Source organism: Microcaecilia unicolor, chromosome 11 (genome assembly GCF_901765095.1).
Source record: "Microcaecilia unicolor chromosome 11, aMicUni1.1, whole genome shotgun sequence".
In the NCBI taxonomy this organism is placed as follows: Eukaryota; Metazoa; Chordata; class Amphibia; order Gymnophiona; family Siphonopidae; genus Microcaecilia; species Microcaecilia unicolor.
In genome coordinates, this window is record NC_044041.1 from 194,923,522 (window position 1) to 195,058,228 (window position 134,707).

General features: G+C 45.7%; 2 protein-coding genes and 1 long non-coding RNA gene across 3 annotated transcripts; 2 read left to right on the plus strand and 1 right to left on the minus strand.

Annotated features, from left to right (window-relative positions):
- Positions 1 to 11,102: 11,102 nt before the first annotated feature.
- LOC115481181 lies at positions 11,103 to 68,773 on the plus strand. Its single transcript, XM_030220248.1, has 4 exons — positions 11,103 to 11,636; positions 30,851 to 30,947; positions 44,620 to 45,799; positions 68,632 to 68,773. The coding sequence occupies exons 1-4, from the start codon at positions 11,437 to 11,439 to the stop codon at positions 68,670 to 68,672; spliced, it is 1,518 nt and encodes a 505-aa protein (XP_030076108.1). The 5' UTR covers positions 11,103 to 11,436; the 3' UTR covers positions 68,673 to 68,773.
- A 66-nt stretch (positions 68,774 to 68,839) lies between these two features.
- CRYBG2 (crystallin beta-gamma domain containing 2) lies at positions 68,840 to 120,868 on the plus strand. The gene is made up of 19 exons (XM_030220247.1): positions 68,840 to 73,972; positions 74,456 to 74,503; positions 77,500 to 77,618; positions 79,464 to 79,647; positions 83,000 to 83,139; positions 85,977 to 86,103; positions 89,465 to 89,500; positions 90,601 to 90,737; positions 91,597 to 91,723; positions 91,943 to 92,085; positions 94,322 to 94,448; positions 95,474 to 95,506; positions 97,776 to 97,888; positions 99,030 to 99,159; positions 104,977 to 105,116; positions 106,601 to 106,724; positions 108,456 to 108,614; positions 112,537 to 112,696; positions 119,616 to 120,868. The coding sequence occupies exons 1-19, from the start codon at positions 68,894 to 68,896 to the stop codon at positions 119,702 to 119,704; spliced, it is 7,215 nt and encodes a 2,404-aa protein (XP_030076107.1). The 5' UTR covers positions 68,840 to 68,893; the 3' UTR covers positions 119,705 to 120,868.
- Positions 120,869 to 123,725: 2,857 nt separating this feature from the next.
- Positions 123,726 to 130,596, minus strand: LOC115480708. The gene is made up of 2 exons (XR_003943858.1): positions 130,429 to 130,596; positions 123,726 to 124,330 (listed from the first exon to the last, which is right to left on the minus strand). It is a non-coding gene; the product is annotated as an uncharacterized LOC115480708 (long non-coding RNA).
- Between the last annotated feature and the right edge of the window lie 4,111 nt (positions 130,597 to 134,707).

Sequence of the window (134,707 nt, forward strand, 5' to 3'; positions counted from 1 at the left end):
TCGATGTGAACAGCATAGTGTGATATTTCTAATCCCTGATTCTACCCATTAAAATGAATGCTGCAGGTCCCATAATGCAGTGCTTCTCAACCAGTCCTCGGGGCACACCCAGCCAGTCTGGTTTTCAGTATATCCTCACTGAATATGCATAAGATAGATTGGATATCCTGAAAACCTGAGGTGCAACATTCAGCTGGTGGCGATCGACATTTTGCCGACTGCCATTGGTATTAAATCTGGAAATTCAATGCTGGGCCACGTCTGGGCTCTGGCATTGAATGTCCCAGTATTGGGATCTGGCTAAAATCTAGCTGGTTAAAGGACCCTTTTACAAAGCATCCGTAAGCCCAACACAGGCTTACCGCATGCTAACTTGGAACCACTGCTGCCCGATGTGGATGCCGGCAGCAGTTCCACCTTGAGTGTGCGCCATTTTTATTACTTTATAGCGCAGTGCTAACCCGGTGGTAATCAGGCATTGCCGTTCGCTTTACCGCCGGGTTACCCTGGGAGCCCTTACCGCCACCTCAATAGGTGGCAGTAAGTGCTCCCCCCCCCCCCCCCCCCCGCACAGCCATGTGGTAAGAATAATCTTACGGCATGGCCATTTTTTAGGGGCTTTTTACCCACTGCAGGAAAAATCCCCCCCCACCACCACCGCAGTGCCCTTTTCCCCACAGTTTAGTAAAAGGACCCCTAAGTGCAATATTTGGCACTTAATCGGCTATGAAGAACGCGTAAAGCGTTTTGTGCAGTTATTGGAAGTGGGTAGTGCCAACTCACCCCCGGAATGCCCCCAAATAGCCGGTTTCAGCTTGAGAACTAACAGGGCATATTCAGTAGCAGTATCCAGTTCAGTGCCGCTGAAATTTTCCAGTTAGCCCTGGACAGACGATTTAAATGGCCAGCGGCCTGATTTCTAGGTTACTGGGGCCACACTCCCAGTGGTCTCACAGTTCCCAGAAAGAACTCATAGACTCAACACACAAACCACCAGGATTCTTTATCAGTCCAGACAAGCAGCGTCAACAAACTAAACAGGTTTACTGTCACACCTGAACAATGAACAAAAAAATGTGCAAACAATAACAGGTAACTGAAATATGGATCAATTATAACACTAACCAAACATATGGTTACTTCCTAAAAGGTACGTGGGGAGAGCAGGACACATAACTGTTCACCAAGCCTCAGCAAAGAGATCTGTCTCTCTCTTTTCCCGGGCTGAAACTGAAGCAACACCCAGTAACTACTGGGTAATTTCAAGCTCCAGGCCAATCAGAGCCCAGTCAACAAGTTTTAAAAGTATACTGCTCACAGTCCTGTAGATTCACTTCTGCACTGAGTGAAAAGAGAGCGTTCATTTTTTTTATAACAGCTTTAACATAAAACATGCACCACCTGCTGGCCAAACTAGAGAAATGCACTTCAAGGTTTAATAAAGGCTTTAACAGGTTTAAAACACACTGTTCTGTCACAAGAGGAATGAAGCGTGTTGGTAACCACTGGGTCATTTACTGAGCAGAAATGAGAGGGGAACTAGCTTCAGTGGCGTTCCTAGGGCGGCTGACACCCAGGGCGGATCGCCGATGCGCCCCCCCCCGGGTGCAGTGCCCCCCCCCCCGTCGAAACGACACCCCCGGGTGCATTTTTACCTGCTGGGGGGGGGGGGGGTGCCGCGCACCTGTCGGCTTTGCTCGTTCCATGCTCCCTCTGCCCCGGAACAGGGAGCACGGAACAAGCGGAGCCGACAGGCACGTGGCACCCCCTCAGCGGCATGCACCCACCGCTCCCCCCTAGGAACGCCACTGACTAGCTGTAAGCAACATTTGAGTGGGGTTACAGTGAGCGCATGCTTTGGAGAGGGGAGGAAGGAGAAACAGCTGATGGGAAATTATCGAATAAAGCTCCTGCAGATGTAGATATGAGTGATCTCTCTTGCACCACAATGACAAACTGGCCAAGCCGCAAGGGGGGGGGGGGGGGAGGATGCGATGTGCTTCTCCTTTGCCTCTTGAACAATGATCTAAGTCAGTGAGTCATAAACTTGTCCTGGGGGATCCTCCAGCTTCACAATATCCACAAAGAATATGCAAGGTAGGTGGAACAGCTGAGAGAATTTTAAAGCAAATGTCAAATTTGTAATGTATTGTTCCCCAGCTTTCTCCTGGAGGTATACCTAGCCAGTTGGATTTATATGCATGAGATAAACTTGTATGCTAATCTACCACATGCATATTCATTATGGATATCCTGAAAGCAGACTGATTAGACGCCTCCAGGATATGGCTGGAAAATACTGGTTAACTGCATAGGAGGAATTACAGCTTGTTCTCAGCGCTGTTGAAGCATTACAGACAGTGGCGTAGCCACGGGTGGGCTTGGGTGGGCCAGGGCCCATCCATTTAGGGCTCAGGCCCACCCAACAGTAGCACACGTTTAGTGGTATCTGGTGGGGATCCCAAGCTCTACCAGCTGAAGACTTCCCCCTGATGGTAACGAAAACGCTACTCTCCATGATACCGGCACCTGTGCATTCTCAGTTTTCAGGGCATGCCTGCTGCAGACTGCCAAGGTGGAAAGAAGCGTTTTCCCGCCAGCTGAGATATTTTTTTGGTGGTTGGGGGGGAAGGGGAACACTTGGTGCCCACCCACTTCTTGCCTAGGCCCACCCAAAATCTGTTGTCTGGCTACGCCCCTGATTACAGAACACACCCTGTAGGTACAGTTTTTTCTCAAATACTGTTGGCATGGTTCTCGTTTTGGTTAAAAGAAAAGACAGCCCTTTCACTCTGTACTCTCACACAGTTCAATGCATTTCACCAGCAGGTCCCTCTAGCAGCATTTGACCATCCATCGCCTCTTCTGCCTCTGCCTGGTATTTGGATCCCTTGTAAATTCTCTCAGAGGTACCCCTTAGAGACAGTGCTGTCCTCCTGCCAGCTTGGAATTATTTGTCACCAACCCTGAACCTTCTTGAAACCTGGTTGCTTTTTCCCATTGCAGCTAGATTGAAAGGTGGAGGCTGCCCCTGGCCCCATTCCCGATCCCTTTGTTTAAAGAAAGTTATAATTGCTCCTCACTCTTTTAAGTTGCTGATGTGTGAAAGTAGTGGCTGTATGATTTTTTTTTTCTTAGTAATTCCAGTTGATCTTGCAAGGAGGAGAATAGGTGTGACTATTTATTTTATTTATTTAGATTTTGCTCATACCTTTTCAGTAGTTTCTCAAGGTGAGTTACATTCAGGTACTCTGGATATTTCTCTGTCCCAGGAGGGCTCACAATCTAAGTTTGTACCTGAGGCAATGGAGGGTTAAGTGACTTGGCCAAGATCACAAGGAGCAGCAGTGGGATTTGAACCGGCCACCTCTGGATTGTAAGACCACTGCTCTAACCACTAGGCTACTCCTCCACTAGTAACATTCCATGTAGAAGCCTGCCCTTGCAGATCAGCAATGTGGCCGTGCAGGCTTCTGTTTCTGTGAGTCTGACGTCCTGCACGTACAGTGGGGGAAATAAGTATTTGATCCCTTGCTGATTTTGTAAGTTTGCCCACTGACAAAGACATGAGCAGCCCATAATTGAAGGGTAGGTTATTGGTAACAGTGAGAGATAGCACATCACAAATTAAATCCGGAAAATCACATTGTGGAAAGTATATGAATTTATTTGCATTCTGCAGAGGGAAATAAGTATTTAATCCCTCTGGCAAACAAGACCTAATACTTGGTGGCAAAACCCTTGTTGGCAAGCACAGCGGTCAGACGTCTTCTGTAGTTGATGATGAGGTTTGCACACATGTCAGGAGGAATTTTGGTCCACTCCTCTTTGCAGATCATCTCTAAATCATTAAGAGTTCTGGGCTGTCGCTTGGCAACTCGCAGCTTCAGCTCCCTCCATAAGTTTTCAATGGGATTAAGGTCTGGTGACTGGCTAGGCCACTCCATGACCCTAATGTGCTTCTTCCTGAGCCACTCCTTTGTTGCCTTGGCTGTATGTTTTGGGTCATTGTCGTGCTGGAAGACCCAGCCACGACCCATTTTTAAGGCCCTGGCGGAGGGAAGGAGGTTGTCACTCAGAATTGTACGGTACATGGCCCCATCCATTCTCCCATTGATGCGGTGAAGTAGTCCTGTGCCCTTAGCAGAGAAACACCCCCAAAACATAACATTTCCACCTCCATGCTTGACAGTGGGGACGGTGTTCTTTGGGTCATAGGCAGCATTTCTCTTCCTCCAAACACGGCGAGTTGAGTTCATGCCAAAGAGCTCAATTTTTGTCTCATCTGACCACAGCACCTTCTCCCAATCACTCTCGGCATCATCCAGGTGTTCACTGGCAAACTTCAGACGGGCCGTCACATGTGCCTTCCGGAGCAGGGGGACCTTGCGGGCACTGCAGGATTGCAATCCGTTATGTCGTAATGTGTTACCAATGGTTTTCGTGGTGACAGTGGTCCCAGCTGCCTTGAGATCATTGACAAGTTCCCCCCTTGTAGTTGTAGGCTGATTTCTAACCTTCCTCATGATCAAGGATACCCCACGAGGTGAGATTTTGCGTGGAGCCCCAGATCTTTGTCGATTGACAGTCATTTTGTACTTCTTCCATTTTCTTACTATGGCACCAACAGTTGTCTCCTTCTCGCCCAGCGTCTTACTGATGGTTTTGTAGCCCATTCCAGCCTTGTGCAGGTGTATGATCTTGTCCCTGACATCCTTAGACAGCTCCTTGCTCTTGGCCATTTTGTAGAGGTTAGAGTCTGACTGATTCACTGAGTCTGTGGACAGGTGTCTTTCATACAGGTGACCATTGCCGACAGCTGTCTGTCATGCAGGTAACGAGTTGATTTGGAGCATCTACCTGGTCTGTAGGGGCCAGATCTCTTACTGGTTGGTGGGGGATCAAATACTTATTTCCCTCTGCAGAATGCAAATAAATTCATATACTTTCCACAATGTGATTTTCCGGATTTAATTTGTGATGTGCTATCTCTCACTGTTACCAATAACCTACCCTTCAATTATGGGCTGCTCATGTCTTTGTCAGTGGGCAAACTTACAAAATCAGCAAGGGATCAAATACTTATTTCCCCCACTGTATGTGCAGGACATCAGACTCACAGAAACAGAAGCCTGCGCAGCCACGTTGCTGATCTGCAAGGGCAGGCTTCTACATGGAATGTTGCTAGTGGAATAGCAACATTAACATTCCATGTAGGATCTCCTATAGTAGCAACATTCCATGTAGAATCTCAAGGTGAGTTACATTCAGGTACTCTGGATATTTCTCTGTCCCAGGAGGGCTCACAATCTAACTTTGTACCTGAGGCAATGGAGGATTAAGTGACTTGCCCAAGATCACAAGGAGCAGCAGTGGGGTTTGAACCAGCCACCTCTGGATTGCAAGACCGGTGCTCTAACCACTAGGCCACTCCTATGCAATGTGAAATAAGTAATCCCATCTGTGTCTGATGCCAATTCCTCATTTGACAGGAAGGGCCCTGGCACTTGCAGTATAGGGATGATTTATCCTACCCCCCCCCCCCTCTCCCCCGCTGGTTACCAGCAATGAGAAAGTTACTACTTTAGGGGATTGTTATTTGGAGAGAGCCACTGAGCAAATCAGAGGGTTAGGCTGAAGGTAACCCAGGCTTTCCTTTGGTGAGCGAGGTTCATCCCACAGTTCAAGCTTATTTAATATACCGCAAATAAACAAAGTTATCTAAGCGGTTCACAATAAAACAAATTCTAAAATGAGAACATAAGGTAGTGGGATTACAATGGGGTGTAATAAGTAAAATTAAGAGATAGACAGCAACCTAACCTTAATTTGGAAGGGGAAAGATACAATAGGTGTGTGTGGGGGGGGGGGGTGGGGTACTGTAGAAGAATAGACCAGACAGTGATAAACTGGAATTCGTTGCCAGAGAATGTGGTAAAGGCAGTTAACTTAGCGGGGTTTAAAAAAGGTCTGGACGGCTTCCTAAAGGAAAAGTCCATAGACCATTATTAAATTGACTTGGGGAAAATCCACTGCTTATTTCTGGGATAAGCAGCACAAAATGTATTGAACTTTTTGGTGATCTTGCCAGGTCAGTGGCGTACCAAGGGGGGGGGGGCGGTGGGGGCGGTCCGCCCCGGGTGCACGCCGCTGGGGGGGTGCCGCGCGCCTGTCGGCTCTTCGTTTTCATGCTCCCTCTGCCCCGGAACAGGTTACTTCCTGTTCCGGGGCAGAGGGAGCATGAAAACGAAGAGCCGGCAGGCGCGCGGCACCCCCCCCCCCAGCGGCGTGCACCCGTGGGGGGGTTTCTTTCGTCGGGGGATCGGGGGTTCTTTCACCGGGGGGGGGGGGCGTCGCGCTGCATCCGGGGGGGCAGGGCGCATCGGCGATCCGCCCCGTGTGTCAGCCCCCGTAGGAACGCCACTGTGCCAGGTATCTGTGACCTGGATTGGCCACTGTTGGAAACAGGATGCTGGGCTTGATGGACCTTTGGTCTGTCCCAGTATGGCAATACTTATGTACTTACGTTTATGCTCAAGTGGAAAAGCTTGAGAAAAGAAATGGGTCTTAAGGGACCTTAAAAGGAAAAGTTCGGACCGAAGATAAAAAGATATGTTGTTCCAGAGGGGAAGGGAAACTATTGAAAAAGCAGATGTTCTAGCTGAACGTGAACAAATCTGGAGAAAGGTAGGTACCATAAGGAGGGACTGCTGAGATGAGCATAATGAACTGATTGGAGAGTAGAGGGTAAGATGTTTGAATAGAAAGCGTGGAATATCAGAGTGGAGAACTTGAAAAGTTACGATGAGAATCTTAAAGAAAATACGGTATCGTATTGGGAGCTTGTGTTCATGATAAAGTAAAGGAAAGACACTATAGTACTTTCTAGCGTCATATATCAGTTTAACAGAAATATTTTGAACCAGTTGTAAGCGACGCTGTTGATATTTCAGTAGGCCATGAAGAATAGAATTACAGTAGTCAAGGCACAAAATAACAAGGGAATGAATGAGCAAACAGAGGGAAGATTTGGAGTGGCCTAGTGGTTAGGGTGGTGGCCTTTGGTCCTGAGGAACTGAGTTCAATTCCCACTTCAGGCACAGGCAGCTCCTTGTGACTCTGGGCAAGTCACTTAACCCTCCATTGCCCCATGTAAGCCGCATTGAGCCTGCCATGAGTGGGAAAGTGCAGGGTACAAATGTAACAAAAATAAAATAGATACTATATACACATATATTCTCCTGGTCAAACACCACAGACCCTGAAGCAGAGTTTGAAAGTTGGGCCATGGGAGGTGTTTAAGCGACTACGGGATTGAGAGATAAGTGTTATCTGGTAGAACCACTAAGAATTAGCTCTCTATTAGGAGGTTTTTGCCCATGATGATTAAAGAGACCTCTTGTATGTTGAGAGATCAACGATAGAGTGTTCTCTTTTGGTTTGAGGCGTTTCCTCCATAACACTAAAAATATTCACATCTGATCTAATCTGGACTAACTGTTTAGATAGAAATCAAGGTCAGGTATACACAAAAAGTAGCACATATGACTTTATCTTGTTGGGCAGACTGGATGGACCGTGCAGGTCTTTCTCTGCCGTCATCTACTATGTTACCATGTAAATAGGGAAAGGGAAATGGGACTTGATATACCACCTTTCTGTGTTTTTTTGCAACTCCATTCAAAGCGGTTTACAGAGTATATACAGGTACTTATTTGTACCTGGGGCAATGGAGGGTTAAGTGACTTGCCCAGAGTCACAAGAAGCTGCAGTGGGCATCCAACCCAGTTCCCCAGGATTAGAGTCTGCTGCACTCATGCTTCAAATGACAGCTTTAAGTGTGAAGGTGGGGGGGACAGGGCAGGAAAAATGCTGAACAATGAATGTGGGAATGCTGACCTTGCTTTCATATGCTGAAAGTGCTAAAACTATTAGGGTAAGTTGACCTTCCACCAGTATCCCTCTAGTCCACTTATACTATAACCTAGTGCCCTCTTATGGTCGTACTGAGCATTACTGAGCAGAGCAAAGCTAGAAGAGGGGATCTGAGGTAGGACCCACCAGGACTTTGGACAGGAGCCAACACACATATCTTTGGGACTTTGGAGACAAATAAAATACAAAATAAGTGAGACTGATAACTGGGAAGTAACTTTATATCCAAGTCAGAGGCTGAAAAGATTTTGTACAATATAGAAGTAGGAACCAGATGTAGGTGTACCCGACGATGGTTAGAGCAGGATTCAGACACAGCTGTGGCGTATGTGACGAGGGATAGGAAAGAGGTTAGATACAGTGGTAGGGAATGTGACAGGGGTTAGAGAGGGTGGTCAGATATTGTCTCATTGTATGCTGCAAGGGGTAGAGCAGGGGTCACACACAGCTGTGTGTGGGACATGTGTCTTAAGTACTGCCACACTGGGACAGACCAAAGGTCCATCAAGCTCAGCATCCTGTTTCCAACAGTGGCCATTCCAGGTCACAAATACCTGGCAAGATCCCCAAAAAGCTCAGTACATTTTATGCTGCTTATCCCAGAAATAAGCAGTGGATTTCCCCCATTTTAACAATGCTCTATGGACTTTTCCTTTAGGAAGCCATCCAAATCTTTTTTAAACCCTGCTAAGCTAACTGCCTTTACCTCATTCTCTGGCACTGAATTCCAGAGTTTAATTACACATTGACTGAAGAAAAATTGTCTCCGATTTGTTTCAAATTTACTACTTTGTAGCTTCATCGCATGCCCCCTAGTCCTAGTATTTTTGGAAAGAATAACCAAACGATTCACATCTACCCGTTCCAATCCACTCATTATTTTATAGACCTCTATCATATCTCCCCTCAGCTGTCTCTTCTCCAAGCTGAAGAGCCCTAGACGCTTCAGCCTTTCCTCATAGGGAAGCCGTACCATCCCCTTTATCATTTTCGTCGCCCTTCTCTGTACCTTTTCTAATTCCACTATATCTTTTTTCATAGTTTAAGGAAGATCTTGAGAGACAGTAGAAACAATGGAACAGGTTGTGTAATTTCTCACTCCTCAAAAATAATAAGAATGTTTTACATTAGTGCTAAATGGCAAAGTGGAGAGACCAGTTTTAGGTGTGGGAGGTGTGTGACTTTAGGGTTATTACAGGGCTGTGTATTGCTCTCTGTGTGAGTATTGAAAAACAGCATATGTATTGTACTATATGAGACAGGGTTGTGTGCATTCATGTGGGTAGGTATGTGTAACAGTATTAGTAGTACGGGACGCTCCATGAAGCTTGCATAAATTCTAGAAAACACAATTAATCACTGGAAAATGCAGCATGAAAACATCAAGGCTAATAATTTAGCTGAGTTTAAAACAGGTTTTGATATGTTTCTAGAGGGCATTTAACTGTTACTTAGCTGGAAAGCTTTAGACATTGCCATGTTCCACTTTTAATATGGAAAGGACATTCCTATCTGGGACCTGATGGGCACTGAAGTCAGAATATGGTAACATGCAGCAGATAAAGACCTGGACAGTCCATGCAGTTTGCCCAACAAGGGGACTAAGTGATGCATGTGGGTAAGAGGAACCCGAATTACAGCTATGTCATGCAAGGTTCCGCGTTAGGAGTCACAGACCTAGAAAGGGATCTGGGAGTCATCATGGATAAGACATTTAAAACTTCTGCTCAGTGTGCTGCGGTGGCTAAGAAAGCGCACAGAATGTTGGGTATTATTAGGAAAGGGATGGAAAACAAACACCAGGATGTTATAATGCCGTTGTATCGCTCCATGGTGCGACCGCACCTCGAATATTGTGTCCAATTCTGGTTGCCGCATCTCAAAAAAGATATAAAGGAATTGGAGAAGGTGCAGAGAAGGGCGACGAAAATGATAAAAGGGATGGAACGACTTCCCTATGAGGAAAGGCTGAGAAGGTTAGGGCTCTTCAGCTTGGAGAAAAGGCGGCTGAGGGGTGATATGATAGAAGTTTACAAAATAATGAGCGGAGTAGAGCGGACAGATGTGAAGCGTTTGTTTACACTTTCAAACAACAACAGAACCAAGGGACACAAGATGAAGCTAGAATATGGTAGATTTAAAACAAATAGGAGAAAGTTTTTCTTTACTCAGCGTGTAGTTAGACTCTGGAACTCGTTGCCAGAGAATGTAGTGACAGCAGCTGGCCTTGCGGAGTTTAAAGGGGGTTTGGACAGATTCCTGAGGGAAAAGTCCATTGAACATTATTAAAAGAAAACTTTTTAATGGGTTTTGCCGGGTTCTTGAACCCTGGATTAGCTGCTGTCGGAGACAGGATGCTGGGCTTGATGGACCCTTGGTCTTTTCCTAGTATGGCGGTGCTTATGTGCTTATGATTAGAGTTGTACCTGCCCCTGCCCCTCTGTTCCCAGCTGGATGGTCCATTGGATTGGTGTTTGTTTCTGGGTGTAAATAAGGAAACAAGTGTATGTAGTATGAACGATTGAAGCCCCCTTCTTACTAGGTCCTGGATGTGGATCTGAGGGCTGTGGTTACACTGCAGCAGCCTGAGACCTCCCCCCCCCCCCCCCCCCCCTCCGCCAATGTTCTCACATGCCCTTGGATTCTCTGCAAAACTCTAAAGAGAGGGACAGGGAAATGATCCTTTAAATCTTTTTTTTTTTTTAATTACATATTCTTTTCTCTAGCCATTAGCTGTGGGTCCCAAGGCAAAGGTACATTTCCAATCCGTTTTCACCCACCCAGGCCAGTCCCCAAAAGACCTGTTACCAGTAGTGAGATACTCGCTCCAGCAGTGAGAGACTTACACCAGCAGTGAGATGCTCTGCTCACAGCAGCATTTGCTAAATACTCTTATCTCATCATATTATTTACATTTTCATATTCCCGCAGCTTCTCGGCTTTCAGTTCCAGCTGGTGTCATCAGCCACACACACAAACTGGTCGGCCAAAACAATGAAACAGGTGAGATTCACACTGTTTGCACTAGGAGGGTTGAGCTCAGTTTTAATCCTCACCCCCCCCCCCCCCCCACTCCACCTCCTGCTTCGAAGCACACCTGTCTGTTTGCTGTTGGGTTTACATGTGACTGCCCAGAGTTCCTGCTCCCTGGCTGGATAGAGCCTCAGGTGACAAGTCAGGTATGGAAAAAGAGCAGCAAGAAAAACCCACCTCTGCTCCTGCCTCAGTCAGTCATCAGCTGGAGCTTCTCCAGAAAGGGCTAGCTATCTGGGATCCTACTTGCCACCTTTGCGGCAGAACCCCTGCCCCCTCTGTGCTGGTTGGATGTCAGTCTGGAAGACCAATTTGTAAAGGCAAAAATTAAAACCCACATGCAGACGCAGAGAACAATTAGCTTGTGGCTAAAGAAAGCCAGTTTCTGGAGCGACCGGCCGGAGTCCCTGTTGCCCCCTCTAGGCTGCCACTTTCCCAGGTTTCTGATCCAAACCTGTCTCTCTTCTCATGGCATCGGGGGCACCGGCACCCAAGAAAGGGGGCATAAGGCGGAATCTCCTGAAACTCTTCTCTAGGAGGGAAGCCAACCTCAAAGATGTGGAGAAGGGGGAGGCCAGGATGGCAATTGACCCCCTAACAGAACTGGACGGAAAGGCCAAAGATAGGTGGAAAGAGAAGAAACGCAAGGACCGAGGAACCCAAGTCAGGTACTGCTACTTATTATTATTACATTTGTACCCTGCGCTGTCCCACTCAAAGCGTGTTCAATGCGGCTTACATAGTAATAGGGATTACAGGATTTTGATTAGAAAATAAAAGTTAAATATAACAGAATAACAAAAGTGACAGGTAGGTAGAGAAGGACAGGGGTGAAGGAGTAGGAGAGGTGCAAACAAGGGTAGAAGAGGCGGGAGGGGGATGGGTACAGGATAAGCAAATGGAATTTTGGTTGGAAAGATAGTCAAGGTCATTGTCGTTGTCTCCTGGATATGTGATGGGTAGTAGGATTCATCAGTGGCATAGGAAGGGGGGGCGGTGGGGCAGTCCGCCCCTGGTGCACGCCGCTGGGGGGGGGGGGGGTCGGCTCCGCTGGTTCCCTGCTCTCTCTGCCCCGGAACAGGTTACTTCCTGTTCCGGGGCAGAGAGAGCAGGGAACCAGCGGAGCTGACGCAGCTCCCAGCGACGTGCACTCGGTGCGGACCGGCGCTCCCGCCCGCCCCCTTTCCTATTCTAGTGGTAAGAATGCGTCCGGGGGGGAGGGGTGCCGTGCTGCACCCGGGGGGGGGGGGGGTGCACAGCGGCAAACCGCCCCGGGTGTCAGCTGCCCTCGCTACGGCACTGGGATTCATAGGATTAGTTTGGGCCATTAGGATAGGCTTGCTTGAACAGATGGGTTTTTAGTGATTTCCGGAAGGGTAATAGCCACTGATTGATCTGATAGGTCTTGGGAGGGCATTCCACAGTTGGCTACCTAAGGAGGAGAAATTGGATCCAAAATAGGTTTTATATCTGAGTCCTTTGCAATTGGGGTAATGTAGATTGAGGTAAGTGCGTGAAGTTTCAGACATATTTCTGGTGGGAAGGTCAATCAGATTAAACATATAGCTCGGAGATATCACTTCTATAGCGCTATTAGACAGACATAATGCTGCAGAGATACATATAAGAGGAGCTTACGATCTCATCCAAGAGAGAGACCGAGAGGCCAATGCTCAAATGTCGCCGTTAACGTGTGTAGCCACCGCCGAATTTACCAAACGTGGAACAGCGATCGATGCTCAAAGGAAATTGCATGCAAATGTGATACGCGGAAAGTCTACACGCATCTTGGTAGAGAAAGTGCCTAGCGCGTGCGCGGAACGGTCTCGCGGTAAGCATCAATGTTCTGCGCATGCCCAAGAAAAAAAAAAAAGCAGAATGTTTATTGTTCCAAAATACCTTTTTACAGTACTGTTACGTGCGGAAAACACACATATAACAGACGTGCAGGGCACATTTCCAACACAGGTGTAGATAGTATTAAAAGCAACACTGGGCCTTCAAGGCTGGGACAACAGGAGTATTTGATTAAAAAGCTAGTAAAAGAGGCCCGTTTCTGGAGCAAATGAAACGGGCGCTAGCAAGGTTTTCCTCCCCAACACCCCCCCTTCTCCCTACCTACCTGCCGACCCCTTCGTCGTTCTAACACCATTGCTCCGCACCTCCTGAACACACCGTACGCCATTGCTCCGCCCTCGTTGTGTGACGCCATTGCTCCGCCTTCGACGTCATCACGTTTGACGCCAGGGCGGGGCCCCCGAGACTTGGCGATTTCGGTGGCTTCACCACCACGAACCCTTCGAACCCGTCTTGAAGGAAGTGACGTCAGTGGCTTGGCTTCACTGACGTCAGTGTCTTCAGAACGTTGAGGGTGAGTTTTATTATATAGGATGACCCGACACGGGCCGTGTTTCGGCGTTAAGTAACGCCTGCCTCAGGGGTCAGAGTTTAGTTGTAAATTATACAAGATGTATAAATGCCCAATGCCTCTGAGAATAAAACAAAAAAACCTTCTGAGCCAAGCTGTCCTGTCCAGAAGGACCGCCACGGTCAACTCCTGTGTTAGCCGTTCCTTTGATGTTTGCAGGCGTTACTTAACTTACTTAAGTTAACACTAACCACTAGGCTACTCCTCCACTAGCAACCTTCCATGTAGAATCTCAGATAGGGAAATGGGACTTGATATCCTGCCTTTCTGTGGTTTTTGTGTATTCAAAACAGTTTACATAGTATGTACAGGTTAATTATTTATACCTGAGGCAATGGAGGGTTAAGTGACTCACCCTACTACTACTATTTAGCATTTCTATAGCCCTACAAGGCTTATGCAGCGCTGCACAAACATAGAAGAAAGACAGTCCCTGCTCAAAGAGCTATGTAATAAAAGTGAGCCAAGTATAGGACAATCTAGCCATTGTGACATCACTGATGAGGTTGGCTCTTATTGGTGGACTGAGGCATTATGACATCACAATATTAGCTCTGGTTACAAGAGACTACTACTACTACTATTTAGCATTTCTATAGCCCTACAAGGCGTATGCAGCGCTGCACAAACATAGAAGAAAGACAGTCCCCGCTCACCCAGAGCTACAGCAGGAATCAAACCCCCATTCCCCAGGCTGAAAGTCTGCTGCACTAACCAGTAAGCTACTGCTCATGCTACTTCTGAGTCTGTCCCCTTTCATCTTCAGCCTATGCTCTCTCAGGATAAAGGACACCATTTTTAAAGAGACAGCCTTTAGAACAGCAGGATGTGTGAACTGCTTCTATTCCTATAAACCCCAAGACCCCTTGGGCATCCAGATGGGGTGAGCATGGGGAGGAAGGCCAACCCTCAGAGTATTTTAAGTAAGGGCTGAGGCTTCAGGGAAGGATGGACCTTGGGCACACTTGGCCACTAGGGTTCAGAGGCTGCACAGGGAGGAATCCAAAAGGCCTCCAAATTTATATAATTTAACCCATTGTAATAAAGCATTATTAAAATATATTCTTCACATACTGCCTTTCTGTGGTACAATCAAAGCACATATTATATACAGGTACTTTATCTGTTCCCAGTGGGTTATTATTTATTGCATTTGTATCCCACATTTTCCCACCTATTTGCAGGCTCAATGTGGCTTACATAGTTTAGTTATGATATTGTCGTTCCAGGAAATCAAATACAATCAGTGGCATACCAAGGGGGGGGGGGAGCGGTGGGGGCAGTCTGCCCCGGGTGCATGCCGCTGGGGGGTGCCACGGCACGCGCCTGTCGGCTCCGAGTTCACTAACTTCGCTCGTTTGCTGCAGCTCCCTCTGCCCCGGAACAGGTTACTTCCTCATGGCAGGCTCAGTGCGGCTTACATGGGGCAATGGAGGGTTAAGTGACTTGCCCAGAGTCACAAGGAGCTGCCTGTGCCTGAAGTGGGAATCGAACTCAGTTCCTCAGTTCCCCAGGACCAAAGTCCACCACCCTAACCACTAGGCCACTCCTCCACTGTTGCTACTATTTGAGATTCTACATGGAATGTTGCTATTCCAACATTCCATGTAGAAGTCAGCCCTTGCGGATCACCAATGTGGCCACGCAGCCTGCTTCTGTGAGTCTGACGTCCTGCACGTATGTGCAGGACGTCAGACTCACAGAAACAGAAGCCTGCGCAGCCTTCTACATGGAATGTTGCTAGTGGAATAGCAACATTCCATGTAGAATCTCCAATAGTATCTATTTTATTTTTGTTACATTTGTACCCCACGCTTTCCCACTCATGGCAGGCTCAATGTGGCTTACATGGGGCAATGGAGGGTTAAGTGACTTGCCCAGAGTCACAAGGAGCTGCCTGTGCCTGAAGTGGGAATCGAACTCAGTTCCTCAGGACCAAAGTCCACCACCCTAACCACTAGGCCACTCCTCCATGTCGCATAAGTATTTAAATGTCTCTATCCTATCTCCCCTCTCTTGCCTTTCTTCCAAAGTACACAAATTCAGATCTTTACTTCTGTCCTCATATGTTTTATGATGAAGACCACTGACCATTTTAGTAGCCTCCCTCAGGACCAACTCCATCCTGTTTATAACTTTCTGAAGGTGACGTCTCCAGAATTGTACACAATATTCTAAACGAGGTCTCATCAGAGTCTTATGCAGGGGCATCATCACCTCCTTTTTCCTACTGGTCATTCCTCTCCCTATGCACCCAAACATCCCCTTCTAGCTTTCGCCTTTGCCTTTTCTACCTTTTTGGCCACCTTAAGATCATCACATACAATCACACCCAAGTCCCGCTCCTCTTTCATGCACAAAGGTTCTTTGCCCCTTAAACTGTACCATTCCCTCAGCTGTTGCTGCCAAATTCTGGACAGCTCTTCAAGCTTCGCTAGGTCCTTCCTCTTGATATCCACACCATCAAGGCTGTCTACCCTAGTGCAGATTTTGGTATCCTCTGCAAAAAAGGCAAACCTTACCAGACAGCCCTTCGACAATATCGCTTTCAAAAATGTTAAAAAGAACCGGCCCCAAAAAACGAACCTTGCGTCACACCACTGCTAACGCGTCCACTTCCTCAGAGTGAGCTCCGTTTACCACTGCCCTCTGTCGCCTTCCACTCAACTAGCAGCAAGGAAGAACACTCATATTAGAGAATGACATGGGGACACAGTTTGCTCCCCATTTCCATCCCCACCTCGTCCCTGCAAACTCAAACTCCACTACACTAGTTCCATCATTTTTGATGGAACTGCAAAAAAATTAATTGGTTAACGCCGAATCGCGGCATAGCTGGCTAACGTTTTAGTGGCCAAAATAAACCCGGATATTCAATTCTGGTTACCGGATATGGCCTGGCATTGAATATCCAGCTTTCACACCAGCGGCGGACAGTAAACGAACTGCCCTCCACCGGGCTGAATATTGGGTCCATTGGGTCCATTGTGTCCCGGTAGCCTGTGTACTGCACATGCAGTGGTGTACCAAGGGGGGGGGGGGGGGGCGGTGGGTGCGGTCTGCCCCGGTGCACGCCGCTGGGGGCGTGCCGCGCGCCTGTCGGCTCCGCTCGTTCCGTGCTTCCTCTGCCCCGGAACAGGTTACTTCCTGTTCCGGGGCAGAGGGAGCATGGAACGAGCAAAGCCGACAAGCTTGCGGCACCCTCCCCAGCAGGTAAAAATGCACCCGGGGGTGTCCTTTCACCGGGGGTGGGGGGTTGCGCTGCACCCGGGGGGGGGGAGCGCATTGGCGATTTGCCCCGGGTGTCAGCCACCCTAGGAACTCCACTGTGCACATGTTCATTTTATGCTGCTTATCCCAGAAATAAGCAGTGGATTTTCCCTAAGTCAATTTAATAATGGTCTATGGCCTTTTCCTTTAGGAAGCCGTCCAGACCTTTTTTAAACCTCGCTAAGTTAACTGCCTTTACCACATTCTCTGGCAACGAATTCCAGTTTATCACTGTCTGGTCTATTCTTCTACAGTACCCCCCCCCCCCCCACACCTATTGTATCTTTCCCCTTCCAAATTAAGGTTAGGTTGCTGTCTATCTCTTAATTTTACTTATTACACCCCATTGTAATCCCACTACAATGTTCTAAATTGGGTGGCGGAGCAGGTGGGGGGAAGAGGGGTTGGTGGTTGGGAGGCAAGGATAGTGGAGGGCAGACTTATACGGTCTGTGCCAGAGCCGGTGGTGGGAGGCGGGAAATACTGCTGGGCAGACTTATACGGTCTGTGCCCTGAAAAAGACAGGTACAAATCAAGGTAAGGTATACACATATGTCTTGTTGGGCAGACTGGATGGACCGTGCAGGTCTTTTTCTGCCGTCATCTACTATGTTACTATGTTCATGAACTGTGTATATATCACGGGTGTTTAATGTGTTGTTATCTATATCCATCTTCTCACAGATACACAAATTATACACCTTGTTCATGCATGGTGTCTTCCCTTCCCCTCCCATCCTTGGTGTCTGAATATACAAGAAAGCAAATTCAGGAAATAAACCAGGTGAAGCAGTAGGCTCTATGGCTACAAATTACAAATAGATTCTTTGGAAAAGGTTTCATGTGTGTTCTGTTTATTTTCACTGCCTGAAGAACATTTTGTGGTTGGAACGCACTGGTAACTTGCAGCTGCAGAGGCCTTTTATAAATAATCTTGGGCGTTCCCTCCCGTCCCCCAGTCAGTCCCTTGGATTGCTGTGTGCAGGGACCTTGGCAGGGAGGGCTGAAACATTTTGCCCTTCTGCACTGCAACAAGAGATCACCAGAGTCTGCTGGGAACAGAGCAAGGGTAGCAAGTCCTGCCTTTTCCTCTTTTTCTGGGGTGTGTGCAGGTTTGTACTGTTTTTTTGTGTATGTAAATTTGGCCATAGGCAGGGGTTTGGGGGAAGGTTGTCCACCCCATTGCACCCTTCTAATGTTCCCCCCTAAATTTTAAGGAAGAGGGGACTCATACTTCTGTCTCACACATGAATTTCCTTTCATTTTCTTTGCCTCTCATCCCTTCCACCTTCCTTGCCTCTTCTCCCATCTTACATCTTTCTTCATCCTACATAGGAGCCAGCTCTGTGGGTGTTTGAGCACCTCCAATATAGAACAATCGATTGGACCGCTAGATGACCAAGGGATAAAAGGGACACTCAGGGAAGATAAAGCCTTAGCGGAGAGATTAAATTAATTCTTTGTTTTTGGTCTTCACCGAGGAAGATGTGGGAGCGATATCAGTGCCAGAAATGGTATTCAATGCTGATGAGTCAAAGAAACCGAAACAAATTACTACTGTAAACCTGGAAGATGTTATGGGACAATTTAATAAACTGAAGAGTAGCAAATCACCTGGACTGGATGGTATACATCCCAGTGTACTGATAGAAGTGGCCTAGTGGTTAGGGTGGTGGACTCTGGTCCTGGGGAACTGAGGAACTGAGTTTGATTCCCACTTCAGGCACAGGCAGCTCCTTGTGACTCTGGGCAAGTCACTTAACCCTCCATTGCCCCATGTAAGCCGCATTGAGCCTGCCGTAAGTGGGAAAGCGCGGGGTACAAATGTAACAAAAATAAATAAAACAATAAACTGAAAAATGAACTTGCAGAGTAAAATCAAGCATGGTACCAGAAGATTGGAGGGTGGCTAATGTAATGCCTGCTTTTTTAAGGGTTCCAGAGGTGACCCAGGAAATTATAGACTGGTGAGCCTAACATTGGTGCCAGGCAAAATGGTAGAGATTATTATAAAGAACAAAATTACAAAGCATATGCAAAGGCATGGATCAATGACACAATGCCAATATGGCTTTAGTCAAGGGAAATCTTGCCTCACCAATCTACTACATTTCTTTTGAAGGGGTGAATAAACATGTGGATAAAGGTGAGCCGAACGATATTGTGTATCTGAATTTCCAAAAGGCATTTGATAAAGTACCTCATGAAAGACTCCCGAGGTAATTAGAAAGTCATGGGATAGGACTGGAGGTAATGTCCTATTGTGGATTAAGAACTAGTTAAATGGTCAGTATTCTCAATGGAGAAAAGTAGAATAGTGGGGTTCTTCAGGGGTCCGTGCTGGTACTGCTGCTTTCAAACATATTTATAAATGACCTAGAGATGGGAGTAACTAGTGAGGTAATTAAATTTGTTGATGACACAAAGTCATTCAAAGTTGTTAAATCGCAAGAGGATTGTGAAAAAATTGCAAGAGGACCTTACGAGACTGGGAGACTGGGCATTCAAATGGCAGATGACATAGTAACATAGTAGATGACAGCAGAAAAAGACCTGCACGGTCCATCCAGTCTGCCCAAGAAGATAAATTCATATGTGCTACTTTTTTTATTTGTACTGTCCTCTTCAGTGCACAGACCGTATAAGTCTGGCCAGCCCTATCCCCGCCTCCCAACCACCAACCCCGCCTCCCAACCACCAGCTCTGGCACAGATCGTATAAGTCTGCCTAGCACTCTCCCTGCCACCCACCACCGGCTCTGGCACAGACCGTATAAGTCTGCCCAGCACTATCCCCACCTCCCAACCAACAACCCCGCCTCCCAACCACCAGCTCTGGCACAGACCGTATAAGTCTGCCCAGCACTATCCCTGCCACCCACCACCGGCTCTGGCACAGACCGTATAAGTCTGCCCAGCACTATCCCTGCCACCCACCACCGGCTCTGGCACAGACCGTATAAGTCTGCCCAGCACTATCCTCGCTGCCCAACCACCAGCCCCGGCACAGACCGTATATGTCTGCCCAGCACTAGCCCCGCCTCCCAACCACCAGCTCTGCCACCCATTCTAGGCTAAGCTCCTGAGGATCGTCTAATGTGAGCAAGTGCAAAGTAAGGCATATGGGAAAGAGGAAAACGAACTATAATTACGTGATGCAGGGTTCCACATTAGGAGTCACCGACCAGGAAAGGGATCAAGGTGTCATCATTGATGATATGTTGAAACCCTCTGCTCAGTGTGCAGCAGCAGCAGCTAAGAAAGCAAATAGAATGTTAGGAATTATTAGGAAAGGAATGGAAAACAAAAAGGAGAATGTTATAATGCCTTTGTATCGCTCCATGGTACGACTGCACCTCGAATACTGTGTGCAGTTCTGGTCACTGCGTCTCAAAAAAGATATAGCAGAATTAGAAAAGGCACAGAGAAGGGTGATGAAAATTGGCAAAGGGGATGGGACAACTTCCCTGTGAGGAAAGGCTAAAGCGGCTAGGGCTCTTCAGCTTGGAGAAGAGAGGGCTGAGGGGAGATAGGATAGAGGGCTATAAAATACTGAGTGGAGTGGAACAGGTAGATGTGTATCACTTGTTTACCCTTTCCAAAAATACTAGGAGGCATGCAATGAAGTTACAAAGTAGCAAATTTAAAACAAACCAGAGAAAATATTTCTTCACTCAAAGTGTAATTAAACACTGGAATGAGGGGGTGTTTGAGCATGGGAAGGGTCTCTGTTTATAAGCGATAGCTAGAGGCAGGTCCTTTTTGTGAAAGTTTACGGAAGCGATGAGAAGAGGTGCTTGCGTTCGATGAGACCTCTCAGACGTCCTGTTCATGTCACCCATGCCCGTGGACGCTCTCTTTACCACGGTTCCCGAGAATGGTATTACCGCACATAATGCGAAGCAAGGAATGACAGCTCTAATTTATCCACAGTTCTAATTACTACCCAATGCATTATGTAGACAGTCTGCTTCATTTGCACGGCTGCATTATTCATAAAGTGCAGTTTGGTGTCATTACTGTTACAGTCTGTATAGCAGAGTTAATTACTGCTCTTAAAACTGGTCATTAATGCAGGGCCACTCTATAAGGAGCACCCCCTTGTCATCTGCCTCATTTAACATTCAGAGACACGACTTTAATCATCCAACCTCTCTGGATGGTACTGGATCTCCTTACTGACTTTAGCCTAATATCTGCTGGAAAAGGCCACCTCTGCAGGCAGAGTCGAGAGCTGGCAGAGTTGCAGAATCCTCTGAGGCTCATCTAAGATCCCTAATTGGACAAATCAAAGGAGAGGAGTAGGTAAGCGAGAATTGAGGGATGATGCAAAAAGAGGAAGACGAGATCTGGAAACGAGCATCACAAGAAAGATGCTGAAATAGCAATGGGAAGAGGGGTGACTGGTCAGTGGCAATTGGGTACCAGAGAGGGTGAAATATGATGTAAAAGAGACCAAGCTAAAGAGGTGAGAAGGTGGGAGAACTCAAAACGGAGCTTCTGGATTCCTTGGAGATGGATGTGTCCGTTACACGTGATCTTTATTCTACCACAACATCACTTTGTATTTGTTCATACCGGAATTGGCGATCGCCATTACGGTACTATGTAAGCCACATTGAGCCTGCAAATAGATGGGAAAATGTGGGATACAAATGTAACAAATAAATAAAATAAATAAATCCCCAGCTGTATCAGCCAAGACACTGGCAGAGAGCAGAAATCTCCTCCTCCTTCAGGCCGGGTTCAGGGGTCGTTCACTTTTATATCTCTGCTTAATGTTTCAACTAGCTAAAAAGGCCCGTTTCTGACACATATGAAACGGGCGCTAGCAAGGTTTTCGTTGGAGTGTTCTCCGCGCGATGCACCCGCTGCCGCCGCTGCGCAATGCCGCCCCCGCCGCCATCCCACCCTACCGTCTCATAGTTTTTCTGGCTGGGGACCTGAAATCCCGCCAGCAGAAGTCCTCTGTTGTGTGCTGTGCTGACTCCGACGTGATCTTCAGCACTGCTAGCCTGTGCAGGGCGGGGTTCTGTGCTTCTGACGTCCTGCGCGTCCTGCACGTGCAGGAGGTCAGATGCAGAGAAGCCCTGCCTGCAGAGGCTAGTAATGCTGAAGATCACGCCGGAGTCAGAAGACAGGACCTGTTCTTGCGGGGTTCCGGGTTCCCCGGCGGCAAAGCTACGCGTCGGTGGGTAGGGGTGGGGGTGGGTGTTGCTTCATCTGCATGTTGTTGCGTTGCTTATTTTGTTGCCTGGTTTTTCGTGGGTGGGTTGGTGGAGGGGCGGCGCGGGGGTGGGTGTTGCACCTTGACCATGTTGGAGCGGGGCATCTTTTTTTTTGTGGTCTTTCGTGGTTGGCTTTGGGGGGGGGCGGCGCGGGGGTTGGTTGTTGGACATCCAGGGGGAGGAGTAGCTTGTTTGCGATTCTTTCGTTGTCACCCTTAACGTTCTGTTGGCAAAGGTTCTGAAGTCACAGCACAACGTTAAAGGGTTCGTTCGACGTCATGACGTTTGACGCAAGGGCGGGGCACAGAGTCATAGTGGGATGGCTTCACCACCATGAAGTTACGAACCCTTTATCGTTGTGCTCTGAGTTCAGAACCTTTGTCCTCAGAACGTTGAGGGTGCGTTTTATTATAGTAGATGACTTTTATTGGAGAAATCACAAAAGAACATTGCCATACAATACTTATCTGCCTAGTTGTCTAACACTTAACCCTCCATTGCCCCATATAAAACGCATTGAGCCTGCCATGAGTGGGAAAGCGCAGGGTACAAATGTAACAAAAATAAAATAGATACTATTGGAGATTCTACATGGAATGTTGCTACTATTGGAGATTCTACATGGAATGTTGCCACTATTGGAGATTCTACATGGAATGTTGCTATTCCACCAGCAACATTCCATGTAGAAGGCTGCGCGGCCACATTAGTGATCTGCAAGGGCCGACTTCTACATGGAATGTTGCTAGTGGAATAGCAACATTCCATGTAGAATCTCAAATAGTAGCAACAGTGGAGGAGTGGCCTAGTGGTTAGGGTGGTGGACTTTGGTCCTGGGAAACTGGGTTTGATTCCCACTGCAGGCACAGGCCGCTCCTTGTGACTCTGGGCAAGTCACTTAACCCTCCATTGCCCCATGTAAGCCGCATTGAGCCTGCCATGAGTGGGAAAGCGCGGGGTACAAATGTAACTAAAAAACAAAACAAAACAAAACATTGTTGGTGCTAGACTTTAAGTTTTGTCTCTCCAGTAACTTTTTACATTTTCATCTCCCCCCTCCCCTCCTTTACCCTACCCCCTCCCATTTTCTGTCACAGTCTCTTTTCGCAATCCTCATACTCTTATTGCTTTAGAGCAGCGTCTGTGTCACATATTCGTTATCTGTCCCCCCCCCCCCCCGGCATGGGGTGATAGTGTTAGCCAAAACGGGGTCCAGCAGTTCCAGAATGTCCTGGTGTGTAGTGGTCGTCGAGCTCTCAAGCTCGTTCTCTCAGTTCGTAACAAATGGGTCATCTGCCCTCTCCCCTGAGGCACCGTGGGGCCCTCCGCTGATAGCCATGCCGACAAGATGGTTCTCTTCGCCACCGTTACTGTGCGCATGACAAATGCTCGGCATCCCCTAGGCAGGGGCCTGGTCAACCGCAGGTAGCCAAAGAGGAGTCTAGCATCCGCTTACCACTTTGTAGACCAGATGGCGGCTATCTGCGTGGTCGGGTCTTTCCAAAACTTCCCAACGTGTGGGCCGGTGGCGTAGCCAAGGGTGGGCCTGGGTGGGCCCAGGCCCACCCACTTTGGGCTCAGGCCCACCCAGTAGCAGCACACCTATGATGTGGCTGGCAGGGATCCCCACCAGCCGAAAACTCCCAAACAACTGTCCCTCCTCCTACAAACCTTGTAAAAAGCAGATCTTCGCCTGCAGTGATAAGCGACTGATACATACTGCTCGCACCAGTCCCACAGCCTTCCCTCTCATGTAGTCCCACAGGATGAGCAGAGTGTATTAGTTGCTGCTCGCTGCCGGTAAAAATCTGCTATTTAAAAGGTATGCGGGGGAGGGGAGATGTATGAGGGACCATGTGGCATGCGGGCGAGAGGGAGAGACCAAATCACTTGTGGGACAGGGCGGAGTTCTTCTGCCCACCCATTCTTGGGCCAAGGCCCACCCAAAATTGGGTGTCTGGCTACGCCCCTGGCGTGGGCAGCCCCAAGACATGTGGCCCAGCGTTGCTCCTTCCGCTGCGCATTTGGGGCATTCTCCATCCGGCGATAAGCCCTATATCTCTGCTTTAAAGGCTGACGTCACACAACTAATCAGAAGCTCTCTCCGCCAGGCTCGGGATCTCGGGGGGATCTGACATTTTGTCATCAGCTGAAAGGGAGGGACATTTTAAATAAAATAAATGTGCAGGGGCCATGTACCTTGTGCTTTTACAGCATCCCCCCTCCCCCCCCCACTCTTATAATAAAGCATGGTCATAAACAGCTCCAAATGTTTATTCATTTGTTACATTTGTATCCCACATTTCCCTACCTATTTGCAGGCTCAATGTGGCTTACATAATACCGTAAAGGCATTCGCCAAGTCCGGTAGGGAACAGATACAATTAGATGTTAGGTGGAATAGGGAAGATAAGAGTCAGGCATGTAGGGTTAAAGAAAGGGAAGGTTTGATAATGTCCAATACGATCTTTGGTAATGATGTGTTGCGGAGTTGAGGCATTTATGTTGGGTCAGTCGGGTATGCCTTTCCGAACAGATGAGTCTTTGGTGATTTTCTGAATTTTAGATGGTCGTAGGTTGTTTTCACAGCTTGTGGCAGTGCGTTCCATAGTCATGTACTTATGTAGGAGAAGTTGGACGCATGGGTTGTCTTGTATTTAAGTCCTTTGCAATTTGGGTAGTGGAGATTCAGGTAAGTCTGTGATGAACTGGTTCTATTTCCGGTTGGGAGATCAATCAGGTCAATCATGTAACCTGGGACTTCACCGTAGATAATCTTGTGGACCAGGGTGCAGATTTTGAAGGTGATGCATTCTCTGATCAGAAGCCAGTGCAGTTTTTCACGGAGTGGTGTGGCACTTTGGAATCGTGTTTTACCCAATATCAACCTGGCTGCTGTGTTTTGGGCTGTCTGGAGTTTCTTTGGGGGTTGTTCTTTACATCCCGCGTAGATTCCATTGCAGTAGTCAACGTGGCTTAGTACCATTGATTGAATTAGTTTACGGAATATTTCCCTCGGGAAGAAAGGTTTTATACGTTTGAGTTTCCACATTGAGTGAAACATTTTCTTTACAGTGGAGTTTACTTGGGTCTCAAGTGTAAAATTGCGATCAATTGTAACACCTAGTATACAGTGGTGGAAATAAGTATTTGATCCCTTGCTGATTTTGTAAGTTTGCCCACTGACAAAGACATGAGCAGCCCATAATTGAAGGGTAGGTTATTGGTAACAGTGAGAGATAGCACATCACAAATTAAATCCGGAAAATCACATTGTGGAAAGTATATGAATTTATTTGCATTCTGCAGAGGGAAATAAGTATTTGATCCCTCTGGCAAACAAGACCTAATACTTGGTGGCAAAACCCTTGTTGGCAAGCACAGCGGTCAGACGTCTTCTGTAGTTGATGATGAGGTTTGCACACATGTCAGGAGGAATTTTGGTCCACTCCTCTTTGCAGATCATCTCTAAATCATTAAGAGTTCTGGGCTGTCGCTTGGCAACTCGCAGCTTCAGCTCCCTCCATAAGTTTTCAATGGGATTAAGGTCTGGTGACTGGCTAGGCCACTCCATGACCCTAATGTGCTTCTTCCTGAGCCACTCCTTTGTTGCCTTGGCTGTATGTTTTGGGTCATTGTCGTGCTGGAAGACCCAGCCACGACCCATTTTTAAGGCCCTGGCGGAGGGAAGGAGGTTGTCACTCAGAATTGTACGGTACATGGCCCCATCCATTCTCCCATTGATGCGGTGAAGTAGTCCTGTGCCCTTAGCAGAGAAACACCCCCAAAACATAACATTTCCACCTCCATGCTTGACAGTGGGGACGGTGTTCTTTGGGTCATAGGCAGCATTTCTCTTCCTCCAAACACGGCGAGTTGAGTTCATGCCAAAGAGCTCAATTTTTGTCTCATCTGACCACAGCACCTTCTCCCAATCACTCTCGGCATCATCCAGGTGTTCACTGGCAAACTTCAGACGGGCCGTCACATGTGCCTTCCGGAGCAGGGGGACCTTGCGGGCACTGCAGGATTGCAATCCGTTATGTCGTAATGTGTTACCAATGGTTTTCGTGGTGACAGTGGTCCCAGCTGCCTTGAGATCATTGACAAGTTCCCCCCTTGTAGTTGTAGGCTGATTTCTAACCTTCCTCATGATCAAGGATACCCCACGAGGTGAGATTTTGCGTGGAGCCCCAGATCTTTGTCGATTGACAGTCATTTTGTACTTCTTCCATTTTCTTACTATGGCACCAACAGTTGTCTCCTTCTCGCCCAGCGTCTTACTGATGGTTTTGTAGCCCATTCCAGCCTTGTGCAGGTGTATGATCTTGTCCCTGACATCCTTAGACAGCTCCTTGCTCTTGGCCATTTTGTAGAGGTTAGAGTCTGACTGATTCACTGAGTCTGTGGACAGGTGTCTTTCATACAGGTGACCATTGCCGACAGCTGTCTGTCATGCAGGTAACGAGTTGATTTGGAGCATCTACCTGGTCTGTAGGGGCCAGATCTCTTACTGGTTGGTGGGGGATCAAATACTTATTTCCCTCTGCAGAATGCAAATAAATTCATATACTTTCCACAATGTGATTTTCCGGATTTAATTTGTGATGTGCTATCTCTCACTGTTACCAATAACCTACCCTTCAATTATGGGCTGCTCATGTCTTTGTCAGTGGGCAAACTTACAAAATCAGCAAGGGATCAAATACTTATTTCCACCACTGTATGTTAGATGATGTGAGTTGGAAATCCTTTTAAATAATTAAGTATTTACATAGTAACATAGTAGATGACTGCAGAAAAAGACCTGCACGGTCCATCCAGTCTGCCCAACAAGATAAACTCACATGTGCTACTTTTTGTGTATACCTTACCTTGATTTGTACCTGTCCTTTTCCGGGCACAGACCGTATAAGTCTGCCCAGCACTATCCCCGCCTCCCACCATCGGCTCTGGCACAGACCGTATAAGTCTGCCCAGCACTATCCCCGCCTCCCAACCACCAGCCCCGCCTCCCACTACCGGTTCTGGCACAGACCGTATAAGTCTGCCCAGCACTATCCCCGCCTCCCAACCACCAGCCCCGCCTCCCACCACCGGTTCTGGCACAGACCGTATAAGTCTGCCCAGCACTATCCCCGCCTCCAAACCACCAGTCCCGCCTCCCACCATCGGCTCTGGCACAGACCGTATAATTCTGCCCAGCACCATCTCCGTCTCCCACCACCGGCTCTGCCACCCAATCTCGTCTAAGCTCCTTAGGATCCATTCCTTCTGAACAGCATTCCTTTATGTTTATCCCACGCATGTTTGAATTCCGTTACCGTTTTCGTTTCCACCACCTCCCACACACTTTGGGAGAGGGATTGAATGCTCTAAGGTGATGGATGCTCTGGATTAAGATTACAGGTGCCCTGGGAGCTCTGGAGTAGAACAGAACGTCATTTGTACTATGAATTAAATCCCCATCTTCCTCTCTGGATCTGACTGAAATTTGAAAGAAGGATGTCTTACTGAAGTGCCAACCTTCCTGCAAAAGTTCAGCCAAATCTTTCAGAGAGAGCAGGATCTTCTGTGATTTGGCTGGAGCAGGGAAACAGGATTACAAACAGAAACCTGGGAAGCATGTCTTTCTTGTGTTAGCCTAGAAGTACTAGCCTTCAACTCTCTTGGAATTCACAAAGGCACATGAGCCTTACATGGTGTGGTGGGGAAGTAGGGAACAATGTAAGGCAGGGGCGTAGCCAGACAACAGATTTTTGGTGGGCCTAGGCAAGAAGTGGGTGGGCACCAAGTGTTCTCCACCTACCACCAAAAAACAAAATCTCAGCTGGTGGGAAAACGCTTCTTTGCACCTTAGCAGTCTGCGACAGGCACGCACTGAAAACTGAACAGGCGCAGGTGCTGGTATCCTGGAGAATAGCGTTTCCATTAACATCAGGGGGAAGTCTTCTGCTGGCGGAGCTTGGGATCCCCACCTGCTACCGCTAATACGTGTGCTGCTGTTGGGTGGGCCTGAGCCCTAATTGGGTGGGCCCTGGCCCACCCAGGCCCACCTGTGGCTACGCCACTGATTTAAGGTCTGCAGTCTAGTGGGACAGTGAATGATGTGATGCTGACCCTTGCACTCTACCTGCTGTCACAGTCTTGTTTCTCAGGGACCATGTCTCCAAATGGGTTAATTTTGTACATACTGTTACAGTAATACTAGGTGATAGGATTTGATAAACCATCTTTCTATGGTTACAATCAAAATGGCTTACATATTATATACAGGCACTTTATTTTCTAGCTGGGGAAATGGGGGGGGGGGGGGGTTAGGGGAGTTACCCAGAGTCATAAGGAGCTGCAATGGGAATTGAACCCAGTTACATGGGTTCAGAGGCCACTGCACTAACCATTAGGCTACAGTGGAGGTCTGTAGGGGTATTTACCTGAGATCTCACCTTTGCTGGTTTGGGCCTATACAAGCCTGAACCATTCTTCTAACAAAATGGATTCTGAAGCCTTATTTGGGTTTATCTAAGCTATCACATGGAGCCGGTGGTTGGGAGGCGGGGATAGTGCTGGGCAGACTTATACGGTCTGTGCCAGAGCCGGTGGTGGGAGGCGGGGCTGGTGGTTGGGAGGCGGGGATAGTGCTGGGCAGACTTATACGGTCTGTGCCAGAGCCGGTGGTGGGAGGAGGGGCTGGTGGTTGGGAGGCGGGGATAGTGCTGGGCAGACTTATACGGTCTGTGCCAGAGCCGGTGGTGGGAGGAGGGGCTGGTGGTTGGGAGGCGGGGATAGTGCTGGGCAGACTTACATGGTCTGTGCCCTGAAAAATACAGGTACAAATCAAAGTAAGGTATACACAAAAAGTGGCACATATGAGTTTATCTTGTTGGGCAGACTGGATGGACCGTGCAGGTCCTTTTCTGCCGTCATCTACTATGTTACTATGTTGTGACCTGAATTCATCTGTAACCATTAGAATCCACCTTGCTTGCAATGGAAAAGTACTGCTGAGCATTGCAAAGTTTTCTGCAAGGGCATATTATTTGTTGCAAGCTGGCACCCATTATCTCCCTGGGAAGAAGCTTGTAGGAGAAAAACACCCATAGCAAAAAGAATGGAACCATACAGAGAGTTTGCCTGCCCTTGATAACCGCTTCGTGTCTAGAACAAAGGGTTCTTCATGACTATATTGGACATAGGTCATGGTGTGTGATTGGTCCGCAGGTATCAGCTGACCATGTTGGATACCTAAGTTTTGGACTGAAGAAAGTTGGTTTTTGGGGGGGGAGGTCAGTCGGAGACCGGAGAATGAGGAGAGACCAGAAGGAAGGATGTGCCAGTGAACAGGAAGCTCTGAAGAGAGCAAGAGACTGTTTTCCTAACCAGCGAACTGCATGCCGTGTAACAAACTCAAGGTGAGCTCAGCTTTCACATCAGACCTCATCAAAGACTATACCCTTTTGCGTTCAGAGATACAATTCTTGGACCTATTCCTGGGAGGCTCGCTGACGTTTCAGCTGGAGTGAGGAAAACTCCACTTCTCTACCATTTGGAGACTGCCAGACGGCATGGTGAGATTCAGGATTTATTACCTATAGATGGGGATAGTGAGGCCTTAGTTTATTCTGAGACAGATAGGTTAGGTCAGGATTTTTTTTTGGTCAGTGGAGTATTCAGCTAATCTGTATTTTGCATATGACATGTGCTAAGTTCTCATAAGGATTATTAGGATATCAGTTGTACTGTTCTAATCACTTCTGTAGTTAGTCTCAGGATAATCAGATTGTGTGTTATCTATTTTGATGATAATCTGTTCTATGGCAAGTGTTTTTGTAATTTTGCTTGGCACTTTTTTTTTTTTTTTTTTACATTTGTACCCCGCACTTTCCCACGCATGGCAGGCTCAATGCGGCTTACATGGGGCAATGGAGGGTTAAGTGACTTCCCCAGAGTCACAAGGAGCTGCCTGTGCCTGAAGTGGGAATCGAACTCAGTTCCTCAGGACCAAAGTCCACCACCCTAACCACTAGGCCACTCATCCACTGTTGCTACTATTTGAGATTCCACTAGCAACATTCCATGTAGAAGTTGGCCCTTGCAGATCACCAATGTGGCCGCGCAGGCTTCTGCTTCTGTGAGTCTGACGTCGTCAGACTCACAGAAACAGAAGCCTGCACAGCCTTCTACATGGAATGTTGCTAGTGGAATAGCAACATTCCATGTAGGATCTCCAATAGTAGCAACATTCCATGTAGAATCTCCCATAGTATCTATTTTATTTTTGTTACATTTGTACCCTGCACTTTCCCACTCATGGCAGGCTCAATGCGGCTTACATGGGGCAATGGAGGGTTAAGTGACTTGCCCAGAGTCACAAGGAGCTGCCTGTGCCTGAAGTGGGAATTGAACTCATTTCCCCAGGACCAAAGTCCACCACCCTAACCACTCCTCCACGTTGCTTCAGAATACTTATTATATATTTTCTTTTCTTAATAAATTAATATATATTTAATCTGTGCCTATGGTTTCCTTTTTCCAGCTTGGCTAGCTAGTTTTAGTAGGGCATTAGAGGTCAAATCTCCCTAGACAGGAGCACAGGATAATTGTTAGCGGTATAACTGTTTAACTGTGTTCTGAGCCATATAAGTACCTGTACCAATTAATTAACCTCCAGGTCCTGGAGATGAGGACTGTATCAGAGTTTAAGAAAGCATGGGACAAGCACCTGGGATCCCTTAGGAAAAGGAAGAGTTAGTGGTTACAGAGGATGGGCAGACTGGATGGGCCATTTGGCCTTTATCTGCCCTCATGTTTCTCTGTTTCTATAATTCAGAGCAGCTGCACTGCTTGTTGTCTCGTGTTGACTACTGTCTGTTTTCAGAGAAATTCTGGGCAGATGCATTGCCGGCTTCCCTGCGACCCCACTCTAACAGATTCTATTAATCATATTTTTCTTTCAGACCAAACACAGAGGGGAAGTACAATATCCTGCAGTGGGATGGACCAACTGACATGGACCCCATGGAGAATGGGCAACCCACCAAGCCTTCACATAAGGTAGGGCACTGGGCCTCACTTTGGGATTGTCAACACTATCTAGATAGACCAGACAGGGCTGGTGTTACAGGGGTGCAACCAGGGCAATTGCCCTTGTCCCCCTTGCTACAGGGGACTCCTTATTAAGTGTGTCTGAAGTTGAAGAACCTACAGCTTGTTTCCAGGCTTTGGGGCCCCCTCCTAAATTTCTTCCCTGGGCCCCAGCGTGTCTAATGCCAGGTCCCCTTCTTAACTCCAATACAATGTTTTGGGGTTTGCTTGACAGTAACGCAGGGCCTAGCCTGCAGCCCAGGGGCGTAGCCAGACACCCAATTTTGGATGGGCCTGGGCCCAAGATGGGTGGGCAGAAGAACCCCACCCCATCCCACAGGTGATTTGGTCTCTCCTTCTCTCGCCTGCATGCCATGTGGTCTCTCAAATATCCCCCCTCTCCTGCACTCCTTTTAAATAGCAGATTTTCACCAGCAGTGAGCAGCAACTAATACTCAGTACTCATGTTGGCCCCACATCCTTCCCACTGATGAAGCTTCCTGTTTCTGCATAGGCGGGAATAAGTCAGAGGGGAGGGCTTTGGGGCCGGTGTGAGCAGTATGTATCAGTCGCTGCTTCCTGCAGGTGAAGATCTGCTATTTATAAGGTATGCAGGAGGGACAGTCGTTGGGAGTTTTCAGCTTGGGAATCTCTGCCAGCCACATCACAGGTGTGCTGCAGGGTTGCCAGGTAGAAATTTTTTTTCCAGCCCAATCCGGGCCAGAAACCAGCCCAAAACCCGCCCAAACACAAACCCCGCCCCTGACACCCCCACCCCCGCGTCACCGGCCCCGCCCCCGCCGTCACCGGCCCCGCCTCCCACGTCATCGGGCCCGCCTCCCCGTCATCGGCCCCGCCTCCCACGTCATCGGCCCCGCCTCCCACGTCATCGGCCCCGCCCAAAACGTCACTAACCCCGCCCAAAAACGTCACTAACCCCGCCCCCCGCGGCTGAAAAAAATCAAAAAGCCGCCCAAAAAGCCGCCCGGAAGCCTAAAAAACCGCCCAAAAAACCGCAACCCGCCGCGGGCAAAAATTTCCTGCGGCGGGTCGCGGAAAACCGCCCAATTGGGCGGTAAAACCGCCCACCTGGCAACACTGGTGTGTTGCTACTGGTGGGCCTGAGCTCAAAGTGCCACCCAAGAGGTTGGGAGGCGGGGATAGTGCGGGGCAGACTTATACGGTCTGTGCCAGAGCCGGTGGTGGGAGGCGGGGATAGTGCTGGGCAGACTTATACGGTCTGTGTCAGAGCCGGTGGTTGGGAGGTGGGGCTGGTGGTTGGGAGGTGGGGATAGTGCTGGGCAGACTTGTACGGTCTGTTCCCTGAAGAGCATAGGTACAAATCAAAGTAGGGTATACACAAAAAGTAGCACACATGAGTTGTCTTGTTGGGCAGACTGGATGGACCGCGCAGGTCTTTTTCTGCCGTCATCTACTATGTTACTATGTAAGCCCAACCTTGGCTATGCCACTGGTCCAATCCAGGTCATATGTACCTGGCAGAAACTGCTATGGGTTACCATATGGCTCCAGAAAAAGGAGGACACATTGATCCAGTCCAGGTTTTGCTTCCATTGAAAGCAAGGGAAGTAAAACCCAGACTGGCTCAATCCCTAGCTATGGGTTGCTTAGTCCACTCCACTGATCCTCACACAGCTCTGAAGCAGCTCAGGTCTCAGACTAGAAGGGAAGCTTGTGCCTATGGTATTTCTGTGTTTAATTAGACTCCAAAAATTGCAATACCTGTGATTGGTTAGAGTTGGGAAGGACAGGAAGGAGGCTAAGATAGAAAAGCAATGGGGGAAGGGGGTGCTGTGATTTCTAACAAAGGGAGATGTTGGGAACCCAGGGGAGATAAAGGGTGAGAGTGAAAAGAGGAGAGTGGATTGTTTTTATGGGTCAAGGGTGCCATCTAGAGGACTAACAGAGAATTACAGGCCATATTTTCAGCTGCTCAAGCTGTAAATTTGTTTTAATTTGTCTGTTTCTGTCTCTTTCCCTTTCAGCCTCCCATCATTCTCTTTTGCTTTCTAAAGAACATAAAGGCTGAAGAGCCATGCCACCCTGTTTCTTACAGAAAGATTCCCTCCCCCCCTTGTATAAAAATGAAGGAAGATTACTCATAAAAATGTATTTGTTTCACATTTTTATAATTCCATTAACACCTCAGAAACCAGTTGGGTCACCCCTCCTTCTGCCTCCTACATCACAGCAGGGGAGGATCAGAAATGCTCCTCCCAGAAACTTGAGGATCTCTTGAAGTGTGACTGATTCTGGTAAAAGGTATGAGACCTTTCACTTAGCAGGGAAAGTACAGAATCTCTGGAACAGTATCTATTAAAACACAGCCTTTCCCCTTCCCCAGACCACACACTGCATTCCAGTGCTGACCTAGCATTTAAATCAAAAAAGGAGTGGAGGATGGGGTAAAGGACACTCCAACACAGGGACCTGGTGCTTAACAAACTCTTTAGTCAGTATTTATACAGTAGGACTTGACACGGTCTGTGTTTCGGCTGCGTTCGGCTTTCTGGCTGCGTTTTTTTTTGTCCATACATTTTGTGTGAACGGAGGTCTTTCGATTATTCTACGTGTTGACATCTGTTCGAAAACCATTGTGACCCCTGAGGTAGGCGTTTCATCACGCCGAAACACGGACCGTGTCGGGTCCTACTGTATAAATACTGAATAAAGAATTTCTTAAGCACCAGACCCTGTGTTGGAGTGTCCATTACCCATCCTCTGCTCCTTTTTTGATTGGATTTTCTACCTGGAGGCCTTTTCCTGTTCTGCTCACAGCTCTATGACCTAGCATTTTATCCATGAATTTAGCAGCAACCTTATAGTTCCCAAGAATATGTGGTTCTCCCAACTCCCATAGATCTAGAGAGCCCACCAAATATTCCAGAGACTCCTTCCATCCCAACCCAGTGCGCCAATTGCAAAATTTGAGGAAGCAGCCTGGTTGCCCTGAAATAAGGCTGCACTGTAATGAGACAGAGACACCCAGAGCTGTCTCCATCCCCACTGGGCTGAAGTGGAGGATCAGCCTAATGGCTGAGACCAGGGAAGCCAGGTTCAAATCTCATCCTCACTCCCTGTGACCTTGGGGAAGTCCCTTCATTCTCTGCTGCCTCAGGTACAAATACAAAGGGCAATTTTGTAACTGTATGTATATAGTTACATGTGCCAAGATAATTGCACATATGTGCATTATTATATAAAATAGCATATTAAACCCTGGGCTCTATATAGTGCGACGTGCGAATCTAGTCATATTCTGGATTTGTGTGTTCAATTTAATTACTTAATAAGCCAATCAGCCACTTAACAAGCAATTATTGACACTAATTGGCATTAATTAGAATTTCCATGCAGAACTGTCTAAGCGTATTCTATAGCATGATGCACGTAAATTCTAAGTTGCAAGTTTTACTTGGCGCAACTGCCCGTGACAACATTTAGTTGCATGGATGGGCACTCAGCATATTCTATAAACCGTATTTTGACACCCAGCAGACAGGACTTAACAAAGATCTGGGTTTTCTAGCACATTATAAACCATAAAATTGTACTGCTTTGTCACCCTCCATGCATATCTCCCTGTCCCTCATGCACCGGACTCTTCCTGTCTCTCACCTATCCACCCCCATCCTGTTAGACTGTCACTGAAATGCTTTGATGTTTCACTTATATATACTGTCATCTACCAACATTTGCTTATTTCCGATCTGACGAAGAAGGGCAACCTTTGAAAGCTAATCAAGAAATGTATTAAGTTATGTCCAATAAAAAAAGGTACCATCTTATTTTCTTTTCCATGTTTTATTTTGTTTTATTTCTATTTATAAACCGTAGGGAAATGTAGGCTTATTCTATAAAGTACTCCTAAATTTAGTCGTACTTTATAGAATACGCCTAGGTGTATTTTATTTCGGCACTGATTTTTTTAGGCAAGATATTTAGAATCTAATCCTAAATGCATAACTAGAAATGGACGTACACATGGGAGGGACGGGGGCATATGTACACCTTGCATGTGGAATTTATAGAACATACAATACGTATTTAGCGTATAGGACTCTATAAGCTATGTGCATATCATGGAACACTTAGGAGAGAACATTGATGCCCTGCCTTTGACCTGACATAACTACCCCTAACTTTAGGTGCATCGATGCTGACTTACATTAATATTCTATAGTAATATTTTAGCGCACAGAATTGGCACTCAATGCTTGGCATTGGTGCACCTGCCTTGAGAAGCCCGATTACAGAATTGCCCCCTTTAGATTGAAAGTCTTCCAGGAGCAGGAAAATACTTACAGTACCTGAATGTAAGTCACCTTGAGCCAGTACTGAGAAAGTCATGAGTTAAAGTCAAATCCCTCCTCCTGCCCTGGCTCCTACACAACACAGGCTGCCTTTCATAAGGCAACTCTGATTAAGGACATAGTAATTCCTGGGGAAGGAGACGCCTCCCAGTTTGTCTGACCTGGAAGTGGGGCAGTTTTCCTGCTCCCCAAATCCATAGATCCAAATCCAAAATAAATAACAGTGGAGCACTGGGATGTGTTGTCTATTTATTTATACACTTTGATATTCCACCCGACCCAGCTAAAAGCTGATCTAAGTGCATCCCAAGAAAAACATCCTTAATATTAAAACAAATATTTATTAAGATTTATTCACCGCCTTTTTGAAGGAATTCACTCAAGGCAGTGCACAATAAGAATAAATCAAACATGAGCAATAGACAATTACAGAAGTAAAAATATTCAAATAACAAAGCGCATTTCCTCAACCCAGAACATCCCAGTGTATGCCGTGGGAGGCATTTGGATAATAGCAAACAGGTCAGCGCACTGCTGTCTGTCTGAGGTGATTGTGAGTGTATTTGGGATTCTGTTTGGGTGAAAGCGATCTAACCAGGCAGAAACAGCTCCTTGCCAGTTAAATCGCCAGCTCCTGGCTAACCGGTCATTTTCAGCGGTCCTTAACCAGTTAATTCCGCTTAATGCTGGGTGGATTCTGTGGCAGGAGTCAGGAGGATGTTAGAGGGGAATATGTGGGTTTGAATTTTATGTATGGATTATGTTCATTTGCTCTATATGTAACTTTTTACCTTGTGTGATTGAATCTTGTTGAATGGCAAAGAGGGGCATAATCGAACGGCGCCGGCAAAATAGATCGCCGGCGATCTATTTTGGCGGCGACACAACAGCTGGCCGGATCCGTATTATCGAAAAAGAGGGCCGGCCATCTTTTCTTTCGATAATACGGTTTGGCCCGGCCAAATGCCAGAGTTCGCCGGGTTTGAGATCGCCGGTTTTGTTTTTCAGCGATAATGGAAAAAAATGCCGGCCATCTCAAACCCGGCGAAATCTAAGGCGTTTGGTCATGGGAGGAGCCAGCATTTGTAGTGCACTGGTCCCCCTCACATGCCAGGACACCAATCGGGCAGCCTAGGGGGCACTTCTAAAAAATTTTTTAAAATACACAAATAGCTCCCAGGTGCATAGCTCCCTTACCTTGGGTACTGAGCCCCCCAAATCCCCTCCAAACCCACTCCCCACAACTCTACACCATTACCATAGCCCTTATGGGTGAATGGGGGCACCTACATATAGGTACAGTGGGTTTTGGGGGAGTTTGGAGGGCTCAACACTTAGCACCACAAGTGTAACAGGTAGGGGGTGGGAATGGACCTGGGTCTGCCTGCCTGAAGTGCACTGCACCCATTAAAAACTGTTCCAGGGACTTGCATACTGCTGTCAGGGAGCTGGGTATGACATTTGAGGCTGGCAAAAAAAGATTTTTATTTTTTTAGTGTGGGAGGGGGTTTGTGACCACTGGGGGAGTATGGGGAGGTCATCCCCCATTCCCTCCGGTGGTCATCTGGTGAATTGGGGCACCTTTTTGAGGCTTGGTCGTGAAAATAAAAGGACCAAGTAAACCCGGTGAAATACTTATTAACGCCGCTTTTTTTTTCCATTATCCGCGAAAGCCGGCTGTCTGGTAGCCCCGCCCATGTCCCGCCTTTGCTACGCTACCGACACGCCCCCTTGAACTTTCGCCGGCTCGGCGATGGGAAAGCGTCAATGGTGTCAAAAAAGCAGCTTTCGATTATACCGATTTCGCCGCTTTTGCGAGATCGCCGGCGATTACTTTCAAAAATAAGCCTGAAAGGCAACTAGGTCTTTCCTATCTTACATTGGCGTTCTTTTCCGATTTCTTGTTTTTCTTGTTATTTTATCTGTAAACCGCTTTAATTTGCTTGCAACGAAAGCGGTACAGCAAAAATTTTAATAAACGATAAAACAAAAATGATCGGTTAGCGTCTACCACAAAACTCGGTATTTTGGGAGTGTTCTGGGAGTGGAGTCAGCGCTTGGCTGGTTAAATGCCAATACTCGGCACTTGATCGGTCAAGGTCACCGCAGAAACAGGACCACATAAAAGTCAGTCTTATCTGTATGCAGTGCCCCATAGCTAGATACGTGTCAAATATCGCACTTAACCAGGTCCGTAAACCCAAAAAGTCAATGCTGGAGGCTGGACGTGGCCCGGCATTGAATTTTTGGGCATGATGCTAACAGCTGCCAGCTGAATATCGATCTTCCGAATTCCTGTTTTTATTACTCGGGCGGATCTCAGTCCTGGTCAGGTTTGAAGAAATCAGACAGAAATCTTCTCTTTTTCAAATAATCCAGCTTTTTTCCCCCCCTTACATAAGAACTGCCAAAGTGGGTGAAACCAAAAGTCCAGCAGTGGCAACCAATGGATGAAGTATCTAAAGTGTGTGGGAGAGGGGGGTGGGGGGAGGAAGGGATTTTTGGCTTTAGCTCTCACCTTTTTCAGTAGTATCACAACATAGTAACATAGAAAGTGATGGCAGATAAAGACCTGAATGGTCCATCCAGTCTACCGAACAGTCATATTCATTCTCAATTTTAGATTAAATCAATAATGAACGTGATATTATTTTCTTGAACATGGTCTCCAAAACTGAACACAATACTCCAGGTGGGGCCTCACCAACGACTTGTACAGGGGCATCAACACCTTCTTTCTTCTACTGGTCACACCTCTTTCTATACAGCCTAGCATCCATCTGGCTAAGGCCACCACCTTGTCACACTGTTTTGTCACCTTCAGATACTACTACTACTTGACATTTCTATAGCGCTACTAGGGTTACGCAGCGCTGTACAGTTTAACAAAAAAGGACAGTCCCTGCTCAAAGGAGCTTACAATCTAAAGGACGAAATGACAAGTTGGGCAGTCTAGATTTCTTGAATAGTGGTTAGGTGCCAAAGGCGACATTGAAGAGATGGGCTTTGAGCAAGGGCTTTGAGCAAGATCCTCAGATACTATCACCCCAAGATCCCTCTTCCTGTCTGTGCATATCAGCCTCTCACCACCTAACACATCCGTCTCCCTTGGATTTCTACTTCCTAAGTACATCACTTTGCATTGAATTTTAATTGCCAAACATTAGACCATTCTTCTAACTTTTGCAGATCCCTTTTCATGTTTTCCACTCCCTCCGGGGTGTCCACTCTGTTACAAATCTTGGTATCATCCGCAAAAAGGCAAACTTTCCCTTCTAACCCTTCGGCAATGTCACTCACAAATATATTGAACGGAATCGGCACCAACACCAATCCTTGAGGCACTCCACTACTCAACCTTTCCCTCCTCCGAGTGAATTCCATTAACCACCACCCTCTAGCGTCGGTCTGTCAACCAGTTCCTAATCGAGTTCACCACTTCAGGTCCTAACTTCAGCCTGTCAAGTTTATTCAAGAGCCTCCTATGAGGAACTGTGTCAAAGGCTTTGCTGAATCTAAGTAGATTACATCTAGCACACGTCCTTGATCCAATTCTCTGGTCACTCAGTAAAACAATTCTATCAGATTTGTTTGGCACGATTTACTTTTGGTAAAACCATGCTATCTTGGATCTTGTAACCTATTGGATTCCAGGAAATTCACTGTCCTTTCCTTCAGCATCGCTTCCATTACTTTGACAATAACCGAATGAGGCTTACCGGCCTGTAGTTTCCAGCTTCTTCTCTGTCACTACTTTTGTGAAGAGGGACCACATCCTCTCTTCTCCAATCCCACGGAACCTTCCCCATCTCCAAGGATTTATTAAACAAATCTTTTAGAGGACCCGCCAGAACCTCTCTGAGCTCCCTCAATATCCTGGGATGGATCCCGTCCGGTCCCATGGCTTTGTCCATCTTTAAATTTTCAAGTTGTTCATAAACACTTTCTTCCGTGAACGGTGCTATATCCGCTCCATTCTCATATATACCTTTGCCGGTAAATCGTGGTCCTTCTCCAGGATTCTCTTCCGTGAACAGAGAAGTATTTGTTTAGCGCGTTTGATTTTTCCTCATCATTATCCACAAAGCGGTCCACAGCATTTGTCAGTCTCACAATTCCATTTTAGTCTTTCTCGTTTCACTAATATACCTGAAAAAATTCTTGTCGCCCCCTCCTTACATTTCTAGCCATTTGTTCTTCCACTTGCAGTTTCGCCAGACGTATATCTCTTTTGGCTTCTCTCGACTTCATCCGGTATTCTTCTCTGGGTTCCTCTTCTTGAGTTTTCCTGTATTTCATGAACGCCAACTCTTTAGCCTTTATTTTCTCAGCCACTTGCTTGGAGAACCATGTTGGTTTCCTTTTTCTCTTGTTTTTTATTTATTCTCTTTACATAAAGGTTCGTAGACGTATTTATAGCTCCTTTCAGCCTGGACCACTGCCTTTCCGCTTATCATATGTCCTCCCAGCCCATCAGCTCTTTCTTCCAGAATTCCCCCATTTTACTAAAGTCAGCATGTTTGAAATCCAGGGCTTTGATTTTGAGTGGCTGCCCTCCACTTTAACTGCTATATCAAACTGTTTGATGATCACTGCTGCCCAGGAGGGCACCCACTCGGACATTAGACACACTTTACCCATTTGTGAGCACCAAATCTAGCATCGCTCCCTCCCTCGTGGGTTCTGTCACCGTTTATCTGAGCAGAGCAGCACTTTGAAAGGCATCCATATCTCTCTACTTCTTTCCGATTCTGCAGATGGAACTTTCCAATCCACATCCGGCAGGTTGAAATCTCCCAGCAACAGCACCTCTCTTTTCTTTCCCAACTTATGGATATCTGTAAGCAGATCTTTATTAGTGCCTCCGATTGTGTTGGCGGTCTGTAGACAACACCCATGTGGACAGGGGTTCCATCATCTCTTTTCAAGGTGATCCATATCGCTTCTTCCTTTCTCCAGGCCCCTGGCATTTCAGTCGCTGCACTATCCTTTCTCACATACAGAGCTACTCCTCCACCTTTACGACCATCTCTATTCTTCCTAAATAGATTGTAGCCTGGTATGTTTGCATCCCATTCATGGGAATCATTGAACCATGTCTCTGTGATACCAACAATGTCTAGGTCTGCCTCTAACATCATTTACATTCAGGCACCCTAGATATTTCTTGGTCCCTGGAGGGCTTACAATCTAATTTTGCACCTGAGGCAATGGAGGGTTTAGTGACCTGTCCAAGGTCACACAGAGCAGCACTGGGATTTGAACTGGGCTTCCCTGTTTCTTGGTCTGTGCTTTCACCATGTATAACATGCAGGATGTGCAGTGGGATCTCTGTTGCATGCATGCAGTGTATGCAGTAAGATGTGTGTGGCATGCAGACCATGCAGTGGGATCTCTGCCTCATACAGTGTATCCAGTGGATTATGTACAGTATTTAGTATATGCAGTGAGACATGGTAGTAGGTAGTGAGTGATCTGTGCTGCATGCAGTGTATACGGTAAGATTTGTATAGCATGCAGGATGTGCAGTTGGATATCTGTTGCATGCAGTGTACACAGTAAGATTTGTGCAGCATGCAAGATGTGCAGTGGAATCTCTGTGGCATGCAGCATACGCAGTAAGATTTGTGAAGCCTGTTGCATGCAGTGTACACAGTAAGATTTGTGCAGTGTGCAGGATGTGCAGTGAGATCTCTGCCTCATGCAGCATGTCCAGTAGGTTATGTGCAATATTTAGAATACGCAGTGAGAGATGATAGTAGGTAGTGTTTACAGTGGGATCTCTGCTACATACAGTGTATACAGTAAGATTTGTGTAGTATGCAGGATGTGCAGTGGGATCTCTGCTGCATGCAGTGTATGCAGTAAGATTTGTGCAGCATGCAGGATGTGCAGTAGGATCTCTGTAGTATGCAGTGTATGCAGTAAGATTTGTGCAGCATGCAGGATGTGCAATGGGATCTATGTTGCATGCAGTGTACACAGTAAGATTTGTTTAGCATGCAGGATGTGCAATGGGATCTATGTTGCATGCAGTGTACACAGTAAGATTTGTGTAGCATGCAGGATGTGCAGTGGGATCTCTGTAGTATGCAGTGTATGCAGTAAGATTTGTGCAACATGCAGGATGTGCAGTAGGATCTCTGTAGTATGCAGTGTATGCAGTAAGATTTGTGCAGCTGCAGGATGTGCAATGGGATCTATGTTGCATGCAACGTACATAGTAAGATTTGTGCAGCATGCAGAATGTGCAGTGGAATCTCTGTAGTATGCAGTGTATGTAGTAAGATTTGTGCAACATGCAGGATGTGCAATGGGATCTCTGGATCTCTGTTGCATGCAGCATATGCAGTAAGATTTGTGCAGCATGCAGGATGTGCAATGGGATCTATGTTGCATGCAGTGTACATAGTAAGATTTGTGCAGCATGCAGAATGTGCAGTGGAATCTCTGTAGTGTGCAGTGTATGCAGTAAGATTTGTGCAACATGCAGGATGTGCAGTAAGATCTCTGCAGTATGCAGTGTATGCAGTAAGATTTGTGCAGTATGCAGGATGTGCAGTGGGATTTCAGCCTCATTCAGCGTGTCCAGTGGGTTAGGTGCTGAATTTAGAATATGCAGTGAGAGATGGTAGTAGGTAGTGCTTAACAGCGGGATCTGTGCTGCATGCAGTGTACACAGTAAGATTTTTATAGTATGCAGGGTGCACCGTGGGATCTCTGTTGCATGCAGTGTATACTGTAAGAAGTGTGTGGCATGCAAGCTGTGCAGTGCGATCTCTGCCTCGTGCAGTGTGTGTGGTGGGTTTTGTGCAATATTTAGTGTATGGGGTGAGATATGGTAGTAGGTAATGATCTGTGCTGCAAGCAGTACAGACAGATAAGTATTTTTCCTGCGTGTAATGTGTTGTGTGCAGCAAGCAGAGTTCAAGTGGGTTTTGTACTGTGTGTGCTTTGCGCAGAGGGAGGGAGTCTGCATGCCGTGGGTCATGTGTAGCTGTATGTGCTGTGTCATTTGTACAGCATGCACTGGAAGCAGGAGACTTTTTTATTCAGTACTTCTCAGTTGAGTCTGTGCCCTGTGCAGATGTAGAGTTTGTGCAGAGCAGACCACATGATTTATCCTTGCAATTCTGGCAGAGCATTTCAGGTTGTAGAAGCTTGGCTGGGTGGAGACTGTTTACAATGAAGATTTACCTCAGGGAAATGCTGGCAGGGAAGGAGAGAGAAGGATTGGGGTCTTGTTGAATTAGATAACACAAATACTCCCAAATGCACCCATCAAAATAAAACAAATCCCTTATAAGAAGATAATTGCTAGATATTAGCGTGAGACGCACCTCCAAATACTGCGGTTTTATTCCTCTTCAAGTCACAGCCCCAGTACCTGCCCTCCCTTTCCCCATCTATCTGCTTGTTTGGCCTTCAGAAGTGAGTACAAATGGAGTGAGGTGAGGAGAAAGATCAATCTCTCCCAACTCTCTTGGCTTCTGTCCAGCTTTTGGATTTGGTGCTGCAGGTGGAGGTGGTGGTGGGACTCGGGCGTGTATGACATTTTTACTTTCAATGAGTGCAATATGTATCCCTGCCATGATACACACCCTACAGACAGCATTTCTTTAATTGCAACATTTTCCATGTGAACAGGGTGTGTATCACTGCTGTAGGACTCACTGGGGGGAGGGGATTGAGAGGGTTCACTCTATACAATGAGAGAGACCTGTGCTCCACACTGCAGGATTGAAGAGAGGGACCATGGATAGTGGGGTCTGGATTGGGGGGGGGAGGGGAGGAACTGAGATGCTTGGGTTGACTCGGTTGAGGGTTCATACTACAGCGGATGGGAATAAGGCAGTGGGCTTCACAGTGCAGGATAGAAATAAGGGAGTGAGCTGCTGGGGCTGGGACTGGGGAGTTGGTTAGGGATATAGGAGGCAGAGGGATAGGCACAGTGATACCCCTGATGGAAATGCTATTAGCATTGATTACTTGTTAATGGCTCTTGGATATAAACATAGAAGAATCAATTAAAAGGAGTTTCTAACAGAGCCGGTGAAGGATATTATGTGCCCTAGATCAGGGGTGTCCAACCTCAGTCCTCGAGGGCCCCAGCTCAGTCAGGTTTTTCAGGATTTTGGATTTCCCCAATGAATATGCATGAGATCTCTTTGCATGCACTGCCTTGACTGTACGCAAATAGATCTCATGAATATTCATTGTGGAAATTCTGAAAACCCAACCTGGTGAGGGCTGAGGTTGGACACCCCAGTCCTAGATGAATCTTCAGCTGTTCCCCCCATCCAAAATTAATTTACAAGCCCCTAGTCCTCCTCCTGACATCCTGATAATTAACCTCAATAACCATGATAATCTCAACATCATCCCTTCCAGTACAAATCTGTAAAAACACATAATTGGCCATATCTATCTATCTATGCAATAGAGGTCATTTAACGACTGCAACTACTCTTCGTTGCTCCCAGATACTGCCATCCAAGGCAACCCCCTGGTATGCCTAATGGTTCAGCTGACTCTGGATCCCAACCACTGGTATTTCGTAATAACCTCAGAAAAAAATCCTACTCTGGAAATAGCGACTGTTGACTGTAGCTTTACTCCTCTCGCCCTTTAGCCTTCTTTGGGTGGATTGGACAGTTTGGACGGCTTCCTAACGGAAAAGTCCATAGACCATTATTAAATTGGACTTGGGGAAAATCCACTATTTCTGGGATAAGAGGTATAAAATATTTTGTACATTTTAGGGATCTTGCCGGGGGGGGGGGGGATTTGTGACCTGGATTGGCCACTGTTGGAAACAGGATGCTGGGCTCGATGGACCTTTGGTCTTTCCCAGCATGGCAATACTTATGTACTTATGTAGCTTTAGTCCTCTCGCCCTTTAGCCTTCTTTGGGTGGATTGGACAGTTTGGACGGCTTCCTAACGGAAAAGTCCATAGACCATTATTAAATTGGACTTGGAGAAAATCCACTATTTCTGGGATAAGCAGCATAAAATGTTTTGTACCCTTTTGGGGATCTTGCCAGGCATTTGTGACCTGGATTGGCCGCCTACTTTACATTCTGCAAGACAGAGGCAGCAGAACATCTTTTTGATTGGAGGGGCCAAACAAAGCAATTTCCAGCCCTGCCCCCTGATCTCTCTAGTTACTGATGCGGTGCTAGGCAAAATATTGGTGGGGCCACAGCCCTGTGGCCTACCTCATTCCGTTACCTATGCTGAAGGGTTTTGAGGTCATGTTCCTCTGTTCTCCTTTGATCACTTTTTTCTCTATTTTTCTCATTTCAGGATCGCGCTCTTAGCTACTCTGAGTCTGATCTGCAGAAAAACACCTTCCTGAGGCGCTTTGGGAGCCTGACCTGGCGCCGAAGGAAGAACAGTGACACGGATCTCTCTGCCTCCAGACTACTCCTCAAAGGTGCTGCTAGCTCAACAGATGGCTCATGGCCTGTCGGACGGCTGCAAAGACCAGCACTCAGCAGCGGCTTTGACCTGGAGAACCATTCTGGTTTCAGCCTTGATCAACATGACGGCGGAAGGCAGGAGACCCCAGAAGAATCTCCCATGCCCCCAAAAATGTCAGACTTCAGATTGGTGAGCCCCAATCACCTGGAGATATCTACCTCCTTTGATTCTCTAGTGTCCGGGCAAGGCAGCATGCAGAAGGTAGACTTTGACTCTCATAGCAACTCCTCACTTGACTTTGTTACCCTTGTTGAGACCACTGTGAAAGAAGACCAACAAGATCTATCCAATCAATCCCTTCCCCGGCCTAACGGGGACTCTGAAGCTCTTCCACAGTGGGCAGAGAATATTTTCACATCTTGCCTTCCTTCAGAAGTTGGACCTACCAGTTCAACAAGACAATTTAATTCATCAAGTGTTTGTGGATTTGGGGAGAAGGCTTGGACAGGACCTGCACATGAGCTCTCGCTGCAGGATTCAGAGACAAATCCCTATTCCAGCCTGGTTTATAACAGGATTCCCAGAGCAGAAGAGCCAGGGATTGACAGCAGGGATCTAAGCCATGAATCCCATTCCAAAACAGGGGTTTCACCTCCTGTTAGCAAGCCACCAGCTTCTGCCTCCAGAAAACCATCCAAGGTCCGATACAAGATCATGATTACCCTTACTAAGGAGGAGCGGGAGGGTGGAGACAAACAGGCAGAAGATCCAACCTCTGGGGAGGGCCCAGGATCCCAGATAAGTGCTGAGTCAAACCAGCAGCTGACTGAGGGATTAGGAATTCTGGTGAGGGGTGACTGGAAAGATAATGCAGAAGAAGAGCAGTGGCAGGTGAAACCAGTCCAGCCTCCACCCCATCTGTCAGTCAGAAAGGAATCCCAACTATGCACTGAATGGGCGGAGCAATCCAAGGTGACAGCTGAGACGCACCCAGCCACAGGGCTCCTTGTGACACTGAATGAGTCCTGGGTGCTGAGACCCTGGATGAGAGAGGAGTGCAGAGGTGAGATCCCACAGTACAGCACACTCTTCTCAGGGGCCCTCAGAGCAGAATCCTGGAATCCCAGGTAAGGCAGGAGCATTGCTGATGGAGATGAAAAAATATGCAGAATTGGACTGTTAAGAGCAGTTTTCCCTTTAAGAACCTGGAACTCTAATAAAGAGAGGGAGAGGCAGAGCGGCATGAGCAGAAAACCCTGAAACTACAGCAAGAAGTGACAGGCAGACTGAGGGAGAGAAGGGCAGCACAGAGTTTCACTTCAGCAAGTAAACCGTCTTTCAAATAGAGTTCAGGGGCAGAGAGAGGGGGTGGGGGGGGGGGGGGTTGGGTCAGCTTAAGGAGTATGGCGTGTAGGGATGTACATTTTTGTTAACACAAGTTCAGTTCTTTAGTGTGTCTTAGTGTTTGCTCATTAACTTGTGAATTAATGGGAATCTGTGTGCACTGAAAACTCCTAATGCATATTTAAAAAAAAAAAAAAAAGTTTTTTTTATTGAACCAAATGGGCAAAGCAAACTGAACAAACATCCGAGAATCAAGAACATTTTTGAAAATCCCTGTAAGGAACAGAATTTTTGCCAGCATATATCCCTGGTAGCGAGAGAGAAAAGGGGAAGGGGGAGGGGAATGAAAAAGGATGAGAGAGAGGGGGAGGGGCAGAAAGAGAGACTCCAGTATTGAGAAAAGGGAGTGTGGGTAGATGCACACTAAGGGGATTCCCATTCTATGGTCCTCACTTTTTTTTTTTTTTGCTCCTATTTCATGGAGTTTATGCTGGAGTGTCCTGAATGATTGAGGACTCTGAATTAGAGAATGACACGGGGACGGGGCACTAACCGTGGGGATGGGGACGGGGACAGAGCCTGCGGGGACGGGGCGGGGACAGAGTCCATGGGAACGGGGACAAACTTTGTCCCCATGTTATTTTCTACTTTGAAGCCTGTTAATCAACTGAACTGTTATTAAAGTTTGAGTGATGCAGGTGACGATATTTTGATTGTTTTTGGAAAAAAACAAGCAAACATGCTGGCCATGGGGGATCCTGTACATCCTGCTACCAGAAGGCATCTTCTATCGCAGGAAGGACTGTGGAAGACAGGAGAGCTAGACTAAATCCTGAGACTGGTGATGACGTTAGTAATCCACAGATTAAAATATTATAATAGTGCTTCATATTTCCCCCCAGCTAGGGCTTCCGGAACAGGCTGTATTTTGTACCCTTGGACCAGGGGCGTAGCCAGACACCCAATTTTGGATGGGCCTGGGCCCAAAATGGGTGGGCAGAAGAACTCCGCCCTGTCCCACATGTGATTTGGTCTCTCCCTCTCTCACCTGCATGCCATATGATATTTAAAAGCATCCCCCTCCCCTGAATACCTTGTAAACAGCAGATCTGCGCCTGCAGCGAGCAGCGACTGATACATACCATTCGCACCGGCCCCACAGTCTTCCCTCTGATGCAACTTCCTGTTTCCGCATAGGTGGGAATATATCAGAGGGAAGGCTTTGGGACTGGTACAAATAGTATGTATCAGCCGCTGCTCGCTGCAGGTGAAGATCTGCTATTTACAAGATACTGTATGCAGGAGGGACAGTTGTTGGGAGTTTTTGGCTGGAGGGGCTTGAGAATCCCTGCCAGCTACATCATAGGTGTGCTGCTACTGGGTGGGCCTGAGCCCAAAGTGGGTGGGCCTGGGCCCATCCAAGCCCACCCTTGGCTACGCCACTGCCTTGGACATTTTAACAGGGCGGATTAGGATTCCTTGGGGTAGTAAACGTCAGCTGTTGTTGGGGTTCGAAATGTAGAGGGTGGGAGGGGGAAGGGTTGTTGTTATTATTATTATTTATTGCATTTGTATCCCACATTATCCCACCTCTTTGCAGGCTCAATGTGGCTTACAATACATCGTGGATAGTGGACATGAGAAGAGGTTAGGCATTTGGAGTTACAGCAGGGTTTGTGTTGGATGGTAATGGAAAGCATAAAAGTAAGAGACAGGAGGCCTTGATTTACATTCATGGTATAAGTGTGAGTTTCACATGACTTGGTCTTTGTGATAGGTCTTGTCGAAGAGATGGGTCTTTAGCAGCTTCCGAAAGTTGGTTAGTCCATGGACCGCTTTCAGGTTCCGTGGTAATGCGTTCCAGAGCTGCGCGCTCATGTAAGAGAAGGTTGATGCGTGCACTAGTTTGTACTTTAGACCTTTTGCAGTTGGGGAAATGAAGATTGAGGAATGTGCGAGAAGATTTTGTAGCATTCCTGGATGGTAGGTCTATCAAGTCTGACATGTATGCTGGGGCATCGCCATGGATGATTTTGTGTACTAGGGTGCATACTTTGAACGTGATGCGCTCTTTGAGTGGGAGCCAGTGTAACTTCTCTCGTAGGGGTTTAGTACTCTCATATTTTGGTTTGCCAAATATGAGTCTGGCTGCCGTGTTCTGGCTCGTTGTTATTATTGTTGCCTATTTGTGATTTATAAACAGCTGCATAGCGTATTGTTCCTTTGTATACTTTAATAAAGATTTAAATATAAAATCATAAGTGTTCGAGGCTTCTGCAAGTAAGAACAGAACTCACAGGGATGGGGTGGGGACAGGGCGGGGACGGAGACAGAACCCACAGGGATGGGGTGGGGACGGGGACAAGCTTTGTCCCCGTGTCATTCTCTACTCTGAATGCAGCAAAGGTGTTCTTCCCTGATGTTATAGGATTAAGGCCATAGTTTCGGGGAAGGGGGGCTTTTATAAAGTCAGAGAGTCTCAGATAGCTCGCTCTCCTTTATTTTTCTTATGTTGCCTTTCTTCTGGTCCCTTAATCCCCCACCCCAACCCCTGAATGCATACCCTGACGACATAAAATCCTTTCCTGGAGTAATTCCAGTGGCTTAGATTATAGTAACTGTTGCACATCACCACATGGAGGGTTCCAGGTTTAATTGCAGAATAGGAACTTCCTTTCTCTGGGATGATTTGGGTTGGGACTGCTGTGAAGACAGCGTTCACTGCCCCCGGGAGTGGGGAAGGAGCTGTGATCATGCCTAAGCTAATCAGAGTTATGAAGTTCCATAGTGAACCAGGCTACATGGCCATTGACTTCAAGGGTTGGAGCAAAGTCTTCTACATGGCTGCCCTTAGCACCATTCTTTGGCTGGCAGGGGTCAATGCAGGAGCAGGAGGCATCTTCTCTCTAGACCCTACTCCACCCCATAGTTGAGTACATCACTTCTATGGTGCCCCAAGCCCTCAGTCCCTTCAGACAGAAGATTTGAAAATAAACAGTGCCCCCAACCCTATAATGCTATAACGTTCGCCTTGATGTAATACCAAGGGGTGATCACTGTATCAAATGTGCAACACGTACCACTTGGAAAGAGCCGAGAATGAACACCCTGATTCCTGGGGTAGATCTCCCACTGGGTCGTGCATGACTAGGAGGAGCTGTTGTAGGTGGAACGGTTGGTTAAATGACTTCATTTTGCGGGACTGAACCATGGTTGCCGTAATGTACAAGAAAACCTCTGATACACGAGAGGACCAGGTTCTGAGCTAAAGAAGGAAACAGAAAATGGTACTAGAGATTTTCAGCATGACCAGTTGGCCTGTTTCTGAGTGGATTTAGTCATGGTCTGGCAGAACAGACTATTCCTGTCAGGTTTCTTGTATGCTATCACCTAGTGATGGGACATTGACCTGGCTTCCATGACAACAGCATGACTGGGTCTTGGGGCAGATGCAGGGATGTGACAGTCCCAGGTGTACACAACCTTTAACCCTTGTGCTGCTGGTGGAAGCAGTGGGAGTATGAGCAATGCCATGAACTACGTAGAAGAAATGATTAACCAGCATCATAAAAACAAGCTAGGAAAAGTAACAGAAATCTCTCCCCTACAGGGTTTGGTGCACTGCTGGCAAAATGAGTATTTTGCACCTCTTTAAACATAACTGTTAATTAAATATAATTTAAAACAGCATTTAAAATCTGTTTTTACCAACATTTAATGCTCAGAGTGGAGCACAGGCAGGCTCTTCTTAATTCTTTCAGGACGATTGTGTTGAACGATTGCTGGTTTCTGTCCTATATTTTATATTTATTTATGTATTTTATTTATTTATTTGTTGCATTTGTATCCCACATTTTCCCACCTATTTGCAGGCTCAATGTGGCTTACATTATGCCGTAATGGCGATCGCCATTTCCGGAATGAAAAATACAAAGTGGTAATTGCATTAAAGTTCATAAATGATGGGGTGAATTATAGAGTAAGTTAGGCAGTCAAGTATAGAAAAATTCATTTCCGGCATGAGAAATAAAGTGGTAGTGCGTTAACGTTCATTGTTGACAGAGTAAATGGAGCAGTCCGGTTTTGGTAGAGTTCGTTGTCTAGTATTTAGGATGAATCATTGTGGTATGTCTTTTTGAACAGGTTGGTTTTTAGTGATTTTCGGAAGATTGTTAGGTCGTGCATTGTTTTTATGACGTTTGGTAGTGCGTTCCATAGTTGCGTGCTTATGTAGGAGAAGTTGGATGCATATGTTGATTTATATTTAAGTCCTTTGCAACTGGGGTAGTGGAGATTCAAGAATGTGCGTGTTAACCTTCTTGTGTTCCTTCTTGCTTTGATTTGTTGTTTTTGGAATGTTCATCGCTCTGATTTGTTTTGCAATAAGGGCGATTTTATCAAATTTTTAACAAACATAGGGCTCCGTTTTACTAAGCCGCGCTAGAGGCGCGTTAGTGCTCGAAACGTGCTAACCGTTAGCGCGCTGTGTAGATGCCCACAATATTCCTTGGGCGCCTACACAGCGCAGGCTAATTTTGTGCACATGCTAAAAACGCTAGTGCACTTTACTAAACAGAGCCCATAAAGATAACACACTCAAGTGTACAACAATAAAATTCATAACACAATATTTTATTTATGTACACAGGCTCGGTATGCCTCTGTGAATGCCGAAAGGCACAACTTAGCGGTTTACAAAAATAAAAGGGGGGGAGGGGGAGAGAAGCAAAAAAGCAGAAAAAAAGGACAGATGAGAGAGGGATACAGTGAGGAAAAGAGGAAGGGAAAAGTTATGAGGAAGAGAGAAAGGAAAAAAACGTGGAAAAGCTTATGGAAGGATGAAAGAAGAAAATGTTGGACTCACTAATATGGTCAAGGAGGAGGCAATCCACGAAAGCAAAACAATCTGATGGGAAGTGGACCAATGACTCCAGGGAAATGGGACTATGGTGGTGAAAGAACAGCTTTACTTCACAGACTCAACAGAGTACTGTGTTTCGACCACAGGCCTGCCTCAGGAGTCTTGAATGATCCTTGAAGCTTGAAAGAATGAACGTAATATCAGACGGTCTTGATAAAGAACTTGACAATATGTTGTAGATACTATAATGTCTCTATATAGTATACAGACTATACGGAGACGCTATAGTATCTACAACATATTGTCAAGGTCTTTATCAAGACCATCTGATATTACGTCCATTCTTTCAAGCTTCAAGGATCATTCAAGACTCCTGAGGCAGGCCTGTGGCCGAAACACAGTACTCTGTTGAGTCTGTGAAATAAAGCTGTTTTTTCACCACCATAGTCCCGTTTCCCTGGAGTCATTGGTCCACTTCCCACTTCCTATCAGATTGTTTTGCTTTCGTGGATTGCCTCCTCCTTGACCATATTAGTGAGTCCAAAATTTTCTTCTTTCATCCTTCCATAAGCTAAATCAGGACAGACAGACAGGACCAATAAGGATAAGGGTAAGACAGACAGAAGGACACACAGGGAAAGGGACTATTGAAGAGAGGAGGACAAGATAAAGGTTACGAGTACGTGACAAGTTAGGAGTCATAAGCAGCATCCGGTAGCCTGGCGGTAACTCCATTTTGGCGTGCGTTGGGTGCACATAGACGCTTAGGTGGCTTAGTAAAAAGGCCCCATAGTGTGTTAGTGAAACGTGCCCAGTACAAACACATAAGTAACCTCACCCATAAACTCTTAAATCTCTCACATAATAAACTCTCTCAAGAAAATCCTTCCCTCGTCCCTCCCCTGAAAAATCCATCTTATATCTGATGAAATAGCTGAAATTCTTTTACGAGCTTCTCCTGTACCCTTGAGGCCCAGCCATTTCAGCAAAGCTGATAAATGATTTTACTCCTAAATGTGATTGGTCCACAGGTGACATCACACAGATCAGGACAATGTTGGAACATGGCTGCCCTGGGGGGAACAGCTAATAGGAGCAAGCTCACAGATTTAATTAGACTATTTAGTTACACTATTTAATTACCTGTAATCACTGATAAAATGGTTCAGCTTCCATGTTAGTTCACATGAATGCACAGTAATAAAGGCTAACAAAGAAGTATAAAATAATACAAGGTTGGACTAACTTTATATCGTCTTGATTAACTCCTGGGAGTTAACATTCCCTCCTCACAGGTCCAAACAGAACGTTCAAAGCAGAGCAAAAGACATTATCAGAAACTAGAAGTGAATCATTAAATACAGGATTACAGTGGTGGTATGCAGGGAAGGGGGAGGGGAGAGAAAACGGTTTGATGTGTTAGATTGATAATGTGACGGACAGGCACTACAATTATTTATGATAGTGAGTTGAAAACCCCAAGTCACTGTTAGGTCCTTTTGTTTGAAATCAAAAGTGTGATCATTTGTCACTTCCACCCTTTGATGTTCCTAAATTGTTTTGGAATCTCCTTTCAGCTTGCTAATGATAAAGGTCAATGGACCAAGTCCTTTGGTTTTCGAAAAAAAATGTTTTTCCATGGCGGTGTTGCCGTGCTGTTCTTTCTGATGTATAATTTTGTGTCTAATTATAATCTCGTCTTTAGCTGTGGCACTGTTTCACCAGAGTAGCAACCCTGTTAGCATTTTCTGCGTTGAGTAATGTTCCTCCCTCAGTATATAATATATATTATTCAGAGCAGAAATGTGGAGAGGTTGGCTGGGCTTGAGAAACAGGCCAGAAGTTAGACAAGAATAAAATTACAAAGAAGACCCCAATAAAACATCTCTGTGAGGAAACATTTTTCACTACCAGAACACTGCTAGACCAGAACTCTGGGCAAGTCACTTAACCCTCCATTGCACCATGTAAGCCGCATTGAGCCTGCCATGAGTGGGAAAGTGCAGGGTACAAATGTAACAAAAATAAAATAGATACTATTGGAGATTCTACATGGAATGTTGCTATTCCATGTAGAAGGCTGCGTAGGCTTCTGTTTCTGTGAGTCTCACGTCCTGCACGTATGTGCAGGACATCAGACTCACAGAAGCAGAAGCCTGCGCGGCCACATTGGTGATCTGCCAGGTCCGACTTCTATATGGAATGTTGCTAGTGGAATCTCAAATAGTAGCAACAGTGGAGGAGTGGCCTAGTGGTTAGGGTGGTGGACTTTGGTCCTGAGGAACTGGGTTCGATTCCTGGCAGCTCCTTATGACTCTGGGCAAGTCACTTAACCCTCCATTGTCCCATGTAAGCCACATTGAGCCTGCCATGAGTGGGAAAGCGCAGGGTACAAATGTAACAAAAATAAATGTTGCAAGTCCAGTAAAAAGGTATCACCATTGCTTTCTTTCTCTCTCTATTTCTAAGGGGCCCTTTTACTAAAAGGTGTTAACCCTAATTCATGCTTAGCGCGGAGGGGGGGGGGGGGGGGGAACACATTGCAAAAAATGCAAAGTGTTTTGCAGTAATTCTGCATTTTTACATGCTAAGTGTGTGCTAATGAATTTTTTTTAATGAATTTTGGAAGGAGGCGTAACATAGTAACAGTAGATGACGGCAGAAAAAGACCTGCATGGTCCATCCAGTCTGCCCAAGACAAACTCATGTGTATACCTTAGCTTGATTTGCACCTGTCTCTCCCAGGGCCCAGACTGTACAAGTCTGCCCAGCAGTTTTTCCCGCCTCCCAACCACCTGTCCCGCCTCCCATCACCGGCTCTGGCACAGACCATACAAGTCTGCCCTCCCCTATTCTCGCCTCCGAACCACCAACCCCTCTTCCCCCCACCTGCTCCGCCACCCAATTTCAGCTAAGCTTCTGAGGATCCATTCCTTCTGCACAGGATTCCTTTATGCATATCCCACGCATGTTTGAATTCTGTTACTGTTTTCATCTCCACCACGTGCCATGGGCGGCGAATAAGAATGCGTGCGTTAATCAGCTGGTGCATTCTGATTAGCACATGCCAACTGGTTAACACAGAGTTAACGCGGGAGTACTTAGTTCCTCCTAAATAGGAGGCAGTAAGGGCCGGATTCGGCATATGACATTTAAAATGGAGGTGCGTCAGAATAACATGAGTAGCGCTATTCTATAAACCGCATCTACAGTAAGATGCGGCTTATAGAATAGCGCATAGGCCCGGGGGGGGAACCTGCGTATAATTAGGCGCAGCCGTTTACGCCACTGAAAACCTGATGTATGTGCCCGCGCCTAGATATACGTGCATCCCCCTGAATTCTATTTATTTGTGACATTTGTATCCCCACATTATCCCAAACAAGTTTGAGTTCAATGTGGCTTACAATAAACAGTATACGATACATAACAAAGAATAATGCATAAGAAAGTAATTTGTTGTAAGAATCCAATTTTACCAATACAGTATCATAAATGTACGAGGATAGCTATGGATGTTAACATTTAGAAAATCTATTATGAATGACAAATTGTACATGAAGCAAAGAGAAAGTTAATGGTAAATAGAGTAATAACCAATTCAGGGCATAATCAGTTGTTTGAGATATGGTTGTTCTTTGTGAGGGTTTGTAACATAGTAAATGACGGCAGATAAAGACCTGTATGGTCCATCCAGTCTGTCCAACGAGATAAACTTATTTTACATGGTATGTAATACTTTATACCTGAGTTTGCTTTGTCCTTGCCATTCTCAGGGCACAGACCATAGAAGTCTGCCCAGCACTGTTCTTGTACTAAAAGTTCTGAAGATTCTGGAATCCTAAAGAGTTACAAGATTCTGGAATCCTAATTATTAGCAACATTCCATGTGGAACCCCAAAGAGTAACATAGTAACATAGTAAATGACAGCAGATAAAGGACCTGTATGGTCCATCCAGTCTGCCCAACAAGATTGTTTGAATAGGAACGATTTGAGGATTTTGCGGACTCTAGTATATTCCTGTATACGTAAATTTGATTGATGCCCCTGATACACCTACGCTCCTGCCATGGCCATGCCCCCTGTTCAGCGATGTGCGTTGGAATTTACATGCATAAATTCCAATTATTGCCAATTAGTGCTGATAATTGGTTGTTATCTGCCAATTATCATGACTAATGGGCTCATTACTCAATTGAGTAGTGTGTGTAAATTGGCCGTACGCACAATTTAACACACGCTACTCGCTGCTCCTTATATAAAACCAGGCTCTAATTTTTTTCCAGGTCTCGCATGCTAACGAAAAAATTAGTGCAGGACCTGAAAAAAAAGAAAAAAGCCTTGTTTTACAGCAGCATTAAAAATGGGCTTAGCACGCCTGAAGGTTTCACATTATATGTTTGATATGCACTGGCTGGTGGAGTTGAGGGGGCAGTTTAAACTTGACGCTCTTGTTATTAGGATATTGTATGGTGACGCCCCTTACTATCTTGTAAAAATGGTTAATATTTCAACCGGATTTAAGTCTGATCGTTTAAAAGGACAGTGTTTGTTGTATTGGGACGTAATGTTAGATTCAAGGGATTATTGTCTATTTCTATTTCTTATAAGGCAGTATCATTTTGGAACTCCCTACCATTAGAACTTAGGTTGATAGGAAATTATTTATATTTTAGGAAGTCGCTGAGGACCCCTTTTATTTATCACATTTATACCCCACATTTTCCCACATGTTTGCAGGCTCAATGTGGCTTACAATAAACCGAAAAGGCTATCGCCAGTCCAGTAGTTATACAAATATAATAGATTGTGGTAGTCAGAGTGGATGGAAAGAACAGGGAATATAAAGGGAAAAAGGGTAAAGGTAAGCGAGTCCAAAATAGTCCATTTATATGCTGTTTTGAAGGACTTTGGGTTTTATGTTGGAGCCTGGCGGGTAGACCTTCCGGAATAGGCTGGTCTTGAGCAATTTCCTAAAGTTGAGATGGTTTTGAGTAGTTTTGACAGCTTTTGGCAGCGCATTCCATAATCGGGAGCTGATAAAGGAAAAGGACGAAGCGTAAGTGGATTTATATTTGAGGCCGTTACAGGTAGGATAATGGAGATTTAGGAATGAACGGGATGTGCTTGATGTATTCCTGGCTGGAAGGTTGATTAGGGTGTTCATGTATCCTGGGGCTTCTCCATGAAGAATTTTGTGGACTAGGGTGCAGATTTTATGTTTACCGCTCGCTAAACAGGAAGTACCCCCGGGCTGCTACAGTACTTCCCACCCCTAGCGTGCCGTCATATCCGGTGCTACAAAAATATATTTATTTTTGTAGCGCCGGATGGTACTCGGCAGTAATTGGGCAGGTGCCACGCGCTGCCCGGTTACCTCCAGGTTAGTGTGGGAGCCCTTACCGCCACCTCGATGGGTGGCGGTAAGGGCCATCCCCCGAAAGGGCCGTGCGGCAAGTGGTTTACTTGTCGCGTGGCCATTTTCTGCAGGAAAGAGAGATTTCCCTTTTACCCCTGCGCATAAAAAGCACATGCCGACGCTAGCGCAGGCCCCCTTTTGCCGCAGCTTGGTAAAAGGGGCCCTTAAAACTTTTTTTTATTTCGAAAGTATTTCAGTGTATAGAAATTGATCTTTAACTGACGTTTTCTCATCTTTACTGTACTTGTTAACTGAATGATATGTAACGTCTGAACATGTGGTTCACTTTTGTTTAATACGTAACCCGTTTGGACCTATTCATGGTATTAGCGGGATATGTCTAGTGTAATGTAAGGTCATTAAAATTCTTTAAACCCATATTTTAACCCATTTTAATACAAGTGACCCTAAATCTTTATTCCTGTGAGTGTGGGACAATCATTTATCTGGTTTTATGTTTTCTAATGTGGAATTGCGATGCACCTGGCTTTGAATGTAAAAACTATCCCTGCTGTGATACCCCAATGCAACCAATGTGCTGAATGGATCGAGCAGCAGGCTGTAAGTCAGGGAAGACCACCTCAAACCCCTCGGTGGCTTCTTGTGATCTCGGGCTGGAATAAATTGAACCAGTGAGCTGTTAAGGAGTGGAGGAGTAGCCTAATGGTTAGTGCAGCAGCCCTTAATGCTACCAACATGGGTTCAAGTCCCACTGCAACTCCTTGTGACCTTGAGCAAGCCACTTAACCCTCCATTGCCCCAGGTACAGAAGCTCAGCGTGTGAGTCCCCTAGGGTCATATAATGTGCACAGCACTGCATACATCTAGTAGCACTATAGAAATGATTACTAGTAGTAAGGAGATTCTTAGGCACAGATTCACCACAGAAGATTTTCCCAGGACAGGGAGATCTGCACCCTGGTCCACAAAATCATCTACGGGGATGCCCCGTCCTACATGTCAGATCTTATAGACTTGCCTACTAGGAACGCAAAAAGATCATCACGCACATTCCTCAACCTCCACTATCCTAACTGTAAAAGGGCTAAAATATAAATCCACATACGCGACCAGTTTCTCATACATCTGCACGCAGTTATGGAACGCACTACCGAAGGCCATAAAAACAACGCAAGACCTAACCACTTTCCGAAGGCTACTGAAAACAGATCTGTTCAAGAAGGCATACCATAAACATCCATCTTAAACACTAACTAATAACATTACACACGATGTATACAAAACCGAACTCCTATCACATGACTGATTAACTTCTTGGCTATGAATAATCAAGTACCACCACTGTTAAACTTTATGTCGAATAGGATCTCAATATAATCGATGACCAAATGTATGTACAATCCAATTTGTACTCAAGAATCTTCTCTACCATGTATGTATGCACACGGTATACATATATACCAAGATCTGTCCCATGTATGTTATATTCCATGTACGTTCCAATTAAGTTACCACGTATGTATGCACCTTATCGCAATTTTACCATTTGTAATTCTGTTACCCGGAAATGGCAACCGCCATTACGGCAAATGTAAGCCACGTTGAGCCTGCAAATTGGTGGGAAAATGTGGGATACAAATGCTACAAATAATAATAATAATAATAATAATAATAATAATATCCACTGTTCTTGTTTGGCCTCCAGGATCTTGTCCATCCATTCATTAATCACTCTTTTGCTCTGGTAAAATTCTGAGCTGGGAAACCAGTCAGGAGAAGACAATTCTCGTTTTCAAATACTCTTTCTCCCTTCCACCCCCACCAATACATGACAGGGAGCTGTATTCCTATGTGGGAATTACAACTGAAACTCCCTCTAGCAAAAGGTCACAAGGCTGGACCTGAATGATTAAGACATAGGGTTCTCTTGAAAAGGACAAACATCCCCCTGGCATGTCTCCTGAGTTGGGGAGACACTTCCTGATTCTTGTTGTTCTTGGGTCCAGACGCCAAGGTGACTCACTGGGACTAGTTTAGGCATTTTGCGGAGTTGTTTTGGTTCAAGGCCTCACCCACATAGCTCGCTCTCTCTGTCTCTGACATTCTTAGAGTCTGGCTTGTGAGCCTCACGCTCTCTCACCTGCCTACAATGGTGAAGTGTGTGTGGGAGATAACCTTTAATGAAGGCACTGGGGATAACCTGCTCCGAAAGGCAGTTGCAATATTTACTGTATTAGGAAGGTGGGTTGGGCCATTTCACTGTTTACCTGCCATCACCTACTGTTATTATGAGACAACCTGAAACCTGCTGGCTCACTCATGTGAGTTGTCCTCCAGAAAGATGCCATACCCCAATGTAAACAGACTCATTCTTTTATGAATGAGAATGGTGTCATCGAAATCTGTGGCAGTGACTGATGCAGGGAATGGGTGGACCGGTTTTAAATTGGGGCTATATTCTTGATGTAAAGGGAACTGGTAGCAATACAGAGCAGCTCACTCCTTTAAACAAATCTGGATCAACTGAATGAATCATTTTGAAAGTATAAATCATTATATGACTAAAAGTATATATCCAAAAAGAGGGTGGGATTGGGGGCATTCCAGGAGTACTGTCACTTTAAGTGCAAGATTCAGGTGCTAAACAGGACTCAACGTAAAGGGCCTAAATCTCTGCAGCACAACTTAAACAAACCTTATTCCTAACTGTTGTCTAGATCTATAAACCTTTTAAGACTATAAAATCAACCTGTATTTGTTTCTATACCGGAGCTGGCGAATGCCTTCACGGTACTATGTAAGCCACATTGAGCCTGCAATAGGTGGGAAAATGTGGGATACAAGTGCAACACATAAATAAAATAAAATATAAAATTATTTGGTCAATATTCATTCGTCGGTGGTCAGCTTCAATAAATGCTGACTGTTGCTGGCTGAATTAGACCCAGATAACCTCTGCTGGGTCACATCTGGCTATCATCACTGAATATCTGGACCTTGGAAAGCCACTGGGAGTTACCCGGTATCCTCAATATTCAAAGGTACAGAGAAAGGTGATGAAAATGATAAAGGGGATGGGACAACTTCCCTATGAGGAAAGGCTAAAGCATCTAGGGCTCTTCAGCTTGGAGAAAAGGCAGCTGAGGGGAGATATGATAGAGGTCTATAAAATAATGAGTGGAGTGGAATGGGTAGACGTGAATCATTTGTTTAATCTTTCCAAAAATACTAGGACTAGGGGACATGCGATGAAGCTACAAAGTAGTAAATTTAATTTGAATTGGAGAAAATGCTTCTTCACTCAACGTGTAATTAAACTCTGGAATTCATTGCCAGAGAATGTGGTAAAGGCGGTTAGCTTAGTGGGGTTTAAAAAAGGTCTGGACGGCTTCCTAAAGGAAAAGTCCATAAGCCATTATTAAAATGCCTTATGGAAAATCCACTGCTTATTTCTGGGATAACCAGCATAAAATGCATTGAATATTTTTGGGATCTTGCCCAGGTATTTGTGACCTGGATTGGGCACTGTTGAAAATAGGATGCTGGGCTTGACGGTCCTGTGGCAATATTTATGTACTTATGTACTTAAAGGTCCCAAATTTGGACTTGAATCTCAGATCCGCGTGTAAACAAATTATGTTCTTATGTTCTTAATTAAGCGCTAACAATCAACTAATTGGCAGTAATTAGGAGATCTGTATGTACCTCCCTATGCCCTGTTCTCTAACATGAATGTCTAAAGTTCATAGCACACAACTCCACAGGAGGTGTGGCCATGAGAGGGGCATGGGCGGGGGAGGGGCATTCCCAGAAATTTGGAGTGGTGTAATAGAATTCCTACATTTGCACGCCTAACTCCCATCAGCTGGGTGTGAGCATTTACATCAGCCTTTTAGCAGGTGCAAGTGCTCACGGACGTATCTGCGGATAGTTAAAAAAAATTCACACACACTTTGCGACTCTGCCTGCACTCGGCCCAAGCTCCTTCCTCAAACACAGCTAACCCTTTACAATCTGACCTGTTTGTAGCCCTGGAGGACTGAGCTTGTGTGTCCCTGGATCCTCGGCACCTAACCAGAAAATGTATAAAAATGTATTCCTGCATCCAAGATGGCGACGGTCTGAGACTCAGCACTGGAACAAAAACGCCGCTGAAGAGGGTTCCTCTCCTTACGCCGGAATGGGGAAAAGGAGAGGCAAAGTTAGGGAGGTACCCTTCACCCCTATCGGGACTCACCAGCTCCAGCAGACGAACCTGGAACAGTTTGGAGTTGCGCCCGTTCCCAGGACGGCTTCTACCCCTGCAATCGAAGCGAGGACTTTGGTGCTTGCTAGCAGTGTAGATGGGGTTTCCCTGAGCCCCCTCGAACATGCAGCTCCTCCCCAGCCAGGACGAGGAAGTCTGGAGTCAAGTACTGTAGCTCAATCTCAGAATAGGGCCAGAGGGGAACAGGGAGGGAACTTGCCCATACTAAGTGGAAAATCAAAAGCCAGCAATCTGGAGGAACCAAAGAGGACATCTATTTCTACCTCTCTCCTCTAGTCGCTTCTCTGGCTCCCTATCCGTTTTCGCATCCTGTTCAAACTTCTTCTACTAACCTATAAATGTACTCACTCTGCTGCTCCCCAGTATCTCTCCACACTCGTCCTTCCCTACACCCCTTCCCGTGCACTCTGCTCCATGGATAAATCCTTCTTATCTGTTCCCTTCTCCACTACTGCCAACTCCAGACTTCGCGCCTTCTGTCTCGCTGCACCCTACGCCTGGAATAGACTTCCTGAGCCCCTACTTCTTGCCCCATCCTTGGCCACCTTTAAATCTAGACTGAAAGCCCACCTCTTTAACATTGCTTTTGACTCATAACCACTTGTAACCACTCGCCTCCACCTACCCTCCTCTCCTCCTTCCTGTACACATTAATTGCCCCATCCTTGGCCACCTTTAAATCTTGACTGAAAGCCCACCTCTTTAACATTGCTTTTGACTCGTAACCACTTGTAACCACTCGCCTCCGCCTACCCTCCTCTCCTCCTTCCCGTACACATTAATTGATTTGATTTGCTTACTTTATTTTTTGTCTATTAGATTGTAAGCTCTTTGAGCAGGGACTGTCTTTCTTCTATGTTTGTGCAGCGCTGCGTATGCCTTGTAGCGCTATAGAAATGCTAAATAGTACTAGTAGTAGTAGTAGAGGAGTAGCCTATTGGTTAGTGCAGTGCAGCTCCTTGTGACTCTGGGTAAGTCACTAAACCCTCCATTGCCCCTGGTACAAAATAATACCTGAATATATGTAAACCGCTTTGAATGTAGTTGCAAAAACCTCAGAAAGGTGGTATACCAAGTCCCATTTCCCTTTCCCTTATGACATCATAGTATCAAAAGTGAGCCAAGTATCAGGCAATCAAGCCATTGTGACATCACTGATGAAGTTGGCTCTTATTGGTGGATTGAGCCTCCACCTACCTTCCTCTCCTCCTTCCTGTACACATTGATTGGTTTGATTTGCTTACTTTATTTATTTTTTCGTCTATTAGATTGTAAGCTCTTTGAGCAGGGACTGTCTTTCTTCTATGTTTGTGTAGTGCTGCGTATGCCTTGTAGCGCTATAGAAATGCTAAATAGTAGTAGTAGTAGTCTCTTGTAACCAGAGCTAATATTGTGATGTCATAATGCCTCAGGCCACCAATAAGAGCCAACCTCATCAGTGATGTCACAATGGCTTGATTGTCCTATACTTGGCTCACTTTTATTACATAGCTCTTTGAGCAGGGACCGTCTTTCTTCTATGTTTGTGCAGCACTGCGTACGCCTTGTAGCGCTATAGAAATGCTAAATAGTAGTAGTAGATAGTGAGTACTTTGGAACAAGCTACTAAGGCACCTCTTCCTGTTTTTTTCTGTGGGGGAAATGGAAAAACCAGCCCTAGTGACATTGGAGTCACTCTGGGACTTGACTTTTACTACGCATTCATCCCTACAGTCTTTGATAATTAAAAATACTTAAGTAATTAAGTTATTATCGGAGGCTGCTCTCATTCAGGCACAGGCTTGTGAACAACTGAAACAACTGGATGAACGAATTCAGAAAAATGGAACTTGTGGGGAGAAACGTCATTAAGGGAGAAAAACGTTACTTTCAGTCGCTTGGAATACTTAGAAAACCAATCCAGGAGGCTTAATTTGAGACTGATGAATTTTCCTAGATCACCTTTAATTACACCGATACAAATGGTAAAAAAAAAATACCTAATTGAAATTTTTAGGCATGTTAGAGGATTCTTTACCACCTATAACCCGGGCATTTTACATACAAGGAGGGGCATAATCGAACGTGAACGCCCATCTCCATGGGCGTCTATCTCCGAGAACGAGTATATGAAGGGGCGGGACAAACCGAAAAAAATGGGCGCCCATCTTTTTTTTCGATAATACGGTTTCTGCCCGGTAAATGCATCGGATTTCTGCGGATTTGAGCTGGGCGGTTTCGTTTCTCAGCGATAATGGGAACCGAAGGCGCCCAGCTCAAAAACGAACAAATCCAAGGCATTGGGTCATGGGAGGGGCCAGGATTCGTAGTGCACTGGTCCCCCTCACATGCCAGGACACCAACCGGGCACCCTAGGAGGCACTTGTAACAATTTAATACCTCCCAAGTCCATAGCTACCTTCCTTTGGGTGCTGAGACCCTCAAATCCCCCCCCCCAAAAAAAACCCTCTGCCCACAACTCTACACCATTACCATAGCTCTTATGGCTGAAGGGGGCCACCTACATGTGGGTACAGTGGGTTTGGGAGGGGGGTTGGAGGGCTCCCATTTACCACCACAAGTGTAACAGGTAGGGGGGGATGGGGCTGGGTCCACCTGGCTGAAGTCCACTGCACCCAGTAACAACTGCTCCAGGGACCTGCATACTGCTGTGATGGAGCTGGGTATGACATTTGAGGCTGGCATACAGGCTGGAAAAAAAAGTTGTTAAAGTTGTTTTTTTTTGGTGGGAGGGGGTTAGTGACCACTGGGGGAGTCAGAGGTGGTCATCTGGTCATTTAGGGCACTTTTTTGGGACTTGTTCGTGAAAAAAAGGGTCCAAAAAAGTGACCCACCTTTCTTTTTTAAATTATCGGCCGAGGACAGCCATCTCTCCTCGGCCGATAAACACGCCCCAGTCCCACCTTCACCACGCCTCCGACACGCCCCCGTCAACTTTGCCCGTTCCCGCGACAGATTGCAGTTGGAGACGCCCAAAATCGGCTTTCGATTATACCGATTTGGGCGCCCATGGGAGAAAGACGCCCATCTCCCGATTTGGGTCGAAATATGGGCGTCTTTCTCTTTCGAAAATAAGCTGGAAGGTAATGCTAAACAGACTCAGGTAGTATACGACCTCAGAGTGGTGAAGTAATAAACCTCACAGCCTTTTTAGAATCTTCATTAGAGGTTATAGCTCAAATTACAACTATGTTGGTCTCTTTAGCTCTGGAGATGGACAGAGATGCAGTGTTAAAACTTTCCTTGAGACACTTGGACTCTATATTTTTGGGATCTAAAATAAGAATTTATCCTGATTTAGCTAGAGAAACACAGAGAAGGCGCAAAGTTTTTTTTAGCCTTGCGTCCGAGGGTTTTGGCAATAGGTGCAAGTTTTGTACTTAAATTTCCTTGTATTTGTCGGATATTATCTCAATCTAAGCAGTTTCAATTCTTTGATCCTAAACAATTAGAAGAATTCTTATCAATGTAACAGTCTAGTCACTGTAGACGCATGGAGTAAGCCACCTTGGTTAGCTGTATCATTGATTAGTTTATTATAAGATGTATAAGTATAAATATCTAATGACTTTTGTCATTTCCTATCTTGGATCAATTACCTAAAAAATTGTTGTGGTCGATATTCAATGAAAACCTTGTCTAAATGATTTATATTACTTTAGATTTAATTTCTAGTTTTGTGTATTATCATTCATAAGATGTATATTATGATTGTTACATATAAAAACTTGATAAATAAAATAGTTTAAAACAATGTATTCCTGGATAAAGCTGTTAGTTTTAGCTCATATCTTAGTAGTTCAAGTACCGACCCCTAACTTTGTTCCTGAGGCAACAGTGGGTTAATGGGCCCTTTGACTAAGCCACAGTAACTATTAACCCAGGCCTACCGTGTGCCAAAAAGCACTGCCGTGGGACGCACTGAGACAGGAGTGGGAACAGAACCAGGCTCTTCAAAGCAAGGGCGTAGCTAGACTTCGGCGGGAGGGGGGTCCAGAGCCCGAGGTGAGGGGGTACATTTTAGCCCCCCCCCGGCGCCACCGACCCCCACTAGTGCCTACCCTCCTCCCGCCACCGCTAGATATCTTTGCTGTTGGAGGTCCCCAACCCCAGGCAGCCAAAGTCCCCTTCAGCGCCGGTCTCTGACTCCGGTGCGTTCACTGATCTGGATTCTGTTTCTGTGAGTCCTGATGTCCTGCATGTTCCTACGTGCAGGACGTCAGGACTCACAGAAACAGAATCCAGATCAGCAACGGTGCTGGAGACCGGAGCTGAAGAGGACTTCAGCAACCCCCGCCAGCAAAGGTACCTGGCGGCGGGGGAGGGTTGGCGGTGGCGGGAGGGGGGGGGGCCGAATGTGGTAGTGGAGGGGCGGCAGCAAGGGGTGTGAAAGCAGGGGGCCAGGGCTAAATCTGCGGGGGCCCATGCCCCCCATGGCCCCACCTAGCTACGCCCTTGCTTCAAAGACAGACTGGACACAGTCAAATTCTAGAAATTCAATTTATTGAAGACTCTACAAGGTATCCTGTTTCACCACCGTAAGTGCCTTCCTCAGGAGTCTATATAGAAGTAAAACATTTATAAAACATATAAGAACATAAGATTAAAACCATATATAATGGATTTAAACAGTTAAATAGTAATGAAGCAAAAAAGGTGGGTAATGATTTCAAAATGACGAAGGGCTAGTGTAGTCACAACATGTAAGATAATGTGGAATACGAAGGCTAGTAAAAGCATGTGCAATAAAAACAAATAGATAATCAAAACGGATAATAAATACTTAATGGTCGTGTGGCAATATGGAAATGAATGCTTGGCCACAGTGTGAAGAAAACCCACGTGCTACAAACAGCACCGGCCACGTTTGAGCACAGGAAAAGGTGGTGGATGCGTGAAATGGCCTCCCAGTGGAAGAGACGAGGACTGTGTCGGAGTTTAAGAAAGCGTGGGACAGGCACGTGGGATCCCTTAGGGAAAGGAGGAGCTAGTGGGTACTGAGGAAGGGCAGACTGGATGAGTCATTTGGCCCTCATCTGCCGTCATGATTCTCTGTTTCTAGCTTAGTTAAAGGGTCCCTAAGTTACTTGCTTCAGGTCACAGTAGGATTTGAACCCTGACTTTCTGAGATTCACAACCTGCTGGACCAATCACCAGGCTACTTCTTGTCTCTAATGTGAAACCTGTGGATGATTTCCAGGACTGCAGGCAAACTGGAATGTGAACCTAAGCATTTTTGTTCATTGTCCCAACCTCTGGAACTCGCTTATGAAGACGCTTTAAAGGGGACCAACCTTCAGCTCAGGCAGCTCTTCAAAGGCCTGCTTATTTTTAATGCATTTCATTCTTTGAGGCAACTGTTTTACCTTTTCCATTTGTCCGACATATATCACATTTTTAAAAGATATCAACATCGTTTATCGTGAGATTTAACATGAACTTTTCACTGGAATACAGTTCCCACAAATAGCTTTCACAATTTTTTTGTGAAGGGCAACCTTCGAAAGCTAGTCAAGAAATGTATTATGTCCAGTAAAAAAGGTATCATCTTATTTTCTTTTATTTGATTTCTATTGATTTCAATTTTTTTTTTTTAATTTGTTTTCTAACTCACTGCATTTGCTGATATTTTAAAATGGCTATTTGAATCTACTGTGTTCATCTCATGCAAAGTTATTACTTACTTGACATTGCTTTGAGCCGGTGGGATAGGAACATTTTTAAATGTGAGAACATAAGTAGATTAAGAAAAGTGAATCGGACCCTCTTCCAATCCAAACACTATTTCTGTGGGTACTTCCATAGCTTACTCAAGGGTTACTGGAAGAGACTTTTATGGGAATCCCTTTTTCTTTTCCAGGCAAAGAAACTCAGTTAAGCATCTGTAGAATGTCTGTGGAAGGGAATGGGGAGGAAAGCAAAGAAAAATGTAAAAAGCATGTTGTTTGATTACTTTCCCATGAAAGCCAGATGGAGAAATTTGAGCCGGCCTGGTGGGAGGGCAGGGAGAACATACATAAATAAAGAAATAAAGGCTTTGTCAAGCTGATAAGTACTTTTAAAGGGGAAGAAGAAAAAGAGTTGAGTGAAAAGCCATGAGCAAGTAAAAATCAGAGAGAGTTAAATGAAAATCCATCACCAGCCATGGAAGAAGAATCAATTTTCAAAATTCACTCAGCTGAATAAATGGCTACCTGCCCAGTAAATGGGCTGCCTTAAAGCTATCCTTGTGACTACGTATTGTCGTGCAGATAGGCAATAAGCGTATTCTATAAACCACGCAGAAATGTAGGCCTATTCTATAAAGTTAGTTATACTTTATAGAATACGTCTTGCCCCATCCTTGGCCACCTTTAAATCTAGACTGAAAGCCCACCTCTTTAACATTGCTTTTGACTCGTAACCACTTGTAACCACTCGCCTCCACCTACCCTCCTCTCCTCCTTCCTGTACACATTAATTGATTTGATTTGCTTACTTTATTTTTTGTCTATTAGATTGTAAGCTCTTTGAGCAGGGACTGTCTTTCTTCTATGTTTGTGCAGTGCTGCGTACGCTTTGTAGCGCTATAGAAATGCTAAATAGTAGTAGTAGTACTACTACTACTACTTAACATTTCTAAAGCGCTACTAGGGTTACGCAGCGCTGTACAATTTAACATAGAAGGACGGGCCCTGCTCAGAGAGCTTACAATCTAAAGGACAAGTGAGTAGTCAATTCGATAGGGGCAGTCTGGATATCCTGAAGGTAAGAGTTAGGTGCCGAAGGCAGCATTGAAGAGGTGGGCTTTAAGCAGAGACTTGAAGATGTATCCACCCTGTGAATGAAAGTTGACAGAGACTGACAACCTGGAAGAAAGTTAGGTGGGGCTGGGAGATGGGGTTAGATCAGAGGAGGCCACAAAACATATAGTTTTTTTGTGTTCAAAATCCACAGTGAAAAGGGAAAAGGTTCAAACTTCTGCAGGTCCTTTTCCTTAAGGCAGTTTTCAAATGTTTACAATCTGACTGGAACACTTCCCTTATGAGCTCTTGCAAAGTCCGTGGGGAGAAGTATCTGTGAACTTTGCCCCTATTTATGTGACGAGGCAACTTTGTAATAGCCTACGTAGTTTTAATCCCTGCTGACACTTCTCATGCGTGCATTTTTACCACGGATTCTGTACCTTGCGCCTAGATTTCTGTGTGAAAATCCAAGTGCATTCCATAACAATGAGCATTACCTAATCGCCTGTTAATTGGATGTTAACAAGCAATTATCAGCACTAATTGGCATTAATTAGAATTTACGTGCAGAACTCGCTAAGCGCATTCTGCAATGTGGTCCGCTTAAATTCTAATGCGCGTGGTCAAAAAAGGGGGCATGGACATGGGCAGGGAATGGATATTCCCAAAATTTACACGCAGGATTATAGAATACACCAGCTCCATGCCTAACTTACTTGGCATAATACCTCCTGACTACATATTGTCGTGCAGATGGGCAATAAGCGTATTCTGTAAAGCACGCAGAAATGTAGGCCTATTCTATAAAGTTAGGTATACTTTATAGAATACGCTTCATCGGAAATTATTTCCATGCAGATTTTCCAGGCGCCATGTATAGAATCCACTCCTTTATGTACATTTTCGAACAGGGGCCCTCTGAATATTTTTTTTTCTTTTGAAAATTATGCTCCGAAGGCACCCATGTACTTTGTACCTGACCTTCATTGGGAAGGGGAGGGAGATAGCACCCGTAGATTTGAAATTCAGATGTCGGCCTGCTGTTTCCTCCTTCAACCTAAAGATGGCCACAGGAATCCTTGTTTTTCCTGTGACTAAAAATGTCCACATTGTTGAGCCAGTGCATATGTTTCACTGCATTTTGGAAGGGCAGTTTTTAGTGGGGCCATTTTACTGGGATAAATATCAATTTGCCAAGTAAAATGCCTTTGAAAATTGCCCTCTGAAAGGTTGATATGATGAGAAATGCAGATGTCTAGAAGGCTGCATAGCCAGAAAGCATGATCTAATCCTCACGCATCCTCTTTTTTCTACAGCCTCTTTAGCACCTTGGAAACAAATAAAAAACCTTACCTAGCAGTGAAAGCTGGTGAGGGAGCTGAGGAGGACCTGCCAGGGTCAGACTCTTTCCAAGACAACATGGAAAAGATCTGCAAAGGACCTTACATCCTTCAAGACAAGCCAGAAGTGACCCTCAGCAATATGACCTTGAGAAAAATGGCTTCTCCGCAGTCAAAGGTAGACGTCAAACATCATTTTCACAAAGTCCCTTTAATATCAAACAAGCAGAGTAATGATATGGTTCCAAAGCCTGCTCCTTCCAGGAGTCATGGAGAGGAGCGGCTATTCGAGGGGAATATCAATGGTGAACCAAGAAGATACGATGAGGTGAGAGGGAAAGAGGAAACATTCAGGGGCTCAGAAGGAGTAGCATTGAGTACCAAACTCTACGGCACATCCGCACTGAGAGACAGGAGACACCCCGACTCACCAGACTTGCCAAAGATTCCCATCGCACATGGCCCGGTTTTCTCACAGCTTTATTCCCCACACAAAAAAGATGCAAAGAAGACGGAAAGTAGGAGCCCAGGACCAGATAGCAGTGAAGAAAGCAGGTCACCAAGTCCCTGGCGAAAAGAAGAAAGCATTATAAGTGGTGGATCACAGACAGAAAATCATCTTCAACATTCTAATAACGCTCCAATGATCAAATCAACCAATATTAAGCATTCCCAAAATAGTGATGATCCTACGCTTGCCAGATCTGCAAAACATCAAGAGGCGCACAAGACAATTGTTTCAGTTTTGATACGAGAAAACCGCTGGCAAAGAGTTGAAAAAATCATAGGTATTAGACCAGAAAAAGAGAGCCCCTGCCAAAATAAACAAGACAGTGCATTTATCAAGAAAAATGCCAATGGCTCTATAGACACTGAAATATTAAAAGAACACAACTACAACTACTTGCGAAAGGTTGAGGACAACAGTACTATTCCTAGGTTATTAGGGAAAAGCAACCAGCAACATACCAATGATGTTATGTTGACTGAGTTATACGAGGATGATGATTCCGCAGAAACAGGATCACTGAAAGAAAGCAGCCAGCAAATGGTCCAGCTTATTACAGTTACCAAAGATGCAAGCAGAGACAAGTGGAAAATTAAGGAAAACACAACAGTTAATAAACTAGTCGAAGAAAGATGCCAAGAAACACCTACTAGCATCACAGTTACCCGATTACCAAAGGAAAACATCTGGCAAAAAATAGAGAACACTGATACTACCAGCTCACCTAAGGATGATCAGTGGGAAAAGGCTAGTTACGCTATTTTTACTATACGTTTGAAAGAAAATGACACAAAAAGTTCTCCAATTCATGTCGCAGAAAGAGAAAACATACAAATTACTGGTAGCACTATGGATACATTAACAACAAAGGTCATTGACAAACAAAGAATTGGTAATAGTGTGGAATTAACAGCGTCAAAGGACACCCCCAGACAGAGAACTGATGGCTCTATGGATGCAGTGGCACAAAACAATTGTATCGTTTTAGATACAATAACAATAAAAGACATTGACAGACAAAGAACTACTGAAGCTTTGGATAACATAATATCAAATGACATCCAAAGACAAAATGAAGACCATACTGTAAACAGAACATCAAAAGACATCAACAGACAAAGGGAATATGATACCTTAGGTACCAGAATATCAAAGGAGAATAACAGACAAACAACTGGTAACAATATGGATACAATAGTATCAAAGAACATTGAGGAACAAAGGTTTAGTGAAACTTTGGATAACATAAACCCAAAGGACACTGACAGACAAAGGGAATATGACACTATAGATGCCAGAACCTCAAAGGGCATCAACAAAGGAAGAACTGATTACACTACGGATGTTGTAACATCAAAAGATATACATGGACAAAGTGAATATGAAGCTGTATATGCCAGAATATTAAAGCATATCAAAAGAAAAAAAACTAATTACACTATGGATAAAATAACATCTAAGAACACTGACCGACAAAGACCTGATGACCATTTGGATAACATAAAACCAGAGATCAATGACAGACATACAGAATATGACACTGTAGACAACAGAACACCAAAGGACATCAACAGACAAAGAACTGATTACACCACAGATATAATAATTTCAAAACACATTGACAGCGAAGCATCAGGTGATGGTTTGGATAGTAGACCACCAAAGGATATTGACAGACAAAGGGAGTATGAAACTTTAGAAACTAGAACACCAAAGGGTATCATCAGACAAAGAACAGGTTACACTATGGATACAATTACTACAAAAGACATTGACAGTGAAGGAACTGGTGATACTTTGGATACCAGAACACCAAAGGACGTTGATAGACAAAGAGACTATGAAGCCATAGATAACAGAATACCAACGGTTATCAACAGAGAAAGAACTGGTTACAGTGTGGATACAATAACTTCAAAAGACATTTTAAAACAACGAGAATATGACAGTATAGATACCAGAACACCAAAGGACTTAGCAAAACAAAGAACTAGTAACACTTTGGATACAAGAACATCAAAGGAAAGTGAAAGCCTAAGAGCCAGATACACTTCAGATACTGTAGCTCTGGATACTATAAAATCAAAGGAAATCCAGAGAAATAGTTCTAATGTTGTGAATACTTTGAAACCAAATGAGATCTACAATGATCGAGTTGGTGACACTATGGATATATTGGTATCAAAAGAAATCCATAGTCTGAGCGAGAATAAGAGCTCTCCTACTGTGAACCAAAAAGAAAATACCATATCAAATATTGATACCACTAAAGATACATTGATATTTAGGGAAAACCATAGTGATCATGTTGATAATATCATATTACCAAATGAAAGTCTTGAGTATACTGATGATGATCTTGTACTTAATACAGTATCAAAAGAAACCTTCATTCAAAATGGAGACGACATATCATCAAGGAAAACAGGCATGTATAATACTGATGAAACTGACGTTACTACATTATCTGGAGAAATCAACATACAAAATGTTGATGATGATGGTGACCCTACTGCTACCATGATACTTAAACAAAATCTAATAAACAACACAGATGAGGCTGCAGTTTCCATAATACCAGCAGAAACTTTTAATAAAAATGGTGGTGAATCTGAAGCCACACGCACACCACAAGAAATCCTCATGCAAAATACTGGTGACCCTGAAGTCACCAAAACATCAGGACAAACTCTTGTATATAATTCTGGTGACCTTGAAATGATCAAAATACCAGAAGAAACCCTGGTACAAACTTACAATAACCCTGAAGTTACCCAAATATCGAGAGAAAACTTTGTAGAAAATACTGGTAGTCCTGAAGTCACCAAATCAGAGGGACAAACCCTTGTACAAAATTCTGGCGACACTCAAATTACCAAAACACCAAGTGAAACTCTGATACAAAATTATGATGATCCTGAAGTTACCAACATATCAAGAGAAACTTTGCTACAAAACGTTGATGACTCTGAAGTCGCCAAAACTGCAGAACCAACACTCATGCAAAATTCAGGTGATTCTGAAGTTACCACAACACTATCAGAAATCCTTATTCAAAATGTTGGTGGTTCTGAAGCCATCGAAACACCCAATGAAACTCTTATACAATATTTGTCTGGCCCTGAACCAACTAAAATATCTAAAGAAAACCTTGCCCAAACTTCTGGTGATATTGAAGTTATCCAAGCACTAAGCAAACCCCTTGTAGAAAATGCTGATGACACTGAAGTCACCGCAACACCAAGTGAAGCTCTGATACAAAATGCTAGTAAAGATGAAGTCACTAAAATCCCAAGAGAAATCATCATACAAGATGCTGGTGAGCCTGACATTTACTTTACACAAAAGGAAAATTATATACAAACTACTGAAGGCATTGCAATTAACATTACAGCAAAAGAAAGTCTTACAGAAAGCAATGGTGATATTGCAGGTACCATAACATCAACAGAAACCTTAATGGAAAATTCTGGTGTCTCTGAAGTTTATGAAATATCAGAAGATGACTGTAACACTACACTATCCTTTCCATCAAAAGGAGAAGATTTACAAAACACTACTGGCACTGCAAGTTCCAAAATACCGAGAGAAAATCTCGTACAGTGTGAGGATGAAACTGTAGTTGCCATAACACCAAGAGAAAATCTTAAACACAACACTGGTGACTGCCACATACTTGGTTTACCAGAGCCTACAGAGGGAAACCTTGCTTGGAAAGGCCATATGACTATTATCCAAACAGAGCAAAATTCCAAGGAAGAGTTAGAAAAGTCATTAGCAAAGACTCCTCTTCCTCTGGTTAATTTTCAGGCAGAGGTGATGGAGTCCTCTAATATGAGTGACTTCTGCCCTGTATCACTGAACTATAATAACTCTCTGACAGAGAAAAGCATAGGTCTTGGGCAGGAAGCCGAGGTGGTAGCAGATATTGGTGCAGACATGGAGAGTTGGGTGGACATTCTTCGTAATCTGGAGACTCCAGAAATCATGAAATGCCTGAAGGTTCCAAGACAGCCACGCACTTCTGCTCTCTCCATATTTGCCACTTTGTCGCCTATTCAGGAAGACCAGGTTTTTATGATTTCTTCCTTTTTTCCTTATGATTTTGCAATCACAAGACAGTTAAATGTAGAAGAAGATAAGGAAGTGGAAGAGGAAGAAGAACCAGAAGAACTTAAGCCTTCACAGGAACCAGGCAAAAATATCTCTTACCAAGAAGACGGTAAAGCACTTATAACAACAGAAGACGAACCAAAATCATCATATTCATTGGAGAATAGTTTGAAAACAACTTATCTGGTGGATACGACTTCCCCACTTGAGATGCTGCGTAAGCATTTAGGAGATGAGAACTCTAAGACTGCAGGCTACAGGGCTTTGCCAAGCACCTTACTATTGTCTGACCGACTGGAAAAGAAATCTGAACTCATTGAATACAAAACATATTCCCGATTGAGTAATAGCCTTCTCTTTAACAACTACAAGTCTCCAATTAAAGATTTAGAGAAGGAGGAAGAGAGTTCCTCAAAAAATGAGCAACCCACATCTCCTGTGCCAGAATTAAGAAGCCCCAAGGAAGACAACCAGACCTTGTTCAGTAGCCCACCCATAAGTCTCTATGATCACACGAATGCTTTGTCATCTCCAAGTGGAATCCCTGAGATGGCAGATACTGGTTCCTCCTCTCTGCCCCTTGAACTGAATAGGTCCCCGAGCACTGACAAAAATGCCAGTCCACCTTCTCCCCTTTCCAAAAACACTGAGCAGGACACAATTCTTCCCAAGTTGACAGCCTTTCCGGACAGTTGGGTGAGTTAAGGTCTTGAACTGTTGCACATAGACTGAGTTTGGAAAGACTCCATAACCTTCATTCCCACAGCAAACATACAAGGCTACTTGGATGCAGGGTAGGCTGTTCAGCTTTCTCAAACGAGGCGGCAGGCATAAGTTTAATCTATTATAGGTCATGTTCAATAATATTCAGGGACAGTGATACTCCCTGAAAAGTGGGCATTAGAGAAGAGAACCCTCAGTTAGATGAGCTATGAATAAAGAATCAAAATGGATTATAACTCATGTCATATACTGTCATAATGTTTCAATTTTTGAAGAAAGACTGTAGTTTTTCATAATCAGAGCTGTACTATGAATTTATTCTTATGTATGACATAAGGACTAGGATGACTGAGGAATAGTCACTGAGGAAAACAATTAGGAAATGAAGGACGGGCTCAGCTGGACACTTTAATGTACTAATTAAATATATATATTTTTTCATATTTTATTTTACAGGAAGAGAAAGACAAAGAATATGGGAAACTCAACCCAAGACCTGGAAAGGTATAAAAGATTTAGGCTCCATACATAGTACCATTTTTGCTGTGGCACTATGAGAAATCGCAGGATCTCATACCGGATAAAGTAACCTTTAATCTACTACTAATCATTCTCTTCAAGCATGTGAATTCCTTAGACATGCTGAGATATGCAATCGTCCTGCTTCTTTAGCTTTGTCTGTTGAAATGCTGCTTCAACTGGGCACCCCTTGCTACATTTTCCAAGACCTGCTGGTGCACCCTGACTCCCAGTTTGGAAGTATTATTGGCACTCTTTCATCGTCGGCAAGAGAGGAGAGAGTGTGGCATTGGTTTCTGTTTGAGGGGAGAGATACGGATTATCTAAGGTGTGTGGGGATCAGACGTGAAGGTACTGAGCTGTACCCAGGGTAGGTATTCAGAATAACCACCACTTCCCCCTGCCCCATGAGAGCAAACCTCGCAGCTCTTGCCATAAGACTAGGCTCCGAAGCAGTTGGCGATGACAGGGATGCAATGGTTGGCTCGGAGGGGAATTGTGTAAGGGTAACCTGTTGTGGCCTGCTCAGCCTGGGAGGATGAGAAAGGGTGAGGGAAAGCGTGTTGCCCGACATCACTTGCTGCATGACATTTGGAGCATCCGCCCCTGTTGCCACCTCTTAGTCCCAGGCCCTGACGAAGCTTAAGGAAGGGAATGGAGCAGATCAGCATTGAGCCACTGCATGAAATTATCCAGACCTGTGTGTTTTCTGCTTGTGGTAGTCACAGAACTGGTTTAATACCAGCAGTGGCAAGTGAGAATACAATGGACTAAATTGGGGGAGAGAGAGAGAGGAACAGAAAAATGGGAAGGAATGTAGTTGGATTTTTGATGCATTTACTCATCTTTCCAAATCTGAACTCAAGGTGCGTTACATTAAGCTACAGCAGGATTACCCCTGCACCAGTGTGCTTTAGGCTTCTACGGAATGCTTGCATGCAATTTTAACATGGCATTTACTAACCTGTGGTTCCTCGGTAGCTTCGTGTGCAAAGCAGCTTATTATTTTTTGGCGTACGTTGGGGTGACTATTTTTGCATTATGTTGCATGTTTCATGTTGTTTGCCATAACACAACTTCATAAATAAGGCCCTAAGCTAGTGTCTACGGCAATAGAGGGTAAATTGATGTCCTCAAGGTCGCAAGGAATTTTCATGGGGGGGTGAGAGATTTGAATCATGAGTTTCTGTTGGCTACGTGGAGGGGCATAATCAAACGGGACGCCCAAGTTTTCCTGAGGACGTCCTCGCAGGACATCCGGCGAAGGGGCGGTGAAACCCGTATTATCGAAACAAGATGGGCGGCCATCTTTCGTTTTGATAATACGGTTGGGGACGCCCAAATCTCAGCATTTAGGTCGACCTTAGAGATGGCCGTCCCCGGTTTTCGGCGATAATAGAAACAGAGGATGCCCATCTCAAAAACGACCAAATCCAAGTCCTTTGGTCGTGGGAGGAGCCAGCATTCGTAGTGCACTGGTCCCCCTGACATGCCAGGACACCAACCGGGCACCCTAGGGGGGGCACTGCAGTGGACTTCATAAAATGCTCCCAGGTGCATAGCTCCCTTACCTTGGGTGCTGAGCCCTCCAACACCCACTACCCACAACTGTACAACACTATCATAGCCCTAAGGGGTGAAGGGGGGGCACCTACATGTGGGTACAGTGGGTTTGTGGTGGGTTTTGAAGGGCTCACATTTACCACCACAAGTGTAACAGGTAGGGGGGGATGGGCCTGGGTCCGCCTGCCTGAAGTGCACTGCACCCACTAAAACTGCTCCAGGGACCTGCATACTGCTGTCAGGGAGCTGGGTATGACATTTGAGGCTGGCACAAAATATTTTAAATGGTTTTTTTTTAGGGTGGGAGGGGGCTAGTGACCACTGGGGGAGTAAGAGTAGGTCATCCCCGATTCCCTCCAGTGGTCATCTGGTCAGTTCGGGCACCTTTTTGAGGCTTGGTCACTAGAAAAAATGGACCAAGTAAAGTTGGTGAAGTGCTCATCAGGGACGCCCTTCTTTTTTCCATTATCGGCCGAGGACGCCCATGTGTTAAGCACGTCCCAGTCCCGCCTTCACTATGCTTCCGACACGCCCCCAGGAACTTTGGTCGTCCCTGCTACAGAAAGCAATTGAGGACGCCCAAAATCGGCTTTCGATTATGCCGATTTGGGCGACCCTGTGAGAAGGACACCCATCTCCCGATTTGTGTCGAAAGATGGGCGCCCTTCTCTTTCGAAAATGAGCCCAATAGTATCATAGTAGATGATGGCAGTTAAAGACCTGTACAGTCCATCCAGTCTGCCCAACAAGATGAACTCATTACATAAGGAATGATGTGATACGTCTTACGTATACCTGATCTTGATTTGGCCTTGCCATTATCAGGGCATTGATAGTAGAAGTCTGCCCAGGACGGTCCTTGTTCTAAAACTTCAGAAGTTGTCAACGAAGCCCCTGAAAAGCTCCACTCTAATCCATCCAAATCTGTTCAGCCACGATCAGGGCCCAGACTGTAGAAGTCTGCCCAGCACTGGCCTTGTTCTCCAACTTCTGAAGCTGAATCTTTCCAGCTATGATCAGGGCGCAGAACGCAGAAATCTGCCCAGCACTGGCTTTGCTTCCCAGTTACCGGTGATGCCACCTAATCACCGTTAAGATTCTTTACTCAATATTGGGGGGTGCAGTATTGAGCGAACGCCTTCACTTTGTCCAAGGAAGGATAATTTGTAATGGCCGTAGTACCCCCAGCCTTTCCGAAAAGTTGGCTCCTATGATGAGTTCCCTGGCTATAGGCCACTTCTTCACTTCAGGGCTGGAGAAGAGAGGAAGGAAGAGGTGACGAAAGGGAACGGAGAGGAAAAAAAAAGGTTTACAGGGTATACCCAGTGGGAGTTACTGGAACCTGTTTTAATGCTGTTTAGCCTCCAGCAACTAAACATGTGTTGAAAAAACCCAATTTATGATTTCTTTCGCTACAGATAGTTATCTTCCTGCAGTCTGGCTTCAGAGGGAAGCAGATCGAGATCATAAGTGATGTTCCTGATGCAACAGCCTGGACTCTTCCACACAGTATCTCCATCCGGGTGGTCCGTGGCGGGTCAGTAAGAGGCGGAGAAGGACTTTTACTCTTCTCTAAAGCATCTAGCTTCACGGTCATGAGGTTGATCTCTGAGAAGAGGAAAAGATTAGATATGGATAGGCTAGATTTACTAAGGGGGCCTGTTTCTGAAGGTGCTAAACATTTACCATGTGCAGGGCTGGCTTGAGCACCAGGCAGGTTGTGGGTTTCTACCTGCAGATATACAGTTTGGGGGATGATAACACTGCTGCAGTCATGCAGGGCCTCGAACATCCTGCACACTGTGGCTAACCACCTCCCATCTCCTCTGAAACAGGAAGTACAGAGGGGGTGTGGCATGGCAGATCTTGAACATGTGCAGATGTTCAAGGCCCTGTGCCAGTCACAATGATGTCTGTTTAGTGCTGCAGGATCAGGTGGCACTGCAGCAGCAGCAGAATGGGAGGAGGGGTGAGGTGGGCCCAGAAGGGAGAAGGGAGATGCTGAAAACAGGAGGCTGGGGGTAAGGGGGAGAATAGCGAAAGAAAGGCAGATGCTGAATACCTTGGAGGGGGGGCAGGAATGAAGGATTGATACTGGACGTCTTGAGAGGGGAAGGAAGGTAAGAGGAGTTGCTAGGTCTGCCCCTGGGGGGAGAGGGCATGGCTGAAAGTTTGCTTAGGGTGACAGATACGCTTGGTCTGGTCCTGACCGCATGAATTAGTGTTTGGTCACACTTACTGCACAGCTGTTGCTCCTGCCGGCCACTAGTTGGCGCAGTATCTGTTTGCTGTGGCTGGGAGTGGGAACAGGGTGAAGAATGGATGGCTGAGCGTACGAACAGCGCTTACAGTTAGTGTGTGCTAAGTTACCGTGTGGTGTTCCTGCTGCAGATAGCACAGGCGCACTTACCATCTTCTGCATGCTGTAACCATGGCCTGATGCTTAACCCGCCCCCCCCCCCCCCCCCCCCCAGTGAGCATCCTGATTCCCTACAATCCCTCCCTGAACATTCTTACCATCCCCTCCAGCATGTCCACGTATCCCCAAACCACTGATCCCCGCCTCTGGTACTGATTTGGGGGGGGGCAGGAGTAATCCCCAGACATTCCTGCCCCATCGCTGGCCCAGGTTCAAAATGGTGACTGTGACCCTGTTTAGCAGTACTTCTGACGGGGGTCATGCTGGCAAACAAGGAACCTCTGCCCTATGCAACACAAGGCAACTGCAAGAGATTACTGTGGATTAGTGAAGAGGCCCCATAGCATTTCCTCCAAGTGCACAAAATGGTAGAAAGTTGCTTAGCTAGTCTGGCTACTTACCTCTAGTCCCAGCTGAGTGCTGGGATGGAATAGGAAAGGACCAGTAGAGTCACCAGAGATTATTGGAATTAAAATAGTGTTTTATATATATATATTTATATGCTTATATAGCCTCAGGCAAACAGGTTGATTTTCTTTGGGTCAGGGCTGGAGTAAGGGTATTAGGTGCCTTAGGTGAACTTTCAGCCTTGCACTCCCCCCCCCCCCCCCTCAATATATGCACATAAGCATCGCCATGCTGGGACACAGCGAAGGTTCATCAAACAGTGGCCAAACCAGGTCACAAATACCTGGCAAGATCCCATAAGAGTAAAACAGATTTTGATGTTGCTCATCCCTGGAATAAGCCCAAGAGCACCTTAATAATGGTTTAAGGAACTTGTCCAAACCTTTTTTAAACCCTGCTAAGCTAACTGCTTTTTCCACATTCTCTGGCAATGAATTCCAGAGCTTAATGACAGGTTGAGTGAAGAAATAGTTTTTTCTAATTTGACAACACTGGGGTGAATGGCAGTAGTGTATCTCATAGACTACTAATGGCTGGCTTTTTCTTCCCCTCTAGCTGGATTATGTATGAGAAGCCACGATTCCAGGGACGGAAGTGTGTATTAGCTGAAGGGGACATTGAGTTGACTGATCCTTGGAATGACGATGAGGAAGAGAAAGAGGAGGAGGAAGAAGAGGAAAGTTCAACTGATACTTTGAAGAAGCCTTTTCACATTGGATCCCTGAGGCATGTGGTCAAGGTAAATCTGCGGATGACTGGAGCTTTTTTCTTTGTAGATATTATTATTATTATTATATTTTATTTTATTTCTACTGGCAAATGTTTCTCAGCTGAAAAATGGCTGAAGCCAAGAGCAAGGCAGGGTTGCCAAACCCAGTCCAAGTTTTGTTGCGTTGCATAAAGCGATTTCTAATTCCGATGATCAATGGGGCAATCAGAGCTAAACTAGGACTGGATCGGGGATGGGATTTGATATACTGCCTTTCTGTGGTCATAATCAAAGCAGCTTACACATTATATACATGTACCTATTTTGTAGCTGGGGAAATGGAGGATTTGGTGACTTGCCCAAGGTCACAAGGGGATGCTGTGGGAATTGAAACCAGTTCCCTTGGGTCTCACGCTACAATGCTTAACCATTAGGCTACTCCTCCACCGCAGCTGTAAAGTTGTAACTTCTGCTTCCCTTGAGAAACTTCTATGGTAAGAATCCTGAAAGGGAACTTTAAAACAATACAGGAACGTTAAGACCTTTGAAGTCAAAATGATCAAATATTTTGACACCCACCAGACAGGACTTAACAAAGATCTGGGTTTTCTAGCCCATTATAAAGCATAAAATGTTATTGCTTTGTAAATTGTATTGCTCTCGTGTCTCCCTGACTCTCACCTATCCACCCCCATCCTGTTAGACTGTCACTGGAATGCTTTGATGTTTCACTCATATACACTGTCATCTACCAACATTTGCTTATTTCCGATCTGACGAAGAAGGGCAACCTTCGAAAGCTAATCAAGAAATGTATTAAGTTATGTCCAATAAAAAAGGTATCATCTTATTTTCTTTTCCATGTTTTATTTTGTTTGATTTCTATTGATTACCTTAAAAAGTGGACTAACACGGCTACCACACCTCTCTACTTGAGAAACTGGAAGTGCAAGTCCATGCAGGCAACAGATCAACCCAGGATCAGCTTGTTCAGTTAAGTGAGAGTGAATTTGCAAGTTATAAGGAACGGGGGTAATCAGGCGACAAGAGGGTTAGGGTTTACAGGATTAAGCCATGACAGAAAGTAAATGTACTTATATTTCTAGTAAGCTATACAGACAAGCTCCATGTCATAAGGTTCATCTGTTGCACACATGGACTTGTACTTCCAGTGTTTCAAGAGAAGCAGGAGTTACAACTTCACAACTGCAGTGAGGGCACAAGCAGGGTGGGGCTCAGTTTGAGTTTTGTAACATAGTGCAGCTGAGCACGCTCCTTTTTGTAGTGGGTGTGGCCAAGTGGGAGGAACATCCTAGAGACGCTCCTGGGATGGGAAAGAAGCATTTGCTACTGTTAAAAAGTAACTTCTGTGGTGCAGTTGGCAAGAATGACAAAGAAAGCAATTAGCTGGTGTAGCAATCAATCAGAGATAATGATCTCCTTGTCATAAGTGGTCGGTAACCTGAGGTGTTCAGCAGAATTCATGGAGACTCTGCAGGATCCCTGGTGTTTCTACTATGGCCCTTTGATCTGGATTGATTGACTTTTAGGGAAGTGGGGGGGGGGGGGGGGGGGATTATTTTCAGTACCTGAACTCAATAGAAATTATGCCACGTAACATTTTGGTGGGAGGGACACAGTGGGCATAATATTCAGCTGGTGGTGATTAGTGTTTTGCTGACTGCCAGCGGCGGTTAAACCCTTATATTCAATGCTGGGACACAGGGCCGCCGAGAGACTGAGCCGGGCCTGGGACAAGGCCGCCCCCGGGCCCCGCCCCCACTGCCACCCCCCCAGGCTGTCGCCGCCCCCCCCTCAGGGGGGCCCGGCGCCACAGTCCCACCCGCCTCTGCCACCGGGCCGGGCCCCTTCCACCCGAACCCCCACCAGCAGAAGTGCTGTCTTCTGACTCCGGCGTGCGCGGCCCACACAGACCCGCTCCTCTCAGCTGATCTTCGCTGTACTCTGCAGGGCTTTTGAAGGAGGCCCGGGCCCCGGGAATTTTGTCCCCCCCCCCCCCTCTCGGTGGCCCTGCTGGGACATGTCTGGGCTTTGGCATTGAATAGCAGTTTTTGCAGAGCTGGTGAACGCATAGCTGGTTAGATGTGATATTCCGCATCAGCGGCAACCCTACCAGGTGACCCTCTTCCTGGAGCGGCATCTCCCCCTTCCTTCCTCCACCCCTTTCCCTAAGTTGACCTTCTTTTTCCATTTTCAAAAAGGCAGCGGAGGCAGCAGTTCCCATACACTGCCCTGCCACCTGCCTCTTCCATTTACTGCAGCCACCTCTCTGATGTAACTTCCTGTTTCCTCAGAGGCGGGCTGCAGTAGAGAAGAGGCCAGTGCTGGCGGCAGGGCAGCGTATGAGAATCGCTGTCACTGCCACCAGCAAAGGTACCCGACAGCGATGACGGTGGGGGGAAGAGGGGGGGGTCAAAGGTGGCGGTGGTGGAGTAAAAAATGGGGGTGTCGGCGGCACCAGGGGGGGGGCTAAAATGTGCCCCCTCACCTTGGGCTCTGGACCTGCCGAAGTCTGGCTATGCCCCTGCCATGAATAAGTGATTTAACTGGCAGGTTCCTTTTACTAAGACATACTGAAAAATGGCCTGGCCTGCACTGTCGTAGGCATGTGTATTGGATGCGTGCAGGATAATTTTTTCAGTGTGTCTGCAAAAAAGGCCTTTTTCTTTGGCCGAAAATGGGCATGCGGCCAAAAGAAGGAAGTGGCAGCGACTCCCCGCCTCTGAGGAAACAGGAAATTATGTCAGAGAGGCGGACCGCCTGCAGGGGAGAGAAAGAGCAGCGGCAGGGCAGCCTATGGGAGTCGCTGCCGCCTTCTTTTGAAAAACAAGAAAAGAAAAGAAAAAGGTAATTTTGGGGAAGGGGGTTGGGGGGGGCGATGCCACCTCACGAGAGTGCCACCTGAGGCCACTGACCCCAGCCATTGCAGCAGCAGCAGCCATCCTCCAGCTGAGAGACACGGGCCATTTTTGTCTGCAACTTGATACAGCCAGTGGGTGTAACTCTTGAGCCATAGCTGAGACCCTTCCTCCTGGGGGATCTGTGAATAGTATCTGTGCAAGAACTGGACTGAATAAATCCAGTCGGGAACTCCTGTGATCATCAGATTGGCCCACAGTGCGGAATTTCGTTAACATCATCATTCTATTAGCAGCCTCAGAAATTGGGGAGGTGGGGGTACAGCTGTGTAGGAGGATCGAGCTGTAAATATTATCCTTGTCATAAGTTTTTCAATGACTTGAAGTGTGCAGCGGAATTCACAGACTCATAGACTGTCTGGACTCTTCCCATTCCCCTGAAACTTCACCCCTAACCCCAACCGGCCTTGACTTGCTGATTAACAATTGGTTCCCTCTTGCAGGATTACGGGGTGCCCGAGATCAGCCTGTTTTCAAAGGAAAACGGAGAAGGCACGAAACTGAAGTTCCACGATATGGTGGAGGACATTCGGATTTATGAGCAGCCAATAAAAGCTTCTTCCATCATCGTCCATGCAGGCCTGTAAGACACAGCATGGGGGTGGGAAGGCAAAGGAAAGAGGTGGAGCCAAAATCAGCCCCTCTCCCTTTTAGTGCCTTTTTCTTTCCTCCTCTATCTAAGCCGCAAAACCTCCTGTTTGCTTTACGTTTTCCTGCTTCATTTCCTCTTGGCTACAGCAGGTTGTCCATAAGCAAAGAGCCATTTAGTCAAATAAAGGGTAAGGGTCATGCATTTGATATACCACTTTTCCATAGTACAGCCAATGCAGTTTGCATATATTATATACAGAGACTTTCTCTGTCCCTAGAGGGAGGGCTCACTACTTACTTTCTAAGTTTTGTGCCTGGAGCAATGGTGGGGTTCAATGACTTGCCCAGGGTCATGAGGTCACCATAATAAGTATCAGGTGATGATAATAATAATACTTCCTACCCTCTCCCCTTTGGAAGCCATCGTAAATGTCAGGCACCAAGAGTTGGTAGCCAGACGTCACACCCTAGAGAGGGCTGCATGCATGTTTCTGAAGGATTAAAGCAGCACAAGACATTGAATCCCAGTTCTGATAGAAAATGTTCCAGAAATGTAACTGGAACCATGCTAAGACACAATGACTCCCAGCCCATTCCCTCCAAAGTGTCCAGGAGTCTGCCTACCGTCAGGGGCAGTGCGACAATCTTATGGGGCAGGCAGGTCCCCTGGGAATCCTGCAGAAATGGTCTGCCCTGCCCAGTTGAAACCATGAGATTCTTGCACCACTCCTCAGGGGCGTAGCCAGACAACAAATTTTGGGTGGGCCTAGACAAGAAGTGGGTGGGCACCAAGTGTTCACCCCCCCACCCCCACCCCAAAAAAATATCTCAGCTGGCAAGAAAACAACAAATTTTGGGTGGGCCTAGGCAAGAAGTGGGTGGGCACCAAGTGTTCACCCCCCCCCCACCCCAAAAAAATATCTCAGCTGGCAAGAAAACAACAAATTTTGGGTGGGCCTAGGCAAGAAGTGGGTGGGCACCAAGTGTTCACCCCACCCCACCCCAAAAAAATATCTCAGCTGGCAAAAAAAACAACAAATTTTGGGTGGGCCTAGGCAAGAAGTGGGTGGGCACCAAGTGTTCACCCCCCCCCCCCCCGCACCACCACCCCAAAAATGATCTCAGCTGGCAAAAAAAACAACAAATTTTGGGTGGGCCTAGGCAAGAAGTGGGTGGGCACCAAGTGTTCACCCCCCCTCCCCCCACCTCCAAAAAATATCTCAGCTGACAAGAAAACGCTTCTTCCCACCTTGACAGTCTGCAGCAGGCATGCGCTGAAGACTGAGCATGCGCAGGTGACAGTATCAAGGACAGTAGTGTTTTCATTACCATCAGGGGTAGGTCTTCAGTTGGTGGAGCTGGGGATCCCCACCAGCTACCGCTAAACATGTGCTACTGTTGGGTGTGCCTGAATCCTAAGTGGGTGGGCCCTGGCCCACCCAGGCCCACCTATGGCTACGCCACTGCCACTCCTGACAGAATGCAGATGGTGAATAGCAGAGGAAAGGTAGAAGCTAAGGATGGGACCCAAACTGTGCCAGGTCCACTGAACATCTACCTCAGTGACATTAGTTGTTATATTCATCAAGCTTATTCCTTCTGGTTTTCTGGCCCCCAGGTAATTATTTCTGCTTGCCCCCTCCAAAATTGACCTTTTCCTTTCTGCTCCTGCTCTTAGTCGGGATTCTGCAAATTGTACGTTCAATTTCCATACTGCACAACTGCAAAGGGGCATGGACCTGGGAGGGGCATGAGCAGGTCAGGGGCGTGTCTAGCACTTATGCGTGTAGGTTCTAGAATACTAGCATTTAGGCAAAAGCATGTACGTCAGCCATTGAGCTTGCTTAGGAGCTCATGCCTTAGGTTAGATGCATACCTTAGGACTTACACTTTAATTGCTAATATAGAATTAGTGCTTAACCTGCATCATCCCGGTTCTTAACTTTAGGGGACCAGTAGAGAATTACCCCCTAAACACATAAAAGCAGAGAAAAGGGGCACACAGACAGCTGAGTTACTGGAGCATCCTACTGGCTTCATCATCACACATCATGGTTGGAAAAATGACATGATGGAATAGAAATTATGTGAACCTACATGGGTTGGTGTGATGTTCCTGCTAATGCAGCTGTCTCTAGGAGATCAGGGCTGATTGTAGCCCTGGTGACACCGTGGGTGGTCAGAGAACATGGAGAATGGTGCCCCCAGAAAGTTAGGAGTGTACAGGTTAGGGGGTGTTCAGGATCTGAACCAGGGGCGGCACTGAACCACGGATGGACTGACCATACGGGCAACCAGGCAATAACCAAGGGCCCAGTGTCTCCCCCCTGGCACACTACAGCCCCCTGAACCTCAGCGGCCTACTTTGAAGGGCCCTGGTCTTGTGGCCTCTTCAGGAGCAGAAAAGAACCCCACTCTTTCCTGCCCACTGCTCTGTCCGGCACCATCACGTCTTTAAAATGGCTGCCGAGACTTCTTGCAGCAGTCTCGGCCACCATGAAGAAGAAAAATGGGGTTCTTTCCTGCCCTACTAGACCACCAGGGCTCTTCAAGGTAGGCCTGGGGGGGGCTGTAGTGTGCAAGGGGGGGGAGGGTGCTGAAAACAAAGGGGGGTGGCGGGGGCCCAATGATCCTTTCTGCTCAGGGGCCCAGATCACTGTCAGCCGACCCCTACACTCACCCTACAGCAGCCACGCCAGGTACACATCCATAAAGACGGCCTGTAAGAAATCAAGGGAAATTGTTGATTTCAAGCCTGTGAAGAGAGGATGGGGTGTCACATTAATTTGCTTGTGTGTAAGGTCTGTCTGTCTTGTGCCTCTCCTACAGGTGGCTGCTTTATAATCAACCTTTCTTTGAAGGAGATCCCTCCATTGTAGAGCCTGGGGGCTTCCCTAGTCTGAAAGCCTGGGACAGCACAGACCCAAACATCTGCTCCCTGCAGCCTATCCAAATAGTAAGTGTGCTTGTGACCGTTTTCTGTTCCTCTCGGAGGAGCTCTGCATTCATTGGAACAATGATGATCATAATACCCTCCGTAAAGCGGAAATGAATGAAAGGAACCTTCAATACCAGAGGAGCCCGGGAGACAAGCAGGCAGGAAAAGTGAACGGTACATCAGAGATGGAGGTGAAATATTAACTAGAAATGCAAGTCCGCTCACTACTGTGCTCCACACTGTTAGATATATGTTCACGTCAGAGCTGTGCCGACCTCGTTAGAGGACTGAACTTTCAGAGTTATTAAAGCTTCTGTACTAGTGAACGTTCACCTCCCTTACTTCCTGTTTCTGTGGTGAAGAAAAGCAGTGTTGTTTTATTTTCTTATAAGAAATAACAACCTCTGGTTAGTCTGTCTGTCTTCAGGGCACATTCTCTTATCTTTAGGGTCAGAGAAAGTACTTATATGTAATTTGTAAACTGCTTTACTTGTGCCACAGAAAAGCAGGCAGTATATCAAATGCTTTTTAACAAACCCCCAAATCTCTAGCACATCTAGTGTGATATTATGCAAATAACAAGGCAAGCTGCAAAAGAGGAGGAAAAAAATCCCTCACATAAACGTGAATGGCAAACAGAAAAGTGAGGTAGCAAGGAGGATATCAAGAAATCTTTAAGTACATAAGTAATGCCACACTGGGAAAAGACCAAGGGTCCATCGAGCCCAGCATCCTGTCCACGACAGCGGCCAATCCAGGCCAAGGGCACCTGGTGAGCTTCCCAAACGTACAAACATTCTATACATGTTATTCCTGGAATTGTGGATTTTTCCCAAGTCCATTTAGTAGTGGTTTATGGACTTGTTCTTTAGGAAACCGTCTAACCCCTTTTTAAACTCTGCTAAGCTAACTGCCTCCACCATGTTTTCCGGCAACGAATTCCAGAGTTTAATTATGCGTTGGGTGAAGAAATATTTTCTCTGATTTGTTTTAAATTTACTACACTGTAGTTTCATCGCATGCCCCCTAGTCCTAGTAGTTTTGGAAAGCGTAAACAGACGCTTCACATCCACCTGTTCTACCTGACTCATTTTATATACCTCTATCATGTCTCCCCTCAGTCGTCTCTTCTCCAAGCTGAAAAGCCCTAGCCTCCTTAGTCTTTCTTCATAGGGAAGTCGTCCCATCCCTGCCATCATTTTAGTCGCCCTTCGCTGCACCTTTTCCAATTCTACTACCCTGTTTCCCCGAAAGTAAGACATCCCCCGAAAATAAGACCTAGTAGAGGTTTTCCTGAATTGGTAGATATAAGGCCTCCCCCGAAAGTAAGACCTAGCAAATTTTTGTTTGAAACCAGGGCTGCCGAGAGCCGGACAAGGCCGCCCCCGGGCCGCCCCCCCCACCCGTGGTCGCCGGGCCCCCCCTCCACCCACCCTCTGTCACTCCTGGAACTAATCTTAAACGCCTCCTTTCACCTTCGCAGCAAGCAGCAGCAGGGCCTGACATTACGTCAGGCGAGGGCGGGACACGGAAGGAAGGAGTGGCCTGCCCTGCTGCTGCTTGCTGCGAAGGTGAAAGGAGGCATTTAAGGTTAGTTCCGGGAGCGACGGAGGGCGGGCGGGCCAACCCCAATCCAACCCCGATGTTCCCCCGAAAAATAAGACAGCCCCTGAAAATAAGACCTAGTGCATTTTTGGGGGCAAAAATTAATATAAGACAGTGTCTTATTTTCGGGGAAACACGGTATATCTTTCTTGAGATGCGGCGACCAGAATTGAACACAATTACTCAAGGTGCGGTCGCACCATGGAGCGATACAATGTCATTATATCATCCTCACACCTGTTTTCCATTCCTTTCCTAATAATACCCAACATTCTATTCGCTTTCCGAGCCGCAGCAGCACACTGAGCAGAAGGTTTCAGTGTATTATCGACGATGACACCCAGATCCCTTTCTTGGTCCGTAATTCCTAACGTGGAACCTTGCATGACGTAGCTATAATTCGGGTTCTTTTATTTCTAAACAGCATAAAAACGACCTGACATGGCCGTGTTTCGGCACAAACGCCTGCCTCAGGGGTCAAGTGAATCTCTTACATTATAAGCGAAAAAAAACACTAACTTAAAAGTAAAGTCCACATCCAGTCTGTTGAGCCTTTGTGCGGAAACCCGGCTGTGTCGCGTCATTTTTATACTGTTTAGAATTAAAGACTTCTTGATATCCTCCTTGAGTTTACCTCACTTTTCTGTTTGCCATACAAATAACAGAGCCCAGGTGCAGGAGAGGTAACGGTGCAACCTGTATGGTGCAGTGGCGTAGCCACACGTGGGCCTGGGTGGGCCAGGGCCCACCCACTTTGGACTCAGGCCCACCCAAAATTGTGACATTCTTGCCGTGGCTGGTGGGGATACCCAAACTTTGCCAGCTGAAGATTTTTTCTCCTTGGGCAGCTCTCGCTCTTCCAAATGTCAGCTGACAGCACTTGCCTTTAGCTGACGCTGAGACCGGCCCCTCTGCACATGCTCAGTTTTTGCACATACAAAAGCACGGAGCATGCACGGCCTGGCCTGCTGGCAGCACCATCAGTTTGCTGGCTGCCGTTTGGAAGAGTGCCGGCTCCTTTGCGGATCCTCACCAGCTCAAGTATTTAATATTTGGGGTTTGTGGGCATGGAGGGGTGGAGAGAGGAGCAAACCAGAGGGGGATGGGGGGTGAATTCTATGTCCATCCGCCTTGGGCTCAGGCCCACCCAAAATTGTCCACCTGGCTACGCCCCTGGTATGGTGAGATAGAGCTTTGCCTCATGAATGACAGAACATATTTGCAAGAGATATGAAACCAAGATCTTCCCCCTGGAGCAGTGGTTCTCAATCCAGTCCTCGGGACATACCCAGCTGGTCAGGTTTTCAGGATACCCCCCCAATGAACATACATGAGATAAATTTGCATGCGCTGTCTTCATTGGATGGAAATCTATCTCATGCATATTCATTGTGGGTATCCTGAAAACCTGACTGGCTGGGTGCGCCGGGAAGGCTGGGTTGAAACTCCCTGCCTTAAGAGTGCCAGAGATAATCCTAAGGAGCGACCACGGAGATGCTTTATCTAGAAGAATCTGCTAGCAGGCACCCTTCTAAAATAGCAGCATTATTTGGGAATTTCTTTGTATTCTCTTATTGCGCCAAGCTCGGCGCTCTGATTTATAAGAAATTCTTCCTATTCTATGCATACAGGAAATCCCTTCTATAAGTTGTAAACACCTTTTTCAAGCATGCATGCTTTCATTTTATCTCAGTGGGCTATCGTTACTGTTACTCCGCAGAGTGAATTATCCTTAAAAGACTGCATAATGGATTGTATTTTATCTTGTTTTTAGGGGGGTCTTTCTGTTGAGAAACCCAACGAGCCTAAGGTAAGGAAAAGGGTTCTAGGTCAGGTCATAAAGTATAATGTTTTTAAAAAAACTTACACAAAATATTACCAGCACAGCCATAATGGACTTCAAAGCAACAACAACAACAACAAAAACCCTATACAAGTTGACACACAAACAACCCCCCCCCCCCATAAAAAATTCAGTCAATACCTACATTGGAGATTTAAATTTTAACCCAATCCCATCCAATTCCACTCCCAGACTAAATGTTTCACCTTAAAATTTAACCCACTCTCACCTGTTTCTGCTCCCAGACTCAACACTTCACCTCTCCTGCTCCCACACGATTCCACTCCCAGACTAAACGCTTCACCTCTGCCCGATGCAACAAACTCCACGCCATGCAACAATACTTCTCATAAAAATTACGACACATAAGAACCCCCCCCCCCCAACATAACACCTGAGGCAAGAAAAAAAGACTGAAAACTACATGCAGGATAGGAAATAGCCGGGGGGGGGGGGGGGGGGGAGGGTTAGTCCTAGGAGGGAATTGTCCTCCTTGAGTGGGAATTGGTCAGAGGGGAAAAGACCTAGAAGGGACTTATCCAGGCAGGAATTGGTGGGTGGGAACTGTCTGGGGGGGGGGGGGGGGGGAACTGTACCCATGGCAACTCGCTGGATACCAGAAAAAAAGAACCTATACACAGCAAAACTAGGTTCAGCTGATTCACTTTACAAGCTGAAAACTCGTAACACTTAGTACAGTGCTGAGTAATGTTCGGCTGGGCGAACACAAGGGATTGCAGAAACACACAGTGTGGTTCATGGGAAGCTAGCAAAAGCGTATTTGTGGTGGATAAAACTATTACAAGGAACTGTGCACGAGCCTTACCTGGAATGGATGTTTTTCAAGAATGGTCCATGGCTGTTACCCTTTCGATAACTGACCGAGCTTTGTAATAATCTCCAGAGCCACAAAAATGAATTCCACTGTTATCCCTAAAAAGTAATGCTGATGGATGTTTGAGGTTTAGCCATTGTCTGGCCATTCAAACTATCCCAATGTGTTTTTGGAAGCCCGATGCTGTTGTGGTTGTAACTGACACCCTTCTGGGTCTTGCTTGTTTCCTTAGGTTATTATATATGTGAACGACAATTTCCAGGGCCGTAGCTGTGAAGTGAACAGGGACATTCATGACCTGAGGAATGAAAAGGATGCAGCAGGCCTCAGATTATCATCTGTTGGGTCTTTGCAGGTCCTGGGAGGCTGGTGAGTGGCATTATCTTATAAACCAGAGAAACCCTCTTTGGAGCACTGGAGGAGTGAAAATGGGAACTCTAGACAAGATGAGATGACCGAGAAGATACAGCAGTTGAGATTGAAGGGTCAACAATCAGAGGAAGAAGGCAGAATTTCAAGAAACTAGGAGAGACCAGATCGTTTTTATTGCATTCACGATTCTTATCAGCTTCTTCTCTCCCTTTCTGTTTCTCTTTTTTTAATTTCCCCTTTTCCATAGGCTGGTCCATCTCTTAACCTCTTCCAGTGAATTGCTTGTTTACTCTTTCTGAAAATACTAGGACTAGGGGGTACGCAATGAAGCTACAAAGTAGTAAATTTAAAACAAATCGGAGAAACTTTTTCTTCACTCAACATGTAATTAAACTCTGGAATTTATTATGTAGTAAAAGCAGTTAGCTTAGCAGGGTTTAAAAAAGGTTTGGATGGGTTCCTAAAGGAAAAGTCCATAGATCATTATTAAAATGGACTGGAAAAATCCGCTTTCTAGGATAAGCAGCATAAAATGTATTGTACTTTTTTGGGATCTTGCCAGGTACTTGTGACCTGGATTGGCCACTGTTAGGAACAGGATGCTGGGCTTGATGGACCTTCGGTCTGTCCCAGTATGGCAATACTTATGTGCTTATTTACAGATGTTTGTGTCAATTTCTGGATGTGTTTCTCTCTCTCTCGATCTCTCTCTCTGTCTATGTCTATGCCTTTTGTTTTCTCTTTCTCCTCCTCCTCTCATTTTAAGGGCCTTTCCGCTGCACTGCTGATGTATCTTGTTTTCTCTTTGGCCCTCTCTCCTGATACTTCTCTCATCATATCTGTCTCTCCTCTGCAGTTGGGTTGGCTATCAGAAAGAGGGATTCCGGGGGCAACAGTACCTACTGGAAGAAGGAGGGTTCAACGACTGGAAAGCCTGGGGGGGTAGCAGCAAGGAGCTTGCATCGTTACGTCCCATCCGCACGGTAAGACATTTCCCTGGAGATTTCAGTTTAGCGTAAGGAGATCTGATTTCAAAAAGGCACTTCTCTTTCTGTTTTGCTGGCCAAATTCAGTTGGGAACCAGAGACAAAAGTGTGAAGTTTCTTTTAAATGAGATCAGCCCACATGTTCACTGTTTCCATTACTTTTTCTGGGTGCCGGTTAGTGAGTTTGGCTCTGAAGCCTGCCTTGTTTCCCTGCAGGACTTCTCTGACCCAGCCCTGATCATGTATGCGGAGACGGACTCTGAAGACACTCCCTGTATTCAGATCAGTGATGCGTTACCTGACGTGGAACTGGCCAACTATGGAACAGCCACAAAGTCCATCCACGTCCTGAGCGGAGTGTGAGTTTCATCACAGGGCAATAAGATACGAACCTTTCCTTCAGTGCATGGCTAGCGTTTGCTCACATGGCTAACAGCGTGTGTGGTGTGGGGGAGGTGAGAGGGGCTAGAAGAAACGTTATGGGGGAAATCCTATAGATGGTGTTGAACAATTAGGTGCTACCTTCTGTGCCACATTTTTGGCATGAGAGAGCATTCCAACGGCTGCAAGGCCCCAAAATGGGGCAGAAATGGCAGATCCGTGCAAAACCTCACTTACACGTCTAAGCACCAAAGTGTTTCTGTGTGGATCTATAAAGGGGGTGTGGCCACGGGAGGGGTGTTCCCTTAAAATCTGTGCAGTGTTATAGAATTCAGGGGATCACGCCTAACTTGCGTATTGGAATTTGCACCTGGTTTCAGCTGGTGTAACTCCCAGGGCTTTTTTTTTAGGGGGTACTGAGCACCGGCACCTTTTCCCTGGTCTGCTAAAATTGGCCCATGGACCCCAAGTTTTAATGAAAGAGCTCAGGTTCTACACACCAATTCTGCCTTGTCATAGATTCTGCGACCGGTTGCAGGGGGCCTGGCTGTTATGGGGTGGGTCCCTCAGTGATCACCCCACCCCTGAAGGGCGGCCTAGTATTTGAGTACTGGCACCTTTTTTGCTAGAAAAAATGCACTGGTAACTCCTCTCACCCAATGTTGAGCGTGAATCTGGGGCTTTGCACTATTCTATAAAGGGTATCAATTCTGGAATGCCTTTTAAAGAATACTGTTCAGCACTGATTTTTGTGATGTCAAATTTTGAGCGCCATTCATAGAATTTTCCTCTGTATCAGTGGCATACGTAGCTTGCTTGCCACCCAAGGTGGGTCGCTGCTGCACCCCCCAGAGGTATGTTACCACCCCCCCCCCCCCCCCCCCGAGGCACATCACCTCTGAGACACATCACCACCCTGAGGCACATCACCCTTCCCGAGGAGTTTCATCCCTGAAAGTGTGTCACCCACCCCCCACCCCTTAAAAAAGTGTTTGAAAATTGATTTCCAAAGGGCCTTATCTAAGGTCAGTCTGTCAGTGGTAGAAGGAACTGAGCATTTATCCCAAAACTTCTCCACCCTGTGGCTCAATCCTCTGTCTGCTGGACCATACCTTAAAGTGTAACAAGTGGTTATTAGTAAAAACTGCACCAAAACTCAAGGTCTTTTCAAAGTCATTTCTGTGACTGAAAGAGTTCTTTACTTGTGAAAATGGGTTTTATAAAACCGCCCACCCTACGTATGTACAGCCTGTGTGGTGTATCTTTACCCACAGGCTGAGAAGGTGTCCTGAAAGTGGGATTCACACATACTTTTTTTTACCGCAGAAGAATTCTGTATCTTGCTTATCAGATATAAATGCTGTGCAAAGTTTTCCTGGGTAATTGAAAATAAGACAGAGTCTGAAGAGTGAAAAGTAAGCACCCACTCTTCAGTAATGTAGCCAGTTAAAAGACCTACCTCCTAGTATCATCCATTATCCTTCCCTTTAATGTTTTTCATCTCATGCATTAATCCAGTGGTATCTAATGTTTCTTATACCTCACATTAATACTATCTGCTTTTGTCTCACCTAGAATGTAAACCGCACTGAACCCTGGAAAGGGGATGTTAGCGGTATACAAGAATTGATTTGAATTTGAATTCCTAAAGTACAATGCAACCCAATGTCTAACCCAATATATTATCCTCTACCTGCCTTTCATCTCCCTATTCCCCAGTACTTGTTTGAGTATCTGTAAGCCTGTGTACATGTGTGCATATCTCTGCTTATCTAGGTCAGTTAAATGTGGATTTCATATTTTCAAAGCACTTAGCCTTCCAAAGCTCCATAGAAACCTATGGAACTTTGGAAGGCTAAGTGCTTTGAAAATATGCATCTTTGATACCTCATCCCAACCACCACTAACAAGTGCTTTTATGATCTATCAAAGCCTCACGGGTGTGTGTAACAGGACCTGGGTGCATCTATGTCTGTGTGTGGGTGGGGGGGTATGTAGGTGAATGTGTAAGCATGTGCATCCCTGCATATTTTCATGCATTGGTCTTTTTGTGTCTTTGAGAAATCCTAGGGCTCTAAGGAATCTATCTTGAGAGCTGTCCGAACTGTAGCCTTATTTGGGGGGGGTGGGGGGAGACTGTGGCATTCAGAGCCTCTGCTTTTGCTACATTTGCTTATGCTGGAATTACATACCGCTGTCTGCTTTCCTGGACAGGTGGGTAGCGTATTCAGATGTGAACTTCTCTGGAGAGCAGTACATCTTGGAGAAAGGGATGTATCGGAGCTGTCAGGACTGGGGCTCCAGCAACTGCAGAATCTCTTCTCTACAACCTGTCCTCCAGGTGACATTCCTGTTTTCAAGGGGAGATCTGTGCATTACACTCAGCCTGTCTGGGGAAGAGGGACTACTACTACTACTACTTAACATTTCTAGAGCGCTACTAGGGTTACGCAGCGCTGTACAAATTAACAAAGAGGGACAGTCCCTGCTCAAAGGAGCTTACAATCTAAAGGACGAAATGTCAAGTTGGGGCAGTCTAGATTTCCTGAGTAGAGGTAAAGTGGTTAGGTGCCAAAGGTGACATTGAAGAGGTGGGCTTTGAGCAAGGATTTGAAGATGGGTAGGGAGGGGGCCTGGCGTATGGGCTCATGGAGTTTGTTCCAAGCATGGGGTGAGGCGAGGCAGAAAGGGCGGAGCCTGGAGTTGGTGGTGGTGGAGAAGGGTACTGAAAGGAGGGATTTGTCTTGAGAGCGGAGGTTACGGGTAGGACGTAAGGGGAGATGAGGGTAGAGAGGTGAGGAGGGGCTGCAGATCGAGTGCATTTGTAGGTTAATAGGAGAAGCTTGAACTGTATGCGGTACCTGATCGGAAGCCAGTGAAGTGACTTGAGGAGAGGGGTGATATGAGTATATCGGTCCAGGCGGAAGATAAGACGTGCAGCAGAGTTCTGAACGGACTGAAGGGGGCATTACACTCAGCCTGTCTGGGGAAGAGGGAGAGTGTTTGTTGCAATCATCTATGTTACACTTCCCTGTCCTGTGGGGAGAGTGGTGTGACACTTACCTGTCCTCCAGGGTACAGCTGTGTGTGACACTCACCTGTGCCAGGGTGGTGGTGGGAGGGTTGTGTCATTCATCCTTTCCTCTGGGGTAGAGCTGTAGGTGATTATGATCTGACCTTTAGGGGAGGGGGCAGGGGAGGAGGAGAATTTTCTTAAACCCACCTGTCCTGCAGGGAAGAGCTATGCAGGACACTCACATATCCCTCTGGGGTACAGCTATTTAAAGGCTCTGTGGCTTATATAAATGTCTTGCATATAGGAGTAACTGGGTTCTAACAATTAATTTTTGTTGTTTGTTTTTTTAGGTTGGAGGCCAAAGTCTGCACTACACATCAAAGGTAAGAATACATGTCAGACATTTCTATGGACATCCTTGCTTGCGCTGTGAAGTTTCGAATGATCAGATCAAGGAAGCGATAAAACCTTTTTCAGGTCACACATTGAGGCATGCAGCAGCACACATCCTGAGGAAAAAGAGTATTAGTACGATTCAAATACAGCAACGAGAATCTATTACGCCTTTTTAGTGGGACTTGAAAAACCTAACTTAAGAAAACTATTTACTTTGGTTGACTCTAGTTTATCATCCTCCACATCAGTCAATATCTCTCAGCCTTCAGCTGAGGAATTAGCTTTTTTGGGGGTTTTTTGTGAAATTGTATTTACCATTCATTTGATAATTCTCTTTAATGTGATTCATTAGACTTCAACTTTACAATAGATGAGATCCCAGTAGGTCGATACTGGTTTTCCTTTGAGCCAATTTCCACCTTTAAGCTCTGCTCTTTGATTAACAGACACTAGATACTTTTCCCTCATATTTATTCAAAGGTCTTCCGAATTAAATAATAAATTGGATGGTCTCATTTGTCAATGCAACCTTGGCAAATGGTTGGTTTTCTTCCGACATGGGTAACATATTAACTCCAGTCCCAAAACAAGTAAATGGTGATACGTCTTTGAATTCTAATTACTGACCAACCGCGAGCAGTGGCGTAGCTACTTGGGGCCACAGGGGCCTGGCCCCCGTAGACTTGGCCCTGGACCCCCCTGCCGACGATTCTCTAAACCCCCCTCCCACCGCCAACCCTCCCCCGCCACCGCTGTCGCCGTCGGCTACCTTTGCTGGCGGGAGACCCCAACCCCTGCCAGCCAAGGCCCTCTTCTTCTGGCGCAAGGCTTCGTTCTGTTTCTGTGAGTCTGACGTCCTGCACATTTGGAAGATTTGGCAGGTTATAAAACTAACATAACATAACACCTTGAAACTTGGTACTGCTGGATTTCTGCACAGTGATAAATTTGAATACGGTGCCTGACAATGCACATGTGCATGTTTTTAGCATGCAGAGATCGGCCTAATGTTCCAATACAAATTCAGAGAATGGTTATGCAGATAAAAAGTACTTAATGTTATCTCCAATGGAAGTTGGCCAACTGTGCAGATGCAATTTTGAAAATTAATACATACACAGGCAGTTTTCTTAATCACACACAAAACCCAGAGAGAGAAGAGGCAGTGCAGGAAGAGACAACAGCTGGGGACGACAGTGGCTCGGACCCCACTAGACCACTGGCCTGCATGTACAGCTCTTCCACATGCCTTTAAGCTCCTGCCTCTTCCTCTTTGGTGCCGCCTGATTTGATGTTGGCCCCACATTTGACTTTGTGCTTAACTGGAGATTACAGGAATAGCAGGACATTACAGAATTGACTCTTAACCTGGACTGTCAGGGGGGGGGAGGGGCACAGTTTGAGAGTGCAGCCGATGGAGTACATGATGGTCCTAAGTACCCTTGTATACCACCAGGGAAAGCCCTGTTCGGGAGCACAGTAGATCCAGTGGCGTACCAAGGGGGGGGGGGGGCGGGGGGGGCGGTCCACCCCCGGGGGCATGCCGCTGGGGGGGGGTGCCGCACGCCTGTTGTCTCCGCTCGTTTCGTGCTCCCTCTGTTCCGGGGCAGAGGGAGCATGGAACAAGCGAAGCCGACAGGTGTGCGGCACGCCCCCCCCCCCCCCCCAGCAGGTAAAATGCACCCGGGGGGTGTCCTTTCGCAGGGGGGAGGGGGTGGCCTTTCGCCGGGGGGTGGGGGGGTCGTGCTTGCACCCTGGGGGGGCATCGACGATCCGCCCCAGGTGTCAGCCACCCTAGGAACGTCACTGAGTAGATCCTTCTTGCTCTGCCGCACTGGGTCTTCTCTTCTGTTCTTTAGTGTTTCAGCTTCTTAACGTCAGAATAAATGGGAACGTTGGCTTGATTTTGGGACTGAATACTTAGCTTTTTGCTATGTCCGCTTGCTCCAGCAATTGGGGGGGAGGGGTGCTGACAGATGTCACTAACTGATGACCTTGGTTTGATTTTGCTGCTGTGTTTTAATGTAGCGTTTTGTCCTGTGTCGCACCTCCCCCTTCTCCATCTTCTTCATCTTCCAAGCACAACAGGCAGCCCCTGCTCTTCATGGTCTTCTGCTTTTTCTCTTCCAGGCCCAGGTCCTGACTCTGTTGTCCCTTTTTCTTCAGCCCGCCTGTTAGCTCTGGTTCCACTAATCTCAGCCTCTCCATAGCTATATCTGTCCTCTGACTTCTCAAGTTTATGTCCTTTGCCCACAGATCCATCTCTTCTCTGAACCTGACTTCAAAGGGACTCACATTACCTATGAAGATGACAGGACATCCCTACCCGAGTCTTTCAACACACAGTCATGCAGGGTCCGTGGAGGCAGGTAATGCCACTTTCAGGAGCAGGGGTGGGGGTAGGGACACTTCTGCTGCTTTCTAATTCCATGGAACACTGGGGACTATGGGGCCAGTTGTATAACAGGGTATCTAGAATTCGGTGATGGGAGGATCAATGGTAGGTATCTATTCTATAAAAGAAAGTAGGCGCCATAACCGGGTATATATGCCTATAGCATTTAGGCACAAGCAGTTACACCAGTCATGGAGTGGGGGAGTGGCCTAGCCTGGTGTCCTTGGTTCAATTCCCACTACAACTCCTTATGACTCTGGGCTAGTCACTTAACCCTCCATTGCCCCAGGAACAAATAAGTACCTGTATATACTACGTAAATGCTTTGAATGTAGTTGCAAAAACCACAGAAAGGCAGTATATCAAGTCCCATTATCAAGATTACATGCACAAACTCAAAGAGTAGTAACATTCCATGTAGAACCCCAAAGAACAGCAAGATTCCGGAATCCCAAAGAGTAAGGAGTGGAGGAGTAGCCTAGTGGTTAGTGCAGTGGACTTTGATCCTGGGGAACTGGGCTTGGTTCCCACTGCAGCTCCTTGTGACTGGGCAAGTCACTTAACCCTCCATTGCCCCAGGTACATATAAGTACCTGTATATACTACGTAAATGCTTTGAATGTAGTTGCAAAAACCACAGAAAGGCAGTATATCAAGTCCCATTAACAAGATTCCATACAGAATCTCAAAGAGCAGCAACATTCCATGTAGAACCCCAAAGAATAGCAAGATTCCGGAATCCCAAAGAGTGAGGAGGAGTAGCCTAGTGGTCAGTGCAGTGGACTTTGATCCTGGGGAACTGGGTTCAATTCCCACTGCAGCTCCTTGTGACTCTGGGCAAGTCACTTAACCCTCCATTGCCCCAGGTACCAAAACATAGATTGTGAGCCCTCTAGGGACAGAGAAAGTACCTGCATAGAATGTGTACAGCACTGCACACATCTAGTAGCACTATAGAAATGATTAAAGCTGAATGTTATTTCCAGGGCTGCAGTTATGTATTTTCTGATCAGGGTGTGGTGCTTCAGTTGGCGGGAAGAGAGGGAGGAGGATCAGAGGAGACTTGTGTAACAGAAGAAGTCATTTACAATCTTTTTTTCCCTTTTTCTCTGCAGCTGGATTCTGTATTCCAACAAAGAGTACTCCGGGGAGCAGTATGTATTGTGTGAGGGGCAGTATCCGACCTGTGCAGCAATGGGGTGTCTGTCAGAGGCATCTGTCTGGTCGCTAAGGAAGGTCCCACTTGTAAGTTTGCAGGAAAGCTCTCTTCTCTCCCCAACACTGTAGGGTCTCAGAGCTCTTCCCATCTTGCCTCTGACTATATCTGAAGACTGTGATATAAACAGAGAGAGACACGATCCCGATGTTACTGCATTGGTTAACAATATTGTTTTATTTAAATAATAGATGAACCAGGAGTATAACCAGACACCCAATTTTGGTGAGCCTGAGTCCAAAAGTGGGTGGGCATGAGAATCCCACCCCCCACCTGGCATCTTTCCCTCCCCTCCCTCCAGATGATCGGGGTCTCTTTACTCCACTCCCCCAACTCCTGGTCCCTTTTAAATCCTTTAGTTCTGCACCAGCAGCGAGCAGCAGCTCATACCTGCTGCTCAAGCCGGCCCGACCCTAACCTCTGACACAACTTCCTGAAGAATTTAAAATATACTGGAGGTTGGGGAAGTGCAGCTAAGAGACTCGCAATCACTTGGGGGGGGGGGGGAGGGGAAGGCAGAGATGCCAGAAATTCTCAGCTAGTGGGGCTTTTGGATCCCCGCCAGCCACATCATAGATGTGTCGCAGCTGAGTGGGTCTTTCAAAGTGGGTGGGCCTGTGCCCACCCGGGCCCACCCATGGCTATGCCACTGAGATGAACATACAGTCATAGGGAAATGAATAACTCCTATATATGTCAAGCATTCAGAGATGTCCTTTTGTCACACCAGAAGGCTATTTATGGAGTTCTATCTACTACTGTTACTACTTCTCATATTTATAATGCTACTAGATGTATACGACACTGTACACAAACCCATAAGAGACAGTCCCCACTCATTTGAGCTTACAGTCTATTCATGACTGACAGAGAGGGCAAACATCCAAAGATCCCCTGTCCTAGAGTGAATAAGCCACACTGAACCCGCAAAAAGGTGGGAAAATGTGGGATACAAATGCAATAAATAAATAAATCAAACCTCCAATTAATTTCTATATCTATTCTTCAGGTTGTGACCTTTGTTACTTTGCTTACCTTGAAGAGCTGATTTGTTTTACTTTGAGTCCCACCCTCCCTGCCCCATAACCACACACCCCACTTCCTGTTTTTCTTATGCAGACTTTCACTGGGTATTTCTCTGTGCCTGGAAGGCTCACAATCTAAGTTTGTACCTGAGGCAATGGAGGGTTAAGTGGCTTGCCCAAAGTCACAAGGAGCAGCAGTGGGAATTTGAACTGGCCACCTCTGCATGTCAAGACGGTGCTCTAACCACTAGGCCACTCCACCTAGTTTAGCGGCTGTAGATTGGATTGGATTGGGTGTCACCGTCGATAATACACTGAAACCTTCTGCTCAGTGTGCTGTTGCGGCTAGGAAAGCGAATAGAATGTTGGGTATTATTAGGAAAGGTATGGAAAACAGGTGTGAGGCTGTTATATCGCTCCATGGTGCGACCGCACCTTGAGTATTGTGTTCAATTCTGGTCGCCGCATCTCAAGAAAGATATAGTGGAATTGGAAAAGGTGCAGCAAAGAGCGACTAAAATGATAGCAGGGATGGGTCGACTTCCCTATGAAGAAAGACTAAGGAGGCTAGGGCTTTTCAGCTTGGAGAAGAGACGGCTGAGGGGAGATATGATAGAGGTATATAAAATAATGAGTGGAGTGGAACAGGTGGATGTGAAGCGTCTGTTCACGCTTTCCAAAAATACTAGGACTAGGGGGCATGCGATGAAACTACAGTGTAGTAAATTTAAAACAAATCAGAGAAAATATTTCTTCACCCAACGCATAATTAAACTCTGGAATTCGTTGCCGGAGAACGTGGTGAAGGCGGTTAGCTTAGCAGAGTTTAAAAAGGGGTTAGACGGTTTCCTAAAGGACAAGTCCATAACCTGCTACTAAATGGACTTGGGAAAAATCCACAATTCCAGGAATAACATGTATAGAATGCTTGTACATTTGGGAAGCTTGCCAGGTGCCCTTGGCCTGGATTGGCCACTGTCGGGCCACTGTCGTGGACAGGATGCTGGGCTCAATGGACCTTTGGTCTTTTCCCAGTGTGGCATTACTTATGTACTTATGAGCTGTAAGTGCTTGAAGGAGTAAAGGGGAATACCAGCATAAAGGGAATTGCTGTAGTCTAAGTGCAAAATTACCAAGGCAAGAATAAGTGAGTGAAGGAGCGAGGCAAGAAGAAAAGGTCAGACCGAACGAATTCGGTGGAGAGAGAAAAAAGAGGCATGAATCACTGAATTGATCTGAGGCTTAAATTAAGCTTGCTGTCAAAAATGGTACCTAGAACCTTGATGGCGTCTTTGTAGGGAAGGGCAAGGCCACCAACAGATGGGGGGAATGAAGGGTGCCGGGGAGGGGGGAAACGGAAAACAGATAGCTTCATACTTTTTTGGTGTTAAGAAACAGAAGATTAGGTTTGAGCCAAGTGGAGACCTGCTTCGGACAACCGTTAAGAAGAGAGATAAAAAGCGAAGGATCAGTAACACTGCAAAGTATGTGGATGTCAGATCCAAGATGGCCGCGCTCTGTTAGGACGCTTTGACTCGCACTCCTCCTGAAAATGCCTAAGCGCCAAGGGAAGATAGCGGCCAGAGCCTCCCCGCTTACTCCCTCATTACCGGGTCCAATAGACCGATTTGTGCGACCATTGGGGGTTAACCAAAACGGCGGAACGCCTCCGGTAGTGAACGCTGGCAATTGGGAGATATCAGCTTCCTCCAGCTTGGATACCACCTTGAGCCCCGCCGCGCGCTCTCCACCTCCTCAGCCGATAGGCGCAAGCTCCTTCCTGCTGGAACCGACAGGGTCGCCCCAAGTGGGAATCAAGGACTCAGAAGAACGCCGGTTGGAGATTTCGTTTGCTACAATGGAAGGAACAGAGGGCAGCTTGCCCGAAGAGTCGCCGCGGTCTGAGAGGAGAGGAGCTGAGGAACAGGGTGAGAAGAGTGGACAGTCATCTGCAAGGTACGAGCTTCCTAAAGAGTTGATAGTTAAACCAAAGGAAGTAACGTTGGATGTATTGTGGGACTTAATGTCTACACTGGGACAAATATTTCTTAAACAGAATAATGACATTGCATTGAGAGTAAACTCCTTGGAAGTTGAATTACAAAAAAGAGAAGAGGAGGATAAGGCTTTGGATGAAAAAATGGATAAAATCGATCAAAGAATTGCGAAAATAGAAACTTTACAGCCAATGATGGCAAAGGATTTAACGAATCTAAGACAAAGAATGGAAATATTTGATAACTATACCAAAAATCATAATCTGAGATTTGTTAATTTCCCTAGAGTTCCTAATGTAGCCCCTCTTGAGATGTTAAAACGTTACCTACATACTGTTTTGAATATACCAGTTCAGAATTTACCACCATTCTCTCAAGTTTACTATATTCCAGGGAAAGACTTGAATCCGCTTGAACAGCCTTTAGAGGTTTCTCTTTTGCTTGAATCCTCTGACTCTGAATTGGCAACAGCCGCCACTCTCGTGGCGACTGTTGCATTATTGCCTGACAAAGATTGGATCTTCCGTCTGTTTTTCCGGAATAAAGAAAAACCTTTTTTAGGTTTTAATGTATTGCTTTTTCCTGATGTCTCAAAAGAGACAAGAAGACGGAGGAAACAATTTTTGCTCCTTAGGCCTGAAGTTTTGCACTTGGGGGGTACCTTTTTTCTAAGATACCCCTGCAAGTGCGTAATTAGGCTTGAGGGGAAGAAATATGTGTTTACAGAACCTGTCCATGTCTCAGCACTTGTAACCTCAGCGAAACAGGAAAAGTGCTAAAGAAGAGATATTAACCCTACTTAACAGAGAATGCTTAATCCTGTATGTTTAATTTTCCCTTTATTTTATTTTTCTTCTCCTATTTCCGAATTCTTGAATCTCAATTTATGGACTTGAGCATCATGCTTCCTGATAATTTTTCTTTTTATTATTATATGTAATTTCTTATTTACTGGATGCTTTCCAAAACAAGATTGTTTCTTGTATGATATGTTAAATGAATAAATAATTAAAATGAAAAAAAAAAAAAAGTATGTGGATGTCATCAGCATAACAGAATGGTGTACAACCATGATCTTGAACAATGGTCAGTAGCGGAGACAGAAAGATGTTAAAGAGTATTGGAGTGAGAATAGAATCTTGAGGTACTCCTGACTGCAGCGCAAAGAGGAAGTAGCTGTACGATTGAAATTTAACTGAAAGGTACGACCCCAGAGATATCTAGAAAAGTGTCTGTGATACCAATGGAGCTTAAACGGTGAAGCAGCAGAGAGTGATCTACCAGATCGAAGGCAGAGGAGAGATCCAAGGAACCAACCACTAAAGGAGAGAGCCAAGGAACCAACTACTACTGAGTGATACCTATCCAAAGAAGCATAAATGGAGTCATTGAGGGCTAAGAGGAGAGTTTCAGTGCTGCGTTGTTGACAGAAGCCAGCTTGAAAGGGCTGAAGGATATTTGTGTTCTTGATAGGTTGTTCTAGCTGAATGAGAATAAGTTTCTCAAAAATCTTTGAAAAGAAAGGAAGGTTGGAAATACGGCAGAAGCTAGATGGGAGTTGAGGTGAGGTGTTTTTTTTTAAAGAGGGTGCACAAGGGATGTTTCCAGGCGGAGGGGACTTGGCCCTGAGATAGACTAAGATGCAGTAGAGGGATGAGATGAGGAATAACATGAGAAGCAAGACGTTTCGCGAGAAGTGCAGGTCAAGGGTCGGCCTTGAGGTAGAGTTGATTAAATGGACGGTTAGGAGTGATGTCACCTTGCTGAAGCGGCAGGATGGAGAGAGGCAAAACAGGAGACGTGCAATGAGACTAATGGAACCTGTGATAGAGAACAGAGCAGAGAGACAGCATAATACAGGTACAATGAAACATCCTGACAGGAAGTTGAGGGGACAAGTTCAGTTGAGAAATATAGACAGGACAAACTGAAGGCAAAATATGTCCAGTTGAATAAAATATGAGGAACTTGTAAGCTAGCCCAGGGCAGAGTGAGTGGGTAGTCGGTGCATGTATTAGGTTTGGGCTTATTTCTGCATACATCTGGTAGCACTATATATAAACAGATGACTAAGCATGTAATTTTTTATAAGTGACGAGTACGTAGGACAGTGGTTTTTGCACATTCAAGTAGGAGCTTAAAAACACATAAAAGGAAGCGGTCAGAAGATATCACAGCTAGTTTTATGTGATAAACTGATAGGAAGTTCGGGGGCAGCAGGGGTGGGATTGGAACTCAGGTGCATATTTAATAAAATACACATGTATTCTTACTCAGAAGAACAAAAAGAGGCAGCTGTATGGCTGTTGCCGGCGTGGCATGCAGCAAATTGACCCTACCACCGGGCTCTCTATTTTTATACAGGAGCACCAAAGTATCATATAAATTACGTGTGTCCCTTGGTGTACTTAAGCTTGTCAACTCACACCTGCCAATGACATGGCTTAAGAGGGTGCCCCTAAAAATGGACATGTCAATGCCGACTTATGCTAGTATTCTATAATGAAATCTTGGTGCCAAGATGCCATTGTAGAATTGGCGCTTAGTGGATGGCATTAGGAACAAATGGGGTAATTCTCTAAATTTAAGTACCCCATGTGTCGGAGTCCACTATAAATTTACTCTGAATGATCAGTGATTAAGAACTTGTAATGTTTCAAACTGGACTATTATTATCCAGTGTCCTGCTGGTCTAGTCATTAAATTGTTATAATCATAGTATAAGTTCAATGTTTTTTCTCTCCTCTTTGCTCCATCCCTCATTTCCTACCTTTCCACTGTGCCCTCCCTTTTCTCTGTTTCTCCACCTCTCTCTCATATACAGAAATTCTCAGAACCTTCAATCTCTCTCCACGGCTTGGAGTGCTTTGAAGGCAAAGAGATCGACCTGAACAAAGAGGTGCGGAGTCTGCAGGCCGAGGGTTTCAATAACCATGTGCTGTCCCTGCGGGTAAAAGGTGGAATGTGAGTGTCTAGACACAGGCTGCTTTGAGTTTCTTTCAGTACAGATCTGGCGATATCACACTCAGTACAGACTAAGTGGTCTCCTCAGCAAAAACCAGGCTATATTCCCTCTGTAAAGACCAGGCTACACCTCCTTCAGGACAAAACAGACAAAAGCGCTGGTGTTGTAGGCTGGCTCAGTACCTCAGTGCACGTGCCAGGACTTCTTCACCCCAGGTCAGCTGGGGCGAGGATAATATTATGAAGCGTTTCTCATCTGGAACTAGACCTGGCTGAAATCGTGCATGTAAGCTCACAAGCTGAAAAGATGGTGTATTCATCAGGGCCGCCGAGAGACTAGGCTGGGGCCGTGGCAAGGCTGCCCCGCCTCCACCCCCCCCCCCCCCCCCCGCCACTGCCACCGCCCATCGTTCCCCCTGCCGCTGCAGTCCACCTGCCTGCCTCCCTGGCTCCGGGCCCCCTGCATTCAAGGTGGCAGTCGCAGATCGCCTCTCTTCTGGCCTTCCCTCCCTGTGTCCCGCCCTCATCTGATGTAACTTCCGGTTTCCATTTACTATGGAACTTACCTCGCAGTTGCGCTGAGGCCCCAATTGCTACTGATGGTCTGTCTTCCTATTGTTACAATTACGCAGTGTGTTCTTTCTAGTGAAAAAGGTACCGGCACTCAAATGCCAGACCACCTTTCAGGGGTGGGGTGATCACTGAGGGACCCACCCCGCAATAGCCAGACCCCCTGCAACCAGTCAAAGAACCTATGACAAGGCAGAGTTTGTGTGTAGAGCCTGAATTCTTTCATTAAAACTTGGGTCAATTTTAGCAGACAATGGAAAAGGTGCCGGTACTCAGTACCCCCAAGTACCCCCTCAAAAAAAGCCCTGCTATTATGAATAATTACATCACGTTTTGACCACTGTCTATTTAACACCAGCTGGATGCAGGCTTCCTTTCTGAACTAAGCATAAAACCAGTGCCTTTTTGGACTTTTAAAATATGACCCCCTCGTATGTTCTTGAGTGGGACATTTCCTGAAGCCAGTTCTCATGGTTTTTAACCGTTCTTTATTTTTACGTTCATGTTTTAAAATTGCTTATTCTCACTCCTGGCCTTTGGGCTTTGCCAAGTTCTATCCCGGATCCTCTACCCCATATATTTAGGCCATATGTGGCACTGATTTCCTGGGTCTGAGATGGCAGAGTGCCAGTCTGGCTAAATTCTTGTAGAGCTGCCGTGGGTAACTGTGACAGGAGCGGTACTTGGTTCAACCATTCCCTCCAGCATTAGGGTCAGATATGAGGAGGAACAGTCACAAGCTCACTGACAGCCATCATCACTTTTCATGTAATATTTCAGAAGGAAGAGTAATAAAATGGATTTCTAGGAATGGATAATGAGACAAACACATTTTTAGACTAATCTCTCTTTTCTCCTCTGACCCTTCCCCCCCCCCCCCCAACTCCTTATCCCCTTTCTTATCCATGTGCCAGATGGGTGTTGTATGAACACAGTGACTTCAGGGGCCGTCAGTGGCTGCTGGATTGCAAGGAGATCACCAGTTGGCTGAAATACAGCGGACTTCAGCAAATAGGATCACTCCGTCCCATCAGACAGGTGGGCCAAAAGGCAGCTGCTCTCTGTGATGCTTCAGTTACATCTAGGAAGTGGGTTAATCCACAGGCAATCCTGGTCTTCTGAGGAGAAGAAATGTGTATGTCTGCTGCAGTTACCAGTTACTCAAAAAAGTTATTGGCCTGGAATGGTACCTGGCCAGTAGCCAAACTGGGTCAGACCAATGGTCCATGTAGCTCAGTATCCTGTTTTCCAAACACTGGCCAAGACAGGACACAAGTACCTGGCAGAAACCCAAATCGTGGCAACATTCTATGTAGAACCCCAAAGAATAACAAGATTCTGGAATCCTAAAGAGTGACAAGATTCCATGCAGAATCTCAATTCCAAGTAGAACCTCAAAGAATAGCAAGATTCTGGAATCCTAAAGAATGACAAGATTCCATGCAGAATATCAAATAGTAGCAACATTCCATGTAGAACCCCAAAGAATAGCAAGATTCTGGAATCCTAAACAGTGACAAGATTCCATGCAGAATCTCAGAGTAGCAACATTCCATACTACAAATCCCAGGGCAAGCAGTTGCTTCCCATGTCTGTCTCAATAGCAGACTATGGACTTTTCCTCCAGGAATTTCTCCAAACCTTTTTAAAATCCATACACGCTAACTGCCGTTACCACCTCCTACTGAGCCGGCTATCTGCTGATATTCAGCGGGAGATAGCCAGATGTCTCCCCCTGAATATTGCCAGTCAACAGCTAGTAGATAGCCAATTATATCAAACGATATAACTGGCTATCTGCCAATTTTCAGCACATCACTTGCCAAGTTTGGTGGCCACATATGGCCATGTCAATACATGGAATATCTATGTCCGGTTCAAACTTAACCGGCCAGTGCTGAATATCAGTCAAGTTGAAACCGGCCAAAAATAAGCCAGACATTCAATGCCGGTCATTGGACACAGCCCGACATTGAATATCTGCCCCGAAGTTTCTCAAAGTTCAATATGACTCTTGTGAAAATAAGGCCCACTCATTTTCAACAAGCATCCTCACCCTTTCCCAGCAGCCCTGGTACAGTGACTCTGCACAGTATACCAATCTGTTCCCCTTTCCCCCAGAACTCCCTTTTCCTCCCATCCTCTACTCAACACTTTGTTTCTCCAACTGCCCCTTTCTTCTCCCTTGGCTCCCATATCAAGCATCCAGAGTTTCTCTCTTCCCTTACCCTCTCACTTTGCCCCAGTATCCCCCTGCCCATAGTATGTGTGTGAGAAAAGCATCACGTAGATCCTGTGAGAGCTAGGGTGAAGGTTACACTATATGTAGGGCAGGGAAGAGGCAGATCCTTTGGGAGTCGGGGTGAGAGTTATGCTGTATATGGAGAAGGGATGGGACAGATCCTCTGGGAGTTGGAGTGAAGGTTACACTAGATGTGGGGCAAGGAACGGGAAGATCCTCTGGGAGTTGGTTTGAGGATTATTCTATATACAGAGCAGGGATGGGGTGGATCCTGGAGGAGAGATGCCTAATGTATGTGAGACAGTGATGGGCAAGGTCTTGTAGGAGATGGGTTGAGGTTTATGCTGTCATGAAGCAGATTCTGTGGGAGTTCAGTGAGAGTTATGTTGTATATGGAGTAGGGATGAGGAGGTGAATTCTTTGGGAGTTGGGATGGTTACCCTGTTTATGGGGCAGAACCTCTGGGAGTTGGGATGTAAATGTGAGGTATGGACTTTTCCTCATCTTATTTTGTTTGTGTGTTCCAGAAACGCATTTACTTCCATGTTAGAAATGAGGCTCTGCAGCTGTTCCTGTGTGTCCGAGAGGATGTAGAAGAAATGAAAGCTGGCAGAGTCCTGGTGTCCGAGCCAAGTGACCAGGCTCAATTAGTCTGGTACTATGAGGAGGGATATATTAAAAACCAGGTTAGGACTCAGGTGTTTCTTTACTGATCTCACTTGCTCAACTGTGGTAATATATGAGCCCAGAAGGAACCATAACTTACCCGCAGGCAGCCAACTCAAAGGAGTGAAGAGTTTGGAGAGGGCGGGCAAACAGAATTAAAACAATTACTTGTTTCTGATCTGTGTTGGGTGGTTTCTTCTGCTGAGCACTTACTTGTTATATTGTAAAATATTGGAGCCTGATATTCAGACGGCAGTGATCAGTGTTTCGCTGAACGCCGCCGGTGTTTTGACTGGAAACTCAATGCTGGGCCATGTTCGGGCTCTAGCATTGAATTTCCAGGTATACGGAGCCGGCAAAACATAGCCGGTTAAGTGGGATATTCAGCACTTAACCGGCTATGGTGAACTGCATAGAGACAGGACTGTGTTTTATCCGATCCTTTTTATGTGGTTACCTTGGCCGGTTAAGTGCTGAATATTGACACTTAACCAGCCGAATTCTGACTCTGCCTTGGAATGCCGATAGGCGCTAACTGAACATTTTTCAGCAGCGCTATCCAGTTAAGGACCGCTGAAATGAGCGGTTAGCCCCGAACAAGTGATTAAAACAGGCAGGAGCCATTTCTGGCCGGTTAAATCACATTGAATATCGACTCCTATGTCTTAGCAGCCAAAGAGCAGTTTGACCATAGACTCTTTAAGGTCAATTCTATACCAGGGCGGCTACAATTAGGCAGCTAGAGGACATGAGGTAGGAGCCTATTCTGTAAAGGAAGATAGGTGTCTAATTCCTTTATAAAGTGCTTAATTCTAACCTGATATATTTGTGCTTAACATCTCGGCATGATCACTTAGGCGAGCCGTAGAGTAGGTGTAAATATTAGCACCTAAGTGGTGCAGGCCATGTATGAGTCCTACCCACATATGAGCCCTGCTCATGTATAAGCCCTGCCTATGTATAAGCCCCACCCATATATAAGCCCTACCCATGTATGAACCCCCTTACAAGTACCTGCATTGTAAGCTAAATGGGTAATTACAGTACGGAGCATAGGCAGAATTTTGCCAGTTATACAGATACATGCTCACATATGTGCATAAATGCCTGTGATAGCATGAGTGAAAGATGAGTGCTGGGCCTTCAGAGCAGTGGCGTAGCTACAGGTGGGCCTGGGTGGGCCAGAGCCTAGCCATCTTGGAATCAGGCCCACCCAAAATTGTGCCACTGTTACTGTGGATGACCAAGATCCCTAAACCTTGCCAGCAGAAGATTTCCTCCACCTTGGGCAGCCAGCACTCTTCCAAAGAGCAGCTGGCAGCACTTGACTCGAGCTGACGCCGACATTGGCCCTGCTGCACATGCTTAGCGTTCATGCATGCATAACCTGCTGGCGACAATAGCAGCTCAAGACAAGTGCTGCCAGTTGCCAGTGGAGGAGTGGCTTAGTGGTTAGAGTGGTGGACTTTGGTCCTGGGTAGCTGGGTTCGATTCTCACTTCAGGCACAGGCAGTTCCTTGTGAGTCTGGGCAAGTCACTTAACCCTCCATTGCCCCATGTAAGCCGCATTGAGCCTGCCATGAGTGGGAAAGCGCAGGGTACAAATGTAACAAAAATAAAATAGATACTATTGGAGATTCTACATGGAATGTTGCTACTATTGGAGATTCTACATGGAATGTTGCTATTCCACTAGCAACATTCCATGTAGAAGCCTGCGCGGCCACATTGGTGATCTGCAAGGGCCGACTTCCAATAGTAGCAACAGTGGAGGAGTGGCCTAGTGGTTAGGGTGGTGGATTTTGGTCCTGAGGAACTGAGTTCGATTCCCACTTCAGGCACAGGCAGCTCCTTGTGAGTCTGGGCAAGTCACTTAACCCTCCATTGCCCCATGTAAGCTGCATTGAGCCTGCCATGAGTGGGAAAGCGCAGGGTACAAATGTAACAAAAATAAAATAGATACTATTGGAGATTCTACATGGAATGTTGCTACTATTGGAGATTCTACATGGAATGTTGCTATTCCACTAGCAACATTCCACGTAGAAGGCCGCGCAGGCTTCTGTTTCTGTGAGTCTGACGTCCTGCACGTACGTGCAGGACGTCAGACTCGCAGAAGCAGAAGCCTGCGCGGCCACATTGGTGATCTGCAAGGGCCGACTTCCACATGGAATGTTGCTAGTGGAATAGCAACATTCCATGTAGAATCTCAAATAGTAGCAACAGTGGAGGAGTGGCCTAGTGGTTAGGGTGGTGGACTTTGGTCCTGGGGAACTGAGGAACTAAGTTCGATTCCCACTTCAGGCACAGGCAGCTCCTTGTGACTCTGGGCAAGTCACTTAACCCTCCATTGCCTCATGTAAGCCGCATTGAGCCTGCCATGAGTGGAAAAGCGCAGGGTACAAATGTAATAAAAATAAAATTTAGCACAGTGTTGGCTGCCCGAAGAGGAGGAAATCTTCAGCTGGTGGGGTTTAGGGATCCCTGCCATCTCAGGTATTTAATATTCTCAGTTGGGAGGCGGGCGGGTGGGTGGGAAGGGGTGGAAAGTGGAGCCGGGGGGGGGGGGGGGAGAGACAAATTCCATGTCCATCCACCTTGGGCTCAGGCCCACCCAAAGTTGGCCATCTGGCTAGGCCCCTGCTTCGCAGAACAGCTGGACCAGGTAAGAATTTAAACAGGATTCTTTATTTCTTAAAGCAAAATATACTGAAGCCTGTCTATTGCACGGGCAAGCTGTCTTGCAGATACAGTTGCTTGTAAACTCAGTGAAAACTCCAACCCCAAGAACAAAATGCAGAAGCTTAAAGACAGCTTTACTCTAACCCTAGCCTATACCTGGTACAAAAACTCTGCAGTCTTCAGTTCTCTTACACATATAGTGGAAGGAAATGGGGGGGGGGGGGGGGGGGGAGAGAGAACCAGTTCCCTTCTTCCCTGGGCCCATCTTTGGACGCTGCAGCTCTTCCTGGGAATCCCCCTGGAGAGCTCTTCCTTCCTGTTCTGGGCTTCCCTATTCTGTTCTTCCTCTAGGAATTTTTACTCTGCTTTAGTTTGGGCTCCACCCTCCTGGCTCAAAGGACTAGCTGTGCCTGCTTGACCCATTTCCTTTCTACTACACACTGCAGTCTCTAGTCTCCTAAGATAATCCTGTAAGGGAGCATTATTAAGGGAGGCTAGAGGAGTGTGGTAGCCGTGTTAGTCCACTCTTAAGGTTATCAATAGAAATCAAACAAAATAAAACATGGAAAAGAAAATAAGATGATACCTTTTTTATTGGACATAACCTAATACATTTCTTGATTAGCTTTCGAAGGTTGCCCTTCTTCATCAGATCGGAAATAAGCAAATGTGCTAGCTGACAGTGTATATAAGTGAAAACATTCAAGCATTACTATGACAGTCTGACAGGGTGGGAGGATGGGGGTGGGTCGGAGGTATGCATGGGGACATCAAAGCATATCATTGATATTCTAACAGGATGGGTGTGGATAGGTGAGGGGTGGGGGTGATCAACAGAGAAATACAGCTTTATGGTTTATAATGGGCTAGGAACCCCAGATCCTTGTTAAGTCCTTTCTGTTGGGTGTTAAAATATTCAATCATTCTGACTTCAAAGGTCAATACCTCATAATGTCATTATTCCAAACATTTACGCATGCAATGAGCACATAAATGTTTGCTCTCTTATTTAGCCTTTGACATAGGTTGTTGTACTCGGGTTCCATCTAATATTCTACCTTAGATTCCTCAGTTACCATGCTGTCTTTCATAGAAGACTGCCAAGTGCTGTCCATCTTTTGGCTGCTGCACCTGTGATGCCTTTCGGTTACAATACTCTATCTCATTGCGTTTTCTCTGACGATCCTCCTGTTCTTACAGGCACCGTATCTGTCTGTGTATCTTTCCCAGAGATTGATTCTGAGACTTCTTTATTTTCAGGTTGCTCCAACCATGAGCCTGCAGGTGATTGGAGCTGCTGATAAGGGGGCCAAGGTGGTGCTGTGGTCCCAGAATCGACTGCCAAGCCAGACCTGGAGAATAGAGCCCAATGGACATATCTGCAGTGAGATGTTTCAAAATATGATCTTGGATATCAAAGGTAAGGCGGGGGAGGGGAAGGGCTAAAGAGTATGGGGCTGGATCCAGGAATCTTGTCCATGTGGATGATGGGAGAGGGAAAGACCTATAAATAGGGGCATTCTCAAATGTAAAATCACCCAGAAGGATTGGAGAGTATTTCCTGCAGGCACCTTGCCGATTCCCAGAGAATTATAATGGAAGGTCGCAACTGAAATATGACTTTGTTTGTTGGATAAGAAAAACGGAAAAGACATGGGAAGAGAAGGAGATGATGGGAGACATAAGGAAAAATAATGAGGTGAGGAGATCACCTGAAGTGAGAGTCACTATTCTTCGATAAAGGACCAGGATAGACCTCAGAAGATTCTAAGCTTGAAGTCACAGCTGCCCAGACTGTGGATCAGAATTCAGAACCCCATATATAGTCACTAACGACTACAATCAGTAAATTGGGTGCCCAAAAAAATCCACATGTTTGTTACATTTGTACCCCGCGCTTTCCTACTCATGGCAGGCTCAATGCGGCTTACATGGGGCAATGGAGGGTTAAGTGACTTGCCCAGAGTCACAAGGAGCTGCCTGTGCCTGAAGTGGGAATCAAACTCAGTTCCTCAGGACCAAAGTCCACCACCCTAACCACTAGGCCACTCCTCCACTGTTGCTACTATTGGAAGTCGGCCCTTGCAGATCACCAATGTGGCCGCGCAGGCTTCTACATGGAATGTTGCTAGTGGAATAGCAACATTCCATGTAGAATCTCCAATAGTAGCAACATTCCATGTAGAATCTCCAATAGTATCTATTTTATTTTTGTTACATTTGTACCCTGCGCTTTCCCACTCATGGCAGGCTCAATGCGGCTTACATGGGGCAATGGAGGGTTAAGTGACTTGCCCAGAGTCACAATTTTCTGTTCTATAAATGTCGCTGAAACCTGGTACGTAAGTTAGGCGTGGATCCTCCCGAATGCTATAATACTGCCCCCATCTTTAGTGATTGCCCCTCCCATGCCACTTTGATGGCCACACTCCCTTTTCAGTTACACACTAAAATATTTTTATGTGGATCTTCATAAAATAGCGCTTAGCAAGATGCATATGCTAATTCTAATTGCAGCCAATTAAGTACATAAGCATCGCCATGCTGGGACAGACCAAGGGTCCATTGAGCCCAGCACCCTGTCACCGACAGTGGCCAAAAGAACAAGCAATTTGTCCCGCCCATCCTTTTTTGAAGTCCGCTAAGTTAACCACCTTAACCACCTTTTCCGGCAGCGAATTCCAGAGTTTAACTACGCGTCGAGTGAAGAAAAATGTCCTCCGATTCGTTTTAAATTTACCACACTGCAGCTTCATCGCATGCCCCCTTGTCCTAGTATTTTTGGAAAGCGTAAACAGACGCTCCACATCGACCCGTTCCATTCCACTCATTATCTTATAGACCTCTATCATATCTCCCCTCAGCCGCCTTTTCTCCAAGCTGAAGAGCCCCAGCCTCCTCAGCCTATCCGGATAGGGAAGTTGTCCCATCCCCTGTAACTGCAATAATCGGTTGTTATCACTCAATTATTGCTAGTTATTGGCTTATTACTCAGTTAAAATGTCCCAGTGTGAGTCACTTGTGAAGATAAGTTTCTAATTTCTCTTGTTTTCATTGCATATCATTTATTTATTTATTTATTTGATACTTGTATCCCACATTATCCGAATTCAGTTATTTATTTATTTGTTGCATTTGTACCCCACATTTTCCCACCTATTTGCAGGCTCAATGTGGCTTACATAATACTGTCAGAGGCATTTGCCCAGTCGGTGGATAACAAATACAAAGTTGTATAGTGATCGTATGATGTATAAGTGGAGAGTCGAAATGGATGAAGCTTGCGTGATGTCCTGTTCGATCATAGTCATGCTGTGTTGGTAGGTGAAGAGGGTTGCGTGGGGTCGTTGGCATAGGCCTTTTTGAAGAGGTTGGTTTTTAGTGATTTCCTGAAGTTCAAGTGGTCGTGGATTGTTTTCACAGCTTTTGGGAGCCCATTCCATAGTTGTGCGCTTATGTAGGAGAAGCCGGACGCGTAAGTTGTTTTGTATTTCGGTCCTTTGCAATTTGGGTAGTGTAGGTTTAGGTAGGATCTTGATGATCTGACTTTGTTTCTTATTGGTAAGTCTATGAGGTCTGTCATGTATTCTGGGACTACGTCGTATATGATTTTGTGGACTAAGGTGCAGATTTTGAAGATGATCCGTTCTTTGATTGGGAGCCAATGCAACTTTTCTCGGAGGGGTTTGGCACTTTCGAAGCGTGTTTTGCTGAATATCAGCCTGGCTGCTGTATTTTGGGCGGTCTGGAGTTTTTTTTATGAGTTGTTCTTTGCAGCCCGCGTAGATTCCGTTGCAACAATCTGCATGGCTTAGGACCATTGATTGTATTAGGTATCGAAAAGTTGCTCTTGGGAAGAAAGGTTTTAATCGTTTGAGCTTCCACATTGAATAGAACATTTTCTTTGTTACAGAGTTTACTTGGCTCTCAAGGGTAAGGTTGCGATCGAGTGTGACACCGAGTATTTTCAAACTAACCAAGGTAGGGAGGGTATGTCCTGGAGTATTTATGGTTGTGGGTTTGTATTTGTTATATGGAGAGGAGAGGATGAGGCAATGTGTTTTTTTCGGTGTTCAGCTTCAGTTGGAATGAGTTTGCCCAGGAGTCCATGATGTTCAGACTATGGTTGATTTTGTTGGTTATTTCTGTCAGATCATGTCTAAAAGGGATGTATATTGTAACATCATCTGCGTAAATGAATGGGTTAAGGCCTCGGTTGGATAAGGACTGTGCCAGTGGAATCTTCATCATGTTGAGTTTTGGTGATAATGGTGATCCTTGAGGTACTCCGCAGACTGCTTTCCACGGTGATGATATGCTATTCAGTTCTATGTGGCTTTCATGAGGAATAAAACAGTGCAAAAGTAGTGAAGGATGACATAATTAGAGGAAAAAACACTGAAATTACAAAACATAGTTGAAAGATTGTAACAAGGGGTTTCTGCATTGCACAGAGAACCACACTTTCAAAAAAAAGGGAAGTTTTTTTTTTAATGCCTGAGAGGTTCTTATCTTTAAGTCCTCATTGCTGACCTGTGCAGAGGTGTGGTTCTGAGGCTTTTTCCTTCCCTTTATACGTTGCTACATGATTTATGCAATTTCTGGTTTTGGTAAACAGTACAGTTGATGAAAATTATTCTTAATTTTGCCATTTACAACTTCAGACCAGTAGCGTACCAAGGGCAGGGCCCCGCTTCCACACCCACACCCCCGCCGCCCCCTGTCGCTCCCCCTGCCACTGCCGCCCCCCATCACTCCCCCCTCCGCTGCAGTCCACGGTCTCACCTGCCTGCCTCTACGGCTCCGGGCCCCCTTCATTCAAAGCGGCAGTCGCAGATCGCATCTCTTCTGGCCTTCCCCTCCCTGTGCCCCCCCCCCCCCGTCTGATGTAACTTCCGGTTTCATGAGGGCGGGACACAGGGAGGGAAGACCAGAGGAGACGCCATCTGCGACTGCCGCTTTAAATGAAGGAGCTCAGAGCTGTGGAGGCAGGCAGGTGAGACTGGGGACTGCAGTGCCGGTGGCCTGACCCCGGCGCTGGGCCCCCCTTGGAGGCCCGGGCCTTTTTGCCCCCCCTGCCCCCCTCTCGGCAGCCCTGGCTGTCGGCTCTGCCAGTTCCCTGCCGCCTCTGATGTTACTTCCTGTTCCGGAGCAGGGGACCGGTGATGAGGATGATGCGCTTCGGAAGAGGGGGATTTGGGTGATGTGCCAAGAGGGAAGGGGGGTGATGCACTGGGGGGGGGCATAGCACGGGGGGGGGGGGCGTAATGCGCATATCCAGCAGATAGCCAAGTCCTGTCGCTTCTTTCTCTTTAAAATCAGCAAAATTCGCCCTTTCCTCTCAGAGCACACCACCCGTACTCTCGTCCACGCTCTCATTACCTCTCGCCTTGACTACTGCAACCTACTCCTTACTGGCCTCCCACTTAGCCATCTATCCCCCCTTCAATCTGTTCAGAACTCTGCTGCACGTCTTATATTCCGCCTGAACCGATATACTCATATCACCCCTCTTCTCAGGTCACTTCACTGGCTTCCAATCAGATACCGCATTCAATTCAAGCTTCTCCTTCTTACCTACAAATGCACTCAGTCTGCAGCCCCTCACTACCTCTCTACCCTCATCTCCCCTTACGCTCCTACCCGTAACCTCTGTTCACAGGACAAATCCCTCCTCTCAGTACCCTTCTCCACCACCGCCAACTCCAGGCTCCGCTCATTCTGCCTCGCCTCACCCTATACTTGTAATAAACTTCCAGAGCCCTTACGCCAAGCCCCCTCCCTACCCATCTTCAAATCCTTGCTCAAAGCCCACATCTTCAATGTTGCTTTCGGCACCTAACCTCTATACCTTTCAGGAAATCTAGACTGCCCCTATTTGACTGACTGTACATTTGTCCTTTAGATTGTAAGCTCCTTTGAGCAGGGACTGTCCTTCTATGTTAAATTGTACAGCGCTGCGTAACCCTAGTAGCGCTTTAGAAATGTCAAGTAGTAGTAGTAGTGGCAACTTGCCCCAGGTGGCAGCCAATCTAGGTACACCACTGCTTCAGACATTGAGAACTCTGTAGTTGCAAAGTAACCTGAGCCAAGAATAAAACTTGAGTGGTGCAGAATGAGAAGAAGTGAATCGATTTTTTTACTCTTTCAAAAAGTACAAAGACAAGGGGACACTCAATGAAGTTACCTATTGTGTGTGTTTTTGAGGAGCGAGTTTGAACACCCTCTTTCTCTACTGGATATTCAGACTTTGATAGTGGAGCCAGGAGTTCCCTGGGCACTGCTGATATCCAGGTTTTATGTTTTTTTTTTTTTTTTAAATCATTTTAGCTCTCACCTTTCCAGTGGATAGTTCAAAGAGAGTTACATTCAAATACAATCAAAGGGCCCAATATTCAGAAAATGCTAAGTTTCCAAATGTATGCTCCTAAGTTAACCTTCTAAATTTGTGCCCTATTTTCAGCCAAAATTAGCGGCATAACTTCTCAGCTACAAATTCATCTTAATTTAGGAGCTTAAAAACTATGCTCATAAATTTGGGCCTGCCATTTTTTTTTTGACTAGATTAATAAACCTAATTTATGAGCCTTTATGATTGCTGAAAATCAGTGCTAAGCTCCCAACTTCTTTTTCCTACCCTAAATCTGTCCTTGTTACCACCCTCTTTTTATGCTCCTGAATTGAGGAGTGTAGTGAAATTCTGAGTAAAAATGTATGTATCCAGCCCTAGTACATTTTCAAAGAGGCCAATTTATGTACATACCTCTCAAAGTTAGGGGCAAAGATCCTTTGAATTTCAGGCCCTATGTTTGTTCCTGAGGCAGTGGAGGGTTAGGTGACTTGCCCAGGGCCACAACAAGGAGTGCCAGTGGGATTTGAATCCTGGTCTCTTTGGTTCTCCAGTTCAGGGGCCTAGCCAGCCAACAGATTTTGGGTGGGTCTAGGCAAGAAGTGGGTGGGCACCAAGTGTTCTCCCCCGTCCCAACCACCACCAAAAAGAAATACCTCAGCTGGCGGGGAAATGCTTCTTTCCACCTTGGCAGTCTGCAGCAGGCATGCGCTGAAAACAGAGCATGCGCAGGTGCCAGTATCGTGGAGAGCAGCGTTTTCGTTACCATCAGGGGGAAGTCTTCAGCTGGCCAAGCTTGGGATCCCCACCAGCTACCGCTAAACGTGTACTACTGTTGGGTGGGCCTGAGCCCTAAATGGGTGGGCCCCGGCCCACCCAGGCCCACCTCTGGCTACGCCACTGCTCCAGTTGCTATTGTAACCACAAGCTACACCTGGAGTAAAAATGGCTGTGTTAAGCTAATCAGGTAACTATCTGGGTACAACCATTGAATATCGATGATACCTGGGTAACTCTTGGCAGCCACCTTGTGCCCATGTATTCAATGCCAGTACCTGGCACAATTAAGCCTGTGGTGGGCAAACTTCTTGAGCCCCTACGTCTTGCCCCATCCTTGTCCACCTTTAAATCTAGACTGAAAGCCCACCTCTTTAACATTGCTTTTGACTCGTAACCACTTGTATCCACTCGCCTCCACCTACTCTCCTCTCCTCTTTCCTCTACACATTAATTGATTTGTTTGCTTTATTTTTTATCTACTAGATTGTAAGCTCTGAGCAGGGACTGTCCTTCTTCTATGTTTGTGCAGCGCTGCGTACGCCTTGTAGCGCTATAGAAATACTAAATAGTAGTAGTAGTATTTGAACAAAAAAAAAAACCACTAACAGCCATTGACTGCTGTTTATCCCCTTAGTTTATAAGAAGTGAAGCTACTAAATAGTACATTTAAAACAATATTTCTTCACTCAACGTGTAATTAAACTCTGGAATTCATTGCCAAAGAATGTTGTAAAAGCAGTTAGCTTTGCAGGGTTAAAAAAAGTTTGGATACTTTCCTAAAAAAAAAAGTTCATAAGCCAGTGGTTTACAGATCTGGTCCTGGAGACACCCCAGCCAGTCAGGTTTTCAGGATATCCACAATGAATATTCATGAGAGATACTTGCATGCACTGCCTCCACTGCATGCAGATCTCTTCATGAACATTAATTGTGCATATCCTGAAAACTTCACTGGCTGGGGTGTTTTCAGAACCAGGTTTGGCAAACACTGCATAAACATTTATGAAGATGGACTTAGGAAAATCCATTACTGTTTTGGGATCCTGCCAGGTACTTGTGACCTGGATTGGTCACAGTTGGAAACAGGATTCTGGGCTCGATGGACCTTCAGTCTGTCTCAGTATGTCAACACTTATGTTTCTTATGAGTGAGACAGCAAACTAACAATTAAGGACAGAGGAACAATTGTCTTTCTTTTTCACACATACAGGAGGAGAAGGATATGACCAGGACCATGTAGTGCTATGGGAAAAGGATGACGAAAGACCCTCTCAGATTTGGAAGATAGAAGTGCTCTGAAGAGACCAAGGAACAGCTGAAGAACAGGAGTCTTGTGCAAAACGCACACAGCAATGAAAATATCCAGCCAGGCTGGAATAATATCCTTAAAGGATAACATTCAGTGGAGACGTTGGCAATGAGTCTCCTTATCTGGACACCAGTTACAAAAAAAAAATGTAATTAGCAGTTACTTGACAAGAAATTCCCAGTGTAAGAACTGTATGATATTTGCACATTTCTGGTTATGAGGAGGGAGGATGAGTCTATGTCACCGTTGTGAGATTTTCAAGCGATTTTGAGGTGCTTCCTGCTTAGTGCTGCACCTGGGATTAACTGATTAAATATCCCAGATGGAAATGCTCAACATTCTGCACAATTCATTTTACTAAGAATTGAGTCAGCAGCACTGCGGGGAGATCCTTTCCCTTTCCTTGTGCCACCTCCATTTTTCAGGACACACCTGGAAGAATCTAAAAAGAGTGTTACACCGTTCTGAAACTCTTCGGAATACAAAGAACACTTGGACACATGACTAGCCTCACTCTATCAGGTTACTAGAATGTATTAGCCTTCCTTCTCAACTCCAAGGTTCCTGGCTACATCTCTACCTGACGGCGTATTTTCAAAGCACTTAGACTTACAAAGTTCCATAGGTTACTATGGAACTTTAAGTGCTTTGAAAATTGCGCATTACAGTACAACTGTTAATTGTGAAACCCAATACTTTTGGGTTGGACTCCAACTTTATGATGTGGCTTTTGGGAGAAGAGGACATTGGGTAAATGATAAAACAGTACATCACATTCCTCCCTATCTTTTTCTATTGGCACAATGTTAGTGAGTCTCCTAGTGTGACCAGGAAGTAAAGGCAGCAGACGCCTGTGGCCTACAATAAATAACTTTTGAGCAGAGCCTTCGCCTAGTCACATGGGGCCAAATCATATTGTCTTGCAGACATTAAACTTTTCTTGCCTAATTGTTTGCTTGGTGAGACATCAGGCACTGGTCTGTTTCTGTGCATCCACTTGTCTGGAGAGCTCCTGAAGGTCATCCCTTTGTTGTACATTTATACTGCTTTCTACTTGTCTGGGTCTGTGAACCAAGGGTTCCCTTTTCCACCGTGTTTATGTATAGTGTCTGTAATATAAGCTTTCTTTTGTAATTATAATTTGCAAACTCTTATCTTGGTGTTTCATTTTCTCTCTTGCCTTATGCAAGAAACTAGTATTTCCACACGGTTGATGAGAATATGTTCAGCTACCAGTAACATTTAGCACAACCTTCTCTTTTCACTGGGACCAATACAGCAACCAGATATTCTAATCCTCTGAGTTAAATGGAGAATTAGGGCTGGATTCATCGAATGGCACCGAATAGCAGGTGCCGAGAAAAATTTGCGCTCAGCGCTGTTCTGGACCTGGCATTCCGGGCTAAGTGCTGTTTATAGACTAGTGCTTAGCGTGTATTCAGCAGTGGCGTAGCTACGTGGGACCAGGGGGGGCCTGGGCCCCCGTAGATTTGGCCCTGGACCCCCCCTGCCGACGACCCTCTCGACCTCCCCTCCCGCCACCAACCTTCCGTCGCCGTCGCCTGCCTTTGCTGGCGGGGGACCCCAACCCCCCACCAGCCGAGGTCCTCTTCTTCTCGCAAAAGGCTTCCTTTTGCGAGAAGAAGAGGACCTCGGCTGGCGGGGGTTGGAGTCCTCCGCTAGCAAAGGTAGGCGACAGCGGGTTGGCAGCAGGAGGGGGGGTCAAGAGGGTCGTCGGCAGGGGGGGGCAAAGTTGGTAGTGGCGGCGGGTTTGGCAATGGGGGGGTCGGTGGCGCCAGGGGGGCTAAAATGTGCCCCCTCACCTCGAGCTCTGAGTCTGGACCCCCCTCCCGCCGAAGTCTGGCTACGCCCCTGTTATTCAGGCACCCAACTTTGAGTGTGAGGACTTACACCAACTGTAACCTAGTATAAATTCTGGCGCAGAACTTGAGCGCAGCCCCCAAATTCTGTAACACTGCATGTAATTCTTTCAAACGCCCCTCACTTGCCCATGCCCGTGGAAAACAGAAGAGTTGACGATGCAAAACGAGTTTTAATGCAGGGAGTGTTAAGCAAAGCACCTTGTCCTACCAGCAGTGTAATCTTTGCCCCCTGAAGCAGGCAGGTTTTCCTGCCGAAACACGGCTCCGTGTCGGGTCTTTGTTTGGTGTCAATAAAGTTATTTTGTTCAACACTCCTTGCGTTGAAGCTCGTGTTGCATTCTCTACTCTTCTGTTTTCCTTGGACTTTACGTAGAGGTGTTTTCCTGTTCTCTGTGGACTCTTGTCCATGCCCCTCCCATATCTACTCCCCCTCGGAACCTCTGTGCAATCACGTGCAGCCAGATGCACAAGCAAATCCAAATTAGAACCAATTCACATCAGTAATTCATTGTTAACAGCCTTATTAATTGTTAATGGCTCATTAATTTATTTGTGTTCAGATCTCAGGATGGCATACACTTGTGTGGGCACCATTTATAGAATCTGAGGGCAGAGCACTGGACTTTGCAGATGACCTAGAAGTCAGATGATGTGTTGCGGAAGGGTAGGAAGCTGGGGTGTGTTTGGAGGGGGGGGGGGGGACAGGCATCAGAAATCCAGTAGAGCTCAGCAAAATTAAATGTTGCCTCTACTACTGAGAAACCTTGAACTATCTCTGTGAAAATATATCTCAGTCTTCTACGCTGATGTTCTTTCTATACGCAGCACAGAGACAAGCTGTATTGACTTTCATAGAACTGATTTATTAAATTCTCCACGGGTACAAACAAAACCTTTCCCAGTTTCTCGAGAGTTGGATGAGCTCACAGAATGAGGGGGTGGGACAATGTATTTTCCCAAGAACCCCAACCCTTTGCAAAGAATGAAGGGGCCCTTTTACTACATCACATTAAGGGCTAACGTGCACGTAACATGGGAGAAAAGGCTTCCACACAACCTGTTACAGCATTTTGCAGTAATTTTGCCTGTCAGCAAGTGCTAATCCTATACTATTTCATTTTTTTGCTATTTTTTGGGAAGGGCTGTATCATGGACATAGAAGGATATTCAACTCGTGCGAATGCATTAGCGCACAGTACCTGGATAGGACAAACTTAACGTGGGAACATTTAGCACCTCCTAAATAGAAGGGGCTATGTGCTCCCATGTAAATATTCGTGCAGGTCTCTCATGCTAATGGAAAAATTTGTGCGGGACCTGCAAAAATAAAAAAAAAAGCCCTATTTTTGGACCTTGTTAAAAATGGGTTTGGCATAGGGGAAAGTGTGCATTTTAGTAAAAGGGTCCCAAGGATCTTAATGGAACAATAGCATTTCGGGCTTAGAATATCAGGTTTGGACAACCCTACTAGGAGGCCTATTTTTAATTGCACAATGTGTGGAATGGATCTTCTATCTCTGCTGATTATGGGTATTTTTCTTCTTGTCTCAGAAGCTTAGCCGAAATTGGGTGGCGGAGCAGGTGGGGGGAAGAGGGGTTGGTGGTTGGGAGGCGAGGATAGTGGAGGGCAGACTTATACGGTCTGTGCCAGAGCCGGTGATGGGAGGCGGGACTGGTGGTTGGGAGGCGGGAAATACTGCTGGGCAGACTTGTACGGTCTGTGCCCTGAATAAGGCAGGTACAAATCAAGGTAAGGTTTATACATTTGTTTGTCTTGTTGGGCAGACTGGATGGACCGTGCAGGTCTTTTTCTGCCGTCATCTACTATGTTACTCTATGTATGTTACTATGTAATTATCAGGCAAAGGGCCACTAAGGAATGAGCAAAAGGAAAAAAAAATGTCTGTTCATCAGTTTGCTTGTCTAATTTGGAAATAATGCAAATTTTTACCATCGGGGGAAACTTCTACTATGCCAAAACTTGTGTGGGAAATCCTACAGACCACACTTGCAGGGTGGTAAGGGAAAGAGGAAGCAAAGTCCCTCAGTCCCTCATCCTTTTCTGAACCATTTATGTCTCATCGGAGATTAAATCCTTAATCAAAAGATGGAGTACTTCAAAACTGTGTAAAAGAAGAAAACAGACCTGCAGGCTTTACTGATATTTATTTTTGCTGGATCCCTAAATCTGATCCTCAAACCTGCAGCTTGGCGTGCATTGTTAACAAAACAGTTCATAGCAGTCACAGTTTTTTCCTAAGGGAGATATTATTGGATACCACACCCATCTCTTGGAGGGTATGTTCTTCATCATTCTTCCCATCTTCGCTATCCAATATCTTTATTCATACACTGGCTGGAGGAGAAGCAGTTTGCAAGGCAGCTGAAGTTGGAGAGATGAACATAGGGCATGATATGATAGCTTCTTAGGTCTCTGTTGGGATGCTAGAGAGGGGAGGTCTACGGCAGCTAAGAGCAGACTTAGGGTGTACTAGGAGCAATGATAACAGTTGAGAGGGCTTTACTTGCCAAAGTATTGACAGATAAAAGAAAGCTGTCTGGACAGAGGTGGAGCAGCCAGCATGATCCTACCAGCTCTGGGTGTCAGGCATTGTGGTCTCACTGTACCAAGGTGTAGTAGAATGCAGACAGAGCTAAGATCAAGAAGAGGGGACCTGGAGCACTGATGGCTTCACCCAGGTTTCCTGTCTCGGTTTTGTTTGAATTCAAGTTCTGGAAAAAAAAAATACAATGCAGTTGTTCAGTCAAATCTCTATCATCATTATGCAGTGAGGGGGGTAATTTTCCTAGGCGCTATGATGATGTGCATTAAATGCAAATTCTATAATGGCAATCGCGTGCACAATTGCCATTATAGGATACTTGTGCAAGTCTGAATTTACACGCCTATCTTTAGGTGTCGGCACTTACACTAGCTCAATGTCTGGCATAAATTCTCGCACCTAACTGTAGCTAGCTAGGCACATAAATACTAGTATTCTCTATACTGACCCGCTTATGCCCCTCCCGTGTCCACATCCCCTTACTGTTGCATACTCTGGATTTTGCACACGCAGTTTGTAGAACAGCAACTAAAGACAATTATGGACGGAACTGCTAATTAGTATCAATTAATACCAATACAGACAATTGGTCATCAATGCCAATTAGCAGCTAATTACTCTATTAATTTATATATACAACTGACGCTAGTCTATAAGTTGCATGTGCAACTTTGCACGCTAAGCGTAAAAATTGTGCGCACAAATTTACAGAATTAAGGGGTTAAATTCCAAAAGGCACCTGTTTAATCTATTTTATAAAGGCAACCTAGGCACAGCCGCAATAGTGTGCAACAGCTGACACAAATTTACACCTGCTACGAAACAAGTGTAAATTGTGTGCATGCGATCCTCTAAATTCTATATGTGGTGCCCAAAGACAGCTGCGCAATTCGGTATGCAGCAGGGGCGCAGCCAGACAGCAGATTTTGGCTGGGCCTAGGCAAGAAGTGGGTGAGCCCCAAGTGTTCTCCTCCACACACCACACATGTTTTTGTTACCATCAGGGGGAAGTTTTCAGCTGGCAGAGCTTGGGATCCCCACCAGCTATCGCCAAACGTGCGCTACTGTTGGGTGGTTCTGAGTCCTAAGTGGGTGGGCCCAGGCCCACCCGTGGCTACGCCACAGGTATGCAGTTATAGAATAGGGCTAATTATGTACATAACATAATTAACTAATTGGAAGTAAACTAGTGATAAGTGCCAATAATTGCTGTTAACAAGCGCTAAGTGGTACTAATTTGCCATTGCACGCTTAACAGACTTACCCCCTATTCTGTAAATTCAGCACCTAACTTCTCTCATGAGCACATGCAAAGGGGGCATTAATGTGGGAGAGGAATGGGTGAGGGGGCATTCTATTCTTGCTTGCGCTTTATAGAGTAGTTGCATTTACACGCCCAACTGCCGTATTTAGACACCACCATATACGCAAGACCTCTGCAAAGTTAGGTGCATAACTGCGGACGTACGCCGGTATTCTATAACAGATTTCGCACACAACTCTGCTGCCGTAGAAAGTAGCTTAGCGCTCCGTTTTACTTCTTAGATATGGGGGAAGGCACTGCTTGCCCTGGGATCGGTAGCACGAAGTCTTGCTATCCTTTTCGTGAAATGAAGGGTGGTGGATGCGTGGAATGGCCTCCCAGTGGTGGTCGTGGAGACGAGGACTGTGTCGGAATTGAAGAAAGTGTGGGACAGGCATGTGGGATCCCTTAGGAAAAGGAGGAGCTAGTGGTTTCTGAGGAAGGGCAGACTGGATGGGCCATTTGGCCCTTATCTGCCGTCAGGATTTTGTGTTTCTATCATATTGGCTTTTATTTCCGTGTTTTATTTGCACTTTTCATAACCTTGACAACTTTCTATAAGATCCTACAGGATCCCTTTGTTTTACTTGTTTTAGTATTGAACATATTTCATTGTTTTTACATGTATAGGTTTTATATTGTTTCATATTATTAATTTTGTTTTGTTTTACTCTGCTTGTTATCATGTATTTTACACGATACATTCTGTTTATTAGGATTTTATAATGTACAACGATACTTTTCTGAGATCAGGTTGTCATTTTGATGTTCATTTTATTTATTTTTATGTTTTTAGTTGTTGTGACCCTGATGCAGATGGTATTTTCGCCAAAACATGGCTCTGTTTCGGGTCTGTAGACAACTGTGGTGCTTAATAAAGATTGAATTTCTACCCTAGTGGCTGCAGTGTACTGTTGGTCCACCACCCCCCACTTTCTCGCCTTGCAAGAAGGGATTTCTTCCTTTTTCGGTCTGTGCATAAATTCAGGCTCTAACATTGTTAATACCCAGCAATTTCAGAGACCATACTCCCATAGGTATTAGAAGGAACATCAAGCAGGTTGCATTCCTTGAAGAGGAAAGAGGAGGCCCTTGTAAATTTATGAACTTCACTCATTTCCACTGGGAAGGGATCACTTTTTAGGATTAGGACACGCAGTTTTCTTTGATTCTATTTGATCGATTGGAAGGTGAATCCGTTTGGAGGCCGTTGTATACAATGGCGCCTCCTTTTGGTCACCCCAATGCAGCACAGGGAGTGCAAGTTCTATAACTAGAATCAGGGTGCCCTAAGCCTGTTACAAAGTCCTACATCAACACGCCCAAAAGGAAGTCACACTTGTCTAGGCCAAGTCAATGGCACACCTAAATCTGCCACTCAACTCACGCATCTGATAGTCTTCATGGTGGCCACGTCCATGCCCTGCCCATGTGTATAACCCCTTCGCAGTTGGGCACTAGGGCACTTAATACCTTACAGAATAGCAAGTAGTGCATATTGACGCTCCCTTGCATGTGAAATGTGTACATGGACCTACTGTACCCCATTTCTAAACTTTTTTAGGGTTTATCTGATCATAAAATGCTCCCTGTTTCGTATTTGCAGAGAACTTTCATGTTACCTGTTGCAAGACGAATCTTTGCGAAAACAGGGCAGACACGCTGGCCACAAACCCCTTGTTTCCTGCTCCTCTTTCCCAAGCTTGATCTGACAACCACAGCCACCCACCCAATACACGTCAGTTACTGCGTCTCCCATGGAAGGTTTCCTGACTTTTCATCGCACCTGCTCTGTGCAGATAGTTACAAAGACAAGATGTAGTTGGGTAGGAAGGCAGGTAGCAGGAAATTAGTCATTTCTGAAACCAGCTTGCTGCACTCACACTTCCCTCTTGGTTTTTACAGCATTAACATTTCTGTAACATTAATACATTTTAAAATCCTCTCAGCAAATATGAGGTTTTGACTCTGTCCAGCAGACACTTCTTCCTTACTGATTTATATTATTATAGCGTAATACTGGCAGTCAAGGTTTGAAGACATAAGTACATAAGTATTGCCACACTGGGAAAGACCAAAGGGAAAGGGAAATGGGACTTGATATACCGCCTTTCTGAGTTTTTTGCAACTACATTCAAAGTGGTTACATATATTCAGGTACTTATTTTGTACCAGGGGCAATGGAGGGTTAAGTGACTTGCCCAGAGTCACAAGGAGCTGCAGTGGGAATCGAACTCAGTTCCCCAGGATCAAAGTCCACTGCACTAACCACTAGGCTACTCCTCCAAAGGTCCATTGAGCCCAGCATTCTGTTTCCAACAGTGGCCAATCCAGGTCACAAATACCCGGCAAGATCCCAAAAATGTACAAAACATTTTATACTGCTTATCCCAGAAATAGTGGATTTTCCCCAAGTCCATTTAATAAAGGTCTATGGACTTTTCCTTTAGAAAGCCGTCCAAAACTTTTTTAAACTCCGCTAAGCGAACCGCCTTTACCACATTATCTGGCAATGAATTCCAGAGTTTAATTCCCTCCCTGTGTCCCGCCCTTGCGCAAGTTACGTCAGATGAGGGAGGGAAACAGGGAGGGAAGGCCCGAAGGGAGGTGATCTGCAGGCTGCCGCTGCTGCGCTTCTTTCACATGGAGTGAGGTCGATGTGAGGCGCTATGATTCGAATTCAGGGGGGCCCGGCCCGGTGGTGGACGGAGGGGGGCAGGTGGAGGGGACTGCGGCGCCGGGCCCCCCTTGGAGGCCCGGGCCCGGGGAATTTTGTCCTCCCTGCCCCCCCCCCCCTCTCGGCGGCCCTGGGAATCAGCACGTGCAACTGCTTGAATAATGATTAAGGGCAGTTGCATATGCAAATGCTAATTGGTGTCAATTAGTGACAATTAACACCAATTTAAGCCAAGAATCGGCCGGTAATGCCAATTAACAGCCAATTATTAAATTACATTGCACATGTAACGTACCTTATTCTATAACTTGAGTGTGCAAATTTGCAGGCTAGACATAAATTTGGGTGCACAAGTTTATACAATTCCAGGGTTTGTGACCTCATAAAGAGAGTGTAGTTCTTAGTCCAATAACAAGATCTCACCCACAACTTGATTGTTGACCCTTATTTCTACATGATCAAGTGGACTAACCCAGCAACCACACTACTTTGATCTACCCTTAACGCCCTTTTTGAATGCAAAATTCAGTGGAATGATAGGTAAATAGAACTGGTTCAGTTGGTTTAGGGCAGGGAAAACAAGTTAGGAGTTTGACACTGATTTTCAGTACTGGGCTCAGAAATTAGGCTCATAAATCCAGGCGAAAGAACAGGCCTACATTTATGGACATAAATTAAGATGAATTTTCAGCTAAAAAGCTATGGTCCTAAATGTGGTTGAAAATAGGACATAAATTTAAGGGGCTAACTTAGAAGCATAAATTTAGGAGTTAGCATTTTCAGAGTATTGGGTCCCAACATCATTATTCCCACAGATGCATCAACCTTGGAGTCTATAGGTTGTGAACACCTACGATTGTGGTAGAGGCGTGATGTTACCAGTCAGGGTTCAAATTGCACTTCTGTGTTCAACTGAGTTCTTCTATTGTTGGTTGGTAGAGTCACCACATCAATGTCCAACGTACATATCAATATCCAATGTTCATGTATAGTGATATCTATTCAAGTGCAAGCCTATACAGGTCCAGTGCTGTTATGGACATAGGAAAGACCCCAAATCTTACTGTCCATCTTCTTGGTGGTCCATATGAATTGTGTGCCTCGGTATGAACGTTAATGCAGAAATACACACCAGCTGACACTGTTGCAGTGTCTCAACACTGATAGACAATGGATTCTTGATACACACATCCCTAACATAACCGTGGCTGGGAGTGCTAATCAAGAAAGTCTTGGGTGGTTGGCGGTTCTACCAGTAACAGTTGAAAGACAAGGGCTATATCTTAACCTTACAGAGGTAAAATACTCAGAACAGATGGTGATGGAAAAGGGGAAGTGAGAGGGTTTATCATAACTTAGCATATGTGGTTGTTGTTCTCTTTAATTGTTCTATATATGTAACAATCGTTGGTCAACCCAGATGTTAGAATGTAAGAACTTGAATATCATTCAGTTTACCAAACTGTGAAGACAGAAAATCACAGAAAAGCACATACAAAATGGGAATGGGGAAAGCCCCTAGTTCCTTTGGAGAAGTGCCCATATACATGTAACTTAGTGGGTCTTTTGAATAAGCCCATTATATTCCTATGGGCATCTCGGCATTTACTACTGATTTCTATCGTGAGCTAAAAATGCTACTGTGTCTTAATAAAACACCCCCTTAGATTGTGAAGATACCCAGGACAGAGAAAGTACCCATATATAATATGTAAACCATTTTGATTTTACCACAGAAAGAGGGTATATCAAACGTATGACCTTGACCCTGACATGTGGAGGTGTATTTTCAAAGCACTCAGATTTACAAAGTTACCTAGTAACCATATGCAACTTTGTAAGTCTAAATAAGTGTTTTGAAAACGAGCCCCATTGTGAACTACAAATGTCATATGCGAAATAAGAAAACATCATTTCTACATTTGCATGATCCTGGCATAAAACTGGCCGGCTCAATATCTTATTTTGTTGTTCCGCATGGTTTGATAAGCGAAATATCAAGAGACAAACTATAACCTCATCTGAAAGAGCAAGTTGTACTTTCTCCTATGAACTGACTTGGGAGACATCACTATCGTTAAATAAATGTAACATCCATTACTAGGATTTCTTTTCACTCCATATCTCTCCCTCCCTTTTCCCCATTTTTCATCCTTCCTTCTCCCTCCTTGTCCTATATATTGTCTATAACATACTCTACTCTCCCATCCACCATCTATTTGCCCATTGACCCCACATTTTCATCTCTGTCCTCACACGCTCAGAGGTGATGTTTAATAGCACATACCTCAGCACATGCTATCATTTCCATAATCGCAAAGAGGACAATGCAGGTCATCAAGATGTGCTTCATTATGTACTCTCCTTGCTGCCTTCTTGCACCTGTGGTTCTCTATCTCTGGCTCAGAAAGAGCTCTCCGTGCTTCCTCTTCTGTTGATCCCCACAGAAGGGTTCTGCTCTTTCACTTCCACTTTTATAAGCTGCCTCGAGTACTGTCGAATCCAAAAAGAGCTGTCACTTCGTGTCGTGACTATGTCATTGCCTAGTTGCTAATTTTTATAATAACAGAAGTAGCTAAAAGGGAGGCATTATTTTAAAAAATGGTATATTTTAAAGTCTTCTCACAAACAGAAGAAATATCAGAATAAACAGGAGAATATAAAAACATAAGAACAGCCATCCTGGGTCAGACCAGTGGTCCATCTAGTCCAGTTTCCTGATTCCAACACTGGCCAAACCTGGTCACAAGTATCTGACGGAATCCCAAAGAGGAGCAAGATTCCAGAATCCCAATCAATAACAAGATTCCAGAATCCCAAACAATAACAAGATTCCATGTTATCAACCCCAAGGATAAGTAGCGGCTTTCCCCATGTTTATCTTAATAGTAGATTATGGACTTTTCCTCCAAGAACTTGTGCAAATCTTTTTTAAACCCAGATACGCTAACTGCTTTTACCACACTCTCTGGCAATGAGTTCTAGAACTTAACTATTTGTTGACTGAAAACAAATATTTTCTCCTATTTGTTTTAAAAGTATTTCCATGTAACTTCATGGAGTGTCCCCTTGTCTTTCTGCTTTTTGAAAGAGTAAACAACTGATTCACATTTACTCTTTCTAATTCACTCAGGATTTTGATATTTATTTTAAATGACAATGGAATCATCTGACCAATTTTCCTCGTTCTGCTTAAAGGCAAGACTTGCCCTACATTTGACCATGGAAATAAAAGACTGTTTTCACTAGAAGGGAAATGTATTTATTTATTTATGTATTTATTGCATTTGTATCCCACATTTTCCCACCTCTTTGCAGGCTCAATGTGGCTTACAGTACAACATGGATGGTGAAAATATAATAGAAAATATACATTTAGTGTAACATAAGGATCTTAAGCAGCATGATAATGATAAAACATAACAGTAGGATAACAAGCAGATAGTGTAAGACTTTTAGTGTTGCAGAAGAATCTTGGGCAACATTATAATGACGAAACCTAATGGTAGTATAACAAGCAGATATTGTAAGACAATTCTGAATAAGTGTGGAGGAGTTGTGTATATTCACATTGGTTGTTCTTTGTGGTATGCGTTGTTAAACAGATGGGTCTTCAGTAGTTTGCGGAAGTTAGTTAATTCGTAAATCGTTTTTAATTTGCTCGGCAATGCATTCCATAACTGTGTGCTCAAGTAGGTAAAGTTTGACGCGTGCATTAGTTTGTATTTCAGACCTTTGCAGTTAGGGAAGTGCAGATTGAGGAATGTGCGGGATGATCTTTTGGCATTCCTTGGTGGTAAGTCTATCAGGTCTGACATGTAGGCTGGTGCCTCCCCTTGAATGATTTTGTGAACTAGGGTGCACACTTTGAACATGATGCTTTCTTTAAGTGGGAGTCAATGTAGTTTTTCACTTAGGGACTTAGCACGTCCATATTTTGTTTTACCGAATATGAGTCTAGCTGCAGTGTTCTGGGCTGTTTGAAGTTTCTTGAGTATTTGCTCTTTGCAGCCGGCGTAAAGTGCGTTGCAATAGTCTAGATGACTGAGCACCATTGATTGTACCAGGTTACGGAAAACAGTCCTTGGGAAGAAAGGTCTTATTCTTTTTGATTTCCACATTGAGTGGAACATCTTCTTGGTTGTGTTTTTCGCGTGGCTCTCAAGTGTTAGGTGTCGATCAACGGTAACTCCAAGGATTTTTAGGTTATCCGAAATTGGGAGGTTCAGATTTGGTGTGTTAATGGCGGTGAATTTGTTCTTATTATTTTGAGAGGTGAGTATTAGGCATTGAGAGAAAGAAAGGCCAGAAGTGAAGATATGGTGAAGACAAAACAGTGATGGAATTCACAAAGCAGTGGGATAGACACAGAAGATCCCCAATGAAATAACTTTTGCATTTCTAAGAAGGTGGCATGGGAGGTGGAGGGGAGGAAACCTGTACAACTCTAAACAAATGCATGGAGGGAACCTGTACAGAACAGCAGGCACATCCCTAATTGGCAAATTACATGGTGACTTTGGACTCCACCTGCCAATGTTCACTATGCCACTAAGTAAAATGATTGGTGAAAAAATGTAAAAGGCATGTTCTTTTTTTTTCATCAGATGACATATAGTGTGCCACAGTGTAGAGCAGATGTGAACACCACACACGCCTTTCAGTCCTATAACTATGGCTGATCTAATCAAACTGCTATCAACAATGAACCAGTATCTTCTGCTGATCTATTACCTGCAAGGCTAGGAAATGACCCATCATTAGGTCTTGAACCCTCTTTGTGTACTAGGGTCAACAGCAATCTAACCTGGGTCTACTTGCCAGTTTCCTGGAAGCATGCTGGAGTCAGACCACTGTAAAAGGAGGCTATATGCTAGTTTCTAATCTACTGTTTTCTTTCCAAGGTGGTTAAGAAGACCCACTCTTCTTCAACTGAATAACTTCCGAGATAAAACAAATGTGTTATCCCAAGATGGTTGGGATTTAGATCCTTGCATAGCACAGACTCGACATTTGTAGCTCTAACCAATGAGATCAATCATAGGCTGGTTGAAGGAAAATGGTCTTACAAAACTGACTTATACCAGCTCTGGCAATCAAAATAGTGACACTCCTAGCGGCAGTCTCATGGTACTACCACTAGGGTGACCCCTAGTGATGCTGGTGGTGCTACCGTTTTGATTGCTGGAGCCAACATGGCAGAAGCAGAAGGAGGATTGCTGTAGCCCCCCCATCTCACTAGCCACCAGCATTGAAGGGGGTGATAGCGAGGTTTGGGTGTGTGTGGGAAGGGGTGAGTTTTGGAATACAGGCGACTTTCTAGTTTGGTAAAGGATTGGGGGGGGGGGTCAGATCTGCAGGGAGGTTTGTGGAATAGGAGGGGTGGCTAGGATGGAGATCAGAACCTTGGTGGTATGGGGTGGACCCGAGTGTGTATGTGTGTGTGGGGGGGGGGGGGGGGGAAGAACTGGAAAAGAGAGGGTCAATTGGAATGGGAGGGGTTGATGTTAACATTGAAGGGATGGAGGAGGTCTGGAAAGGGGGAGCCATCGGATTGGCTACCTGGAACTTATGCAAATGCCCAGTTGGTATTCATTGTCCTGCGCATTTGCAGCAGTACTTTGATGTTCTTGTAAACACATGCATTGTAGCAATGGGTTTGTGCTATTTCTTTGAGAAACGATCTCTGAGAAGCCTAACAGATACCAAGACTCCTGAAGCAGGCACATTGTTGCTGAAATATGGGATTATGTCAAGTCCATTGCATCTATATTTTGACAATAAAGATCTTATACTGATCCAATGTATGGATTTAGGAAATTATCCAAACCTTTTTTAAACCCTGCTAACTGCTTTTATCACATTCTCTGCCAACGAATTCCAGCGTTTAATTACACGTTGAGTGAAGTATCTTCTCCAGTCCCTAGTCCTGGTATTTTTGGAAAGAGTAAACAAGCGATGCGTGTTTACCCGTTCGTCCTAATATTTTTGGAAGGAGTAAACAAGCGATGCGTTTCTACCTGTTCGTCCTAATATTTTTGGAGAGTAAACAAGTGATTCATGTCTACCCATTCCACTCCACTCAGTATTTTTTAGACCTCTATCATATCGTCCTTCAGCCTTCTCTTCTCCAAGCTGAAGAGCCCTAGCCACTTTAGCCTTTCCTCACAAAGAATTCATCCAATCCCCTTTATAATTTTTGTCACCCTTCTCAGTACCTTTTCTAATTCCGCTATATCTTTTTTTGAGATGTGGTGACCAGAATTGCACACAGTATTCCAGTGCGGTTGCACGATGGAGCGATACAAAGGCATTATAACATTCTCATTTTTGTTTTCCATTCCTTTCCTAATAATTCCTAACATTCTATTTGCTTTCTTAGACTCCGCTGCACACTAAGCAGAGGGTTTCAAAAATGACACCCAGATCCCTTTCCTGGTCGGTGACTCCTAATGTGGAACCTTGCATTACATAGCTATAGTTTGGATTCCTCTTCCTCAAATGAACCACTTCGCACTTGCTCACATTAATGTCATCTGCCATTGGGATGCCCAGTCTCCCAGACT

What these genes read in the sequence shown, in the direction of transcription:
- CRYBG2 (XM_030220247.1), top strand. Translation starts at nt 68,894, where the DNA reads ATGGTTCCAAAGCCTGCTCCTTCCAGGAGTCATGGAGAGGAGCGGCTA. An exon ending in TTGCAGGTCCTGGGAGGCTG is followed by an intron (nt 90,738 to 91,596) that starts GTGAGTGGCATT and finishes TCTCCTCTGCAG; the next exon opens with TTGGGTTGGCTATCAGAAAG. An exon ending in CTCTACAACCTGTCCTCCAG is followed by an intron (nt 94,449 to 95,473) that starts GTGACATTCCTG and finishes TTGTTTTTTTAG; the next exon opens with GTTGGAGGCCAAAGTCTGCA.
- LOC115481181 (XM_030220248.1), top strand. Translation starts at nt 11,437, where the DNA reads ATGGCATCGGGGGCACCGGCACCCAAGAAAGGGGGCATAAGGCGGAAT. An exon ending in GACCGAGGAACCCAAGTCAG is followed by an intron (nt 11,637 to 30,850) that starts GTACTGCTACTT and finishes TTTTTCTTTCAG; the next exon opens with ACCAAACACAGAGGGGAAGT. An exon ending in CCACCAAGCCTTCACATAAG is followed by an intron (nt 30,948 to 44,619) that starts GTAGGGCACTGG and finishes TTCTCATTTCAG; the next exon opens with GATCGCGCTCTTAGCTACTC.